The 144179-nt window shown below is 44.1% G+C and overlaps 1 protein-coding gene across 1 annotated transcript; it reads right to left on the bottom strand.

Moving 5' to 3' along the window:
* Nucleotides 1-24231: 24231 nt before the first annotated feature.
* LOC122934535 (cytochrome P450 2K1-like) lies at nucleotides 24232-113073 on the bottom strand. The gene is made up of 10 exons (XM_044290081.1): nucleotides 113050-113073; nucleotides 86030-86223; nucleotides 64656-64818; nucleotides 49497-49646; nucleotides 49006-49166; nucleotides 41774-41950; nucleotides 40700-40841; nucleotides 36112-36296; nucleotides 25586-25727; nucleotides 24232-24525 (listed from the first exon to the last, which is right to left on the bottom strand). Exons 2-10 carry the CDS (start codon nucleotides 86198-86200, stop codon nucleotides 24350-24352), a joined length of 1467 nt encoding a protein of 488 aa, XP_044146016.1. The 5' UTR covers nucleotides 86201-86223; nucleotides 113050-113073; the 3' UTR covers nucleotides 24232-24349.
* Between the last annotated feature and the right edge of the window lie 31106 nt (nucleotides 113074-144179).

The raw sequence follows: 144179 nt of genomic DNA, 5'->3' as shown, positions 1-144179 counted from the left end.
GGATCCAATCCATGTATCCATGGATCCGTAAAAATCATGCGGACATCTGAATGGAGCCTTACAGGGGGGGTGATCAGTGACAGGGTGGTGATCACCCTAATCACCCCCCTGTCATTGATCACCCCCCTGTAAGGCTCCATTCAGACGTCCGCATGTGTTTTGCGGATCCGATCCATGGATCCGTAAAAATTATACGGACGTCTAAATGGAGCCTTACCAGGGGGGTGATCAATGACAGGGGGGTGATCAGGGAGTCTATATGGGTGATCACCCCCCTGTCATTGATCACCCCCCTGTCATTGATCACCCCCCCTGTAAGGCTCCATTCAGACATTTTTTTGGCCCAAGTTAGCGGAAATTTTTTGTTTGTTTTTGTTTTTGTTTTTTCTTACAAAGTCTCATATTCCACTAACTTATGTCAAAAAATAAAATCTCACATGAACTCACCATACCCCTCACGGAATCCAAATGCGTAAACATTTTTAGACATTTATATTCCAGACTTCTTCTCACGCTTTAGAGCCCCTAAAAAGCCAGGGCAGTATAAATACCCCACATGTGACCCCATTTCGGAAAGAAGACACCCCAAGGTATTCCGTGAGGGGCATATTGAGTCCATGAAAGATTGAAATTTTTGTCCTAAGTTAGCGGAAAGTGAGACTTTGTGAGAAAAAAAGCAAAAAAAATCAATATCCGCTAACTTATGCAAAAAAAATAAAATTTCTAGGAACTCGCCAGGCCCCTCATTGAATACCTTGGGGTGTCTTCTTTCAAAAGTGGGTCACATGTGGGGTATTTATACTGCCCTGGCTTTTTAGGGGCCCGAAAGTGTGAGAAGAAGTCTGGGATCCAAATGTCTAAAAATGCCCTCCTAAAAGGAATTTGGGCCCCTTTGCGCATCTAGGCTGCAAAAAAGTGTCACACATGTGGTATCGCCGTACTCAGGAGAAGTTGGGGAATGTGTTTTGGGGTGTCATTTTACATATACCCATGCTGGGTTAGAGAAATATCTTGGCAAAAGACAACTTTTCCAATTTTTTTATACAAAGTTGGCATTTGACCAAGATATTTTTCTCACCCAGCATGGGTATATGTAAAATGACACCCCAAAACACATTCCCCAACTTCTCCTGAGTACGGCGATACCACATGTGTGACACTTTTTTGCAGCCAAGGTGGGCAAAGGGGCACATATTCCAAAGTGCACCTTTCGGATTTCACCGGTCATTTTTTACACATTTCGATTGCAAAGTTCTTCTCACACATTTGGGCCCCTAAATTGCCAGGGCAGTATAACTATGCCACAAGTGACCCCATTTTGGAAAGAAGACACCCCAAGGTATTCCGTGAGTGGCACGGCGAGTTCCTAGAATTTTTTATTTTTTGTCACAAGTTAGCGGAAAATGATGATTTTTCTTTTTTTTTCTTTTTTCCTTAAAAAGTCTCATATTCCACTAACTTGCGACAAAAAATAAAAAATTCTAGGAACTCGCCATGCCCCTCACGGAATACCTTGGGGTGTCTTCTTTCCAAAATGGGGTCACTTGTGGCATAGTTATACTGCCCTGGCAATTTAGGGGCCCAAATGTGTAAGAAGTACCTTGCAATCAAAATCTGTAAAAAATGGCCTGTGAAATCCGAAAGGTGCACTTTGGAATATGTGCCCCTTTGCCCACCTTGGCTGCAAAAAAGTGTCACACATCTGGTATCGCCGTACTCAGGAGAAGTTGGGGAATGTGTTTTGGGGTGTCATTTTACATATACCCATGCTGGGTTAGAGAAATATCTTGGCAAAAGACAACTTTTCCAATTTTTTTATACAAAGTTGGCATTTGACCAAGATATTTTTCTCACCCAGCATGGGTATATGTAAAATGACACCCCAAAACACATTCCCCAACTTCTCCTGAGTACGGCGATACCACATGTGTGACACTTTTTTGCAGCCAAGGTGGGCAAAGGGGCACATATTCCAAAGTGCACCTTTCGGATTTCACCGGTCATTTTTTACACATTTCGATTGCAAAGTTCTTCTCACACATTTGGGCCCCTAAATTGCCAGGGCAGTATAACTATGCCACAAGTGACCCCATTTTGGAAAGAAGACACCCCAAGGTATTCCGTGAGGGGCATGGCGAGTTCCTAGAATTTTTTATTTTTTGTCGCAAGTTAGTGGAATATGAGACTTTGTAAGAAAAAAATAAAAATAAAAAATCATCATCATTTTCCGCTAACTTGTGACAAAAAATAAAAAGTTCTATGAACTCCCTATGCCCATCAGCGAATACCTTAGGGTGTCTACTTTCCGAAATGGGGTCATTTGTGGGGTTTGTCTACTGTTTGGGCATTGTAGAACCTCAGGAATCGAGACAGGTGCTCAGAAAGTCAGAGCTGCTTCAAAAAGCGGAAATTCACATTTTTGTACCATAGTTTGTAAACGCTATAACTTTTACCCAAACCATTTTTTTTTTATCAAAGACATGTAGAACTATAAAGTTAGCGAAAAATTTATATATGGATGTCGTTTTTTTTGCAAAATTTTACAGCTGAAAGTGAAAAATGTCATTTTTTTGCAAAAAAATCGTTACATGTCGATTAATAACAAAAAAAGTAAAAATGTCAGCAGCAATAAAATACCACCAAATGAAAGCTCTATTAGTGAGAAGAAAAGGAGGTAAAATTCATTTGGGTGGTAAGTTGCATGACCGAGCGATAAACGGTGAAAGTAGTGTAGTGCCGAAGTGTAAAAAGTGCTCTGGTCATGAAGGGGGTTTCAGCTAGCCGGGCTGAAGTGGTTAAAGTAGGCCTGATACAGCAGAAACAACTGATTTAGCGAATTGCTAAATTGGGAATTGTATTTCAACCCAGAACAAAAACTGTGCTTTGGTGGACACTAAATGAATTGACCAGCCTCAGCAATAACCACAGATTTAGCTGACTATAAATTTGAGGCCTATTATTTAGGCGCTGGGTGACAGGTATACGTTTACAGACAGAATTAGACTGGGATATGCACAGTAGCGTGTGTGTGAAGTTATTGAGAATGACCCTATCTGCACCTTTAATCTAAAATACCCTTTTATGGATATATTTAAAGTAGCCCTGATACAGCAGAAACCACTAATTTAGAGAATTGCTAAGTTGGGAATTGTATTTCAACCCAGAACAAAAATATATCCTTTGCCAGACAGCAGACAGTATTACAATTGGCCAGCCACAGCTGAAACACCAGATTTAGGGTACTGCTATTTTGGCAATTGTATTTCACCCCTCAATAAAATAGCAAGCACAGCCAAGCCCCTGATGTAGGATATAGCAAAAAAATAACCACACTATTGATGGTTAAATGGACTTGGTGGCAGCTTGTGCTGGCGCACCACAAGACACAAAATGGCCGCCGATCACCCCAGAAAAAAGTGACTGAAAAACGCTCTGGGCAGCCTAAAAACAGTGAGCAATTAAATAGCAGCAGTTCAATGATCCACAGCTGTAGATCGATCACTGAATTAACCACCTCCGGACCGCCTAACGCACATGTGCGTTCCGGAGGTGGCAGGCTGGCGCACAGTCACGCATATATGCGTCATCTCGCGAGACGCGAGATTTCCTGTGAACGCGCGCACACAGGCGCGCGCGCTCACAGGAACGGAAGGTAAGCGAGTGGATCTCCAGCATGCCAGCGGCGATCGTTCGCTGGCAGGCTGGAGATCCGAATTTTTTAACCCCTAACAGGTATATTAGACGCTGTTTTTATAACAGCGTCTAATATACCTCCTACCTGGTCCTCTGGTGGTCCCTTTTGTTAGGATCGACCACCAGAGGACTCAGGTAGGTCAGTACAGTCGCACCAAACACCACACTACACTACACCCCCCCCCTGTCACTTATTAACCCCTTATAAACCCCTGATCACCCCATATAAACTCCCTGATCACCCCCCTGTCATTGATCACCGCCCTGTCATTGATCACCCCCCTGTCAGGCTCCGTTCAGACGTCCGCATGCGTTCTGTGGATCCGATACATGTATCCATGGATCCGTAAAAAATCATGCGGATGTCTGAATGGAGCCTTACAGGGGGGGTGATCAGTGACAGGGGGGTGATCACCCTGATTACCCTGATCACCCCCTGTCATTGATAACCCCCCTGTAAGGCTCCATTCAGACGTCCGCATGCGTTCTGTGGATCCGATACATGTATCCATGGATCCGTAAAAAATCATGCGGATGTCTGAATGGAGCCTTACAGGGGGGGTGATCAGTGACAGGGGGGTGATTACCCTGATCACCCCCTGTCATTGATAACCCCCCTGTAAGGCTCCATTCAGACGTCCGCATGCGTTCTGTGGATCCGATACATGTATCCATGGATCCGTAAAAAATCATGCGGATGTCTGAATGGAGCCTTACAGGGGGGGTGATCAGTGACAGGGGGGTGATCACCCTGATTACCCTGATCACCCCCTGTCATTGATAACCCCCCTGTAAGGCTCCATTCAGACGTCCGCATGCGTTCTGTGGATCCGATACATGTATCCATGGATCCGTAAAAAATCATGCGGATGTCTGAATGGAGCCTTACAGGGGGGGTGATCAGTGACAGGGGGGTGATTACCCTGATCACCCCCTGTCATTGATAACCCCCCTGTAAGGCTCCATTCAGACGTCCGCATGCGTTCTGTGGATCCGATACATGTATCCATGGATCCGTAAAAAATCATGCGGATGTCTGAATGGAGCCTTACAGGGGGGGTGATCAGTGACAGGGGGGTGATCACCCTGATTACCCTGATCACCCCCTGTCATTGATAACCCCCCTGTAAGGCTCCATTCAGACGTCCGCATGCGTTCTGTGGATCCGATACATGTATCCATGGATCCGTAAAAAATCATGCGGATGTCTGAATGGAGCCTTACAGGGGGGGTGATCAGTGACAGGGGGGTGATCACCCTGATTACCCTGATCACCCCCTGTCATTGATAACCCCCCTGTAAGGCTCCATTCAGACGTCCGCATGCGTTCTGTGGATCCGATACATGTATCCATGGATCCGTAAAAAATCATGCGGACGTCTGAATGGAGCCTTACAGGGGGGGTGATCAATGACAGGGGGTGATCAGGGAGTCTATATGGGTGATCACCCCCCTGTCATTGATCACCCCCCTGTCATTGATCACCCCCCGTCATTGATCACCCCCCCCCCCCCTGGTAAGGCTCCATTCAGACATTTTTTTTGGCACAAGTTAGCGGAAATTTTTTGTTTGTTTTTGTTTTTGTTTTTTCTTACTAAGTCTCATATTCCACTAACTTGTGTCAAAAAATAAAATCTCACATGGACGCACCATACCCCTCACGGAATCCAAATGCGTAAACATTTTTAGACATTTATATTCCAGACTTCTTCTCACGCTTTAGGGCCCCTAAAAAGCCAGGGCAGTATAAATACCCCACATGTGACCCCATTTTGGAAAGAAGACACCCCAAGGTATTCCGTGAGGGGCATATTGAGTCCATGAAAGATTGAAATTTTTGTCCTAAGTTAGCGGAAAGTGAGACTTTGTGAGAAAAAAACAAAAAAAAATCAATATCCGCTAACTTATGCAAAAAAAAAAAATTCTAGGAACTCGCCATGCCCCTCATTGAATACCTTGGGGTGTCTTCTTTCCAAAGTGGGGTCACATGTGGGGTATTTATACTGCCCTGGCTTTTTAGGGGCCCGAAAGTGTGAGAAGAAGTCTGGGATCCAAATGTCTAAAAATGCCCTCCTAAAAGGAATTTGGGCCCCTTTGCGCATCTAGGCTGCAAAAAAGTGTCACACATATGGTATCGCCGTACTCAGGAGAATTTGGGGAATGTGTTTTGGGGTGTCATTTCACATATACCCATGCTGGGTGAGAAAAATATCTTGGTCAAATGCCAACTTTGTATAAAAAAATGGGAAAAGTTGTCTTTTGCCAAGATATTTCTCTCACCCAGCATGGGTATATGTAAAATGACACCCCAAAACACATTGCCCAACTTCTCCTGAGTACGGCGATACCAGATGTGTGACACTTTTTTGCAGCCAAGGTGGGCAAAGGGGCACACATTCCAAAGTGCACCTTTCGGATTTTGCAGGCCATTTTTTACACATTTTGATTGCAAGGTACTTCTTACACATTTGGGCCCCTAAATTGCCAGGGCAGTATAACTACGCCACAAGTGACCCCATTTTGGAAAGAAGACACCCCAAGGTATTCCGTGAGGGGCACGGCGAGTTCCTAGAATTTTTTATTTTTTGTCACAAGTTAGCGGAAAATTATGATTTTTCTTTTTTTTTCTTTTTTCCTTACAAAGTCTCATATTCCACTAACTTGCGACAAAAAATAAAACATTCTAGGAACTCGCCATGCCCCTCACGGAATACCTTGGGGTGTCTTCTTTCCAAAATGGGGTCACTTGTGGCGTAGTTATACTGCCCTGGCAATTTAGGGGCCCAAATGTGTGAGAAGAACTTTGCAATCAAAATGTGTAAAAAATGACCGGTGAAATCCAAAAGGTGCACTTTGGAATATGTGCCCCTTTGCCCACCTTGTCAGCAAAAAAGTGTCACACATCTGGTATCGCCGTACTCAGGAGAAGTTGGGGAATGTGTTTTGGGGTGTCATTTTACATATACCCATGCTGGGTGAGAAAAATATCTTGGTCAAATGCCAACTTTGTATAAAAAAATGGGAAAAGTTGTCTTTTGCCAAGATATTTCTCTCACCCAACATGGGTATATGTAAAATGACACCCCAAAACACATTCCCCAACTTCTCCTGAGTACGGCGATACCAGATGTGTGACACTTTTTTGCTGACAAGGTGGGCAAAGGGGCACATATTCCAAAGTGCACCTTTTGGATTTCACCGGTCATTTTTTACACATTTTGATTGCAAAGTTCTTCTCACACATTTGGGCCCCTAAATTGCCAGGGCAGTATAACTACGCCACAAGTGACCCCATTTTGGAAAGAAGACCCCCCAAGGTATTCCGTGAGGGGCATGGCGAGTTCCTAGAATTTTTTATTTTTTGTCGCAAGTAAGTGGAATATGAGACTTTGTAAGGAAAAAAGAGAAAAGAAAAAAAATCATCATTTTCCGCTAACTTGTGACAAAAAATAAAAAATTCTAGGAACTCGCCGTGCCCCTCACGGAATACCTTGGGGTGTCTTCTTTCCAAAATGGGGTCACTTGTGGCGTAGTTATACTGCCCTGGCAATTTAGGGACCCAAATGTGTGAGAAGTACCTTGCAATCAAAATGTGTAAAAAATGGCCTGCAAAATCTGAAAGGTGCACTTTGGAATATGTGCCCCTTTGCCCACCTTGGCAGCAAAAAAGTGTGACACATCTGGTATCGCCGTACTCAGGAGAAGTTGGGGAATGTGTTTTGGGGTGCCATTTTACATATAACCATGCTGGATGAGAGAAATATCTTGGCAAAAGACAACTTTTCCCATTTTTTTATACAAAGTTGGCATTTGACCAAGATATTTTTCTCACCCAGCATGGGTATATGTAAAATGACACCCCAAAACACATTCCCCAACTTCTCCTGAGTACGGCGATACCAGATGTGTGACACTTTTTTGCTGACAAGGTGGGCAAAGGGGCACATATTCCAAAGTGCACCTTTTGGATTTCACCGGTCATTTTTTACACATTTTGATTGCAAAGTTCTTCTCACACATTTGGGCCCCTAAATTGCCAGGGCAGTATAACTACGCCACAAGTGACCCCATTTTGGAAAGAAGACACCCCAAGGTATTCCGTGAGGGGCATGGCGAGTTCCTAGAATTTTTTATTTTTTGTCGCAAGTTAGTGGAATATGAGACTTTGTAAGAAAAAATAAATAAATAAAAATCATCATCATTTTCCGCTAACTTGTGACAAAAAATAAAGTTCTATGAACTCACTATGCCCATCAGCGAATACCTTAGGGTGTCTACTTTCCGAAATGGGGTCATTTGTGGGGGTTTTCTACTGTTTGGGCATTGTAGAACCTCAGGAATCCGGACAGGTGCTCAGAAAGTCAGAGCTGTTTCAAAAAGCGGAAATTCACATTTTTGTACCATAGTTTGTATATGCTATAACTTTTACCCAAACCATTTTTTTTTTGCCCAAACATTTTTTTTTTATCAAAGACATGTAGAATAATAAATTTGGCGAAAAATTTATATATGGATGTCGTTTTTTTTGCAAAATTTTACAGCTGAAAGTGAAAAATGTCATTTTTTTTGCAAAAAAATCGTTACATTTTGATTAATAACAAAAAAAGTAAAAATGCCAGCAGCAATAAAATACCACCAAATGAAAGCTCCATTAGTGAGAAGAAAAGGAGGTAAAATTCATTTGTATGGTAAGTTGCATGACCGAGCGATAAACGGTGAAAGTAGTGTAGTGCCGAAGTGTAAAAAGTGCTCTGGTCATGAAGGGGGTTTCACCTAGCGGGGCTGAAGTGGTTAAGTGTTTTGGAGGAGTTAATCACTGCCTAATCTCGCCCTAACGTCGCAGCTGCAACCTCTCCCTACACTGATCAGAGCAGAGTGACGGGCGGCGCTACGTGACTCCAGCTTAAATAGAGCCTGGGTCACATGCTGCACTGGCCAATCACAGCTATGACAATAGTAGGCATGGCTGTGACGGCCTCTTGGGGCAAGTAGTATGACGCTTGTTGATTGGCTGCTTTGCAGCCTTTCAAAAAGCGCCTAGAAAGCGACCAACACCGAACCCGAACCCGGACTTTTACGAAAATGTTCAGGTTCGGGTCCGTGTCACTGACACCCCAAAATTCGGTACGAACCAGAACTATACAGTTTGGGTTCGCTCATCCCTAATGACAATCTCTTTGCATTTTGCTTATTTCTTATGTTGGCCTACCATTTGGTGGCCAAAATAACAATTGCAGCATTAATGCTTTGAATTTCTTCATAGAGATTCAGAGCATTCAGCACATGTACTGAAGTCCCGATTGGCCGCACGGGGCTTCAGTTTTGCGCATCAGGTGCGGTGATCTCACTTGATCACAGCATGTAAAGCATTTAATTACCGCAATCGGCATTATTGTCAGTTGTTGTAATTAGCCGCCGGCCATTTCTCTACCATAAGCCGTCTCCAAAGGCGTTTCAGAGAATTTGGCAGTACATCCAACCGGCAGTGGCGGATTACAATAGGGACGTTCGGGTCGGCAGCCCCGGGCCCAGCACCGCTGGGGGGCCCAACGCTGACCCGAACGCCCGCATACTGCGGCGGGGGCACGGGAGCGCATAGCTCCCTGTCCCGTCGCCGATCACCGGCATTCACCGCATAGGCCTCAGGCCTTGTAGGCCTGAGGCCTATGCGGTAGTGAAATCCCGGCGCAGGCGTGCGTGATGACGTCATCGCGCGCCTGTGCCGGGACGCAGCACTGTGACGCGCCTTCCTCTGCGAGCAAGCGCCTGGCCCTGGACATAGGTGAGTATTTATCTTTTCATTTTTTGTTCATTTTTTATTTTTTTATTTCATTTGCCTACTTGGGGGGAGGGAGGACATATTAGGGAAGATAAATCGATTACATGGGGGGAATGTGGGGGCTGTATGGGGCCAAATTATTATGGGAGGGAATACTATGTGGGGGCAAATTACTAGATGGGGCAGTGTGGGGGCAAATTACTAGATGGGGCAGTGTGGGGGCAAATTACTAGATGGGGCAGTGTGGGGGCAAATTACTAGATGGGGCAGTGTGGGGGCAAATTACTAGATGGGGCAGTGTGGGGGCAAATTGCTATGTGGGGGCAAATTACTAGATGGGGCAGTGTGGGGGCAAATTGCTATGTAGGGGCAGTGTGGGGGCAAATTGCTATGTAGGGGCAGTGTGGGGGCAAATTATTATGAGGGAATACTATGTGGGGGTAAATTACTAGATGGGGCAGTGTGGGGGCAAAATACTAGATGGGGCAGTGTGGGGGCAAATTACTAGATGAGGCAGTGTGGGGCAAATTATTATGGGAGGGACTACTACTATGTGGGGCAAATTTCTATATGGGGGCAGTGTGGGGGAAACTATTGTGTGGGGGAAATTGCTATGTGGGGGCAGTGTGGGGTAATTTCTATGTGGGGGCAGTGTGGGGTAATTTCTATGTGGGGGCAGTGTGGGGTAATTTCTATGTGGGGGCAGTGTGGGGTAATTTCTATGTGGGGGCAGTGTGGGGTAATTTCTATGTGGGGGCAGTGTGGGGTAATTTCTATGTGGGGGCAGTGTGGGGTAATTTCTATGTGGGGACAGTGTGGGGTAATTTCTATGTGGGGACAGTGTGGGGTAATTTCTATGTGGGGGCAGTGTGGGGTAATTTCTATGTGGGGACAGTGTGGGGTAATTGCTATGGGAAAATTGCTATGTGGGGGCAGTGTGGGTAAATTGCTATGTGGGAACAGTGTGGGGAAATTGCTATGTGGGGGCAAATTACTATGTGGGGGCAGTGTGGTGGAAATTACTATGTGGGGGCAGTGTGGTGTAAATTACTATGTGGGGGCAATGTGGGGCAAATTACTGTGTGGGGGCAAACTACTATATGGGGGCAGTTTGGGGGAAATTACTGTGTGGGGGCAAATTACTATGGGGGGATTACTATGTGGGGGCAGTGTGGTGGAAATTACTATATGGGGGTGTTGCTATTGGGGAGGCACTGTAGGGGCAATTCTATTATTTCTGGGGACACTATACAGGGATTATTGCCTGGAGCACAATGGAGGGTGGTATTATTACTGGGGGCACTCTAGGGGACATTATAACTGCTGTAGACACTATAGGAACATTTGGGGTAATTTATCAAACTGGTGTAATGCAGAACTGGCTTAGTTGCCCTTAGCAGCCAATCAGATTCCACCTTTCATATTTGACAGCTGTTTTGGAAATCCAGTTCTACTTTACACCAGTTTGATAAATTACCCCAATTATATCTATCAGGGTCACTATTTTTTCAGCAGTATAGTTCCTGGGGCATTGGGGAGCACAACGGGCACAGTATTGGGGGTGGCAGGATGACACTGTGGGGACACCAGGATGAGGAGGTTGATGGAAAAATTGAGAAATCTAACGTGTCTGTGTTACAAACTGTAGAGACGAGATGTGGCTAAAAGAATTTGCCATGGTGGTCTGGGTCAAATGGAGGAGAAGAGGAAAGAGAAGGTCTACATGACAGGAGATGTCACTGGATGTAACAGGTATGTGGTGCTGTATTCTCCTCCATGTCTTTTTTATTACAATTATATGTATTTTAAATTTGACGACCAAATTTTTCAGTTTAGGACCCAATTTGGGGTATTTTTTTTTAGTCTGAAGATGTCATATGGCCTAAGAAGAGACTGTGGCGCTCATAAAGCACCGCAGCCTCTTCATACAAAAAAAACTAAACTAAACTAAAATGGAGGGGGGGCCCAAGTTGGGTAGACAGCCCCGGGCCTATCATGCACTTAATCCGCCCCTGCCAACCGGCCTCACAACCGCAGACCACATGTAACCACACCAGCCCAGGACCTCCTCATCCAGCATGTTCACTTCCATGATCGTCTGAGACCAGCCACCCGGACAGCTGCAGCAACAATCGGTTTGCATAACCAAAGAATTTCTACACAAACTGTCAGAAACCGTCTCAGGGAAGCTCATCTGCATGCTCGTCGTCCTCATCGAGGTCTGGACCTGACTGCAGTTCGTCGTCGTAACCGACTTGAGTGGGAAAATGTTCACATTTGATAGCATCTGGCACGTTGGAGAGGCGTTCTGTTCACGGATGAGTCCCGGTTTTCACTGTTCAGGGCAGATGGCAGACAGCGTGTGTGGCGTCGTGTGGGTGAGCGGTTTGCTGACATCAACGTTGTGGATCGAGTGGCCCATGGTGGCGGTGGGGTTACAGTATGGGTAGGCGTATGTTATGGACAACGAACACAGATACATTTTATTGATGGCATTTTGAATGCACAGAGATACCGTGATATATCTATATATTATTATTTATTTATTTATTTATTATTTATTTTTGCAATTATACATTTATTTTGTGCCATACATTTTATTTTTACAATTACAAAAAAATATATATATAAAATTATACTTCTGCTGTAGAGGAATACCTAATACATGAGGACTTACTATGAGGTTTTTCTAGCAGTTTTGCATTGCACTTCATAGCTCAGTAGTTAAGGTTATTGACTCTAATGTAGATGGTTGTGAGTTCAAATCCTGGCAGAAACATTTCAGAAATAGAGGCTAAGTTAGACTTAAATACACTAGATGTCCCCAATCATACAAATAATGCTTGGGGATACCCCCTTCATGTTCATAGCATAGAACAGGGACTAAGGGGATTCCCTGTACAGTGATCTTCAGCATAGACCTGAGTGGGTCCCCTAGGAGCAGTGGGCCCTGCCACTTGCCCTGCCTGAGATCTCCACTAATCAGCTATTTGAGGAGGCACCAGTGCTCACAGTAATACCATGGCATTCCCACAGCTTTGTATGTGGTCACATGGCCTAGGTGCAGCTCAGTCCCATAGAAGTGAATGGTGGCTGAGCTGTGATACCACAATATACGGCGCTGTGCTTGGTGAGCAGAGAGATGGTTGTATTGCTACTGCTAGCTCTGGTGTTCTCTCAAACAGTGTCAGAAACACACTGATAAGATGGAAAAAAACAACTTTAATGATAAATTGGCGGTACACAATAATAACAGCTAAATATCAGATGTATAAATATTAGTTAAAGTGACATTTTAGTGGGGTGGGTTAAAACCTTTGATGTAAAATATGATTTATTTCCTTTAAACTTTGTGTTAACCTACTAACAAAAAAGCAAGAATGCTATTATTTGTTTAACCACATGTATTTGCTGTTTCTTCAGTTGTGCAAACCCAGAAAAGTATCTCTTAGAGAAAAAGAGAAAGGCGAAAAAAAGAGAAAAAGAGAAATGACTAAAGTCCTCAGTCCTCACCCTATTAGTCAAGTGACAAGCAAGGATCATTGAATAAGTCAAGTGATGGAGCGGTAGATGTTTTCTTTAAAGCTGTCATCTACAGTATGCTGTACTTTTCAAGGACAAATCTGGCCAATAATTAGCTCAAACAGCACAAAAATATTGAGTGTGTGGCTAACAGGAGGCTTATGAGGATATATGAATTTCGCATAATCTATAGAAGTTTTCTATTGCACCAGGAGGTCTGGACTTCCGCCATCATTCTTTCCCTGGCTGGCACAGATATCGGAGCTCCGCCAGTCCCGCAATGCTCCTGCCCCTTCCCCAGACACCCCCGGCTGCCATGTGACTGCCAGGACTAACAGAGGAAGCAGCTCTGCCTCTTCCTGCTCTCCCCCCAGCTCTCATGCAGCACTGTCCTCCAGGCACAGGAGAAGGCAGAAGCGGTAATAAACCGCTCCTGTCTTCTCCTCAGGGTCCCCGCTTTGTCTCACAGCCGGGACCCAACCTGCTTCTGCTAAATTGCAGGAGAAGGAGCATTAATCCCAGCGCTGATCAGCGCTAGGAATGAAGCACTGCCTAAACGTTTATATACGTGCTATCTGCGCGGGGTATGTGCAGATACAGTAGGATGTATATATCCAGTGGGCAGTCAGGAAAGGGGTTAACGATGTTTAAAAACAAAGTGTACCATTGCATGTCCTATGCTTTTTCATATTCCAAAGATTGTCTCTAATGAAGGGCAGATAGTATTTAAACACATACTGTACAGTGTTATGGGAAAAATAATCAGTGGCTTGTTAGGGCCCAAGTATTCAAAAAGTTTGCCTTCACTGGGGCAGAATGTGTGCCCATATGACACACACAACTGCTACTTTTGAGAAAAAAAGAGATTTTTCTTGGGACCAAAGCTCCAAAAATGATGCTTTAACGTGGGCAGAATGCGCACACAAATGTTAATTCTCAGAAGAAAAAGTGGCTCGTTCTGAATATGTCTATAAAAATTCTCTAAACAACACATACTCCCACATGAGGTGGTCTGGAGCATGACAAAATCATTCACATAATTTACGCATGGAAATGCTTGACTTAACATGTGATAATACAGCGGAAGAGTGGGATCAACACTCTGCCATGCAGCTGGGGACACTAGGATATCAATGGAGCGATAAGTGGAGGAGAGGGATAGCCACCTGGTATGGAAAGGACCAACAGAAATGTGAAGGTGTCAATAGGATAAAAAAATATTGCTTTGGAAACTGGCAGAGGACAACTTGATTAATTCGTTTATCAACTCCAGGTGATCAGGGAACAGGGTATTTTCTGGAGACAGGACAGGTCCAGGTAGGACTGAACGTGGATATTGAGGTGGTAGGTCTCCAGTTGCTGATTTGCCTTAGCCTTGCACGGCACATGATGTTGAGGAGACTGAACTGGCTGCTGGGGCAGCAGAGATAGCTTTAGGAAATGTGTGACTCTGTGGGGGGGTGGATAGAGGCCAACCTTTTAGAAACACTGGCAGCAGGTGTCAACTGAAAGTCATATATTTTGTCCTCTCTTTCAGAGGTTCGAAGAAATTCCCTCATTTTGCTTTGATAGTGAAGGTCTAAAACCATGGCTAACCAGTATTCATCAGACTGCTTCATGTGAATGGCATGCCTGTCAGTGCAAAAGAAAGTATACAGATCGCTATTCTTGTCAGCGTGCCTGAGGAGCCAGTGTTTTACGGCTCTGCCACTGAGATGATTGGCTGGTGTCATAGTCGTCGTCATCATCTTCCTGCTCCTCTACCTCTGACTCCTCTCCTCCTCCAGTGGCAGATCCTCATCCATATCATACCCCTCCATCAGAGTTTCTCTTTGTGGGTCCCCAAGATCTACAGAACAGCCAGAAAGATGTGTAAGATGTTCTTCCTCTGTATTCTTTTGCAGCATGAGTGTGCAAATCTGTTCGTAGATGTAAGGGAGTCTGCGGTTTTGGTTCCCTTGCGGGCAGATACGGTGGGGCGTCCACATGGGCGCTGGAGGGGAGGGCCGCGGGGATCTCTGAGGCAGAATTGCCGGGCTGATGGCAATACGTCGCGGCCGGTCCTGCCTCCAGTGTCTCCTGCGGGTTCCGTTCCGGCGTCCATTCTGGCACAATCCCGTGCCCGTGCCGAGTGTGCGTGCATCTTATGCGCTACGTCGGCCACTGGCAGGTAAAGCATCTGTGCACAAATTCAAAGTTGATTAGGGATTTGCTGCACAGGTGCTAATGAGTAGGATCATCGCATGACCTATGAGGTTCTGACAAGCAGCACTCTGTGATTGGCCAGCAGGTGTTTAAAAGGTGATCTCCCTGGCTGATCAGTGCTAACTGTTGTCTCTACAACCTGGGAGTATGCTGGTTCAGATTCACTAAGTTTGTTCCATGCATGAACTCTGTGTGTCTCCATCTAGTGAATGCCTCTGGAAACCTCGTCTCTGCTCTACAGTTGCACCGTGTGTGGCCTCGGATCGGACCTTGGATACTTCACCGTCTCATCCTTAGGTATTTGGTTTCACGGACTCTTCTGTATGAACTTTAGCCTGGTCTGGCTTTTCTCTGATGTTTTCCCACAGAGGTTATTATTTGGACTATGTTATTTCTGTATGATTTCTGGCTTGGACTTTACTGCTGTGTTTTCAATAAATCCATGTTTGTTCAGATCTTTGCCTGGTTGCTTGGGGTTCTGCAGCATTACAGTAGATAAATATAAGGAGGATGAGATCCTACAAGCTGCAGCTGTTCCTACAGACAAATTTTGTGACCTCTTCAAAGAGCTTCAGCAAACCACAGGCGTCTCTGATGACCTTCCACTGCCTGACCTTGAAACAACACATGCTTGCTTCTGAGGTGGTCTGGTGCATGACAAAATCATTTATGGCTTTACATATGGCAACACTTGGGTTTACATGAGATAGTAGAGAGGGGGAGTGAGAGCAATGCTCTACTCTGCTGCTGTTGAGGACAGGAGGATGTCAACGGAGAAGGAAGTGGAGGAGGTGTATAGGCACCTGTCGTGGAAAGGACCACCACAAAATAGGTGTCAATAGGACATGGCCTTGTTTCTGGGGTGCTGCCTCACTGCTGCCATGAAATACATTGACCAGAGGGTTATGTCCCTGCCTGTAACAGCTGGTCCTCCACCTTACCACACAGTGAAAATTGCAACTTTAAACAAATGTTTAAAAAAATGAACTGTATGAATATCATACAGCAGAATGACATTCTGGTCGAGGTGCAGAAGTGTGCCACCACTACCATAACTAAGTGGTATGGCAGCAACTGCACCCCCAGCAATCTGGCCAAGTGGGGGTTCAGCTTTTTTTTTAAAAACAAATTGCTTGTTGATAATAGTTTTCCCATGGACACACACTCCATTGCAGATGCCTCATGATGGAGCAGAGGACAAGGAGAAGGAGGAGTATAAGCAGGAGAAGAAGAAGCTGATAATGATGATGACAAGGACCCTGTATTTCTTTGGGATGTGGGCTCGCTGCCACAAAGACCAGGAGAAGGAGGACATACTTGTCCTGATTGGGAATGCTGCATGAATGTGGAGAGGTGCTCTAGAAGAACGAACAGGACATCATTCTGTATTGGGCTCTGAATGAGAGTGTATGAGTTTTCCTGTTGGCGAACAGGAGGCAGAATTTGTATATTACCAGGATACACTGTGCGCACAGCTCGAGCTTTTGAAGAGCAGATACCTGCTGCCAGTGTGTCTGTCCAGGAGGCCTCTCTCTCTGTCCCAGGCTGAGCCACCCACCTCCATTTGTCTCTGCTGCAACAAGTAGCACCAGCAGAGTCAAATTCAGTCTAAGGTACATAATGGAGCAGGTGTTTCTTGTACTTCGTCTGGCTGATGCAAATCAACAAATGGATATGTACCACCTGAACAGCCACTTTCAGTCCTATCTGGACTCTGGCCCTTCCCGACACATACTGTGTTGCCTGACCCCATGGACTTCTGGAAAAGTAGATCGGAACAGTGTCCAGAACTGGCTCAGTTTGCTCTCACTGTACTGTCTTGTTCAGTCTCCAGTGTCATCTCAGAAAAGGGTTTTCAGCATCGCTGGTGGTGTTTGGTGTTGTCACTGAGTATTTTCACACACCTGTGGCTTAGGCCAATGAATAAATCTGTCATTGACAGTAGCTGTTTTCCACTGACCCTATCATGCTGGTGCTTTTAATTAGTTTCATAGACATAGCTGGGTTTACTCTTTGTCTCTTTTATTGAATGCCTGATCACACACAAAGATAACAATTGTAACAACACATTATATGTGTGGGGTCTGCTCTCCTGAATTTAGATAGTCACTCTTATAGAGATAGGTATAAAATAGAGTAGGTTCCTGCATGGATTGAGGTCACATTGCTGTAGTGGGTAGGCCAGATATTTTTTTATCAAAATATATTTGCTAAAAACCTCATATTTATCATACCAAATGTGGTATTAGTTTATATACAGATTTTACATTTAGTTCTTGAGAGTGATGTTCTTTGGAGTGTTTTTCTCTTTAATTTTGGCCATGTGCATCCTAGTATCTAGTTATCATATTTTGAAGGATGTGTTTATCAGGCATAAAAGTAATCATATTAGAAGGGGATTTCAAATCTCAGTAGAATCTGGGACTACAAGCTCATGACAACCTTTGACATTCTCAGATCAGGAATAAAGTTCCATCTTCCACAGTTTAGGCAGCAATGTACCCTGTAATTGGCAAATATCTTGCATACCTACTAGAACCCGATCATCAGCTTTTTCAGACACCCATTCCTTGCCTCCTTTACCTTGCGCTCCTTCTCCCCCCCCACCCCTTACACCATACAGCAACGTGGAATCAGCCTCCACGTCGCAGTTTTAGTGCATGTCTCCTCTATCTATGTATTTATTTTTCCCTCCTCTGCGCTAGTGTGATTTGTCCCCTCCCTTTGACATAATGGTGTGTTACTAAGTATCATGCTGCAGTGTTTTGCAGCAAGTTTGTACAATAATGTAATGATCCCTTTCTGTTTGATTCATAGTGCGCACCTGGGGAGCGTCCATGGTCGTTATGGTGATGACCTGAGTCAGCCCTTAAAAAGCACGTACGTGCGCTTGCACGTGAACAGCGGTCCGAGGAAGCGCGACCTGCGCGAAACGGCCGTCACCGCCTAAACACACCTGGACCTGTCCGCTCCCCAGCCAGTGCACTCCAAGTTACTTTGCTGAACCGCAAATAAAGTACCAACGAAGCATCGACCCTGGTGAGTGCCGTGTGTCTATCATCTACATTTCTGGTCTCGTATACTCTCACCACGCTGAGCACCACATTACCTGGGTCTTTATAGCCGCGGCTCTCAGGAGTTCCGGTCAGCAGGAGTTGGGAGGGTCTTCCTAGCGGGAGCAGTGCCGCTGTCTTCCTTTGCTTCCCTCCTCTCCATTTATTCAATATGTCTACCACAGCAGAGCACGCTCCAGACGAACCGTTAACAACCCCAGCCTCACCGGGTAGCCTGACTGAAGAAGCGGCTCACAACTTGCACTTAGGCAGAGAGGGGGCGGAGGCCTTTTTCACGGTGTGTAACGATCGGGATCATGTCCTTTCTATGAGCACCCGGTCACTGGAGGCGAAGATATTCCAACTAGCCGACAGGGAGGTCCGTCTGTTTTGGACCATTAAGTCCCTCACTTCTTACAAAGAGAGTAACCGCGTACCCCGCGGTTTACGAATATACAAAGAAATACATCAATATGAGGATGATGGGGAGTTTGTAGAGGCATGGAAACAAATGCATGCCGATTTTTCCAGACAAATACTTAATTCAGTATTACTACGCAACGAGAAAGAGTATAAAGAGATCAGCCACGATCTGGAAAAGGCACACGCGGAACTCAAAATACGTATGACAGATTTGCAGTACACGAACTTTGAAAGAAGGTTAAATAAGAAGCTAACTGTGACGCAAAGCGACATCAAAGAAAGGAAGAGAGACAAGTTTCTCCGCGATAAGAACGACTACGAAAGCGACAGAGTGTTTGACTGGAACAAAAAACGTGGCCGCGCCCGTCGCAACCCGCGCCGCACTCGCAGTGACTTTTGGACGACTGACTCTGATTCTAGCTTATCTGAAAATGGAACAGCTGCCCCTCCCCCTTTGGGAAAAGAACCAGAAGGGGTCGAGGAGGGCGTAAGAGGAAGAAATCCTCAAGTCCGCAAGTCCACCAGGAGACGGCGACAAGTGACGTGGAAGCAGTAGAAGAACACCAAGCACCCTCATCTACACAAGAATGTCCTAACCTCATTATCAATTTGACCACCTATGTGTTACCCCCGAGCTGTATCTCACTCCTCCAAAGAGGACTGGGATACAGCTTAGTGGAACAATTTAATTTGGTTGACTTTGAAGTAGACCTATATAAGGCAATACGCAATTTGTTTCTGAGGAAGATGTTCTTTGAACGCAGTTCAACCTACCCCCAGCCGTTACCGGGTGAGATCCCAGCATATATGACATGCACCGACTTTCACCTCCAGCACCGCTTTGATACCGATGAAATCTCATGCATTCAGTTCTTGGCGGGTCTTGACAGTGAAAGTGTCCAGTCTTTGGAGCCCCCAGTGCCCTTTTCAGGTGGCATCAGGTCCACCTTTCTTCCCCCTATGCCGGCGGGCTCGGCGATCGACCTCTTTTATAAGAGAGTAATTAGGGATGTACGTGCACTGATATATCCGGTGGCACCCCCTAATATTACCAAAGAGGAAAAAGCAGCTTTACGCTGGCTCACAGGCCTTCAAGATGTAGTGATCAAACCCGCCGACAAGGGGGGAAACGTGGTCCTGATGACCAGAGCCTTCTACTTGGAGGAAGCTTCCAGGCAGCTGGGAGACACCAATGTATATGAGAAACTAGGTGACAATCCTGTCCCTCTGATACTCACTAGGGTACGTTCTCTCCTCTCCAAGTATGTAGAGATACAATTCCTCCCCGCCACCATCCTGGACAAGTTAGTCCCCAAGTTTCCCAAGAATCCAGTCTGGTATTTCGTGCCGAAGGTGCATAAATCACTGTCCCATCCCCCGGGACGACCGATCGTCTCCGGCATGGGCTCAGCCACTGAACCACTTTCGGGATACGTGGACTGGCTACTGAGGCTGCTTTTAAAAGGCACTCCCACGTATCTAAAGGACACCGGGGACTTCCTCCATGCCCTTAACTCCGTTGAGTGGCAGGAGGAATTCCACCTTGTGTCCTTAGACGTGGAGAGCTTATATACCAGAATCCCACATGATGCAGGACTTAGAGCTATAGCGATGGTCCTCAGCAGCTCCAATAAAGGCAACACTTTTTCACAGTTTATTCAGGAGTCCCTCGACCTGATATTATCTAATAACGTCTTCCAATTTGGAAGTCAGTGGTACCGCCAGATACTAGGTACGGCGATGGGCACTCCGGTGTCGTGCACCTTCGCCAACCTGTATCTGGCGGTATTCGAAGAGACCTACGTCTTCTCCATACAGAACCCCTTCCTTAGATACATCCACCTTTACCTGCGGTACGTGGACGACGTGTTTCTGGTCTGGTCGGGCAGCGAAATCCAGTGTGTGCAGTTTGTGGAATATATTAACGAGATCAATCAGATGAATATGAAATTCACCCTCAACTTCGGAGGCGACAGTCTAGAATTCCTGGACGTCAAGGTCTCCGTGGTGGATGGTATTTTACAGACCACGGGCTTCCGCAAGCCCACAGCCACCAATTCGCTGCTCCACCAGACCAGTTTCCATCCCCCAGCAGTCAAGGAAGCTGTCCCGTATGGGCAGTTTATACGCCTCCGCAGGATAAACAGCACAGAGAAGGATTATTTCAGGCAGGCCCACCAACTCAAAGACAGGCTGCTTGAGAGGGGATATTCAAAGAGAGACGTCACCGATGCGATGTATCGAGCAGCCCTCCGCCCTAGACATAGCCTACTCAGTGATCAGGTTTGCAAAGACAACGAAGATAGATTCACCTTTATCTTCAAATTTAGCCCAGCGGCGGATATTGTAAAACGAGCGGTCCTCAATAACTGGGATCTACTGAAAGGTGACCCTGGCATGGGGGATATACCTTCCCAGCGACCATTAATTGCCTTCAGAAAATGTCACACTTTAAGAGATAGGTTGGTCCATAGTACATTAGGACGGATCCAGCAGCCCAATTGGCTCCAAAGTAGGAGACCTCAAGGCAACTTTAAATGTGGGACGTGTTCTTTCTGCCCCTACAATTCACAGGGGAAATCCCTGTCTCTGGGGGGAGTCATGCATAGAGTCAATGACTTCATTACATGTCGCACGACCCATGTCGTTTATGCCGTATCATGTACCTGTGGCAGGTTCTATATTGGCAAAACCATCAGGCCCCTGTTTGAGCGCATACGGGAACATATTGGTTCCATCAGGACGGGACATGGCTCTCCACGCCTTGTTGACCACGTACGCTCAACCCACAATGGTGATCCCTCGAGCCTCTCCTTTGCTGGGATAGAGGCGGTGGGCCCCATCCCAAGGGGTGGGGACCGCCACCGCCTTCTGTTGCAGCGGGAGGCTCGATGGATCATCAAAACGGGAGCCATGGGACCACACGGTCTAAACGACAAAAACGACATGGCTGTCTTCCTTTAAAGTTCCATCTTCCACAGTTTAGGCAGCAATGTACCCTGTAATTGGCAAATATCTTGCATACCTACTAGAACCCGATCATCAGCTTTTTCAGACACCCATTCCTTGCCTCCTTTACCTTGCGCTCCTTCTCCCCCCCCCCCCCTTACACCATACAGCGACGTGGAATCAGCCTCCACGTCGCAGTTTTAGTGCATGTCTCCTCTATCTATGTATTTATTTTTCCCTCCTCTGCGCTAGTGTGATTTGTCCCCTCCCTTTGACATAATGGTGTGTTACTAAGTATCATGCTGCAGTGTTTTGCAGCAAGTTTGTACAATAATGTAATGATCCCTTTCTGTTTGATTCATAGTGCGCACCTGGGGAGCGTCCATGGTCGTTATGGTGATGACCTGAGTCAGCCCTTAAAAAGCACGTACGTGCGCTTGCACGTGAACAGCGGTCCGAGGAAGCGCGACCTGCGCGAAACGGCCGTCACCGCCTAAACACACCTGGACCTGTCCGCTCCCCAGCCAGTGCACTCCAAGTTACTTTGCTGAACCGCAAATAAAGTACCAACGAAGCATCGACCCTGGTGAGTGCCGTGTGTCTATCATCTACATTTCTGGTCTTTGACATTCTCAGATCAGGAATGAATGTATCTCATGGATTTGTGTCCTTCTACATCTGTTAATAAATGTACCCCTCAGACTTCTTGGGTTCATCACATTCATGGATTGGATATCTGTTAGAGGACAATAAAACATTCACACTGCATATCTATAATTGTTATCTATAATACTACAAAAATGTACTGCTACAACTGTTTATTTACCACTCTACTGATATTTATCTAGGTCTCAGCCTGGCACGACACATGATGTTGAGGAGACTGAACTGGCTGCTGGAGATAGCGGCGGGAAATGTGTGACTCTGCGGGGGGTGGAGAGAGGCCTCCCTTTCAGACACACTGGCAGCAGGTGTCGACTCGCTGAAAGCTGCGGCAAGCTGCGTACACAGTGATTCCTGGTCATATATTTTGTCCTCCCTTTCAGAGGGAGGAAAACATTCCCTCATTTTGCTTTGATAGTGAATGTCTAAAACCATGGCCAAACAGTATTCATCAGACTGCTTCATGTGAATGGTATGCCTGTCAGTGCAAAAGCAAGTATACAGATCGCTATTCTGGTCAGCGTGCCTGAGGAGCCAGTGTTTTACAGCTTTGACCCCCCCCCCCCACCCCACTGAGAAGATTGGATGTTGTGGCTGATGTCATAGTCGTCATCATCATCTTTCTGCTCCTCTACCAATAAAACATTCACACTGCTTATCTATAATTCTTATCTATAATACTGCAAAAATGTACTGCTACAACTGTTTGTTTACCACTCTACTCATATTTATCTGCCTAACGTCACTAGTCTCATCTACCTCATTATTCTTTTGGGTTTGTATATATGATTTTTTAATCTTTTTTTTCTTTTATTGATGCTTATTCACCCCACGATGAACCAACATATGTTAGAGGGAGACTCAATGGACTTCCTAAAATTTGGTGCCCCTGGTTCAACAACACGCAAACTGCAACATCAACATTACTTATATAACACTAAATCCAACATAGTATGCATGTGCTCACAAGGGGATCATTTTATGTTAATTATTACTGCTCTGTAAGATATTGCTGTTTTTAGAAACATAGAAACATAGAATGTGTCGGCAGATAAGAACCATTCGGCCCATCTAGTCTGCCCAATATACTGAATACTATGGATAGCCCCTGGCCCTATCTTATATGAAGGATGGCCTTATGCCTATCCCATGCATGCTTAAACTCCTCCACTGTATTTGCAGCTGCCACTTCTGCAGGAAGGCTATTCCATGCATCCACTACTCTCAGTAAAGTAATACTTCCTGATATTACTTTTAAACCTTTGCCCCTCTAATTTAAAACTATGTCCTCTTGTAGCAGTTTTTCTTCTTTTAAATATTCTCTCTCATTTTACCTTGTTGATTCCCTTTATGTATTTAAAAGTTTCCATCATATCCCCTCTGTCTCGTCTTTCTTCCAAGCTATACATGTTAAGGTCCTTTAATCTTTCCTGGTAAGTTTTATCCTGCAATCCATGTACCAGTTTAGTAGCTCTTCTCTGAACTCTCTCCAAAGTATCAATATCCTTCTGGAGATATGGTCTCCAGTACTGAGCACAATACTCCAGATGAGGTCTCACTAGTGCTCTGTAGAGCGGCATGAGCACCTCCCTCTTTCTACTGGTAATTCCTCTCCCTATACACCTAAGCATTCTGCTAGCATTTCCTGCTGCTCTATGACATTGTCTGCCTACCTTTAAGTCTTCTGAAATAATGACCCCCTAAATCCCTTTCCTCAGATACTGAGGTTAGGACTGGTTTAAACATAGATAAAGTGCTATAAGGTCCAACCTTCCTACCGAGTTCCTACGAAAACTATGTTTACGTGTACCTACAAGAATTGATGTGGTTTTAAAGGCTAGATATTGATTCGATTTACATTTATTTTTGTTCATTCAGTTTGCATTTTAATAATTGAAAAAAATAATCTATTAACACTTCTATTTCTTAAAGCATTCTTACTTTGCAGCATGTTTTCTACACTTGCCCAAAACTTTACTGTGTGAGTAGTAAAATAATTTAAAAATAATAAGCTTTACAGAAAACAAGGTCCCATCTTTGTTATAGCATTAGATATTTGTAATCAGCAAGGAATTGCACATATTTCATGTGGTAATGGGGCATTAATGAACCCCGGAGCAGGACTTAAGTCCAGCACCGCACCAGATGGGGCCTGGAAAGTGAAGTTCTGTAGTAGGGTTGTGAAGAACAGGAAGAGCTCCATTTTTGCTAAGTTTTCTCCAGCACAACTTCTTTTACCTAGATAAAATAAAAACAGACAATATGAAAGACAACCTTGACAAATAACTAACAGGGTTAGCTATAGGGGGTTCAAAGGTAGCAGCTTCTCCAGGGCCCCTGGAGACAGGCCTCTGGCCAAAAGTCCCTTTTCTCACTTAAAGAGAACTAACATTTATAAATGGCACATGATACAGTAGGTAGTAGTCTGCTATTTTTCTTTGCAGTTTTTCTGTCTGGCATGGGAACACAACCAAATGGGACAGAATACATTCTGGTGCACTCCATTCCGTTCAGTTACGTTTTGTCCCCATTGATAATGAATGGGGACAAAACTGAAGCGTTTTCCTCCGGTTTTGAAATAGTATTTATCTTGCAATAGTATAAAAAACAAAAAAATTCTAACTTACCTCCTTCATTTGCTCATGACGGGCCGCCAGCCTCTATTTTGCTTAAAGATCTCGGCCGAAATCCCGTGTGGCACGAGATTACATCATCACACCACACCAGCCGGCGTGATGACATAATCTCGCGTTGCAGGGGATTGCGGCTGAGATCTTCAAGCAAGATGGCGGCGGCCGGCCCGTCGTGAGCAAATGGAGGTGGTACGTTTGATGTAATCGTTTTTTTATTGTTAATTTTACACAGTTTTTAAACTCAGATGCCGCGATCATGTATGAACGTGGCATCTGAGGGCTACAATGACGGGGCGGCGCTATTATTATGATTAGATAGTGGAATTTCATGTATTAAGATAATGTTAAAGGGGTTTTCCTGGAATTTATACTGATGACCTAACCCGGGACCCCTGCAAATCAGCTGTTTGAGAAAGCACCGGCACTTACAGTAGCACCACAGTTTTTTCCAGCTTTGCCTATGGTAGGCCATGTGATGTCACAATCCTCTGTCACATGCCATAGGTGCAGCTCGGCCCCATTGAAGTGAATGGGGCTGAGCTGCGATACCAAGGTCATAACGCTTCTGCTACAGGATAGGTCATCAGTTAAAAAAATCCTGGAAAACCCCTTTAAAGACAATTTCACTTTCTTTGCTTAGATATAATTTTCTCAATCCCACTTACCTAGTGAGAATGGTATAAAGGCTTCATTCTTTTTGAAATTTCCCTCTGAATCAAGAAAGTGTTCAGGATAAAATTCTTCTGGCTTCTCAAAGCAAGTTTCATCTCTAAGCACAGAGTGCAGCAATGGGATAACAATTGTGCCCTAGAATAAAAATACAAAGGGTGAGTGTATATAGAATACGAAACAGAGTGGCTACAAAGAGTGTCTCTCAAGAAGGCGCATTACATGGGTGGCCCATTGATTATAATGGGCACCATCCATTGCTCGCTGCTGAATTAAAACGTTTTTTTCCAGGCTCCAAATATTGATGACTTAACATCAGGAAGGATAGGTCATTAATATCCAATGACTCGGTTACTGCAGCTCATCACCCATTGAAGTGAATGAGAGCAGAGCTGCAGTAACCAGGCACATCCACTCCACTTTGAACAAAACTTTGCTTCCTGTTCCATTCAAAGTGCCTGTGCCAGTGATGGAGGCTGCAGGGAACAACTGAGCAGTGGGGCTACGGGGTGTTGGACCCTCACCAATTGGATATGAATAACCTATCCTCAGGTTAGGTCAACAATACCATGAAAATTCTCTTTAAAGCTGATCACTGACATTACAGCAGCTTTTTGTTTCTGGGGACTTTTGTATTAAAAAGGTAGTTGCAAATATGAAACAGCCACTTTTAATTAAAACCATAGGGGGCACTGCATATTTTTGTTTCTGCAGTGTCTCTGCTTGCATATGTATTGGAGGATCAGGAAAGATAGGTGTCGAACGAACAAACATTCGGCCAACAGCTACAGTATCTCCTGTGTATGATTAACATTATTTGGACACCCAATAAAGGGAACCTGTCATAAAATTTATGGTGCCCTTACTCAGGGCAACATAAAGTAGTGATAGACATTAGAGATGAGCGAATTTTTAAAAGATTAGATTCGCAGATTTTTAAAAAAAAAATGAGGTTCAATCCGAATATATACGTTAAAAACAGCTATTTCCTGGCTGCTGAGAGCCTTTATACTGGTGTAGAACACTGTGCCTTGCAGTAACACGCATAGGGAGTCTGCTGTGGTAGTGAAATAATACTGTGAGTCAGTATGGCATGCAGATGACAGGCGTTGCTCTTAGAATCACTGCACATTTCACTTATTTGGGCAGTCACGGGGCCAAAAGTGACCAAATAACTCAAGTATGAACTCAGCCTTACAGGTCAATGTTAGCGCCAAGAAGAAGCGCACTCATTTTTCACCGTCGTCAGCTGATTCCACATAGATGTCTACAGAACCTGTTCTATTAAACGCTTATACAAGTAGAGCCCCCCCGACAGAGTAGAGAGGGTGTCAGCAGTAAGTTTGTGTTGACGTCACTGATTATTTTGCCCTTCCTCTGATCCGTCAGAACAATAACCCACAAAAAACGGATCCTGTCTGTGGATGAACCACCTTCACTCGGTCAGCATTTGGTCAGTAATCCATCAGTATTGCTAATGCCCAAAAAAACAGGAGTGGATCTAAAACAGAGATAACACGTGAATGGAATATTTACATGTCTTCTGTGTTTTGTACCCACTCCTGCTTTGGGCTACCAAATCACAAGCCGATTGTCGGGATTCAAACCCGTAACCAGCCATATCCCAGGCGGTAGCCCTGCTTACTAAGCTACCGTCCTCTCTGAACATTCCACCCTGAAGCCTATTATTTAACCTCAGTCTTGCCAAGCCTTGCTCATCACCCTTCATTCCCCACACCTGGTACTTCCCTATATAAGTCCAGCCCCTTGCACTCCGACTTGCTGATTATTGAGCTCCTGAGCCTTGATCAAGCTTCTCCTCATCTGCTGCTCTTGCTACTACCGTATGTCCACTGCTGACCAGGAATTGACTACCGACTACTCTTCTGCTTGTCCCTACCTACTGAACTGCTACCACTGTTCCTGATCCGGATTGTCTGACCACGCTTACTGCCGCCTGCCCTGACCCACCGCCTGCCAACCGACTACGCCTCTACCAGACCTTCTGCACCTATTACCTTCCTGCAGTCCTTGCCACTGGGCTCCTACCTCCAGCCAGCTGTCCTCTGACTCAGGTGAGCCGGTAGAATTGTTACACCAATTCTGATGGGACCATACAGGCCTTACATCTGCTACACAGACAGGATCTGTTGTGTGTCTAATTTTTCCTTCCTTCTGACAGATCAGAAGAAAGTTCAAATAAGTGATGATGTCAGCTAGGCCAAAAGGCAAAATAGTTGACCAGATATGAAGTGGGGAGGGTGGGAATAGCATGAGAAGTCCACAGAGTGGACCTATGACATAGTGGTGAGGTGAAAGCAGCATGAGGAGACCATAGAGTGGCCCAATTAAAGGGTCTGGAGGTGGAAGCAGTAAGAGAAGGCCACCGAGTGGCACAATGACACAGTCTGGAGTTGGCAGCAGTATGAGGAAGCCACCGAGTGGCACAATGACAGAGTCTGGAGTTGGCAGCATCAGGAGAAGGCCACCGAATGGCACAATGACAGAGTCTGGAGTTTACAGCAGTATGAGGAGGCCACCAAGTGGCACAATGACAGAGTCTGGAGGTTGCGGCAGCAGCATCAGGAGAAGGCCACGGAGTAGCACAATGACACAGTCTAGAGATGGCAGCAATATGAGGAGGCCACTGAGTGGCACAATGACAAATGTATATATTTTTCTTTCTGTACTGAAATAGGCCACTAAACACTTTCACCACATATAACTGCAGAAGTGAAATGCGTATATTTCTTTTTGTACTGAAATATGCCTCTAAACGCTTTCAACACATATAACTGCAGAAGTGAACTGCGAATATATTTTTATTTCTGTACTGAAATAGGCCACTAAACGCTTTCACCACAAATAACTGCAACAGTGGAGTGCGTATATATTTTTCTTTTTGTACTAAAATAGGCTACTAAAGGCTTTTCAACATAGCACTTGCACCACAATAACAAGAACAAATTGCTGGACAGAGCTGTATAATGGCTATTTGGATCCCCTTTTCTAGCACTGTCCCTAGCGCCTAGATGCTGTGAAGTGATTCCTCCCTATCCTTTCCCTGCAGTTATAAATCGTTTTTTCGTTCATTTATTTATTTTTTCTCAATTAGGTTTTTTCCAATTGCTGTCCCTAGTGCCTTCTCATGTCTCAGAATGCTGGAAAATTTCTGAATCTAAGATGGCCACCGTATTTATAGGGCTGTGACATCACAGGGTTGGCTGCTGATTGGCTGCATGCCTGTCAGTCTCGGTGATGCCGCCCTCCCAGACTTCCATTCTCCATGTCCTCACACGTGCAGCCGCTATTTTAGGAAAAAATATGATTTGTTACCATTAGGAACGTGGAAATTCGCATTCGTTGCGAATCACATTTTTTCTGAAATTAGGATCGAATTCCACTTCATCAGCTTTAATTCGCTTATCTCTAATAGACATGTTAATTTCAGTGGTGTGTTACTCATGAGCTAAAAGTAAGTGGTTGGCGGGAACCATTCACTTCTATGGGGCCTGCGTTGCGTGAAAAACGCAGAAAATGGAACATGCTGCGATTTTCACGCAACGCACAAGTGATGCATGAAAAATATCGCTTATGTACACAGCCCCATTGAAATAAATGGGTCAGGATTCTGTGCGGGTGCAATGCATTCACGTCACGCATTGCACCCATGCGGAAAACTCGCCTGTGTGAAAGGGGTCTAAGGAAGAAACTACTAGTCATCAGCAGGTGGAATAGCAATGCCTCTCCACGTACTTTTAGCTCATGAGTGATACACTGCTGAAATCTACATATCTGTAACTACTTTATGCTGCCATCAGTGAGGTCAGCATAAAGTAGATGACAGGTTCCTTTAAATGATATTGCAGTTTCAGCAGGTAGATGTTATTGCATCCTGCTTGTGCAATACCCAGTATCTGTTTTCAATTCTTATGTTTTATATGTAATCTTATGTATTTGTTCATGTATTGGTTGTTCCAGCAGAAGAGGTTATGGTTGGCAGGAACAGGGCTAACCAGCCTGTTCCTCCTCTCTTGGTAGGAGTGTCCCGGTCCTGCTTCCTGCTAGGAGGGGGGAGTTCAGTTTAGCTTGGAAGGGAGAAGGGAGCTCCTCCTATTAATATAGGGGGTGAGTGAAGAAGCACTTGCAGGGCTCCTATTTCCAGGAACCATATCTATTACTCCTATAAGACCAAAACTCCAGAGAGTTCAGCAAAATTCAAGAGCACACATTCAAAAAAGCATCTGTGGTCTTAGGTGTGAGATCTGTGCAGGTATGTGGCAGATCAAGAAGTGTGGGTGGAGGAATGTGGGATGGGCTGCAATGATTCTCCTAAGATGGTGGGGTTGGAGGCTGGGATTTGGAATACATAAGGGAATCTGCTGGTTGGTCTAGATAGTAATTAGAATTTTCACGTGGAATGTGCGAGGCCTTGGGGATAATATTAAAAGACCAGGTTTTTGACCAGGTCAAGAGACATTTACCAGCGATTGTTTGCTTAATTGAGACGCATGCTACCAAGGAGTTGGTCCTGCGATGCGGTAGGGGATGGGCTTCACAGACTCATCATTCTACACTTACTAGTTGTTCTAGAGGGGTTACAGTTCTGATCCATAGAGGGATTGATTTTGTCTGCCAGGCATCCTCTATCGATAACCAAGGGAAGTTTGTTTTTGGGAAACTTTCTGGAGAATTGTGCATTCTGGCCTTCGTTCATATCCCGCCCCCCTTTTCTTTATATGTACTATTAATAATTGCCTATTAACTTTTGTGTATCAGTGACCTGAATGTCCCTCGCTGGTTATTGGGGACTTCAACTGTGTTATGAATCCAGAAATAGATAGGATCTTTGTGGGGGGGAGATACTTATACTCCAGCCCAAGGGTCCCCTTTGGCACACTTTTGTTTAGAAGCAGGCTATGTGGATGTATGGGAAGGGGCTGGGAAAGGTAAAAGCTTACTCCTGTATAAGTAAAGCTGGAAATTCCATGTCTAGGATAGACCTGGCCTTGATTAATAAAAATATATGCTGATTTCTCTTGGAAAAGGCCCAGCAGAGACTTCTCTTTAAGGGACACTAGGGAAACTGTTGGCAAGGGTGATTTCTAATCAAGAACAGAAAATAGAGAGAGTTAATATTTGGTTAGCCCAGGGCATATTTATTAAAGAACAAGAATGTATAAAAGGAACGTTTTTGAAGCATTTTTTTGGAATTATATAATTCAGATAAGGTTATACTGGATGAAGAGATGGAATCATATTCAGATTCTATCTCTCTTCCAGTTCTTACCAATACTCAAGGGGAGTTTCTGGATCTGGATCCCTCTCTGGAGGAGCTAGAGGCTGCATTGAAGGCATGTTCGGAGAATTCTTCCCCTGGGTTAGGTGGACTCCCATATGAATTCTATCATAAATATGGGGAGAATATTCTCCCTCGTTTGTTGAGGGTGTTCTTAGGATCATTTGAGGAGGGTACCCTTCCAATCAAAGAGGCTGTAATAACATTAATATTGAAAAAAGGACCCTTTAGATTTGGGGTCATATAGTCCAATTTCCTTAATAATACAGATATTAAAATTCTCTTAATAATTCTGGCTACAAGGCTATCTAAGGTTAATACATCAATCATACATCCTGATCCAAATGTTTTTTTTCCCTAATAAGAGCACTCATTATAATTTGCATAGTCTGTTTGCTAATATACAGTTGTCCAGGGGGTGGGGGTGGGGTCTCTTGCTCATTCTGTTTTTAGACGCCTCTAAGGCCTCTTTCACACTTGCGTTATCCGGATCCGGCGTGTACTCCACTTGTCGGAATTACACGCCGGATCCGGAAAAACGCAAGTGAACTGAAAGCATTTGAAGACGGATCCGTCTTCAAAATGCGTTCAGTGTTACTATGGCACCCAGGACGCTATTAAAGTCCTGGTTGCCATAGTAGTAGTGGGGAGCGGGGGAGCAGTATACTTACAGTCCGTGCGGCTCCCGGGGCGCTCCAGAATGACGTCAGAGCGCCCCATGCGCATGGATGACGTGCCATGCGATCACGTCATCCATGCGCGTGGGGCGCCCTGACGTCACTCTGGAGCGCCCCGGGAGCCGCACGGATGGTAAGTATACTGCTCCCCCGCTCCCCACTACACTTTACCATGGCTGCCAGGACTTTAGCGTCCCGGCAGCCATGGTAACCATTCAGAAAAAGCTAAACGTCGGATCCGGCAATGCGCCGAAACGACGTTTAGCTTAAGGCCGGATCCGGATTAATGCCTTTTAATGGTTATTAATTCCGGATCCGGCCTTGCGGCAAGTCTTCAGGATTTTTGGCCGGAGCAAAATACGCAGCATGCTGCGGTATTTTCTCCGGCCAAAAAACGTTCCGGTCCGGAACTGAAGACATCCTGATGCATCCTGAACGGATTTCTCTCCATTCAGAATGCATTTAGGATAAAACTGATCAGGATTCTTCCGGCATAGAGCCCCGACGACGGAACTCTTTGCCGGAAGACAACAACGCAGGTGTGAAAGAGCCCTAAGGCGTTTGAAAGGGTGGAGTGGGGATTCCTTTGGAAGGTGTTGGGAAGAATGGGATTTGGTACTAGATTTATAAATTTGGTTATGATTTTGCATAAGTCCCCTACTGCAAGACTGAATGTCAATCTGAGCTACTCTTTGAGTAGAGGCATCCGTCAGGGATGTCCACTCTCCCCATTGTTATTCAATATTTATATTGAGTCCCTTGCTGCCAGAGTTAGGCAGGACCCCAGGATTGAAAGGTTTTGGATATTAGTAGTAGAGGACTGTATTTCTTTATACGCAGATGACGTGCTATTTTTTATAAATCATACTAGTGCCTCACTTTCTGAACTTATGTATATAGTTAATGCCTTTGGTGCAGTCTCGGGTTTTGACATTAATTGGTCAAAGACAACATTTATGCTGGTGGATAGACCTGACTATTCTATTGAGGGGCCATTGAGTTTACTGAAGATCTCTGATTCATTTATATATTTGGGCATGATGATATCCCCTAAAGTTGAAGATTTTTTTTATATTTAAATCTGATGCTATTGATAAGTAAGTCTGTGAAGGTTCTCATTTATCCAGATCATGGTATATCGGTAAAGAATAAATCAAGGCAACTGGACTTACTGTAGATTTCTTGAAAACGTTTCACTCGTTCTAACAACGAGCTTTCTCAAGAATTCTTGTACAGTCACTCAGAATTGAGAAAGCTTGTTGGAAGAACGAGTGAAACGTTTTCAATAAATTTACAGTAAGTCCAGTTGCCTTGATTTATTCTTTACAGACATTGATAAGTAAGTTGAGGTCAAAAGTGACTATAACTTCCTTTATCTAGAGCCGACAGAATATCCCTGGTTAAGATGGTGATATTACTCCAACTCCTCTATATTCTAAGGAATTCCCCAGTATGGATTAAGGATATGTTTTTTAAGTTAAATGAGACTATTATTAATGATCTACTGTGGGGAAAAAAACGTGTGAGGCTTAAATTGGAATACTATAAGCCAATTGAACAGGGAGGGTTGAACCTTCCCTATTTTAAGGGTTATTTCATAGCTTCACAGCTATGGCTTTATAATCATTGGGAGGAAAGTCCACTCTGCAGGAATTTTCTGAGTAGATCTACATATGATAATATGTTTACATTATTAGAGTTTATGTTTACATTATTAGAGTCTGGGACATTTTCCAGAGTCCAACAGGACTATAGGAAATCTAGAAAATTATTTAGAAAGACATGGAGCACTGTTAGAGGTTGGTTGGGAATAAAGGGATCCTTCCAATGTACGCCTCTTTGGCATAATTATTATTTACAGGAGTTAGATGCTTTAGCTGAAGATAAATACTGGCAGAAAAATAATATTCTGTATGTTACACAAGTGGTAAATAATGGAGATATACTTTTTTTTTGGAGCTGACACAAAGAGAATACAAACAATTTATCTTGGTTTAGATATTTACAGTTACGTTCATCACTTTCTAGTGTGAAGGGAAGATTATTGTTACAGATAGACACTGTTACAGTTTTGAATGATTTAATGGGAAAGTCGGGGCAGACATTTAAAATTTCCCAACTTTATAAACTGCTTTTTGGAGCACTATTTAATAGTATATGTCCCCCGGACAAAAGGTTTGGGAATCTGCTTTAAGGATCTAACCAGATGATTGGGGGAAAATAACGACCAATTTAAGGTTAGTGTCACATAATTTTAATCATGTTTTGGTTCAATGTATTATTTTACACAGATTATATGTCACATCATTATGGCTTAATAATTGTGGGTTGAGAAGTACTGCTAATTGCCCAAGGCGTGATTCACCTGGGGCTGATTTTTTACACTTATTTTGGTGTTGCACACAACTAACAGAATATTGGGATGCAATAGTAAAATTATTCTTTAAAAACTGAAAATAATGATTCCATATACTGTGGAATGTTGGATTCTGGGAGATCTCTCTCAAACACTCTCTTTACACCTTGTTGAATATGGTCAATAAGATTAAGAATTATGAAATAATTTTCTATAAACAAAGAAATGTTGACGAAAAGTGGAATATGGTATGGGGGATTTGGAAATCAATACATTTTCCTGCCTCCACCCCACCGTTATCCCCATTCCGCCGAGATTGACGGATGGGATAGGAGAATCATCGCAAGGAATGGGGAGGGAGGGGGGAAGTATTGGGATAAAAATGAGAAATTTAATAAGGTTGAAGATTAATTTGTATAGAAAATAAATTTGTATGTTTCTATTTTCTCAACAAAAAAAAGTGTTCAGCAAAATACAGCTTTATAGACACTGCTGCAAGGTGAGGGACTACTGCTCAGACACCACCACCTACCTAAACCATCACCAGGCCAGTCTAACATCAAGCCTGTATTACAGTGGACACCTATATCCAAAAGTGCTTGCTGGTGCCAACCTATTGTCATCCAACCAGCCACCATACCTCCTCATCTGGTGCCAGAAATTTCCCTTTGTACTTAATATTGCTGGATGTGCCACAAATTATAATTTGCACTAAGTAAAGAGAGACTTTCATATGTTTACTTCTGACCTGATTCTTTAAACTATGGGGCGAAATTTATTAAGACCAGCATTTTAGACGCCGGTCTTAATAAAGCCCTAAGCTGGCGTTGGTTCCCCGAAATTGGCTGGCCTGTCTGCTTCCCCATCCACACCACACCCACAATTTTAGATCTGGGGTATAGGTGTAGAAGTCACAGATTGCGGCTTAACTAGTTGTTGCGCCACAATCTGCGCAATTGATATGAATCGATTGATAAATGACCCCTACATTTTCACTGCACCGATCCCCAGGGAGCAATGGCCTGAAGGAGGACACCATGACATAACATCTCATCAGAGCCACTACCACTTATGCACCCTTTCGTAAAGGTCTCACTGCACTTGCACTTATTCAATAGGAACCTAAAATCTATCCTGGTAAAAATCTGTCTTGGTCTTGTGATGGATGCCCAAGTGAACAACTCATAAAAAAAAACTGTTCTGGTAACTCTAATGTAATTGTAAAAATCCATCCAACTGTGTGTGCCCATCAAGTGATATTATATAAAATTATAAATAACTGATACAAAATATTTTTGTTTATACACCTTTAACGAGGTTCTCCAGGAATTAAGAAAATGAAAATACTTAAATATTACTTTATTATAAGTGTGTTCCCAAATACCTTTCATTAGTTATAATGGCTTGTTTTGTCTGAGGAGCAATCATTAGGAGAAATGAAATGGCCGCCGTCCTATCAATGCACACAAAACCTGTCCTAATCACACAGCAGGACAAGTTACTTCAGAACAGGGAGCTAAAGAGCTGCCCCATCCTCCTCTCTGATCTACTTGTCAGGGATTATAGTCCTGAATAAAGCTGATCTTGATCTGAAAGAAGATCTTTAGAGGAACCTCTGTAGGAATGGAGTTTCTGAGGAAACAAGAAGTACAGAGAGGAGGTGGGGATGTGGCTGATGAGCAGCAGCACTTGTATGCGGTCTCCATTACCACAGCTGCCCATTACAAAAGTCTGTCCTGTCCGTCCTCTCTGTACTTCGTCTCCTCATGAACTCCATTCGTACAGAGATTCAGCTGAAGTTCTTATCAGCTACATTCAGGATCATAATCCCTGACAAATATGAGAAGGAAGATGAGGCAGCTTCTGAAGTAACTTTTCCTCCTGTGTGATTAGGGCAGGTTTTGTGTGTACTAATAGGACGGTGGCCATTTTATTTCTTCTAATGATTGCTCCCTAGACAAAACAAGCCATTATAACTATTTAAAGGTCTTTGGATATATCTTTAAAATAAGGTAATATTTAAGTATCTTAATTTTCTTAATTCCCGGAGAACCCCTTTAAGCTCCAGATAATTAATAACTATTTGGATCATGGCATCAAATAGTCTACTCCAGGAGTTCTCACAATGTTTATGCCAATTCTAAGCACATACAGTCATGTAATATGATATAGTATTGTATCTAACATCACCTTTGGAATAAAATAACCCCTGAAGGTCACATCTCTAGTTGGTGCATGCGGGAGGCTTCCAGGTACTATATCACCAAATCTTTGAATTTCATGAATGACAGCATCGGTATATGGCATTTGTTTCCTATGTTCTGTTTGGGGTTTAGCCGATCCAATAACACTTTGAATCTCATTTTGCACTTTCTCTGTTCAGTACAAAAGATATATTTTAGTTACAACATACAGGCATATCTATAGTAGATGTTCAATGATATACACTGCCTGTCCCAAAAAAAAGTTGCCACTAAAAAAAGCCTTTAGCTTTACTTACGACATGCATTCACTGTGGCATTGTTTCGATAAGCTTCTGCAATGTCACGAGATTTATTTCCATCCAGTGTTGCATAAATTTTTCACCAAGATCTTACATTGATGATGGTAGAGTCTGACTGCTGCGCAAAGCCTTCTTTAGCACCTCCCAAAGATTCTCAATGGGGTTAAGGTCTGGACTCTGTGGTGGCCAATCCATGTATGAAAATGATGTCTCATGCTCCCTAAACAACTCTTTAACAATTTGAGCCCGATGAATCCTGGAATTATCATCTTGGAATATGCCCGTGCCATCAGGGAAGAAAAAATCCATTGATGGAATAACCCCTGGTCATTCAGTATGTTCAGGTAGTCAGCTGACCTCATTCTTGGAACACATACTGTTGCTGAACCTAGACCTGACCAACTGCAGCAACCCCATATTATAGCACTGCCCCCACAGTAGGCACTAGGCATGATGGGTGCATCACTTCATCTGGCTCTCTTCTTACCCTGATGCGCCTGTCACTCTGGAACAGGGTAAATCTGGACTCATCAGACCACATCACCTTCTTCCATTGCTCCAAAGTCCAATCTTTAGGCTCCCTAGCAAATGGAAGCCTTTTTTTCTGGTTTGCCTCACTGATTAGTGGTTTTATTACGGCCAAACAGCTGTTCAATCCCAATCCTTTGAGTTCCCTTCGCATTTTGCGTGTGGAAATGCTCTTACTTTCACTATTAAGAATAGCCCTGAGTTCTACTGTTGTTTTTCTTTGATTTGATTTCACTAAACGCTTAAGTGATCGGCGATCACGATCATTCAGGATTTTTTTCCCCGCCACATTTCTTCCTCGAATATGATGGGTCCCCACTATCCTTTCAGTTTTTAATAATGCGTTGGACAGTTCTTAACCTCTACAGGACCGCGGCCCTGTAATTCCTCCTGGACGCGCTGGCGCGTCATCTCGCGAGACGCGAGATTTCCTGTGAACGCGCGCACACAGACACGCGCGTTCACAGGAACTGCATGTAAGCGAATGGATCTACAGCCTGCCAGCGGCGATCGTTCGCTGGCAGGCTGTAGATGCGATTATTTTTAACCCCAAAAAGGTATATTAGACGCTGTTTTGATAACAGCGTCTAATATACCTGCTACCTGGTCCTCTGGTGGTCCCTTTTACTTGGATCGACCACCAGAGGACACAGGCAGCTCTGTAAAGTATCACCAAACACCACTACACTAAACCCCCCCTGTCACTTATTAACCCCCTGATCACTCCATATAGACTCCCTGATCACCCCCCTGTCATTAATCACCCCCTGTCATTGATTATCCCCCTGGAAGGCTCCATTCAGACGTCCGTATGTGTTTTGCGGATCCGCGGTGTCTGTGTTTTTGCGGATCCTCAAAACACATACGGACGTCTGAATGGAGCCTTAGAGGGGGGTGATCACCCCATATAGACTCCCTGATCACCCCTCTGTCATTGATCACCCCCTGTAAGGCTCCATTCAGAGGTCCGTATGTGTTTTGCGGATCCACGGATCCATGGATCGGATCCGCAAAACACATACGGACGTCTGAATGGAGCCTTACAGGGGGGTGATCAATGACAGGGGGGTGATCACCCCATATAGACTCCCTGATCACCCCCTTGTCATTGATCACCCCCCTGTAAGGCTCCATTCAGAGGTCCGTATGTGTTTTGCGGATCCATGGATCCATGGATCGGATCCGCAAAACACATACGGACGTCTGAATGGAGCCTTACAGGGGGTGATCAATGACAGGGGGTTGATCAGGGAGTTTATATGGGGTGATCACCCCCCTGTCATTGATCACCCCCCTGTAAGGCTCCATTCAGACGTCCGTATGTGTTTTGCGGATACGTGGATCCGCAAAACACGGACACCGCGGATCCGCAAAACACGGACACCGGCAATGTGCTTTCCGCATTTTGCGGATCTGCACATTGCCAGAACTATATAGAAAATGCCTTTTCTTGTCCGCAATTGCGGACAAGAATAGGACATGTTCTATAGGCTCTACAAAAAACGCAGTGTTCGCCCGATCAGGCCTGATCTTGTGCACACACTTGCGTTCAGTCCACCCCACCGCAGTGACAGAAATTATTTTTTTTTCTGATCACTGCAAAAACACTGTAAAATCGCTGCGGCGCTATAAAAATATCACTTTTGAGGGGGCATGGCGAGTTCATAGAAGATTTTTTTTTGGTACAAGTTAGCGGAAATAGATATATATATTTTTTTTTTTCCTTACAAAGTCTCATTTTCCACTAACTTGTGACAAAAAATAAAATCTCACATGAACTCACCATACCCCTCACGGAATCCAAATGCGTAAAATGTTTTAGACATTTATATTCCAGACTTCTTCTCACGCTTTAGGGCCCCTCAAATGCCAGGGCAGTATAAATACCCCACATGTGACCACATTTCGGAAAGAAGACATCCCAAGGTATTCGCTGAGGGGCATATTGAGTCCATGAAAGATTGAACTTTTTGTCACAAGTTAGCGGAAAGGGAGACTTTGTGAGAAAAATAAAATAAAAATCAATTTCCGATAACTTGTGCTAAAAAAATGAACTCGCCATGCCCCTCACGAAATACCTTGGGGTGTCTTCTTTCCAAAATGGGGTCACTTGTGGGGTATTTATACTGCCCTGACATTTTAGGGGCCCTAATGCGTGAGAAGTAGTTTGAAATCCAAATGTGTTAAAAATGCCCTGTGAAATCCTAAAGGTGCTCTTTAGAATTTGGGCCCCTTTGCCCACCTAGGCTGCAAAAAAGTGCAACACATGTGGTATCGCCATACTCAGGAGAAGTAGGGCTATGTGTTTTGCGGTGTCTTTTTACATATAACCATGCTGGGTGAGAGAAATATCTCTGTCAAATGACAACTTTGTATAAAAAAAATTGAAAAGTTGTCTTTTAGAGAGATATTTCTCTCACCCAGCATGGGTATATGTAAAAAGACACCCCAAAACACATTGCAATGCAGGGGCAGGAGCTTTATTGCTCTGTTGTGCGGCGCTGTGGGAAGATACCTAGCTGATCGCATGATCAGCTGTGTTTCTGCCCAGGAGGATGGCGGCTGCAAACCATGGCTCTGGGGGCCGAATGCAGCTTGCAGGCCGCGGGTTGTGCACCCCTGCCCTAAATCATTGTTGGCCAGCAGCAGATCATACAGTCTAAACGGCACGCTGCTGCCGGCAAGTCATTGCTTCTTCACTTCCGATTAAGAAATATATTTTCTTTAAACTAACACACCTGTTGTTTCAACCAAAAAAATATATAATTTTTGGACCATCTGATAAAACACCTATTGCTTATTCTGATACCACCAGGTGTGCATAAACACTGGCAACAATCATCCTCAGAATATGTAATTTTGAACCTTTTTAAAAACATAAAACATATTACAGTGCAGTGTGTAACTAAAAAGGCTGTTTGCTACCACCAGCTATCATGCATTTTCTAATAGCCATATATGTCAGTGTCATTTTGGCATCACTAATGATGTCTTGACGATCAAGAACTTGAAAGGGGTTGGATACAGTCCTACGAGATTGTAGAGTGCCATGCACAACTTGTCTGAGAACTTTCAATTTGAGTCAAATTTATTTGTACTCAAACCTACCAGCTGTCCAATCTATTAGAACTGGACCTGAAATGAACTTCAAGAAATGTACTCCTCTCTATCCACATCTAGATAAACCAGATAGAATAGCCTTGTCTTTGCATTCAGTTATAGAATTGGGTTAAAATGGAAATATGGTCTGGTTAAAGGGATTCCTCCACTATGACTATTCTGTCACTGGACTATTACCAGCCGTAACACACGAGTAGCACTGCAGATAATGAGTCTAGATCACCATTTTTATTTTCCTGATACCAACCCTCAAAGCTGTGCTGAAATAAACAGTCTGGATTTCTGTACCGTGCTACCATAATGGCGAGGACTCCTATCCCATTGCATAGCAATAGTAATAGACAGAAGATAGTCCAGAATTATGGTGACAGATTTTCTGATGCATGAAAGGAGCATTGAAACATTTCCTTGCTCCGTGCTCACTTTGCCTGGCGACATCACGCAACGGGAGCCACTTTTTGTTGTGAGCCGTTGACATACCGGGCTTCACAACACTATGCTAGGCAGAGGTTTCCGCCTAGCAGTGAGCCCGATGACATCACCAGCACAGATGGGCAGTGTATAGCCCTGCCTCAGGCTCGTATCTGATATCTGGACAACCCCTTTAAGGACCTTTTGTTTTCTTACTTTGTATTTCAGGATATTTCATCATTAATAGTAATCCCCATCGCAGAGTGGTTGAAGTCGTCTCCATTCCAGCAGCAAACAGGTCCATCACCAGTGTGCTCAGATTTTTATTATGATAATATAATGTAGATTCTGGTTTTCCCTTAATAAAACAAAAGGATAATAGTTACGGTTAGTTACATACTATACAGCAAATGTATTAGACGTCTATGAACGCTGAAAGCTGTAGCTTACCCTTAATTCTTTCTAGAAGATCAGTTACCAACAGCTGCATTGTCTAATTTGCCTTTTTACATGTAATTAAACATTCATCCACACATAGCTATTGTTCAATGGTCAATTTGTCAGAATCAGCAGAAATATTTGATTCAGGGTGGAATCGATTCGACCCAAATCAAAGGTACTTTTAATGGCTCAGAGTGAGAGAGATCCCTTGGTGTTTCGTATCGATTGCCTACTGCCTCTGTGTTTTGCACTGGTGTCACTTGACCCCTGTTGAACAGAGACTACCTAAGTAGCAGTCTGGCGGTTCCCCTGTAGCAAAGACTATATTTTTGTATAGGGGTTAAAGGGTAAAGACCAAAGGGGCCACCAGTAGATAGATAATAGATAAAAAAGAAAGTCAAAGAGCAGCACACAAACAAATTGGCGGTGCAATACCTTCAAAAGACCTGTGACCAAGCTCTCACTAAATACATAGAAAAAAGGCGATGACAGCACTCAAAATAAGTGAAAAAAAGTGGGTGATTTATTAACCCATGTGACAGCAACGTTTTAGCTCCATAGAGAGAGCTGAAACGTTGCTGTCACATGGGTTAATATATCACCCACTTTTTTTCACTTATTTTGAGTGCTGTCATCGCCTTTTTTCTATAAAGATAGATGATAGATAACAGATAGATGTACATAGTATAAAAACAAACTTATTTGTTACATTAACATTTAAACTTTTTTTTTAAAAACAAAGTAAAAAACCTGCATAAAAGCAGAACACCACTACCAACTATAGACAGCTTTCATAATGAAAGTAGGTGGATAATTATGTATGATACATATGGTAAAAGTAATATTTACCTCCTGTTGCTTAGCTTGGAAAGCCTCGATGAGGTTTCTCTGATTGTTCACATCAAAATCTTTTTTCTGTTTGGTAAATGTGGCAACGACAAAGTCCTCCATTTCTCTGTAATTTTCAGCCACTCTTCTATGGCTCCCAGGTAGCCAGCCGATCAGAGTGGGATAACTGTTGTACAGCTAAATAAGTAAACATGACAAGTGTCAGTTCAGTCTAATATACCATAATGGAACATACCGTACAATCTAACGAACCGTGGGGAAATCTCTAGTTTCTGCTCCTCCTTCATCTCCTAGCAATTGGCAGGCTCTCCACATCAGATGAATGGTCGGGTGGAGAACTTCACTGAAGCTCTCTTAGACTCAAGTGTTCATTGTGTTAATTTGTTTCTATATACTGTTGTCTCCTACTTTTTGTTCAGTTTGGAGCATTGAGGTTGCATGACTTCATTTTTTGTTACTCGCGTTAATGTGTTATCATGTAAGGGTGTGCAAGGAGAGGTTGTTGCTGCAGTCACAGCCAGGCCGTGCGGAGACAAAACAATAATGTGGCTAATCCTCTTTATCATGTATTTTATTAATTTGCAAACTAATCAACACAGAAGAGAAGAATTTGGTGAAGCTGGAGAATTTGGTGAAGCTGGAGGCCTGAGTGTCAAAACAGAAAATGAAGCTCAATGTGGATAAATGTAAGGCAACACACTTGGGCTGAAAAAAATGAAACGTACAATCATGTATTTAATAGTAAAACACTGAGACACTACCACTGAAAAAGACTCGTGCTTATTGGTGGATAGTAAATTTAACTTCAGGTACCAATGCCAGGAAGCTGCTGCCAAGGCAAATAAAATAACGGGATGCATAAAAAGAGATATGGATTCTCATGACAAGAACATACTGTTGTTTTTCCTATACAAATCACACATAGAATACTGCAAATACGAAGAAAATAGCTGAACTAGAGCAGGTGCACGGGGAGGACAACCAATGGGTTTGCAGTGACAAGACAGGTTATTAAACTTGGGGTTGTTCAGTTAGGGTTGGATGAAAAAAGACAGCTTAGATCTACAGATACAGCAGGCTGTGTCTTTACCTGAGAGGCATTCTACTTTGTCAAACCTAGCATGCCTGTGCAGCATCTGTGAATCTGTGTGGGTGGAAATGGTAGGACCAGAAAGAACCACACATAAAGGCAAGGAAAATGTACGAACCATATATATTAGCGGCCTCTGCTTCATTAGTATATGTCACGACCATGGTCATGGTCGTGACTCTTTGAGCCGCATGCAGTTGCCAGTGGTTAGGTTTGTTGTCAACCTCAGGTGAGGGCTGCTAGTATCTTGCCTCACGTGTGGTTGCTGCTGCCAACATGATAGTATTGGCAGTATAGCAGCCTGTGCTTTTGCTAGGCATGCGGTTGCACCTGGCAACCTGTGTAGGTATGTGTGCACTTTCCCTGTTTTGTGTGCACGGGGTTTATGTTTGTGTGCACTTCCCCTTTAAGTGGCTTCACTACCCTGTCTGGCGTTGGAAGGGTTAATTCCCTTTCCGTTGTGTGTCTGTGTGGGTGTGGCTACTGGCTATTTAGCTTCTGCTGAGATCTGAAGCTGAGGGGTACTTCAGCCTTGTTGTAAGCTGGAGTCATCCTACTGGTCTCTTACCATCTGCCAGTGAGGACTACCCTTGTGGTCATAAAAGTTATGCGTGATCTTTATTTTATGTTTGTGTGGTGTTTATTATCACTGCAGCTATGGATCTGGTTTCCTGTGTGTTTATGTGTGTGTGCTGTGTCCTTTTTATGTTTGGTGTGGACACTAGCATTTGAGCACGGGATCCAGTCAGTGTGTCTGTGGCAGGTAGGTGTGGAAGTGCTTTCACTCACCTGCCATATCCATAGGCTGTTTGTTTCCCCTTCCTTGCAGTTTGGCCAGTTTAGACTCCTGTTCCTCCTTGTCTAGGAGGAACAGGTTGTCTTACCCAGCTCCTAGCTCAGGGATCTGCTGAGGGCTAGTAGGGACCCGAGGTTCCTGAGTATAAGCCCTCCTACCATCTGGGTTGGCTCATACAGCTAGGAGTCAGGGTCAGATTTAGGGGTGCGATAGGATGTGACCTGCTCCCTATTCTGTTGTCCTGGCCGAGCAGCTTCCTAAACGTTTAACATCGCACAGCTGAGGGTTTTCCCCACTCTCAGTTGTGACAGTATAATTGTCGCAGTGGCATAACTATAGTGGATGTAGGGGTAGCAGTAGAAACCAGGCCTCTACTCCTTTGTATTCTACAGACCACTGAGGACTAGGTCTAGGTTTATATGGGTCATTTGGTGGTAGGATGACAACATACAACATGCTTATCAAGATCATTAGTAGGTTTTGCATTTTTTTGTGATGCTATATATGAGTACTAGGGATGAGCGAACCCGTGGAAGTACGGGTTAGCCGAGTTCGACCGAACTTCAGGTCAAAGTTCGGGTTTGGGACCCAAACTGGACCCCGAACCCAATTGAAGTCAATGGGGATCCGAACTTGACTTAATTAGATTATAGCATGGTTGTAGTGGAAAGTAATAGCATTCTTAAGACAGAATGCAAAAGAATATGGCAAATTAGGGGTTAAAAACAGACTCGCCTCATCCACATGATCGCGCTGCTGCAGTGTCTTCTTTCTTCTTTCAGCAGAACCTGCAAAAGGACCTGCGATGACATCACGGCGCTCACCACGTGGAGGTGTAATTTTATTATTTTCCATTATAACATGGTTATAGAAGAAAATAATAGCATTCTTAAGATAGAATGCTAAAGAGTATGGCAATTTAGGGGTAAAAAAACAATAACTCACAAACAACTCACCTCATCCACTTGATCGCGCTGCTGCAGTTTCTTCTATCTTCTTTCAGCAGGACCTGCAAAAGGACATGCGATAACGTCACGGTGCTCACCACATGGTGCGTATGGTGACGTTGTTACAGGTACTTTGGAGGTCCTGCTGAATGAAGATAGAAGACACAGCCGCAGCGAGATCAAGTGGATGAGGTGAGTTGTTTGTGAGTTATTGTTTTTTTACCCCTAAATTGCCATATGCTTTAGCATTCTGTGTGAAGAATACTATTATTTTCTGCTATAACCATGTTATAATGGAAAATAATAAAATGACCCGAACCCCGGACTTCAGTGAAAAAGTCCAGGTCCGGGTACCCGAACTCGCAAAGTTCAGCATGAACCCGAGCTTTGCAGTTCAGACTCGCTCATCCCTAATGAGTACTCTTGATAATTACACATTTATAACCAACTTTCTATTCTTAGTACATGAATCATGTGGGAGTGGAGTTTCTTGGTCAGCTTTGTTATTATCATTGTACCCGCCATAAGAAATAAACCATAGTAGCAAGTCACCTCCAAATGGAGTTGTCTTCTCATAGACCTTTGGGATTACAGAATCTGAGCCCACTGGAAGATCATCTGGTTGATGGTGGACTAGTACATAGACTATTTACAGATTGAGGGGCACATTTATCATGTAAGACAAGATTTGATACAGGTCTAATTAGAAATTAGTGGCTTATTTTGAGTAAGAGTCATCAAAAGTCGCACTTTATTAATACATTTGTTTCAAATATAGACGTGAGACTTTTCCACTCTGTACCTATAAAGTGTTCAAATTAGACCACACCATTTCAACACAGCCATGGTGAATTATGGTATTGATCCACAGCACATGGCCAACCTCCAAGCTGAGATTCTTGCTGTAAAAATGGGAAGCCAAGAAATCTGTGCCACAACATCAAATTAGAACGCTACAGCCAAACCAGCTCTTTTTGGGAACTGAACAGGGTTGCACGCGAGGAAGGAGTTGCTTGAGTAAGGGGAAGGGAGGGTCAGTTACATAACTTGCTGTGGGGACCATCACCAAGTCCGAAAACACCAGTACTATTAAAATATTAAAATATTTATCCCATACGGTTAATGGCATAATAAAAAAAAATTGCCATTTTTTCATAATTTTACAAATTTAATAAAATGTGGTCAAAAAGTCAAACACACTCCAAAATTGTATCAAGAAAAACTATAGATTGTCCCGCAAAAATAAACCCCACACAGCTTGGCAGACATAGGTAAAAAGTTATTGGGGTAAGAATATGGCGAATTAAAAAAAAAAAAATTGTTCAAAGTTTATATTTTTTTAAAAATACAAATAAACTATAGAAATGTGGTATATTTTTAATCGTACTGAGCCAGAGAATGAAGGGCAGCACTGTAGAGACAAAACCTGTAAAACTGTGGCTGAATTGTGTTTTTTTTTTTTTTCAATTCCAGCCCATTTGAATTTTTTTCCTCTGCTTCCCACTACATTGTATACCATATTAAATGGTGGCATTATAAAGTACAACTTGTCCTGCAAAAACAAGCCCTCATATGGCTATCTGAATGGAAAAATAAAAAGTTATGGCTCTGTGAAGACAGGGAAGAAAAATGAAAACGCAAAAAATGAACAAACCTCCTGTGTTCAAGTGGTTAATATACAGCTAACATGTAGCACTGTAGTGATTTGTATGTTTTTTGCAGCCTAGACATGGTTATTGTAATTAATGTATTGCCACTTTACAAACTAGCATTGTGGCCACACAGCCAAGAAAGCTGTGTTTTTTATATCAGGTGTATAAAGTGCGCCTGGGTAGGAGCTGTCGTGAGACGTGACTTTGAAAAGTTGCAACACATAAATAAGCCATAATCCCACATATAATGTATGTTCTCATCTAGAAAATGCAACTCATGAGAAATTGGAGACACAAAAGTCACAAATACTGCAAAAAAAAAATCACATAAAAGTAGCTAATATAATGACATACTGTAAATTATGCTGTTAGTACTTATCTCTAACCCAGTGGGAGGATGCAATTAGATCCTAGTGGCCTATTCCAGTATTTTTGTTTATTCTTGTGTGGCTTTTTTTCCACTCCTCATCCACAACTCATTGCACTAACAAAGCAAGGTTAGTTTCCCTGGCTCTGCAGTTGTTTCTGCTATATAAACCGAGGCAGTTCTGTCTGTGTACTCCTCAGAGTGTGTGCCAGGAAGGGCCAGTCCTGTTCCTTGGAATATCATGTCTGGTTATTGAACTGATCTCCTCCTGGTAATGACTTCTGTCTCAATGTAATCCCTGGGCCTCTTTCACACGGGTGTTGCGGGAAAATTTGCGGGTGCGTTGCGGGAACACGCGTGATTTTTCCGAGCGAGTGCAAAACATTGTAATGCGTTTTGCACTCGCGTGAGAAAAATCGCGCATGTTTGGTACCCAAACCCGAACTTCTTCACAGAAGTTCGGGCTTGGGATCAGTGTTCTGTTGATTGTATTATTTTTCCCTTATAGGGGGGGGGTTAAAAAAAATATTAAATAATTTTACTCACCTTAGTCCACTTGATCGCGAAGCCGGCATCTCCTTCTGTCTTCATCGTAGCTGTGTGGAGGAACAGGACCTGTGGTGACGTCACTCCGGTCATCAAGTGATCCATCAAATGATCTTTTACCATGGTGATGGAACATGTGATGGATCATGTGATGACCGGGGTGACATCACCACAGGTCCTGTTCCTCCACACAGCTAAGATGAAGACAGAAGGAGATGCCGGCTTCGCGATCAAGTGGATTAAGGTGAGTTAAATTATATTTAAAAAAAATTAACCCCTCCAGCGCTACTGTACTATGCATTCTGTATTCAGAATGCTATTATTTTCCCTTATAACCATGTTATAAGGGAAAATAATAAAGATCGGGTCCCCATCCCGATCGTCTGCTAGCAACCGTGTGTAAAAATCGCACCGCATCCGCACTTGCTTGCGGATGCTTGCGATTTTCACGCAACCCCATTCATTTCTATGGGTCCTGAGTTACGTGAAAAATGCACAAAATAGAGCATGCTGCGATTTTCACGCAACGCATAAGTGATGCGTGAAAATCCCTGCTCGTGTGAACAGCCCCATAGAAATGAATGGGTTGGTATTCAGTGCGGGTGCAATGCGTTCAACTCACGCATCGCATCCGCGCGGAATACTCGCCCGTGTGAAAGGGGCCTTGCTCCTGTGTTGTGACCACCTCCTAGTCTTGCTTCTGAGTCCACCTCCAAGTCCTGCTTCTGAGTCCACCATCCAGTCCTGCTCCTGAGTTCATGTTCCAGTCCTACTTCTGAGTCTGTGTTCCAGTCCTGCTCCTGAGTCCACCTCCCAGTCCTGCTCCTGAGTCCACCTCCCAGTCCTGCTCCTGAGTCCACCTCCCAGTCCTGCTCCTGAGTCCACCTCCCAGTCCTGCTCCTGAGTCCACCTCCCAGTCCTGCTCCTGAGTCCACCTCCCAGTCCTGCTCCTGAGTCCACCTCCCAGTCCTGCTCCTGAGTCCACCTCCCAGTCCTGCTCCTGAGTCCACCTCCCAGTCCTGCTCCTGAGTCCACCTCCCAGTCCTGCTCCTGAGTCCACCTCCCAGTCCTGCTCCTGAGTCCACCTCCCAGTCCTGCTCCTGAGTCCACCTCCCAGTCCTGCTCCTGAGTCTATGTTCCAGTCCGGCATCTGTCTCCTTGTTCAGATCTTGCTCCTGTGGTGCCAAATGATGGAAGGAAGGGCCAGCAATAGCATATTGTGGCTCATTATATCACCCCAACAGAGCCAAATACCACAGTCTATCACAAAACACTGCCGCCAGCAGCACAAAATACATTCCCAAAAACTTCCACTGGCCAGCTGTGAGGAGGCCCAGGCAGCCCCCTGGGCATCAGCCCACCAATAAATTTCCCGGTAAGGTCTATGGCCAATCCGCCCCTGCAACGTTCCAATCCTGCTCCTGTCATCACTGCTGTATCTGGTTGAAAACTAGTGACTATTCTGGGTGACTGCAACCTGGGGTTCCACCTGCAACAAAGTACACATAAATGTTAAAGGGGTTTTCTGCTTTGCTATATTGATGACCTGTGCTGAGGATAGGTTGGAAATATTATATCAGTGGGGACCCGACTGCCAGCACCTCTGCGATCAGCTGTTTGAAGAAAATGCAGCGCTCATGCAAGCACTCTGTTCTCTTCTATGTTTATCTGCTCACCGTAGACATTGCAGCAGCGAGCAGGTGTAATTACAACTCCACTGTCCCCATTCACTTCAATGGGATGGCTTCCTACTATTCAAGTGAACATTATTATTGTATCTGGAAATAACTTGCCATTAGACTTAACATCTTATATTTTATTTAGAAAACCTTACCTTAACCATAAGATTTTCCAGGATACTGATATTTTCATTAACTAAGTTCATAAGCTTCAGTATTGTAGGGTCATCATATTCAAATCTACAGTCCAACAGTATAGATACAATTATGTTGGCTACAGCAGCATTCACGATGGACTGGTTATCAAAAGGTTTTCCTAAAAGTAATTTGAAGATGTGATCACATTTTGACTCTTGTGGAGATACCCACTTATGTGTACCATCGTTCATAAAATAAAAATACACATTTTCGTCCCTCCCCACATTACTTATTGCAATAAATGAAGATGTCCATTAACACTCAACTCATGTCCTGTAACTTGAGCATTCTCCTTGATCTTCACTGTACTGTTGGTACAGTAGCTGACCCAAGCAACACCTCTACGTATGAAGCAACTACCGTCATCTCCTTTAGACAATAGGCTCTCCTCATCCAGCGTATCTACTTTATTTACATTGAATGATTTCTGACCTAATTATGACCTTACCGTCATAAGATCTAAAAGTCTGCATCAAATTTTCGCATTCTTCACTGATCTTATCCTCTATGGTCTTCTTTCCCATACCAAAATCTCTTAATGTTGACAGAGTGAACTTTCTCATCATTTTCCAGTTGTCTCCATGAGAAAAGAGAACACCTGAGTGAAATAAGTAGATGTTAGCCCATCAAGCTTAATGTTTTACTCCTCCAGTCTAAATAGACTTCAGTTTTTATAGTAAGTGCAGACTAGTCAATCAGACGTGAATGTTCAATATCATGTTCATACACAACGGGTCTTCAAGACTTTATCGTCAGAGCTGCATTGACAATTCTACAGGCTTAGACCAATTTCTATTGACAAATTTCCAATGTAATTGGTGAAATGCCATAAGTATGCTTCATACATAGCTACGTATATACAGTCCAACCTCCCTGTAACTTTAGCTAAGATTGCTTGATGCTAGGGACAGCAACCATGTTAGACTGGTCACGGGTGCGATTAGACATGTATGCATTGTACATGTGCGGTGCGGGTCTGGAAGTCCTTGCTGGCAATGTTAAACATGTACAGTGGAGGTTAATTCAATGCAATGTACTGTGTTAGTATACCAGTTTAATTCAATGCATTGTACTGTTTAGTATAACAATGTAATTCAATGTATTGTACTGCATTAGTATTATAGTTTAATTTATCACATAGTACTGCTGTACTATACTAGTTTAACTCAACACATTGACTTGCGTTTGTATACTAGTTTAATTCAATGCATTGCACTGTGTTAGTATAACACTTTAATTCAACACATCATACTGTGTTAGTGTACCTGCTTAATTCAATGCATTGTATTATATTAGCATACCAGTGGTAGTTTAATTCTTTGCATTGTACTGTGTTAGTATACTAGTTTAATTCTTTGCATTGTACTGCGTTAGTATTACAGTTTAATTCATCACATTTTAATGTGTTAGCATAACAATCAAATTCAATACTTTGTATTGCATAATTAATTTAGAACTTGGAATGCATCAACATACCAGTTTAATTCCAAGCGTTGTACTGCATTAGTACTGTATATCTGTTTAATTCAACATATTATGTTGCATCAGTGTAACAATTGAATTCAGAGCATTGTATTGCATTAGTATGATTTAACACCTTGGACTACAATATAAACCAATTTAAGGCTACTTTCACACTAGCTTTGTTTAAATCCAGCATTTAATTCCGACACCGGAACTTCCCGCCGGATCCAGAAAAACGTGTGAAAACAGATTACATTTGAATCCTGATCAGGATTTGTTGCCATTTTTTTCATTGAAAAGCACATTTTCAATGGGGAAAAAAGCGTAATTTTTTAATGAGATTTTTTTTATTGAATAAATTAGTTTAATTTTTTAATTTTTTACCACCTAATAGTCCGACAAGGGTACTATTACAGACAGCTTTTTGATTGCTTTTAAAATGCAATTCACTATCCCTATAGTGCATTGCATTTTAATGGGAATGCTTTTCTGACATTGACCAGCAGGCTGCTCCAGAGAGGCGCAGCCTGCTGGAAATTACTCAAGACTGTTCTGGAGCCTACATCAGACCCCAGGCAGCCTTCACACACATCAGCACCCCGCAATCTCATTTGTGCGGTGCCGATGGGAAACAGAGCTCTCTCTGTCAGCACTTAACATGTGACGGCGCCATTGCCCACGGCATGGAAAGTGTTAAACAAACCGGATGGGCACTCCTGCGCCCTGTGCCGCCGCAAAACAAACAGCGGCCCAGCCTAAGGTCCCTTAGTGACTGCCATAAAAACACGTATGGGTGGTCACTAAGAGTTTAATAAACTTAATTTATATGTTTATATGCACTTTAACCGGTGAACACATCATCACACATAATCACAATATAAAAATAGTATCACAATATAAAAATAGTACAGATGTAAAAACACAAATATAGTAGCTCAAAGAAAGAATCAAGGGATATACGAGCCACCCATCAAGAACGTGGTGTCCAGGTTACAGATGGTATAGTCCAAGACTATAGATCCTGGATTGTTTCAGGTAGAACAAATATAAGCTGGACACTGTATAAATGAGAGGTGATTCAGATATCCAGATATGATTTATGAAGGTACAAGTCAGCTGGATATGATAATGGCGTATAACAATAGTATATCAATAGTACAATGGCTGTCTTGTATTCCATAAAATCACACAATTGCGTCTGATGCGATACCAGTACGGCTCAATACATGTATAATTATGGTCACAAACCCAAAGGATTTTCAAGCCAGAAGGGATCACCAGTAATCTGTTTAGACTACTTGGCTTCAATGTCCCGTATCATGCACTGTCAGATTTCTCAGCCGGTGAGTTGACCTAATATTTGATATACAGTGCCAAGTCCTGAATGTTTGACCAAGATAGTTTGTCAAATGTGTGCAAATACGCAAATTGGAATAAGGTACAAAAATAAAGTGCAGTATAATGGAGAAATATATAGCGGACCAGTATCTGTTGGCGTCCCACCAGCTCTAGGCGTACTGGCTGCTGTTACCTTTCTAAAAGATCGCTTGGTTGGTATCTCATGTCCCGGTCTGTCAGTGTTTAGGGTGTAGCTCACGTGTTTGCTGCGGGATAGGAAAGCTCCTCTCTATTCGGCGTCCCACGTGTGTAGCGCTACCGGATGCGAAAACTCCTCTCTGTTCGGTGTCCCACGTGTCTAGCGCTGCATGTACTAGCGTGTTACACGGACTTTTCAAGTTAGACTGAATAGGAGTGGACTGAGATTTGTAGATAATGGAAGCGCTTCCAAGACATAGATATGTCTATATTGATATGCAGATTTATTAATGTCCTTAAGGCACAGGCGCAGTGAGGAAGCCGACAGCAGGAGCGCATCCTTCACCCACTGCGCCTGCGCTGAATACTAAATAGGATGGCGCAGGCGCGAGATTTACAGGACACTGAGAACTCCAAAGTCAATCAACTGGACCTGGGCATGCCAAAGGGTGCGTAGACCGAGCCTCTAGGTGCAGAAGCAACACCCTAATAGAACCTAGAGGCTCATTAGCATATTTTAAAGTCTTTATTTTAAGAGAACGGCGGCAGGCAGGGAGTTATAAAGCACACAGTTATGTACTGCTCACATTAGCACATCGCTAATGTCAGTCAGCTACATAACATTATTTCTCATGACAGAAAGCTTTTAAGAATCTTGTCATTTTCACCTTCCTGCCCAGGTCATTTTTTGGAAACTTGACATGTGTCACTTTATGTGGTAATAACTTGCTTTTACTTATCCAAGCCATTATGAGATTTGTTTTCTCGCAACACATTGTACATCATAAAAGAGTTATTACTTTACATTTTCCATATGTCCTCTTTAATGTTTGCATCATTTTATCAATGTAATGACATTTTTTAGGATCTTATAAGGCTTAGAATTTTAGAAGCACATTTTGAAATTTTTAAGTAAATTTCCGAAACCCACTTTTTTAGGGACCACTTCAATTTTAAAGTCACTTTGTGGGGCTTATATAGTGGAAACCACCATTGTAGAAAAAACACCCCTCAAGTTATTCAAAACTGATTTTACAAACTTCAAGGGTTAACTAAAACTCAATATTTATTACCCCGATTCTGCAGTTTACAGAAACACCCCACATGTGGTCATAAACTGCTGTATGGGCACAGAAGGAAAGAAACATCATATAAATTTTGGAGGGCAGATTTCACTGGGATAATTTTAAGTTGCCATGTCACATTTGAAGACCCCCTGATGCACCCCTAGAGTAGAAACTCGAAAAAAGTGACCTGATTTTGGAAATTATAGGATAAGGTGACACTTTTATTGGTATTATTTCGTGGTATATATGACAAAACAAAAAAAAATGTTTGTTCACCTGACTGGTTAGATCATGTGATATTTATAGAGCAGGTTGTTATGGACACGACAATACCAAATATGACTACTTTTATTTTATTACAGTTTTGTTTAAATTTAAAAAAAAAAAATCATGTATTTGTGTCTCCTTTTTCTGAAAGCCATATTATTTTTATTTTTCGGGCAAATATCTTATGTAGAGGCTGATTGGTTTTATTGGTACTATTTTGGAGCACATACTACTTTTTGGTCGTTTGATATTACACTTTTTGTGATATATGGTGACAAAAAAATAGATTTTTCAACACAATTTTTATTTATTTTTTACCGTTTTCACCTGACAGAGTAAATCATGTGGTATTTTTTTTATAGAGCAGGTTGTTACAAACACGTCGGAACCTAATTTGTCTATTTTTTTTATATTTATTTTGGTTTTACAAAATAAAAGCATTTTTTGAAAAGAAAAACAATCATGTTTTTATGTCTCCATTTTCTGAAAGCCATATCTTTTTTTATTTTTTGGGCGATTGTCTTAGGTAGGGTCAAATTTTTTGTGAGATGAGATGATTATTTGATAGGTACTATTTTGGGGTACATACTACTTTTTGATCACCTGGTATTACACTTTTTGTGTAAGGTTACATGAAAGGTTACATAAAATTTATTTTTGTGGCACAGTTTAGCAGTTTTATTCATTCTTTCTACAGTGCTGACCAGACTGGGTGGATCATCAAATTAATACAAATAAGTCACAGGGGCCTGATGGGATACACCCAAAGCTATTAAAAGAGCTCAGCTGTGAACTAGCAAAACCATTAACAGATTTATTTAACAAATCACTGGCAACAGGAGTCGTCCCAGAAGATTGGAAATTAGCAAATGTTGTGCCCATTCACAAGAAAGGTAGTAGGGAGGAATCGGGCAACTATAGGCCAGTAAGCCTGACATCAATAGTGGGGAAATTAATGGAAACCATACTCAAGGAGAGGATTGTGGAACATCTAAAATCCCATGGATTGAAAGATGAAAAACAGCATGGGTTTACTTCAGGGAGATCATGTCAAACTAATCTTATTAATTTTTTTTGATTGGGTAACTAAAATAATAGATGGAGGAGGTGCAGTAGACATCGCTTATCTGGAATTTAGTAAGGCTTTTGATATTGTCCCACATAGAAGGATTATCAATAAAGTGCAGTCATTGGGCTTGGACTCCCATATTGTTGAATGGATTAGGCAGTGGCTGAGGGACAGACAACAGAGGGTTGTAGTCAATGGAGTATATTCAGACCATGGTCTTGTTACCAGTGGGGTACCTCAGGGAATTGTTCTGGGACCCATATTGTTTAATATCTTTATCACCGAAATTGCAGAAGGCCTCGATGGTAAGGTGTGTCTTTTTGCTGATGACACAAAGATTTGTAACAGGGTTGATGTTCCTGGAGGGATACACCAAATAGAAAAGGATTTAGGAAAACTAGAGGAATGGTCAAAAATCTAGCAACTAAAATTTGATGTTGATAAGTGCAAGATAATGCACCTGGGGCGTAAAAACCCAAGAGCAGAATATAAAATCAGTAATACAGTCCTAATCTCAGTATCTGAGGAAAGGGATTTAGAGGTCATTATTTCAGAAGACTTAAAGGGGTTGTCCAGGTTCAGAGCTGAACCTGGACATCCCTCCATTTTCACCCCGGCAGCCCCCCTGACATGAGCATCGGAGCAGTTCATGCTCCGATGCTCTCCTTTGCCCTGCGCTAAATTGCACAGGGCAAAGGCATTTTTCTGAGTTCCGGTGACGTACCGGGGCTCTCTATGGGGCTGACAGGAACCCCGGTGACGTCACCGGCACTGATGGGCGGGATTTGGCTCTGCCCTAGCCAGTAAAACGGCTAGGGCAGAGCTAAAGCCCGCCCCTCAGAGCCGGTGACGTCACCGAACACACTGCTGGGCGGAAGTTACCGCCCGGCAGTGTGTTATTGTAAACACAAGAGCCTGTGCCCTGCGCGATCTAGCGCAGGGCACGGGAGCGCATCGGAGCATGAGATGCTCCGATGCCAGGCTCAGGAGGGCTGCCGGGGTGAAAATAAGGGTATGTCCAGGTTCAGCTCTGAACCTGGACAACCCCTTTAAAGGTAGGCAGACAATGTCATAGAGCAGCAGGAAATGCTAGCAGAATGCTTGGGTATATAGGGAGAGGCATTACCAGTAGAAAGAGGGAGATGCTCATGCCGCTCTACAGAGCACTAGTGAGACCTCATTTGGAGTATTGTGCTCAGTACTGGAGACCATATCTCCAGAAGGATATTGATACTTTGGAATGAGTTCAGAGAAGAGCTACTAAACTGGTACATGGATTGCAGGATAATACTTACTAGGAAAGATTAAAAGGACCTTAACATGTATAGCTTGGAAGAAAGACAAGACAGAGGGAAAATGATAGAAACTTTTAAATACATAAAGGGAATCAACGCGGTAAAAGAGAATATTTAAAAGAAGAAAAACTGCTACAAGAGGACATAGTTTTAAATTGCATGGGATAGGCATAAGGCCATCCTTCATATAAGATAGGGCCAGGGGATATTCATAGTATTCAGTATATTGGGCCCATCTAGTCTGCCCAATATACTGAATACTATGAATAGCCCCTGGCCCTATCTTATATGAAGGATGGCCCTATGCCTATCCCATGCATGCTTAACCACTTCAGCCCCGCTAGCTAAAACCCCCTTCATGACCAGAGCACTTTTTACACTTCGGCACTACACTACTTTCACCGTTTATCGCTCGGTCATGCAACTTACCACCCAAATGAATTTTACCTCCTTTTCTTCTCACTAATAGAGCTTTCATTTGGTGGTATTTTTTTGCTGCTGACATTTTTACTTTTTTTGTTATTAATCGAAATGTAACGATTTTTTTGCAAAAAAATGACATTTTTCACTTTCAGCTGTAAAATTTTGCAAAAAAAACGACATCCATATATAAATTTTTCGCTAAATTTATAGCTCTACATGTCTTTGATAAAAAAAAATGTTTGGGCAAAAAAAAAATGGTTTGGGTAAAAGTTATAGCGTTTACAAACTATGGTACAAAAATCTGAATTTCCGCTTTTTGAAGCAGCTCTGACTTTCTGAGCACCTGTCATGTTTCCTGAGGTTCTACAATGCCCAGACAGTAGAAAAACCCCACAAATGACCCCATTTCGGAAAGTAGACACCCTAAGGTATTCGCTGATGGGCATAGTGAGTTCATAGAACTTTTTATTTTTTGTCACAAGTTAGCGGAAAATGATGATGATTTTTTTATTTTAATTTTTTTCTTACAAAGTCTCATATTCCACTAACTTACGACAAAAAATAAAAAATTCTAGGAACTCGCCATGCCCCTCACGGAATACCTTGGGGTGTCTTCTTTCCAAAATGGGGCCACTTGTGGGGTAGTTATACTGCCCTGGCAATTTAGGGGCCCAAATGTGTGAGAAGAACTTTGAAATCAAAATGTGTAAAAAATGACCGGTGAAATCCGAAAGGTGCACTTTGGAATATGTGCCCCTTTGCCCACCTTGGCAGCAAAAAAGTGTGACACATCTGGTATCGCCGTACTCAGGAGAAGTTGGGGAATGTGTTTTGGGGTGTCATTTTACATATACCCATGCTGGGTGAGAGAAATATCTTGGCAAAAGACAACTTTTCCCATTTTTTTATACAAAGTTGGCATTTGACCAAGATATTTTGGATCCCAGACTTCTTCTCACGCTTTCGGGCCCCTAAAAAGCCAGGGCAGTATAAATACCCCACATGTGACCCCACTTTGGAAAGAAGACACCCCGAGGTATTCAATGAGGGGCCTGGCGAGTTCATAGAATTTTTTATTTTTTTGCATAAGTTAGCGGATATTGATTTTTTTAGTTTTTTTCTCACAAAGTCTCACTTTCCGCTAACTTAGGACAAAAATTTCAATCTTTCATGGACTCAATATGCCCCTCACGGGATACCTTGGGGTGTCTTCTTTCCGAAATGGGGTCACATGTGGGGTATTTATACTGCCCTGGCTTTTTAGGGGCCCTAAAGCGTGAGAAGAAGTCTGGAATATAAATGTCTAAAAATGTTTACGCATTTGGATTCTGTGAGGGGTATGGTGAGTTCATGTGAGATTTTATTTTTTGACACAAGTTAGTGGAATATGAGACTTTGTAAGAAAAAACAAAAACAAAAACAAACAAAAAATTTCCGCTAACTTGGGCCAAAAAAATGTCTGAATGGAGCCTTACAGGGGGGTTATCAATGACAGGGGGTGATCAGGGTGATCACCCCCCTGTCACTGATCACCCCCCCTGTAAGGCTCCATTCAGACGTCCGTATGATTTTTACGGATCCAAGGATACATGGATCGGATCCGCAAAACACATGCGGACGTCTGAATGGAGCCTTACAGGGGGGTTATCAATGACAGGGGGTGATCAGGGTGATCACCCCCCTGTCACTGATCACCCCCCCTGTAAGGCTCCATTCAGACGTCCGTATGATTTTTACGGATCCAAGGATACATGGATCGGATCCGCAAAACACATGTGGACGTCTGAATGGAGCCTTACAGGGGGGTTATCAATGACAGGGGGTGATCAGGGTGATCACCCCCCTGTCATTGATCACCCCCCCGTAAGGCTCCATTCAGACGTCCGTATGATTTTTACGGATCCATGGATACATGGATCGGATCCGCAAAACACATGCGGACGTCTGAATGGAGCCTTACAGGGGGGTGATCAATGACAGGCGGGTGATCAATGACAGGGGGTGATCAGGGAGTGTATATGGGTGATCACCCGCGTGTCATTGATCACCCCCCTGTAAGGCTCCATTCAGACGTCCGCATGTGTTTTGCGGATCCGATCCATGTATCCATGGATCCGTAAAAATCATGCGGACGTCTGAATGGAGCCTTACAGGGGGGTGATCAATGACAGGGGGTGATCAGGGAGTGTATATGGGTGATCACCCGCCTGTCATTGATCACCCCCCTGTAAGGCTCCATTCAGACGTCCGCATGTGTTTTGCGGATCCGATCCATGTATCCATGGATCCGTAAAAATCATACGGACGTCTGAATGGAGCCTTACAGGGGGGTGATCAATGACAGGGGGGTGATCAATGACAGGGGGTGATCAGGGAGTGTATATGGGTGATCACCCGCCTGTCATTGATCACCCCCCCTGTAAGGCTCCATTCAGACGTCCGCATGTGTTTTGCGGATCCGATCCATGTATCCATGGATCCGTAAAAATCATACGGACGTCTGAATGGAGCCTTACAGGGGTGTGATCAATGACAGGGGGGTGATCAATGACAGGGGGTGATCAGGGAGTGTATATGGGTGATCACCCGCCTGTCATTGATCACCCCCCTGTAAGGCTCCATTCAGACGTCCGCATGTGTTTTGCGGATCCGATCCATGTATCCGTGGATCCGTAAAAATCATACAGACGTCTGAACGGAGCCTGACATGGGGGTGATCAATGACAGGGGGGTGATCAGGGAGTTTATATGGGGTGATCATGGGTGATCAGGGGTTTATAAGGGGTTAATAAGTGACGGGGGGGGGGTGTAGTGTAGTGTGGTGTTTGGTGCGACTGTACTGAGCTACCTGAGTCCTCTGGTGGTCGATCCTAACAAAAGGGACCACCAGAGGACCAGGTAGCAAGTATATTAGACGCTGTTATCAAAACAGCGTCTAATATACCTGTTAGGGGTTAAAAAAATCACATCTCCAGCCTGCCAGTGAGCGATCGCCGCTGGCAGGCTGGACATCCACTCGCTTACCTTCTGATTTCACAGGAAATCCCGGCCCTCGCGAGATGACGCGTATATGCGTCGTTGAGCGCAGGGCTGCCGCCTCCGGACCGCACATCTGCGTTAGGCGGTCCGGAGGCGGTTAAAGTCCTTCACTGTATTTGCAGCTACCACTTCTGCAGGAAGGCTATTCCATGCATCCACTACTCTCAGTAAAGTAATACTTCCTGATATTACTTTTAAACCTTTGCCCTTCTAATTTAAAACTATGTCCTCTTGTAGCAGTTTTTCTTCTTTTAAATATTCTCTTTTACCGCGTTGATTCCCTTTTTGTATTTAAAAGTTTCTATTAGTGTTTCTACATAGTGTAATACACTGATAGCTTGCCTATGAGACCCAGCCTGGGGTCTGGGCCTCATAGGCCTCCGTACATGCCTGGCCCCAAGGATTTTGAAAGGCTTGGGGCTGCCATGACAGCCATTGGGTCTCCGCCACCGCAGCGTGGGGACCCAATGTATGAGTAGAGGGAGCGCAAATCTGCCATATGCCGCGGTCAGCGCTGATCGTGGCATATGAGAGGTTAATCCACCGGCAGCAGCGTTATCACCAATGCAGCAGGGATACAGCCGTCAGTAACAACCGGATCCGTGCTGCTGATCCTGGCACCGCACATGATGGGGAGAAAGGACCGCAGGATAAGAATGCTCATCCTGGGGCACAAAGTACCGGCCATTTAGGATGAGAATTCTCATCCTGGGTCCTTAAGGGGTTAAATGGCAGGTTTTGTGAGGTATTACTGTTATGCAGTGGTTAGTATCTATGAAAAGCAGTCAAAGAAGGGAATGATGGTGAACTGACAACAAAGTCTTGGGTGACTGAGGGTAAATAATGTGCATGGGGCGTGAAGGCTAACCTGTCTGGTCAGATTCCAGAGGTCAGATAATATCTGAAAAAGTTACAGCTGGCTTTGATAGAAAAGTGTCAAAAAACATAGGGCATTGCAGCTTGTTGTCTATCGGCCTGCATAGCCGAAGACCAGTCAGAGTGCCATGCTCAGTGTGGCGGTTTCCCCGGGTGCCAAATCGCGAGGGTGTGCCAGCTGCATCTAGCCTCAGGCAGGAGATGATGAAGCACAAAGGCTGATAGCTTATGAGGCAGTGGAACTGTGCAGGTGGTCATGATGACATTATAGTGGCCTCCTGTGCCAGGTCTCATGAAGGTCTATGACATCATTACAACCACCTGCATCCTAGTATAAGCAACCAAGGCCATAGGTCAAAATAGGCCTGTGGCCTGCATCACAGATTCTGGCATTGATTGGGAGTCTGGTGAGTATTTGTTTTTGGCAATACTGGGGGCACTGCAGGGGGTGGCATTATATATACTAAAGTTACTACGGGGGCATAATATCTGCTAATGACACTACAGGAGGCTTTATATCTAATGAGGTAACTACAGGGGAATGGTATCTACTGACATGACTACAGGGGGGCTTCATATCTACTGATAGCACTACATGGGACATTATATCTACTGAGGGCTCTATAGGGAGCATTATATTTGTGAAGACACTGCAGAGGGCATTATATCTACAGGGGGCATGATATCTATTGAGGGCAATACAGGAGCTATTATATGTAACGAGAACACTAGAGGAGAGCATTATATTTATGAGGGCATTACAGGGGGGGATTAGAACTACTTGGGCATTATAAATATTTGGGGCATTACAGGGGGAATTAAATCTACAGAGGGCACTACATTGGGTACTATAAATATGGGGGTACTGCATGGAGGCATGATAACTGAGGAATTATTTTGACTGCAGGGAGCAATTTAACTACGGTACTGTGGCTACTACAGGGAGCATTATGAATACTGGGCACTATAGAGGGCATTATAACTACTGAGGGCATGAAAGGGGGAAATATAACTACTGGACCTAAATGGAATTTGCTAGTGAGTGAGACTGAGGCCTCAATAGACATGATTACTGTGTGGGCCTTAAGTGGGAATCATTTTTGAGTGGGGTATAAAGGGGGACGATTGCTGAGTGGTGGGTAGAGACAAGTTGTGGTTAGTGTTATGAGTTCTGATGTCATTTTACTGGGACAGATGAGAGCTTTTATCTGCAATTAAAGTTGTCTGCAGACAAATGTCCAACTGTACTACTTGCTAGTTATCACTAAAGAGTTAATGGACTTTAAAAATTGCCAAACTGTAGTGATTTTTCAGGTAAGAGGACATTCACACAATTGTAAAGGTTTTGCAGTCCACAAACCATGTATCCCCAAAACACGGATACAGGCTGTGCGAACACTGCATCATAGTTCAGACCCATTGACTTATGTTTTGATTATCTTTCCCAGAAACCCACAGAGACATCGCCTGGCCTACAATACTGCAAACACACATACTCGGCATACTTGGGGATCTCCATAATGGGAAAGCATATATATTGATGAGAAACACACATTTGTGTACTAGGCATCAGAACTGGAGCATGGGCCAATGGAAAAAGGTGGCCTGGTCTAAAGAATGATGTTTTCTTCACTTACCAGGGAAAGTGAAGCATTGATAATATCCATTATATGATATGTCCTGTGCTATATGAGTAAAATAATATGATAAATAAGAGATGGCACCAGGATGCATTATGGTAAAGGTAGAGTGATGCTCTGGGCAAAGTTCTGGTGGAAACATTGGATCTTGGTATTATGTGGATGTTACATGTAGTGTTGGGCAAAGCGAAATTCGGTAGGAAGTTTAGGAAAACTTCAATTCGCAACAAATCCAATTTTTATTGCGCTTCGTAGTAACAAATCAGGTTTTCCTAAAATAATGGCTGCACATGTTTTAAAGCGAAACTAAATGTAGGGGAGATAAGCCTGAGAACATAAGATCACCCATTATGCAGTGCAGCAAGCCAACCCAGAGATAGCCATCCTCTGTGATGCCACAGCCCTATAAAACCCTCATCCCGCACAGTCTCCACCATTGTCCTGAGAGCTGAGCATAAGAAGAGACATGGCAAGTGCTCATGCACTAGGGACAGTGTTGCTGAAAATGATTAATAGAGAATTCAATACAAATAAGATGGAAGCCTTTATTATTCCAGTACCCAGCGTACCATTCAGTCAGCATCCCTTAGTAAGGCCAGGTCTTAATGATGACCATGTTTATCTTTTGCTGGTCTTCCTTCCTAGAAAAGTCAGCAACATTCATAAAGAAGAGGATGTTCCTGATGAAATATGCTCATCGATATTAGATGATGTGGAAAAGGAGGAAAAGCAGGTGGCAGAAGAAGGACTTCCACCTGTAAGGCAGCAGAGCTCTTTGTTTGGAGTAGTGGGTATGCCAGCATATTTTAGCCCCACCTAACCAACCAAACCCCATACCAGCAACAGTCCCTGTTTGAAATGCATTAAAGGTGCCATGCAGTCATTAACAATGAAGACTAACTATACAGTGTGGTCTTCATTATTCAATGAAAGGCAGCTGCGGGCTAATTGGCTGTGTGGTTCTTCACCACAGCATAGCTGCAACCCCCCGCAGCACAGCTGCTCCATGTTGCCGTACCCTAAGGCGGAGTAGCCTGGGTATAACTGATTTATGGTGATTTGCGACAACTTAATTCAGAACAAATCACATTTTTGGGCTAAGTTCAGCAAAGTTGCCGAATCAAATTTTTCAAAAGTTTGCTCATCTCTAGTTACATGTACCATCCCCCTAAATATTGTATAGAGAAGGACCCCCATTCATAACAGCAGTGTTATGGCAGTGCCCTCTTTCTGCAGGATAATGGCCGAACCACACTGCAAACACTGAGGAATGGTTTAAGGAACATGATGAAGAATTGAAGGTTTTGACTTTTAAATTTCTCAAACTGATCGTTTTTGTGTCCATTAACAATATGCTTTTAACCTCTTAGCGCTAGATAGCACAGAAAACCTTCAGATGTCTTGGGAAATTCATGTCTTACTGGGTTAGAGCTGTTTTGGTGGCACAAGGGGGGAGCTACACAGTATTAGTTTAAGATATGGCAGCTGCAGGCAGAAATGATGTAAAAGCATTCTGCAAACACTGTGAAGTGAGAGGAGGATAAACCTGTTATTCTCCCTGATGCACACCACTGTGCAGCATAACTTCTGGACATGCACTCAAATATAGTCTCTTCTTCCCCTCCCAGCTAAAATATCACAGAGCCAAGCCTGCGTGAAGCCCTGCTGGTGTCAGATTGTGAAACAGCTATTTCTGCAAAATGTTTGTACTGAAAGTGTCAATTGTCATTCTGGGCACTAGAGGCCACTGTTTTGCAGCTACAGCCAGCACACTCTGGGATTTGAATATGCAAAACAGATGATGACTCATGCTGTTGACTCATGCTGTGTGCGCCAGACAGAGCAGGAAGTGGTGATCTGACATGGTGGAAGGATTGTGCTGTGAGGGACTGAATCCGATTCCATCCTGGCTTGCAGATGTCGGGCAGTTAATGGACACTCAAAAGAAGGAGAGTAACTGTTATACCCTTACTGAATCCAGCTCTTTTGAAAGAGAGGTTGTCCCAGGAAGACCAGTTCAGTGTGTGGACAGAAGGCCTCATCATCAAGCAAGGCCGCACGGTTGCTGAGAGGTTGGTGGCCATCCCTGGTAGGCTGCATCCTCGGGCCCAGAACGGACGCAGGTCAATGCACCCGGTTATGGATTGTAATATATTGTGTGGCGCCTGAAGTAACAGAGACTAGCCTAGGCCTTGCATTAGTTAGTTAGTTAGCATTATATTGTTTTGCTAGGCTTTTCTGTACTGGACTGCAGCGCAGTTATTGATTTGCAGGCTCTGTTGCGTCTGCCACCGGCTAGGGGTGTCCTCTGTAGTGGCACAGCACGACTTGCAGGCTCTGCTGTATCTGCCATCGGCTAGGCCTGTCCAGTGGGCAGGGACATTGACTGTGGGTCCAAGATATAGCGTTTTTCTATGCATGTTTGCATTGTGTTGGTTATGTTTGTGATATAACTTTTTTTTGCCTAAATAAAGTTTCTGTTCTTGCATATTAAGCTGGTGTCAGTGTCGCTTTCCTTGTCTGTGACTTCGCTGTATCCTGGGGAGCCCACCCCGGTACACAGCTTACACTGGAACAACCCTGCTCTCATCATTGTTTACATCATGTCTACAGGGCAGGGTCCATGAGAATGAGCAGAACACAACCTTAAGAGGCAAGGTCATTGATAATGTTGTGTTGATATGGGCAGAGCCTTATAAGCCTTCCCATGCCTTAGATGTAGAAGTGATGTCATCGATAAAGGGAAAACACAGTAGGAAATGTCATATGACCACGATGGAATACAGGAAAATGAGGGGCATAACAATCACTATTTGTAAGTGATAATAAATTTGTTTTCTGTCAATTGATGTTAAAAATTGCAAACCAGAGCACCCCTTTAAAAATATGTAACCCTTTTAAATACTAATAACTAACTGTCGACATAGTTACCATATCCATTTGATGTTGCTGAGGTTATCGGTGAATTGGGCCTTCCTGAAAATTCTTCGGCATAGTTTATAAGAGCATCTTTCACCGTCTTGTAACCGCAGAGGATAACAATCTTCTCCATTCCAATCTGGACGCTGAATACTGTGCCATATTTTTGGGATATCTAAAAATCAACAAAGCATGAAAACCACATTAAAACTTTAAAGGCTAAAATATTTTTGGGGCAATTGTTTTTTTACTGAAAAGTCAGTATTTTTGGCTAAACATTATTTTTGTAATTGAAGTTTATTAAAAATGTTCAACCTGTTGTCTTTTTCAGCCTGCATACATTGCTGCTTGGTGCCATTCAGTGTGAATCCCCTGTATCTCCTCTCTTTCGCTTAGGGCCTACCAGTAAAATTCATTCTGGGGGCGCACTATACAGCTACATGAAAATATTACCTGTTCACTCAGCAGCAGACAGCAGCAATATGCTCAAAATGCTCCTCTTTGAGAAAGCGGATACCTGGGCAAAGAGGATACTGGCTGGTGTGCTTATATACCTAGAAATCTTCTCAGCCATCTGATGCATTTATAATATGTAATCCAACCAGTTTTTATATAAACATAGGCTGTTTGAGATGCTGCTTGTGTGCCATATGTCACTTGTGCAGGAAGAGGGGGATTAACCCTTTTATGACCAACGGTCATTGATGACCCAGTGTCCAGGTCAAAATTTACAAATCTGACATGCGTCACTTTATGTGGTAATAGCTTTGGAACACTGTTATTTATCCAAGCCATTCTGAGATGGTTTTCTCTTGACACATTGTACTTCATGACAGTCATAAATTTGAGTCAATATATTTCACCTTTATTTATGAAAAAATCCCAAATTTACCAAAAATTTGGAAAAATTAGCAATTAAAAATTTATATTTCTCTGCTTCTAAAACAGAAAGTGATACCTCATAAAATATTTATTACTTAACATTCCCCATATGTATACTTTAAGTTGGCATCATTTTGGAAATGTAATTTTTTTTTTTTTTTAGAACGTTACATGGCTTAGAAGTTTAGAAGCAATTCTTAAAATTTTTACATTGAGTGTTAACAGCCAAACAAAACTCAATATTTATTACCCTGATTCTGCAGTTTACAGAAACACCCCACATGTGGTTGTAAACTGATGTAAGGGCGAACGGCAGGGCACAGAATGAAAGTAGCGTCACATGGTTTTTGTAAGGCAGATTTTGCTGGACTGGTTTTAGATGCCATGTCCCATTTAAAGCCCCCCTGATGCACCCCTACAGTAGAAACTCCAAAAATGGGACCCTATTTTGGAAACTAGGGGATAAGGTGTCAGTTTTATTGGTACTATTTTGGGGTACATATGATTTTTAATTGCTCTATATTACATTTTTTGTGAGGCAAGGTAACAAAAAAATTGCTGTTTTAAGCACCGTATTGTGATCTTTAATTTTTTGCAAGATTCATCCGACATGGTAGATCATGTGCTATTTTTATAGAGCAGGTTGTTACGGATGCAGTGATATCAAATATGTCTACTTTTTTTGTTTGTTTGTTTCAGGTTTACATAATAAGGCATTTTTGAAAAAGAAATTATGTTTTTGTGTGTCCATTTTCTGAACGCCATATGTTTTTTATTTTTCTGCCGATCGTCTTGTGCAGGGGCTCGTTTTTTGCAGAACTATTGGTACCATTTTTGAGAACATATGATTAATTGATCATTCATTATTACACTTTATGGGACAAGTCGACCAAAAGAATTGGCTGTTCTGGAACAGTTTTTTTTTTCTTTTTACAGCGTTCATCTGAGGGGGTTAGTTCATGTGACAGTTTTATAGAGCAGATTGTTACGGACATGGCAATACCCAATATGTATACTTTTTCTTATTTATTTAAGTTTTACACAATAATGGCATTTCCGAAACCCAAAAAATTGTGTTTTAGTGTCTCCATAGCTTTTTTATTTTTTGAGCGATTGTCTTAAATAGTAAAAATCAGGGGTTTGAGCAGCTCTCACCTGCCAAGGATTCCACTAATATAGCGCGGACCGGCTCCCTCACCCGAAGCAGGAGAAATGTAGATATGGAGAAAAAAAGGATTGATTGGTCCAGCTTGTATTCGTGGTAATCCAAAGCTTTATTCAAAATTCAGTAAAATCCAGGTACAGGAATGCAGGTCTACATGTTTCAGGCTCAATAAAATCCTAGCCCTTACTCATGACATTTTCCAGTACACTGCAGAAAGTTTTTATAGAGAGGAGGGAGGGACTGACTTTCTCACCTGAGGTAATCGGGCTGAGGTTCAACCCCTCACATCCCATCCACAAACCAACACTCAGTTAAAAGCATACCATGAATTTATGTGATTTATAAAAACATAAAAAGAAATAGCAATGACATATTCAGAAAAAAATTATATAGTAATAATAACGGATCTGGGTGAAAAAAATGTGGAGAAAGGAGGAATACTATATGGTCAATAGTTTGAAAATCAATATTGCAGGATGAGGTCAAGTTTTTTATTCAGACCATGGGGTTGGCGACTTTCTAACTGGAAAATCCAGTAGGATTCTCTATTCAGAAGTTTACGTTTTCTGTCACCACCTCTTAAAGGTTTTTTGACTTTTTCGATACCTTGTGCTGACATATATGAGACATCCCCACCATGCACTGTGGCAAAGTGGAGACTTGCCGCAGATACATTACGGTTTGCATGGTGCGGTATGTCTGATATATGTTTTCTGATGCGCGTTTTTATGGCATTTGTTGTACATCCTACATATTGCAGCTTGCATTTGGTGCATGTTATGCAATAAATGGCAAAGGTGGTATTGCAATTGAGAAAGGAGTGAATCTTAAAAGTCTGGCCATTAACAGTAGATTCAAAATTCTGGCTGATTTTCATGTATTTGCAGCAAATACAAATGGAATGACCACATTTGTAGTTCCCCTTTGTGGATAACCAAGTGCTCTGAATAGAGCAAGATTTGTCATTTCTAAAAAGGGAAGGACTTATTGAGCTAGCTATGGTAGGTGCTTTTTTAGCTGCACATTTTACACCTTTTTGTGCCATTGCTGCCCATGCCTTGTCGCAGGCCAAAACCGGAAAGTGTTTTTTTACAATATTGCAAATTTGGGTGTATTCTTTGCTATATTGTGTTACAAAGATATTTTTTCTTTCATGGTTCAATGTCTCTCTGATATTGTGACTATGTTTTTTCACATTAATAGTTAATAATGAATTTCTGTCAATGTTTGATACCTCTCTATTGCATTTGTCCAACATTTTTTGTGAATAAGCCCTATGTGTCAATCTTTTAGTAATGTTTTCTGCCTCTGTTTTGTAGGTTGACTCGTCACTGCAATTCCTTCTGGCTCTAATTAGTTCTCCATTAGGTATATTCCTGATGGTATGTGTAGGATGGCATGATTGTGCATGCAGTAGTGTATTACCAGCTGTTTGCTTTCTGTGTGTGCTGGTGTATATGGAGGCTGTGGCGGAGTCCCCCCTGAGTCTGAGATCTAAAAATTCGATGTTATTCGTACTGTGTTGAACGGTAAATTGAATACCATCTACACAGGAATTCAGATAATCCGTGAACAGCGGTACGGCCGCCACATCGCCCGACTAGATAAAGATCAGGTCGTCGATGTAACGGCCATACCACCTCACGCAGTCCGAAAAAGGGTTGGTGTCGATGAGGAGAAAGCTCCTCTCCCACCATGCCATAAAAATATTAGCGATGGAGGGAGAGAACTTGGCCCCCATCTACACCCCTGATGTCTGCAGGAAGAACTTTCCATTAGGGATGAGCGAACTCGAACTGTATAGTTCGGGTTCGTACCGAATTTTGGGGTGTCCGTGACACGGACCCGAACCCGGACATTTTCGTAAAAGTCCGGGTTCGGGTTCGGTGTTCGTCGCTTTCTTCGCGCTTTTGTGACGCTTTCTTGGCGCTTTTTGAAAGGCTGCAAAGCAGCCAATCAACAAGCGTCATACTACTTGCCCCAAGAGGCCATCACAGCCATGCCTACTATTGGCATGGCTGTGATTGGCCAGAGCACCATGTGACCCAGCCTCTATTTAAGCTGGAGTCACATAGCGCCGCCCGTCACTCTGCTCTGATTAGCGTAGGGAGAGGTTGCGGCTGCGACAGTAGGGCGAGATTAGGCAGATTAACTCCTCCAAAGGACTTGATTAACTGATCGATCTGCAGCTGTGGATCATTGAGCTGCTGATCCTCAATTGCTCACTGTTTTTAGGCTGCACAGACCGTTTGTCAGTCTCATTTTTCTGGGGTGATCGGCGGCCATTTTGTGTCTTGTGGTGCGCCAGCACAAGCTGCGACCAAGTGCATTTAACCCTCAATGGTGTGGTTGTTTTTTGGCTAAAGCCTACATCAGGGTGAAGCTGTCACACCAAGTGCATTTAACCAGCAATAGTCTGTTCATTTTTTGGCCATATACAAAATCAGGGGCAAGCTGCGCCTGTCACCAAGTGCATTTAACCCTCAATGGTGTGGTTGTTTTTTGGCTAAAGCCTACATCAGGGTGAAGCTGTCACACCAAGTGCATTTAACCAGCAATAGTCTGTTTATTTTTTGGCCATATCCCAGTCTAATTCTGTCACTAAATCCATACCGGTCACCCAGCGCCTAAATACTAGGCCTCAAATTTATATCCAGCTAAATCTGTCCCTAGTGCTGTAGCTGGGCGAGTTATTTAGTGTCCGTTCAAGCACATTTCTTGTTCTGGGTTGAAATACAATTCCCAATTTAGCAATTTCATAATTTAGTGGTTCCTGCTATATCAGAGCTATTTGAAATCTATCCCAAAAAGGGTATATAATATTGAAGGTGCACATTGGGTCATTCAGAATAACTTCACACACACCCGCTACTGTGTATTTCCAAGTCTAATTCTGTCACTAAACCCATACCTGTCACCCAGCGCCTAAATACTAGGCCTCAAATTTAAATCCCTCTAAATCTCTCGTTACCCACCGCTGTACTGTTGTTGCTGGGCAAGATATTTAGTGTCCGTCAAAGCACATTTTTTGTTCTGGGTTGAAGTACAATTCCCAATTTAGCAATTTCATAATTTAGTGGTTTCTGCTATATCAGAGCTATTTGAAATCTATCCCTAAAAGGGTATATAATATTGAAGGTGCACATAGGGTCATTCAGAATAACTTCACACACACCCGCTACTGTGTATTTCCAAGTCTAATTCTGTCACTAAATCCATACCGGTGACCCAGCGCCTAAATACTAGGCCTCAAATTTAATTCCCTCTAAATCTCTCGTTACCCACCGCTGTACTGTTGTTGCTGGGCAAGATATTTAGTGTCCGTCAAAGCACATTTTTTGTTCTGGGTTGAAGTACAATTCTCAATTTAGCAATTTCATAATTTAGTGGTTTCTGCTATATCAGAGCTATTTGAAATCTATCCCTAAAAGGGTATATAATATTGAAGGTGCACATAGGGTCATTCAGAATAACTTCACACACACGCTTCTGTGCATTTCCAAGTCTAATTCTGTCACTAAATCCATACCGGTGACCCAGCGCCTAAATACTAGGCCTCAAATTTAATTCCCTCTAAATCTCTCGTTACCCACCGCTGTACTGTTGTTGCTGGGCAAGATATTTAGTGTCCGTCAAAGCACATTTTTTGTTCTGGGTTGAAGTACAATTCCCAATTTAGCAATTTCATAATTTAGTGGTTTCTGCTATATCAGAGCTATTTGAAATCTATCCATAAAAGGGTATATAATATTGAAGGTGCACATAGGGTCATTCAGAATAACTTCACACACACGCTTCTGTGCATTTCCAAGTCTAATTCTGTCACTAAATCCATACCGGTGACCCAGCGCCTAAATACTAGGCCTCAAATTTAAATCCCTCTAAATCTCTCGTTACCCACCGCTGTACTGTTGTTGCTGGGCAAGATATTTAGTGTCCGTCAAAGCACATTTTTTGTTCTGGGTTGAAGTACAATTCCCAATTTAGCAATTTCATAATTTAGTGGTTTCTGCTATATCAGAGCTATTTGAAATCTATCCCTAAAAGGGTATATAATATTGAAGGTGCACATAGGGTCATTCAGAATAACTTCACACACACCCGCTACTGTGTATTTCCAAGTCTAATTCTGTCACTAAATCCATACCGGTGACCCAGCGCCTAAATACTAGGCCTCAAATTTAATTCCCTCTAAATCTCTCGTTACCCACCGCTGTACTGTTGTTGCTGGGCAAGATATTTAGTGTCCGTCAAAGCACATTTTTTGTTCTGGGTTGAAGTACAATTCTCAATTTAGCAATTTCATAATTTAGTGGTTTCTGCTATATCAGAGCTATTTGAAATCTATCCCTAAAAGGGTATATAATATTGAAGGTGCACATAGGGTCATTCAGAATAACTTCACACACACGCTTCTGTGCATTTCCAAGTCTAATTCTGTCACTAAATCCATACCGGTGACCCAGCGCCTAAATACTAGGCCTCAAATTTAATTCCCTCTAAATCTCTCGTTACCCACCGCTGTACTGTTGTTGCTGGGCAAGATATTTAGTGTCCGTCAAAGCACATTTTTTGTTCTGGGTTGAAGTACAATTCCCAATTTAGCAATTTCATAATTTAGTGGTTTCTGCTATATCAGAGCTATTTGAAATCTATCCATAAAAGGGTATATAATATTGAAGGTGCACATAGGGTCATTCAGAATAACTTCACACACACGCTTCTGTGCATTTCCAAGTCTAATTCTGTCACTAAATCCATACCGGTGACCCAGCGCCTAAATACTAGGCCTCAAATTTAAATCCCTCTAAATCTCTCGTTACCCACCGCTGTACTGTTGTTGCTGGGCAAGATATTTAGTGTCCGTCAAAGCACATTTTTTGTTCTGGGTTGAAGTACAATTCCCAATTTAGCAATTTCATAATTTAGTGGTTTCTGCTATATCAGAGCTATTTGAAATCTATCCCTAAAAGGGTATATAATATTGAAGGTGCACATAGGGTCATTCAGAATAACTTCACACACACCCGCTACTGTGTATTTCCAAGTCTAATTCTGTCACTAAATCCATACCGGTGACCCAGCGCCTAAATACTAGGCCTCAAATTTAATTCCCTCTAAATCTCTCGTTACCCACCGCTGTACTGTTGTTGCTGGGCAAGATATTTAGTGTCCGTCAAAGCACATTTTTTGTTCTGGGTTGAAGTACAATTCCCAATTTAGCAATTTCATAATTTAGTGGTTTCTGCTATATCAGAGCTATTTGAAATCTATCCCTAAAAGGGTATATAATATTGAAGGTGCACATAGGGTCATTCAGAATAACTTCACACACACCCGCTACTGTGTATTTCCAAGTCTAATTCTGTCACTAAATCCATACCGGTGACCCAGCGCCTAAATACTAGGCCTCAAATTTAATTCCCTCTAAATCTCTCGTTACCCACCGCTGTACTGTTGTTGCTGGGCAAGATATTTAGTGTCCGTCAAAGCACATTTTTTGTTCTGGGTTGAAGTACAATTCTCAATTTAGCAATTTCATAATTTAGTGGTTTCTGCTATATCAGAGCTATTTGAAATCTATCCCTAAAAGGGTATATAATATTGAAGGTGCACATAGGGTCATTCAGAATAACTTCACACACACGCTTCTGTGCATTTCCAAGTCTAATTCTGTCACTAAATCCATACCGGTGACCCAGCGCCTAAATACTAGGCCTCAAATTTAAATCCCTCTAAATCTCTCGTTACCCACCGCTGTACTGTTGTTGCTGGGCAAGATATTTAGTGTCCGTCAAAGCACATTTTTTGTTCTGGGTTGAAGTACAATTCTCAATTTAGCAATTTCATAATTTAGTGGTTTCTGCTATATCAGAGCTATTTGAAATCTATCCCTAAAAGGGTATATAATATTGAAGGTGCACATAGGGTCATTCAGAATAACTTCACACACACGCTTCTGTGCATTTCCAAGTCTAATTCTGTCACTAAATCCATACCGGTGACCCAGCGCCTAAATACTAGGCCTCAAATTTAATTCCCTCTAAATCTCTCGTTACCCACCGCTGTACTGTTGTTGCTGGGCAAGATATTTAGTGTCCGTCAAAGCACATTTTTTGTTCTGGGTTGAAGTACAATTCCCAATTTAGCAATTTCATAATTTAGTGGTTTCTGCTATATCAGAGCTATTTGAAATCTATCCATAAAAGGGTATATAATATTGAAGGTGCACATAGGGTCATTCAGAATAACTTCACACACACCCGCTACTGTGTATTTCCAAGTCTAATTCTGTCACTAAACCCATACCTGTCACCCAGCGCCTAAATACTAGGCCTCAAATTTAAATCCCTCTAAATCTCTCGTTACCGTTGTCCTGTTGTAGCTGGGAAAGTTATTTAGTGCCCGTCAAAGCACATTTTTTGTTCTGGGTTGAAGTACAATTCCCAATTTAGCAATTTCATAATTTAGTGGTTCCTGCTATATCAGAGCTATTTGAAATCTATCCCAAAAAGGGTATATAATATTCAAGGTGCACATTGGGTCATTCAGAATAACTTCACACACACGCTTCTGTGCATTTCCAAGTCTAATTCTGTCACTAAATCCATACCGGTCACCCAGCGCCTAAATACTAGGCCTCAAATTTATATCCCGCTGAATTTGAATACAATACATTGGGCCAAATAATATATTTGTTGTTGTGGTGAACCATAACAATGAGAAAAACATCTAGTAAGGGACGCGGACGTGGACATGGTCGTGGTGGTGTTAGTGGACCCTCTGGTGCTGGGAGAGGACGTGGCCGTTCTGCCACATCCACACGTCCTAGTGTACCAACTACCTCAGGTCCCAGTAGCCGCCAGAATTTACAGCGATATATGGTGGGGCCCAATGCCGTTCTAAGGATGGTAAGGCCTGAGCAGGTACAGGCATTAGTCAATTGGGTGGCCGACAGTGGATCCAGCACGTTCACATTATCTCCCACCCAGTCTTCTGCAGAAAGCGCACAGATGGCGCCTGAAAACCAACCCCATCAGTCTGTCACATCACCCCCATGCATACCAGGGAAACTGTCTCAGCCTCAAGTTATGCAGCAGTCTCTTATGCTGTTTGAAGACTCCGCTGGCAGGGTTTCCCAAGGGCATCCACCTAGCCCTTCCCCAGCGGTGAAAGACATAGAATGCACTGACGCACAACCACTTATGTTTCCTGATGATGAGGACATGGGAATACCACCTCAGCATGTCTCTGATGATGACGAAACACAGGTGCCAACTGCTGCGTCTTTCTGCAGTGTGCAGACTGAACAGGAGGTCAGGGATCAAGACTGGGTGGAAGACGATGCAGGGGACGATGAGGTCCTAGACCCCACATGGAATGAAGGTCGTGCCACTGACTTTCACAGTTCGGAGGAAGAGGCAGTGGTGAGACCGAGCCAACAGCGTAGCAAAAGAGGGAGCAGTGGGCAAAAGCAGAACACCCGCCGCCAAGAGACTCCGCCTGCTACTGACCGCCGCCATCTGGGACCGAGCACCCCAAAGGCAGCTTCAAGGAGTTCCCTGGCATGGCACTTCTTCAAACAATGTGCTGACGACAAGACCCGAGTGGTTTGCACGCTGTGCCATCAGAGCCTGAAGCGAGGCATTAACGTTCTGAACCTGAGCACAACCTGCATGACCAGGCACCTGCATGCAAAGCATGAACTGCAGTGGAGTAAACACCTTAAAACCAAGGAAGTCACTCAGGCTCCCCCTGCTACCTCTTCTGCTGCTGCCGCCTCGGCCTATTCTGCTGCTGCCGCCTCGGCCTCTTCCTCCGCCTCTGGAGGAACGTTGGCACCTGCCGCCCAGCAAACAGGGGATGTACCACCAACACCACCACCACCACCTCCGTCACCAAGCGTCTCAACCATGTCACACGCCAGCGTTCAGCTCTCCATCTCACAAACATTTGATAGAAAGCGTAAATTCCCACCTAGCCACCCTCGATCCCTGGCCCTGAATGCCAGCATTTCTAAACTACTGGCCTATGAAATGCTGTCATTTAGGCTGGTGGACACAGACAGCTTCAAACAGCTCATGTCGCTTGCTGTCCCACAGTATGTTGTTCCCAGCCGGCACTACTTCTCCAAGAGAGCCGTGCCTTCCCTGCACAACCAAGTATCCGATAAAATCAAGTGTGCACTGCGCAACGCCATCTGTGGCAAGGTCCACCTAACCACAGATACGTGGACCAGTAAGCACGGCCAGGGACGCTATATCTCCCTAACTGCACACTGGGTAAATGTAGTGGCAGCTGGGCCCCAGGCGGAGAGCTGTTTGGCGCACGTCCTTCCGCCGCCAAGGATCGCAGGGCAACATTCTTTGCCTCCTGTTGCCACCTCCTCCTTCTCGGCTTCCTCCTCCTCTTCTTCCACCTGCTCATCCAGTCAGCCACACACCTTCACCACCAACTTCAGCACAGCCCGGGGTAAACGTCAGCAGGCCATTCTGAAACTCATATGTTTGGGGGACAGGCCCCACACCGCACAGGAGTTGTGGCGGGGTATAGAACAACAGACCGACGAGTGGTTGCTGCCGGTGAGCCTCAAGCCCGGCCTGGTGGTGTGTGATAATGGGCGAAATCTCGTTGCAGCTCTGGGACTAGCCAATTTGACGCACATCCCTTGCTTGGCGCATGTGCTGAATTTGGTGGTGCAGAAGTTCATTCACAACTACCCCGACATGTCAGAGCTGCTGCATAAAGTGCGGGCCGTCTGTTCGCGCTTCCGGCGTTCACATCCTGCTGCTGCTCGCCTGTCTGCGCTACAGCGTAACTTCGGCCTTCCCGCTCACCGCCTCATATGCGACGTGCCCACCAGGTGGAACTCCACCTTGCACATGCTGGACAGACTGTGCGAGCAGCAGCAGGCCATAGTGGAGTTTCAGCTGCAGCACGCACGGGTCAGTCGCACTACAGAACAGCACCACTTCACCACCAATGACTGGGCCTCCATGCGAGACCTGTGTGCCCTGTTGCGCTGTTTCGAGTACTCCACCAACATGGCCAGTGGCGATGACACCGTTATCAGCGTTACAATACCACTTCTATGTCTCCTTGAGAAAACACTTAGGGCGATGATGGAAGAGGAGGTGGCCCAGGAGGAGGAGGAGGAGGAGGAGGAAGAGGGGTCATTTTTAGCACTTTCGGGCCAGTCTCTTCGAAGTGACTCAGAGGGAGGTTTTTGGCAACAGCAGAGGCCAGGTACAAATGTGGCCAGCCAGGGCCCACTACTGGAGGACGAGGAGGACGAGGATGAGGAGGAGGTGGAGGAGGATGAGGATGAAGCATGGTCACAGCGGGGTGGCACCCAACGCAGCTCGGGTCCATCACTGGTGCGTGGCTGGGGGGAAAGGCAGGACGATGACGATACGCCTCCCACAGAGGACAGCTTGTCCTTATCCCTGGGCAGCCTGGCACACATGAGCGACTACATGCTGCAGTGCCTGCGCAACGACAGCAGAGTTGCCCACATTTTAACCTGTGCGGACTACTGGGTTGCCACCCTGCTGGATCCACGCTACAAAGACAATGTGCCCACCTTACTTCCTGCACTGGAGCGTGATAGGAAGATGCGCGAGTACAAGCGCACGTTGGTAGACGCGCTACTGAGAGCATTCCCAAATGTCACAGGGGAACAAGTGGAAGCCCAAGGCCAAGGCAGAGGAGGAGCAAGAGGTCGCCAAGGCAGCTGTGTCACGGCCAGCTCCTCTGAGGGCAGGGTTAGCATGGCAGAGATGTGGAAAACTTTTGTCAACACGCCACAGCTAACTGAACCACCACCTGATACGCAACGTGTTAGCAGGAGGCAACATTTCACTAACATGGTGGAACAGTACGTGTGCACACCCCTCCACGTACTGACTGATGGTTCGGCCCCATTCAACTTCTGGGTCTCTAAATTGTCCACGTGGCCAGAGCTAGCCTTTTATGCCTTGGAGGTGCTGGCCTGCCCGGCAGCCAGCGTTTTGTCTGAACGTGTATTCAGCACGGCAGGGGGCGTCATTACAGACAAACGCAGCCGCCTGTCTACAGCCAATGTGGACAAGCTGACGTTCATAAAAATGAACCAGGCATGGATCCCACAGGACCTGTCCGTCCCTTGTCCAGATTAGACATTAACTACCTCCCCATAACCATATATTATTGGACTCCAGGGCACTTCCTCATTCAATCCTATTTTTATTTTCATTTTACCATTATATTGCGATGCTACCCAAAGTTGAATGAACCTCTCCTCTGCCTGTGTGCTAGGCCTAAATATATGCCAATGGACTGTTGCAGTGGTGGCTGACATGAAGCCTGATTCTCTGCTATGACATGCAGACTAATTCTCTGCTGACATGAAGCCAGATTGTCTGTTACGGGACCTCTCTCCTCTGCCTGGGTGCTGGGCCTAAATTTATGACAATGGACTGTTGCAGTGGTGGCTGACGTGAAGCCTGATTCTCTGCTATGACATGCAGACTGATTCTCTGCTGACATGAAGCCAGATCCTCTGTTACGGGACCTCTCTCCTCTGCCTGGGTGCTGGGCCTAAATTTATGACAATGGACTGTTGCAGTGGTGGCTGACGTGAAGCCTGATTCTCTGCTATGACATGCAGACTGATTCTCTGCTGTCATGAAGCCAGATTGTCTGTTACGGGACCTCTCTGCTCTGCCTGTGTGCTAGGCCTAAATATATGCCAATGGACTGTTGCAGTGGTGGGTGACGTGAAGCCTGATTCTCTGCTATGATATGAAGACTGATTCTCTGCTGACATGAAGCCAGATTGTCTGTTACGGGACCTTTCTCCTCTGCCTGGGTTCTGGGCCTAAATTTATGAAAATTGACTCTTACAGTGGTGGGTGACGTGAAGCCTGATTCTCTGCTATGATATGAAGACTGATTCTCTGCTGACATGAAGCCAGATTGTCTGTTACGGGACCTTTCTCCTCTGCCTGGGTTCTGGGCCTAAATTTATGAAAATTGACTCTTACAGTGGTGGGTGACGTGAAGCCTGATTCTCTGCTATGATATGAAGACTGATTCTCTGCTGACATGAAGCCAGATTGTCTGTTACGGGACCTTTCTCCTCTGCCTGGGTTCTGGGCCTAAATTTATGAAAATTGACTCTTACAGTGGTGGGTGACGTGAAGCCTGATTCTCTGCTATGATATGAAGACTGATTCTCTGCTGACATGAAGCCAGATTGTCTGTTACGGGACCTTTCTCCTCTGCCTGGGTTCTGGGCCTAAATTTATGAAAATTGACTCTTACAGTGGTGGGTGACGTGAAGCCTGATTCTCTGCTATGATATGAAGACTGATTCTCTGCTGACATGAAGCCAGATTGTCTGTTACGGGACCTTTCTCCTCTGCCTGGGTTCTGGGCCTAAATTTATGAAAATTGACTCTTACAGTGGTGGGTGACGTGAAGCCTGATTCTCTGCTATGATATGAAGACTGATTCTCTGCTGACATGAAGCCAGATTGTCTGTTACGGGACCTTTCTCCTCTGCCTGGGTTCTGGGCCTAAATTTATGAAAATTGACTCTTACAGTGGTGGGTGACGTGAAGCCTGATTCTCTGCTATGATATGAAGACTGATTCTCTGCTGACATGAAGCCAGATTGTCTGTTACGGGACCTTTCTCCTCTGCCTGGGTTCTGGGCCTAAATTTATGAAAATTGACTCTTACAGTGGTGGGTGACGTGAAGCCTGATTCTCTGCTATGATATGAAGACTGATTCTCTGCTGACATGAAGCCAGATTGTCTGTTACGGGACCTTTCTCCTCTGCCTGGGTTCTGGGCCTAAATTTATGAAAATTGACTCTTACAGTGGTGGGTGACGTGAAGCCTGATTCTCTGCTATGATATGAAGACTGATTCTCTGCTGACATGAAGCCAGATTCTCTGTTACGGGACCTTTCTCCTCTGCCTGGGTTCTGGGCCTAAATTTATGAAAATTGACTCTTACAGTGGTGGGTGACGTGAAGCCTGATTCTCTGCTATGATATGAAGACTGATTCTCTGCTGACATGAAGCCAGATTGTCTGTTACGGGACCTTTCTCCTCTGCCTGGGTTCTGGGCCTAAATTTATGAAAATTGACTCTTACAGTGGTGGGTGACGTGAAGCCTGATTCTCTGCTATGATATGAAGACTGATTCTCTGCTGACATGAAGCCAGATTCTCTGTTACGGGACCTCCCTCCTCTGCCTGGGTGCTGGGCCTAAATATATGCCAATGGACTGTTGCAGTGGTGGCTGACGTGAAGCCTCATTCTCTGCTATGACATGCAGACTAATTCTCTGCTGACATGAAGACAGATTCTCTGTTACGGGACCTCCCTCCTCTGCCTGGGTGCTGGGCCTAAATATATGCCAATGGACTGTTGCAGTGGTGGCTGACGTGAAGCCTCATTCTCTGCTATGACATGCAGACTAATTCTCTGCTGACATGAAGACAGATTCTCTGTTACGGGACCTCCCTCCTCTGCCTGGGTGCTGGGCCTAAATATATGCCAATGGACTGTTGCAGTGGTGGCTGACGTGAAGCCTCATTCTCTGCTATGACATGCAGACTAATTCTCTGCTGACATGAAGACAGATTCTCTGTTACGGGACCTCCCTCCTCTGCCTGGGTGCTGGGCCTAAATATATGCCAATGGACTGTTGCAGTGGTGGCTGACGTGAAGCCTCATTCTCTGCTATGACATGCAGACTGATTCTCTGCTGACATGAAGACAGATTCTCTGTTACGGGACCTCTCTCCTCTGCCTGGGTGCCGGGGCCTAAATATCTGAGAATGGACTGTTCCAGTGGTGGGTGACGGGAAGCCAGATTCTCTGCTATGGAACCTCTCTCCAATTGATTTTGGTTAATTTTTATTTATTTAATTTTTATTTTAATTCATTTCCCTATCCACATTTGTTTGCAGGGGATTTACCTACATGTTGCTGCCTTTTGCAGCCCTCTAGCTCTTTCCTGGGCTGTTTTACAGCCTTTTTAGTGCCGAAAAGTTCGGGTCCCCATTGACTTCAATGGGGTTCGGGTTCGGGACGAAGTTCGGATCGGGTTCGGATCCCGAACCCGAACATTTCCGGGATGTTCGGCCGAACTTCTCGAACCCGAACATCCAGGTGTTCGCTCAACTCTACTTTCCATCAAACATGAAATAATTTCGTCTCAGTGGGAAGTCCACCACAGCCACCACATACTCTGATAGCACCACAGAGAAATTTCCAAAGTTTTCCAAAAACCAAACCAGGGAAGTATGGACCATATTATGAGGGATGCTAGGGTAAAGTGCAATTACATCCGCAATGACCCAAGAATATTTCTGGGACCATTCAAGCTCCTGTATTGCTTGTAGAACTGATTTGGTATCCCTTAAAAAACCAGGGATGTTGGGGATCAAAGGTTGCAATAACGAGTCAACCCACTGGCAGAGACGTTCAGAATAGGACCCTATGCCCGAGACGATTGGTCTCAGGGGAGGTGGAAAAATTAATTTGTGGACTTTTGGTAAGGCATGTAGAATAGGGGTGACAGGAAAGGCAACAAAAATATAGTCCTGATCTTTTTGGCTAAGAATACCCAAATTGAAACCATGCATCAATAAAGTTTTCAGTTCTGATTGAAAGGAGGGGAGCGGGTCACCTAGTAAACTCATATAGGTCTTATCTTTTTGTAACATCTGATTAATTTGGCATCTATAGAGTTCACTATCAAGAATGACCACAGCTCCCCCCTTATCAGCTTGTTTCACAACAATATCATCTCTGTTTTGGAGACTGCGCAATGCTAATGATTCTTTCTTAGACAAATTGTCAGTATGAAGATCATTATGTTGTGAAGCTACAAAAATGCTCAATGAGACAAGATCTCTTTCAACCAGTTCCTGAAACCTATCCAGTGCATGAGACCTAGATTGCACCGGATAGAAATCACGGTTGGAAGGGTTAAAGTCTGGTGAGCAATGCATGGTGTCAAGTGGGAGACAAGTATTTTTCAATTCTATTAAATCATAAATGTGTAACATTTCATTGAAAGACATACTGGTAACATTAAATGTTTGGTCTGATATAGATGGAGCAATAGCTTCATCAAGGTCCGGTTTAACATTGGAGGTGAACACATTGGTCGCAGCGTCACTTGGACTACACAGCTGTGAATCAACTGATTGAAAATGCTGCTGCAGGGTTAGGCTGCGGGCCAGTCTGTTCACGTCCAATATGGTTCTATATAGATCAAAATGACATGATGGCGCAAAGGTGAGACCTTTGCCTAGAACCTTAAGTTCATATTCCGATATAGTACACGCCGACAGATTGATTATCTGTAGTTCGTTTTCCCCCGTCTGGATCTTGCAGGATAGCGACGGCTTTCTATGTCTCCGTCCCCCTCTGCGTTTTTTGACGTTTGTCTGTGTGAACCAGAACCTTGTGTGGAGCGGGTGCTCGGTGTCTCGATCTGAAGTTGATTGGTATCGCTTTCCGATTCAGCCGAGTCGGCCTCAGTTGAACTGAATGAAACTTTGCGGCGTTGGGCTTTTTTGGATCGTAAGCCTCTCAGAATGGATCTCGGTGTATGTGACCGCATTTCTGGCCAGGTATATACTTCTTTACGGTTATAGTCCAGTAAATCTCTGTTGAATTTGGATTGCTTCATTTGCATGAGGGCTTCCTCAGTTGCTGCAAGGTCCTCCTTTAATTTGTCATCGAATTTCAAGAATGCTGGATTATTGATGTGTTCCAGCAATGAATCTTGTGTGGTTTTAATCTCCCTTCTTAATTCCTCTAGGGTCTGTTTTTCATTTTGAACAATTAAGTCCATAAGTTTTAGGGAGCAGTTTGATAAAATAGATTCCCATTCCGTATGAAATAAATCTGAATAGATGGTGGATGGTTTCTTTTTTAAGCGTAGGCCCCTGGGGATCATTTCTTTTTCAATATACTTTTTAAGTGACGTATAGTCCCACCAGGTGCGAAGCTCTTTTAGAAGCTGTTTTTCTAGTGTAGACATCAGTGTAATGGAACGCAGACTGTCCTGGATATCCTGCTGTGGCTGTTCAAAAATGGCATTGATTTTCAGGAATCTTTCCTGTTCATCCTCCATCGGACGCAATGAAGCGTGTGCCATGATGTTAGCCAGTATCGCAGAAAAAACAATGAAAATAGAAAGCTGTGGAAGGGAGTGCACGCTCTCGGGATCAATTCAAATGTAAAAATCAGGGGTTTGAGCAGCTCTCACCTGCCAAGGATTCCACTAATATAGCGCGGACCAGCTCCCTCACCCGAAGCAGGAGAAATGTAGATATGGAGAAAAAAAGGATTGATTGGTCCAGCTTGTATTCGTGGTAATCCAAAGCTTTATTCAAAATTCAGTAAAATCCAGGTACAGGAATGCAGGTCTACATGTTTCAGACTCAATAAAATCCTAGCCATTACTCATGACATTTTCCAGTACACTGCAGAAAGTTTTTATAGAGAGGAGGGAGGGACTGACTTTCTCACCTGAGGTAATCAGGCTGAGGTTCAGCCACTCCCATCCCATACTGAATTTTGAATAAAGCTTTGGATTACCACGAATACAAGCTGGACCAATCAATCCTTTTTTTCTCCATTGTCTTAAATAGGGGCACATTTTTTGCGTGATGAGGTAACTGTTTGATTGGTACTATGGGGTGTACAGTCGTGGCCAAAAGTTTTGAGAATTACATAAATATTGGAAATTGGAAAAGTTGCTGCTTAAGTTTTTATAATAGCAATTTGCATATACTCCAGAATGTTATGAAGAGTGACCTTTCCACTGCATTTCATTGCTGTCATTAAAAGACCTGCTGAGATCATTTCAGTAATCGTCTTGTTAACTCAGGTGAGAATGTTGACGAGCACAAGGCTGGAGATCATTATGTCAGGCTGATTGGGTTAAAATGGCAGACTTGACATGTTAAAAGGAGGGTGATGCTTGAAATCATTGTTTTTCCATTGCTAATCATGGTGACCTTCAAAGAAACACGTGCAGCCATCATTGCGTTGCATAAAAATGGCTTCACAGGCAAGGCTACTAAGATTGCACCTCAATCAACAATTTATAGGATCATCAAGAACTTCAAGGAGAGAGGTTCAATTCTTGTTAAGAAGGCTTCAGGGCGTCCAAGAAAGTCCTGCAAGCGACAGGATCGTCTCCTAAAGAGGATTCAGCTGCGGGATCGGAGTGCCACCAGTGGAGAGCTTGCTCAGGAATGGCAGCAGGCAGGTGTGAGCGCATCTGCACGCACAGTGAGGTGAAGACTTTTGGAAGATGGCCTGGTGTCAAGAAGGGCAGCAAAGAAGCCACTTCTCTCCAAAAAAAACATCAGGGACAGATTGATCTTCTGCAGAAAGTTTGGTGAATGGATTGCTGAGGACTGGGGCAAAGTCATATTCTCTGATAAAGCCTCTTTCCGATTGTTTGGGGCATCTGGAAAAAGGCTTGTCCAGAGAAGAAAAGGTGAGCGCTACCATCAGTCCTGTTTCATGCCAACAGTAAAGCATCCTGAGACCATTCATGTGTGGGGTTGCGTCTCATCCAAGTGAGTGGGCTCACTCACAATTTTGCCCAAAAACACAGCCATGAATAAAGAATGGTACCAAAACACCCTCCAACAGCAACTTCTTCCAACAATCCAACAACAGTTTGGTGAAGAACAATGCATTTTCCAGCACGATGGGGCACCGTGCCATAAGGCAAAAGTGATAACTAAGTGGCTCGGGGACCAAAACATTGACATTTTGGGTCCATGGCCTGGAAACTCCCCAGATCTTAATTCCATTGAGAACTTGTGGTCAATCCTCAAGAGGTGGATGGACAAACAAAAACCCACTAATTCTGACAAAATCCAAGAAGTGATTATGAAAGAATGGGTTGCTATCAGTCAGAAATTGGCGCAGAAGTTGATTGAGAGCATGCCCAGTCGAATTTCAGTGGTCCTGAAAAAGAAGGGCCAACACTGCAAATACTGACTCTTTGCATAAATGTCATGTAATTGTCGATAAAAGCCTTTGAAACGTATGAAGTGCGTGCAATTATATTTCACTACATCACAGAAACAACTGAAACAAAGATCTAAAAGCAGTTTAGCAGCAAACTTTGTGAAAACTAATATTTGTGTCATTCTCAAAACTTTTGGTCACGACTGTATACGCCTTTTTGATTGATTGGTGTTGCACTTTTTGTGATGTAAGGTTACAAAAATGACTTTTTTTTACACAGTTTTTATTTAATTTTTTTATGGGGTTTATTGGACGTGGTTAATCATGTGATATATTGATAGAGATGGTTGTGATGGTCGTTACGGACGCGGCGATACCTAATATGTGTGTTTGTTTTTTTATAGGAAAAGGCAATTTATTATTATAATTTACATTTTTATTTATTTATTTTTACTTTTATTATTTTCACTTTTTTTTATCAGTTCCCTCTTGGATCTTGAAGATCCAGTGGGGCTGATGGTTTTACTATACTTTGCAATGCTCTTGCATTGCAAAGTATAATACTACCAGATTTCCTGTAGGTGGCAACACAGACGCCTTTGCAAAGCATCCGGTTGCCATGGCAACCATCGGGCACTGCAATCCCGATGGTTGAGAGAGGGAGCCCCCTCCCTCTATTAACCCCATGGATGCCGCTGCCGCGGCATCTATGGGGTTACAGCAGAGTGTCAGCATACAGCTGACATTTGCTGCTGATGGCGGCAGCTAAGGAAGGGAGCCGCCACCATCACACACAGCAGTGGAACCACATCGGGTACAGGGCGCACAAATGGGGAAGGGCTGGAAACGGGGGGTACGGCCAGCATGGAGGGGGCACAGATCGGAGCCGGATGAATGTATTTGGCGAGAAGGGGGCGGACCACATCAGGGGCATGATTCATGGATAGGGAGGTGGGGACCGATGGCAGAGGCAGGGCCCACGGTGGTGGTGGGGGGTTGGAGGCGCACAGGAAGGGGGCACAGATCGGGGGGCTTTAGGACACTACCTGATTTCAGGCTCTGATCTGCAGAGTGCAGATCAGAGCCTGAAACCAGCATTTTAACACTGCTGCAATCCGATTGGTTAGTCTGTGCAGACTAACCAATCGGATCGATTGCCGGCAAGGGACCACTCTGATTGGTCCCTTGCTGGCATTACTAGACTGTATGCTGTCCATGACAGCAGCAGGGAAGGGGCAGAAGCTCTAATCCGAGCACTTTTCAGCGCTTGGATTAAAGAACTGCTATGACGTCTATACACGTGGTAGCTGCAGCTACCACGTATATAGACGGATTGCAGTCGTGAAAGGGGTTAAAGGAGTTGTGCAGGGGTTTTATATTAATGACCTATTCTCAGGATAGGTCATCAATATCTGATTTGCATGGGTCCGAGTCCCGATACCCTCAACGATCAGTTGTTTGAAGAGTAGGCGGCGCTGCTTCCTGTTTAGAAATACACTCATATGTCTTGGAGCACAGTGTAATTACAAGTGCTCTTCTTCTTCACTTCTAATTACACTGTGCCGCTGCTGTATGCAAGACAACATGCAGTGTAATCTGCCAGAGGAAGCAGCACTCACCTCCTGTTCAAACAGATGATCGGTGGGGGTGTTGAGGATAGGTCATCAATATAAGACCCCTGCACAATGACCCTTGCTCACAGGCCCACCCAGGAGGATTCACTTGTTCCTCTGTGAGCCAGCCCAAGCCTGTCTCTCTAAGCCCTTTTGAACACAAATCTAAGGCTAACATATTTGCAGCCAAATAAAAATAAACTAAGAGGGAGTCTGTCACTTGGAAATTCCCTGATAACCCCAGCACAGTGCCATGTAGGGCTAGCTTAGCTGAATGTAATAATGCCTTTCACTTACGGTGCCTTCACACATGGCAGATTTTGTTTCCTGCAATTTAGCAATTTTCCTGCAACTGAAAATCAGTTAAATTCATCTGACTGTGGTTGCTTTTGTTAGAAAGGCATTGACTTCATGTGTAAAGATACCCTTAGCGATATGTTGCTTCAGTCTGAAGAAAATTTCTACATAAAAATGAGCAGTTAAGTGCACTGAGGGCAGGCCCAAGCCACTCTGTACACCCTTGCTTGATCTGCTTCTTCTCTCAGCTACTACCTCTGCCACTTGATTGAGAGGGCCAGATCCCTGCATAGTCATCTCATATGGACCCGTAGACCAAAATAATTTTTAAAAACTTGATGGGGAAGAAGACCTCACAGCCAGTTTGTTAGAGAGTGTATGATTTGCACTGGAAATGCTCCTGGTGATATTGTTATTAGTATTACCTCTAATAAAGATTTCTGGGGTTTCACCGTGTTAATCATGTGCATGTTCCCAATGATCGGTAAGGGTTTAGGTCCTGGAGGAAAGTTCTGGTACTTCTTGTTTTCCTTGTTGAAAACACTGTACAAAATTAAGAAGACAGTGACTGCCAGAAGAATTGAGACCAAGTCCATGGTGAAGATGAGTCAGCAAGAACCTAAGAAAATGTAAAATAAACTTGTATAAGAAAGCAGGTAACTCCAGAGATTACAAACATGACTTAAGGACAACATTATTCTTTATTACTCCTATATTATTTTAACAATATTTACATGTTTCAAGCTGCAAGTCGGACTGAGCATGCTTTGTGTGTAGCTGGTGAGCAAATATCTATTAACAGCAAACCATGTAGTCACATATGGGCTTATTGCAAGGCATGAAATAATGGCAACTATCTCCAAACTGTACTTCATTCGATGTATTAAGTCCCCTTTGAACATTTATACAAACGCTAATTAACAATAATCGTACCGTGTAAAATTTCCGTAGATCATCGGGTGAAAGCATCGTTCATACAAATGCCAAAATCATAGTGTCTGGGCAGAAGATCATGCTGTGTAAACAGAGAAGAGGAGATGATTGCTGCATGTCAATGCAGCTCTCACTTCCTCTGACAATCAGGCAATTATTGGGAGTGAATGGGTTGTTTTCAATTATTACCTGCTCGGTTGGCCTAAGTAAATGGGCCTTCACTCATTTGGAGATCCTCGTCTTCTCACTCTTGCCAACGCTCCTTCTACATTTTTCTTTAGAACCTAATCTTTAAATTCAACAGTATTTCCCACATTTTATGCACTCAACTGGACTTCATATCCATACATACACAGATACTGGAGGATGACCGACTCATGCGGCTATATGTGTACCAAGATCGCTAGACCTTTGTAGACAGCAAGTACTTTTACCTTTTGTGTCATCCCTATTTCTTCGCAGATTGTAAGCTGTTCAGAGCAGGAAATGCTTAGAAACTTCCTCAGCCATAGGGCCCAAGTTTAAGTGTAATTTTTTTATTATTTTTTTGTGATTCCTGGACACAACTATTCTGTGTATACAGATAGGCAATACATACAACTAAGAGATATCATACTTTGGGCAACTTGTGCCCCATCCAATGCTAACCTATGTTTCAGTTTGTGGGAATCTAATTGTTTCAGGGTGACGATGGGTATTGTAGATGAACAGGTAGTAAAAGGGATACACTTTATTGATGACATCTTATTTGCTTGGCATGGACCCCATCAAGAACTGGTTGTCTATAATGAATCTTATGTATAAACTCAGATGATTTGAATCTCTTCTTGATGCATACTAGTGTTGAGCGAATTGAGCCTCAAATCCTAGATCCGAAGTTAATTTTCTCCAAGATTAGTTTTACTGCTGTACGGAGACGGGTCTCTGTACAGCATTAAACTCTATGAGCTCCAGTGAGGTAAAGTGAGTTATCACAGAAACTTTGCAAGACTTCGTGAATAACTTCTGCCATCGATTTTTAAACTTTAAAACCATTTTAAAACATGGATCCAAAGTCAGCTTCGGTAACAACTGATACCTCGGTACCGAAGCTAACTTTGGATTCTTGTTTTAAAATGGATTTAAAAACCTAAACTTATTCAACAAAGTCCCGCAAGACTTTGGGAATAACGAATTCCCTCACTGGAGCCTACACAGTTGAATGCTGTAAGGAGACTGATCTCTGTACAGCATTCAAACTAAGTTTTAAACTCTACTACATCTGTAATCGACTTCGGATCTAGGATTCGATTTGCTCAACACTCTATTTTCATGACATTAGAATTCAAGTTGCAAGAGATAGTACGGTTGACACCAACATTACTGCAGGCACCTTCATAGTAAGGAAGAAGTTGTCCATCTATGCAATTTTTCTAGTGCTACAAGACAAATATTAAAGGCAGATATATTTGATACCCACAGCGATTGGAAAGAGTGTTGATCAAAGAGTTACTAAATGTTTGTTAATAAGAAAAGTGTATAATACCTATCCAAGTTCACCATTGAGTCTAAAGAAACATATATGAAGGATAAAAATATCACCCTAAATCCACGGGAACATTGTCCTCTGTTTGTGACCTTATGGTGCAAATTAACTCCGTTAGTGATACCAATGGAGGTGTTACAAAATGCTGTAATTTATTAAAAGAAGTACTTAAGTGCTACATGTCCCCATAGTTTATTCTATATTAGTAGAGCAGGACAGTAGAGCAGCCATGAAGACTGACCCTCTTAAAGGCAATTTCTAAATATTTTGTGAGAAATATATAGGAAGGCGTCAAGACTTGAGAATATGGAGGTACAATATTTCCTTGAGAACCAGACCTTGATACATCTTGCACTTATTTAATGTAAATTGATTGTGAAATGTTGCACAGTTTTTTCCCTTGATTTATTCTGCTAAGTAGAATTTCCTCGTGCTTCATGGTAACTAATTGAATTTCCCTGAAATGGAAACTATTCATACTCACCTCATCCGTTTGAGCGCAAAAGAGCCTCCTGCCAGCATCTAGTGGTGCGCGGTGACGTGTATGATTTTATAGATTTTTTTTTATTATAGACCTTAATATTACTATCAGATGGCGAGATCAGCGATGAACATGGCATCTGAGGGGAACAATGACGGGGAGCAGCGAAATCGCCGTTCCCTGTCATTGCATCCACTACTAAGGGCTCTTTCACACTTGCGTTGTCCGGATCCGGCGTGTACTCCACTTGCCGGAATTACACGCTGGATCCGGAAAAACGCAAGTGAACTGAAAGCATTTGAAGACGGATCCGTCTTCAAAATGCGTTCAGTGTTACTATGGCAGCCAGGACGCTTTTAAAGTCCTGGTTGCCATAGTAGGAGTGGGGAGCGGGGGATCAGTATACACACAGTCCGTGCGGCTCCCGGGGCGCTCCAGAATGATGTCAGAGCGCCCCATGCGCATGGATGACGTGCCATGTGATCACGTCATCCATGTGCGTGGGGCGCCCTGATGTTACTCTGGAGCGCCCCGGGAGCCGCACGGACGGTAAGTATACTGCTCCCCCGCTCCCCACTACACTTTACCATGGCTTCCAGGACTTTAGCGTCCCGGCAGCCATGGTAACCATTCAGAAAAAGCTAAACGTCGAAACGAAATGCGCCGAAACGACATTTAGCTTAAGGCCTTTCAATGGGCATTAATTCTGGATCTGGCCTTGCGGCAAGTCTTCAGGATTTTTGGCCGGAGCAAAAAGCGCAGCATGCTGCAGTATTTTCTCCGGCCAAAAAACGTTCCCGTCCGGAACTGAAGACAACCTGATGCATCCTGAACGGGTTTCTCTCCATTCAGAATGCATTAGGATAAAACTTATCAGGATTCTTCCGGCATAGAGCCCCGACGACGGAACTCTATGCCGGAAGAAAAGAATGCAAGTGTGAAAGAGCCCTTACAAAGAAATGCGCGTAATGATGAAGTAATTCATCACAAAGTATATTTTTTTGTAACATTCTACGAAGCAGGCAAATAGAATTTTCAAGAACCTCGCTTAATACTAAGTGCTATCAGTTACTGATAACACCTCCCCCATGTACAACTGTCAGAGACTGACAGCTATCTCTGTATACACACTTAGAACAGAGAATACTATCAATCACTGATAACACCTCCCTGTGTACAGCTATCAGTGACTGAAATCTATCTCTGTATACACAGTTACACAGAGAATACTATCATCATTGATAACACCTGCCTGTGTACAGCTATCAATGACTGACAGCTATTTCTCTATGCACACGTACGCAGGGAATGCTATCAATCACTGATAAGACCTCCCCTGTGTACAGCTATCAGTGTCTGACAGCTCTCTGTATACACACTGACACAGAGAATGTATAAATTACATTTATTACTGAATCTACTGAAACTATATACATTATCAATCTGCTCATCTCCTCCTGCTCTATAATAAAAGGCCTACAGATTGCTTTACATTTTGTGGTGACTGGTCTCTGCTGGAATTTAAATTGTTTTATTAAAGAAATAGAGAACTTTATGTAAAGTCTCCCCTTAGCAACTTTTTATCTAAGAAGAATCCATCTTCAGTGTTTAGTAAAGGCGGATAACTGGATAACCATGTCATGCAGCAGTAGGCCTCTCAGTATGTGCCACTCTATATGTGTTTATTCTGCACATTACTAAAACAAATTCTATAAGCTATCCTGATGACCATGTATTTACCTCCATAACTCTATAAAAGATTTTACTAAAACTAATGCTATATACAAACCGGATTCCCAAAAAGTTGGGACACTAAACAAATTGTGAATAAAAACTGAATGCAATGATGTGGAGATGGCAAATGTCAATATTTTATTTGTAATAGAACGTAGATGACAGATCAAACGTTTAATCCGAGTAAATGTATCATTTTAAAGGAAAAATACGATGATTCAAATTTTCACGGTGTCAACAAATCCCCAAAAAGTTGGGACAAGTAGCAATAAGAGGCTGGAAAAAGTAAATTTGAGCATAACGAAGAGCTGGAAGACCAATTAACACTAATTAGGTCAATTGGCAACATGATTGGGTATAAAAAGAGCTTCTCAGAGTGGCAGTGTCTCTCAGAAGCCAAGATGGGTAAAGCATCACCAATTCCCACAATGTTGCGCAGAAAGATAGTGGAGCAATATCAGAAAGGTGTTACCCAGCGAAAAATTGCAAAGACTTTGCATCTATCATCATCAACTGTGCATAACATCATCCGAAGATTCAGAGAATCTGGAACAATCTCTGTGCGTAAGGGTCAAGGCCGTAAAACCATACTGGATGCCTGTGATCTCCGGGCCCTTAAACGACACTGCACCACAAACAGGAATGCTACTGTAAAGGAAATCACAGAATGGGCTCAGGAATACTTCCAGAAACCATTGTCAGTGAACACAATCCACCGTGCCATCCGCCGTTGCCAGCTGAAACGCTACAGTGCAAAGAAGAAGCCATTTCTAAGCAAGATCCACAAGCTCAGGCGTTTTCACTGGGCCAGGGATCATTTAAAATGGAGTGTGGCAAAATGGAAGACTGTTCTGTGGTCAGACGAGTCACAATTCGAAGTTCTTTTTGGAAATCTGGGACGCCATGTCATCCGGACCAAAGAGGACAAGGAAAACCCAAGTTGTTATCAACGCTCAGTTCAGAAGCCTGCATCTCTGATGGTATGGGGTTGCGTGTGGCATGGGCAGCTTGCATGTCTGGAAAGGCACCATCAATGCAGAAAAATATATTCAGGTTCTAGAACAACATATGCTCCCATCCAGACGTCATCTCTTTCAAGGAAGACCCTGCATTTTTCAACAAGATAATGCCAGACCACATTCTGCATCAATCACAACATCATGGCTGCGTAGGAGAAGGATCCGGGTACTGAAATGGCCAGTCTGCAGTCCAGATCTTTCACCTATAGAGAACATTTGGCGCATCATAAAGAGGAAGGTGCAACAAAGAAGGCCCAAGACGATTGAACAGTTAGAGGCCTGTATTAGACAAGAATGGGAGAGCATTCCTATTTCTAAACTTGAGAAACTGGTCTCCTCGGTCCCCAGACGTCTGTTGAGTGTTGTAAGAAGAAGGGAAGATGCCACACAGTGGTAAAAATGGCCTTGTCCCAACTTTTTGGGGATTTGTTGACACCATGACATTCTGATTCAACATATTTTTCCCTTAAAATTGTACATTTTCTCAGTTTAAACTTTTGTTCCGTGATTTATGTTCTATTCTGAATAAAATATTAGAAGTTGGCACCTCCACATCATTGCATTCAGTTTTTATTCACGATTTGTATAGTGTCCCAACTTTTTTGGAATCCGGTTTGTATAAGTGCCTTGCAAAAGTATTCACCCCCCTTGACTTTTTTCGTATTTTGGTACATTACAGCCTTAAGTTTAATGTTTTGTTAATCTGAATTTTATGTAATGGATCAGAACACAATAGTCTGAGTTGGTGAAGTGAAATGAGAAAAATATATAAATAAAACTATTGTTTAGAAATAGAAAACAGAAAATTAGCATGTGCGTATGTATTCACCCCCTTTGTTAGGAAGCCCATAGAAAGCTCTGGTGCAACCAATTACCTTCAGAAGTCACATAATTAGTGAAATGATGTCACCTGTGTGCAATCTAAGTGTCACATGATCTGTCAATACATATACACACCTTTTTTGAAATGCCCCAGAGGCTGCAACACCTAAGCAAGAGGCATCACTAACCAAACACTGCCATGAAGACCAAGGAACTCTCCAAACAAGTAAGGGACAATGTTGTTGATAAGTACAAGTCAGGTTTAGGTTATAAAAAAATATCCAAATCTTTGATAATACTCAAGAGCACCTTCAAATCTATCATAACCAAATAAAAATAACATGTCACAACAGCAAACCTGCCAAGAGACGGCCGCCCACCAAAACTTACGGACCGGGCAAAGAGGGCATTAATCAGAGAGGCAGCACAGAGACCTAAGGTAACCCTGGAGGAGCTGCAGAGTTCCACAGCAGAGACTGGAGTATTTGTACATAAGACGACAATAAGCCGTACGCTCCATAGAGTTGGGCTTTTATGGCAGAGTGGTCAGAAGAAAGCCATTACTTCCAGCTAAAAACAAAAAGGCACATTGTGAGTTTGCGAAAAGGCATGTGGGAGACTCCCAAAATGTATGGAGGAAGGTGCTCTGGTCTGATGAGACTAAAATTGAACTTTTCGGCCATCAAAGAAAACGCTATGTCTGGTGCAAACCCAACACATCACATCACCCAAAGAACACCATCTCCACAGTGAAACATGGTGGTGGCAGCATCATGCTGTGGGGAAGTTTTTCAGCAGCCGGGACTGGGAAACTAGTCAGAGTTTAAGAAAATATGGAAGGTGCTAAATACAGGGATATTCTTGAGCAAAACCTGTCAGACTCTGTGCGTGATGTGAGGCTAGGACAGAGGTTCACCTTCCAGCAGGACAGTGACCCCAAACACACTGCTAAAGCAGTGGCTCCACAAAGTATTGACTTTAGGGGGGTGAATAGTTATGCACATTGACTTTTTCTGTTATTTTGTCATATTTGTTGTTTGCTTCGCAATAATAAAAAAAAAAACATCAATGCTTGAAATTATAATTTTCATTAAATTTGTACTTGATCAAGTTGGATATTGCAGAAATGGATCAGAGCTCTGAATCTATTCAGGCTATGTATACACTCCAAAGTAACAAGCAGAAAATTGGCCCCTGCAGAACGGGAGGGGGGAGTATGATTATTTTAAAATATAACATTTAATGAGGTCTTGAATATGCAGAATAATAAGACTCACTACACAATACAGACATACATACAAGAACGTGCCAACTTAATGGTGCCCTGTGGCTGGTAGAGACAATAAATCTGCTCCGTCTGTGAAAGATGTGAACAGTCTTACCAGACCCTTTGTAGATACTGGGATAGGTCCGTGATGACAGGAGCCGTAGACACTGGATGTATGCCGTGCGGGAGCTTGTGGATCTGCCGTGTAGCCGTATAGATGGAGCAATAGGACTCGACCTATGTAACCCTACCAAAGGTGGAGGGGGCTATTATACTTCTACCTATCTATACGGAGCACTCGCCCTGGAAAGGGCGACCACGTCCGGTAGCCTGCCCCTATCTTGGACCTAACCCCTAAAACTAAAAACAATTTGCCAGTGCAAAGAATAAAATTGCTTCCAATGATCTCCTGACGTGGCACGTTTCTGTCCGTGACTCTTCAGGGGAGTAAATGCAGGAAGATGACGGATAGATAGCCACAGGTATCTGGCCTGAGGCTAAGTAAACACTGGGAGGGGAACAAGCAGTAGAGGCTTGTATCTGCTATCCCAGGGTGGTGGGATGCAGTCTTGCAAAGGAGGTGTAGTCCTATGCTAGACGGTCAGGGGATACAATGATCCACTATCAGGTGGGTCCCCTCTGGTAGGAGTAAACAACGAAATAAACCAGCCGCAGTAATATACCTAGGTAGTGGACTTTAAATATTCGCGCTCCTTCTCCGTCGCACCTCCTCCTCACTGGCGTCATCGGGATGCGACGCCACACTGGAGCGCCGCAGCTCTCCCGGTCACGTGACCGGGAGATGGTTTATTTTGTTGTTTCCCACCACCCTGGGATAGCAGATACAAGCCTCTACTGCTTATTCCCCTCCCAGTGTTTACTTAGCCTCAGGCCAGATACCTGTGGCTATCTATCCATCATCTTCCTGCATTTACTCCCCTGAAGAGTCACGGACAGAAACGTGCCAAGTCGGGAGATCATTGGAAGCAGTTTTATTCTTTGCATTGGCAAATTGTTTGTAGTTTTAGGGGTTAGGTCCAAGATAGGGGCAGGCTACTGGACGGGGTTGCCCTTTCCAGGGCGAGTGCCCCGCATAGATAGGTAGAAGTATTATAGCCCCCTCCACCTTTGGTAGGGTTACATAGGTCCAGTCCTATTGCTCCATCTATACGGCTACACGGCAGATCCACAAGCTCCCGCACGGCATATATCCAGTGTCTACGGCTCCTGTCATCACGGACCTATCCCAGTATCTACAAAGGGTCTGGTAAGACTGTTCACGTCTTTCACAGACGGAGCAGATTTATTGTCTCTACCAGCCACAGGGCACCATTAAGTTGGCCCGTTCTTGTATGTATGTCTGTATTTTGTAGTGAGTCCTATTATTCTGCATATTCAAGACCTCATTAAAAGTTAAATTTTAAAATAATCATACTCCCCCCTCAAGTTGGATATTACATCTTCTTATGCTCTGTTGGAATGTGGGGTAAAATTTTTCAATTCTGTGATCGATAATTGTTAATTTGTTAAATCTGAAATCTTTTGTAATTTTGTAGTTGTTCAAGGAAATGCATCTGTATAGCCACGAGCTGTTTTTTTTTTTTCTTATTTCTTTGTCTGGCTCGCTGAAATGGTCGCACACGCTCCGTTATATCTTTCAACTGTCTCCTGAGTTGTGATAGGGAAAGCAAGGACACGCCCCCTGAGCTGTAGAAGAATAGACACTCCCCTTGAGTTGTCAGCTTGATATAAATCTAGCAGGGCAAAAAATGGGGAGAATTTTGGATACATGTGAGGTACAGGGCTGGTTCTAGCTTTGTTAAAAATAGATTGTCATGTACAATATGAGGTCTCATTAAAACATTTTACATTAGTTATGGAATAAACCCTTTAACCCTTTTACGTATATTCACGTACATGTATGTGGGGGAATGAGGTCTCTTTCCGCATTCCCATGCGCATGTTTGTAAAATCAGTTTTGAATAACTTGAGGGGAGTAGGTTCTAAAATAGTCATTTGTGGGTGATTTCTACTATGTAAACCCCACAAAATGACTTCATATCTAAATAAGTCCTTAGAAAAGTAGGTTTGGAAATTTTCTTTAAAAATGTCAAAATTGCTGTTAAGATTCAAAGCCTTCTAGCGTCCTAAAAAAATAAAATGATATTTACAAATATAGGGAATGTTGAACAAACTATTTCATGAGGTATTACCATCCGTCTTAAAAGCAGAGAAATTCAAATTTCGAAAATAGCGATTTTTCTTTTTATAAATAAAGGTAAAACATGTGGACTTAAATTTAAAGGGGTTCTGCAGTTTTTTTTTAAAGTGATGATCTATCCTCTGGATAGATCATCAGCATCTGATTGGCGGGGGTTCGACACCCGGGACCCCCGCCGATCAGCTTTTTGAGAAGGCAGAGGCGCTGGCAGTAGCGCAGCGGCCTTCTCGCTGTTTGCCGCAGGCCCAGTGACATCACGACAAGTATCACTGGCCTGGGCGGGGCTAAGCTGTATTCAAGTGAACAGAGCTTAGCCCCGCCTAGGCCAGTGATACTAGTCGTGATGTCACTGGGCCTGCAGTAAACAGTGAGAAGGCCGCGGCACTACTGCCAGCACCGCTGCCTTCTCAAACAGGTGATCGGCAGGGGACCCGGGTGTCGAACCCCCGCCGATCAGATGCTGATGATCTATCCAGAGGATAGATCATCAGTTTAAAAAAAACTGCAGAACCCCTTTAACACTGTCATGAAGTACAATGTGTCACACAAAAAAAATAAAAAACACAGAATGGCTTGGATAAGTAAAAGCATTCCAGAGTCCTTTCCACATAAAATGAAACAGTTTAGATTTGCAAAATGTGGCTTGGTCCTTATAGTGAAAACTGGTTTGGTCTTGAAGGGATTAAAGCAGTTAATAATCTGGCCTAATTTACAAATATGTAGAGTCTAATTAAATATATTTTTTTCTCATTTGCATGTTTGTTATGCATTTTTTGCACTCTCAATTCCCTAGTTATTACACCCTATTCATTTTTTTAGTGTATGAAATTGTATTTTATTTATTTTAATTTTATTATACTTATGTTTTGTGTGTTTTTAATTAGTTTTATGTGATTTTAGCTGTTGATGACAATTTTTTCTCGTGATTGATTAAAATGGTTGTCTGCCTCTTACTAATGATCTATCCTCTGGATAGATTATCAGCATCTGATCGGCGGGTGTCCAAAACCCAGGACCCCTACGATCAGCTTTTTAAGAAGACACTAGTGCTGCAACCTTCTTGCAGCTTCGTGCAGGCCAGTGACGTCAGGTCACGTGGCCTGGACGCAGCTCAATCCCAGTCACATTAAAGGTGCTGAGTCCCACTGATCAGATGCTGATGACCTACGTATCCAAAGGATAAATCATCAGTAAGAAAAAGGCGGACAACCCCTAATGTTGAGTTGTATTACTTTCTACACTGTATAGATTGTGTTAAATGTGGACATGGGCTGTCCTTATGGAACAAACTTTCCAACAAATCTACTACTATGTAATTCATTTATCAGACTGAAAAGAATTTTAATTTATTTTAACAGCATGTATTTCTGTGTTAACCTGCACAGGGCTTTTTGAACAGGCCATATGTGTTTCTAGTGAACGCACATTATCTCCTCACATACCATGTCGCGTTTTGCAATGCATGCAGTCATGGTAACTATCTCTCCAACCTGTGCTTCAGTTCATGTCTTACACTTTGCACACATATATGGAAATCCAAGTTTTTGCTCACTTTTCATCCTATAATCTACATTATGCCTCACAACCTGATCCTTTAATCCAACAGTTTCCCCCACAATGATTGCCCGCTAGTGCACTTTATGTTTGTACGCACACATATACTGGCTTATATCTGGCTCACACCGCTATTAGGTGTACTACCTTGTTTTCTAAACAAAAATGGCTAGACCATTGTAAAAAAGAAAGACTTTTTACTTCTAATTATTATTATTATTATCAGGGGCGCACCAGCAATGAGGGGAGGTGAGGAGACTGTCTCAGGTGGTGCCATCTAGGAAAAAGTGAGGAGCAGTGTCAGGACTGTGGGCATTGAGCAGTTCCATTGTTAAAGGGGTTCTCCAGGAACTAAGAAAATAAAAATAGTTAACTATTACTTTATTATAAATATATTCTCAAATATCTTTCATGAGTAGGGATGAGCAGACCCGTGGATGTTTGGGTTTGCCCGAACTTTGGGTGAAAGTTCGGGTTCGCGACCCGAACTTGACCCGAACCCGAACCCCATTGAAGTCAATGGGGGCCCGAACTTTGGTGCACTAAAATGGCTGTAAAATCATAGTAAGGTCATAATAAGGGCTAGAGGGCTGCAAAAGGAAGCAACATGGGGGTAAGAGCAGGACAATTGCACTGCAAACAAATGTGGATAGGGAAATTACTTAAAATAACATAGAAAAGTTAATCTGTCTGTTTGTTCGGTGGGTGACATATTCCCATTTTTGGTGTAAGATACACGTGCACTTTATACATAACAGGGAAATTAATATAAGTTATCTGACTGTTAGTTCGGCCGGTAACATATACCCATTTTTGGTGTGAGGTACACCTGCACTGCATACGTGACAGGGAAATTAATATAGTTAATCTGTTTGTTGGCTCGGTGGATGACCTTAAAGAATGAGGAGAGCATCAAATAAGGGACGTAGCCCTGGTTGTGGTGCTGTTGGTGAAGCTCCTGTTGCAGGGAGAGGACGTGGTCGATCTGTGCATGTAGGCGACAGGACGTTCAGCGTTATTTTGTAGGCCCGAATACCGGTGTACGAATGGTGTGGCCAGAACATGTAGAGGTGGTAGTAGATTGGATGGCTGACAGTGCCTCCAGAACCTTCACAATGTTTCCCACTCCCAATCCCCTGATGAAAACGCAGAGTTGGCGCCTGCAGCCCTAGGGTCATCTTTCTTTCACTTCACCCAGCATGTCCACACTGTCCCATGGAAGTGTTCAGTTGTCTATCCCCCAAACACTAGAGAGAAAGAGGAAGTACCCCCCACAGTTCCCTGGCCCTGAAAGCCAGTATTTCAAAATTCCTGGCCTTTAAAATGCTGTCATTCTGGCTAGAGGAGACAGAGATTTTTAAAATCCTTATGGTGGAGGCCGTCCCACAGTACATGGTTCACAGTTGCCACTACTTTTCCAGGCGAACCAACCATGCCCTGCACAACCAAGTAGTGCATAAAATCAGGTGTACACTGCGCAACACCCTCTGTGGCAAGGTCCACATAACTACCGATATGTGGACCAGTAAGCACGGTCAGGGACGTTATATCTCCCTAACTGCACACTGGATAAATGCACTGGCGGCTGGGCCTGAGGTGGATATCAGTTTGGCACATGTTCTACCACCACCGAGAATTGCAGGACATTTCTCGTTGCCTTCTGTTGACTCCTCCTTCTACTCTGCTTCCTCCTCGACCGCCTCCTCATCTGGTCAGCGTAACACCTTCACCACCAACTTCAGCACAGCCAGGGGGAAATGACAGTAGGCTGTTTTGAAACTCATCTGTTTGGGGGAAAAAACCCACACCGCTCAGGAGCTGTGGACGGGCATGGAACAACAGACCGATGAGTGGTTGGTACCACTGAGCCTCAAGCCTGGCCAGATGGTGTGCGATAAGGGGCGAAATCTCATAGCAGCTCTGGGCTAGCCTGTTTGAAACACATTCATTCCTTGCTTGGCGCATGTGCTGAATTTGGTGGTGCAGAGGTTCCTGAAAAATTACCCCGATATGTCAGAGCTGCTGCAGAAAGTGCAGGCCATCTGTGTGCACTTTCGGCATCCTCACCCTGCAGCTGCTCACCTGTCTGCGCTGCAGCGTAACTTCGACCGCCTCATATGCGACGTACCCACAAGGTGGAACTCCACCTTGCACATTGTCATGGAACCATGAACCAGACGTACAACAAGAGATAAGTGGAAATAGAAGGCTTTATTGAAAGTCAAGCTGTAAGCAAAGTCCAAACGGATGGCTAAACCGAAGCAGGGTCTTGCGAAGCCAGAGGTCAGGAACCGGAAGGGTAGTCAGACGAAGCCTGGATCAGGAACCAGCAGGGTAGTCAGACGAAGCCAGGATCAGGAACCAGCGGGGTAGTCAGACGAAGCCAGGATCAGGAACCAGAAGCAGCAGCAGTCTTAGAAGCATGTGAACACAGGAGGACCAAGCAGGGAACTGAAGCCACAGACCTCCTATATATATGAGCTAGGCATCCAGCTCCTCCCAGTGGGAAGGAGAAGCCGCAGGGTGGGAGGCTACAAGAAACCCAGAAACCAAGATGGCCGCCAGCACATGTCAAACGAAGGAGAACAGCAAGAGGGTAAGACCATGACAGTACCTCCCCCTCAAGGGCCCCTCCTCCGCGGAGTAAGGAACGGTTTCTGAGGGAAGCGTGCGTGGAAGGCTCGGAGCAAGGCAGGAGCATGGACATCTGCGGAGGGAACCCAGGAACGCTCCTCTGGACCATAACCACGCCAATGGACCAAAAACTGCAACCGACCGCGGACCAGGCGTGAGTCCAGGATATTGCTCACCTCATACTCCTCACGATTGCCCACTTGGACCGGACGAGGCCGAGGAACCGAGGAAGTGAAACGATTACACACCAATGGCTTCAACAGGGAGACATGAAACACGTTGGAGATCCGCATGCCAGGAGGAAGCGCAAGGGCATAGGCTACCGGGTTTACCCTGCAAAGCACTCGGAAGGGACCAACAAAGCGAGGCGCCAGCTTGGGAGTGGGCACTCGAAGGTTGAGGTTGCGGGTGGACAACCATACACGGTCTCCGACCTGGTAGGAAGGAGCGGGCGCTCGTCTGCGATCAGCCTGGAGTCTCTGGCGCTGCGCAGAGACCTCAAGGGACCTCTGGATCTGTACCCAAGAAGCACGTAGGACGGAAAGGTGATCCTCCACAGCCGGAATTTCCTGGGGAGAGAATACCTCCGGTAACACGGCAGGTTGGAACCCATAATTGGCCATGAAGGGAGACGTCCCAGAGGAAGAGTTCACCGCCGTGTTCCTGGCAAACTCAGCCCAAGGCAGGAGGTCAACCCAATTGTCTTGGTGATCGGAGACATAGCAACGAAGGAATTGCTCCAAGGCCTGATTGGATCGTTCTGCGGCCCCATTGGACTGAGGGTGGTAGGCCGAGGAGAAAGAGAGATGAATCCCCAACTGGGAGCAAAAGGCGCGCCAGAACCTGGACACAAACTGACTCCCCCGATCCGACACAATCTCCTTGGGCAAACCGTGCAACCGGAAGACCTCCCTGGCGAAAATCGTGGCCAACTCTTGTGCAGAGGGTAACTTCTTGAGAGGAACACAGTGGCACATTTTGGAAAACCGATCCACAATCATGAGAATGACCGTATGGCCTCGGGATGCAGGGAGGTCCACAATGAAATCCATCCCCAGGTGTGACCATGGGCGCTCCCCGGTGGCTATGGGTTGCAAAAGGCCCAACGGAAGGTGCCGAGGGGACTTACTCTGGGCACAAACGGAGCATGCCGCTACATATGCGGCGATGTCGGAACGTAGAGAAGGCCACCAGAACAGACGTGAAACAGCCCAGGACAGCTGATTCTTTCCAGGATGCCCCGTGGCCTTGGAGTTATGGTAGGTTCGCAACAACCGAGTGCGCAACTCCTCAGGCACAAAACATCTGCCGTTGGGTGTCCCAGAGGGAGCACCAGATTGAGCCGCCAAAATCTGCTCACCCAGGGGAGAGGTCAGGCTGGTGCGAATGGCGGCCAGGATCTGATTCGGAGGTATGACCGAAGTCGGAATCGACTCCTCCCCGGACAGCTCGGAGTACTGCCGTGATAAGGCATCCGCTCTGATGTTCTTGGAACCGGGTAGGTAGGAGACCACGTAATTAAAACGTGACAAGAACAGAGCCCATCTGGCCTGACGTGGTGTCAATCTCTTGGCCTCAGAAAGGTAGGTCAGATTCTTGTGGTCCGTCAGGATGAGAACCGGAACCACCGAACCCTCGAGCAAGTGCCTCCATTCTTTAAGGGCCTGCACGATGGCCAATAACTCCCTGTCACCAATCTGATAGTTGCACTCCGCGGAAGACAGTTTCCGGGAGTAAAACCCACAAGGAAGCAGAGGACCCTCTGGTGTTCTACGCTGAGACAGAAGGGCGCCTACTCCCGTCTCAAACGCGTCCACCTCGAGGACAAAGGGCAACCCAGGGTTGGGATGCGACAGAATCGGAGCCGACACAAAGGCGGACTTTAGAGCCTCAAAAGCTCGGATGGCCTCGAGCGGCCAGACCTGGAAATTACTGCCCTTCCTGGTCAGATCCGTGAGAGGCTTGGCTAGCATAGAAAAGTCCCTGATGAACTTCCGATAGTAATTGGCGAATCCCAAAAAGCGCTGCAGGGCACGAAGACCACTGGGCTGGGGCCACTGTAAGACAGCCGAAACCTTCTCAGGATCCATGGAGAACCCCTCAGCGGAAATGATGTAACCTAAGAAGGTTACCTGGGATCGGTGAAATTCGCATTTCTCAAGCTTACCGAACAGCCTGTTCTCTCGTAACCGTTGCAACACTCGTCTGACATCCATAATGTGGGCCTCCATGGATTCAGAATATACCAAGATGTCATCCAAATAGACCACCACACACTGCTGCAACAGGTCACGGAAAACATCGTTGATGAATTCCTGGAAGACTGCGGGCGCATTGCACAACCCAAAGGGCATAACCAAGGATTCATAATGACCGGTCCTGGTGTTAAACGCGGTCTTCCACTCATCGCCCGCCTTGATCCTTACCAGGTTATATGCCGCCCTCAGGTCGAGTTTGGTAAAGACTGTGGCCCCTTTGAGGCGATCGAACAGCTCGGAAATCAAGGGTATCGGGTAAGCGTTCTTGATCGTGATGCGATTGAGACCCCTGTAATCGATGCAAGGCCTCAACTCACTGCCCTTCTTTTTCACAAAGAAAAATCCAGCCCCTGCCGGGGACGAGGATTTGCGAATGTGTCCGCGTGAAAGCGCCTCCCTCACGTACTCCTCCATGGCCTCATTCTCCGCTACCGACAGTGGATAGACTTTGCCACGAGGAGGAACGGCACCAGATTGTAACTCTATGGCACAATCGTATGGGCGGTGCGGAGGTAGGGCAACCGCGCGCACCTTATCGAATACATCCCGGTACTCTTCGTATTCAGGAGGCAACAGAGAGTCCGAGGAAGTACACAGCGAACCGACCCAACAGGTGATCCTGCTGATCAAGTCTGGCAACCAGCGTAGGTAGCGAGGATGGCCCTGTACCGTCAGAATTCATGGCTTGGTCCTAATGTCATGGAACCATGAACCAGACGTACAACAAGAGATAAGTGGAAATAGAAGGCTTTATTGAAAGTCAAGCTGTAAGCAAAGTCCAAACGGATGGCTAAACCGAAGCAGGGTCTTGCGAAGCCAGAGGTCAGGAACCGGAAGGGTAGTCAGACGAAGCCTGGATCAGGAACCAGCAGGGTAGTCAGACGAAGCCAGGATCAGGAACCAGCGGGGTAGTCAGACGAAGCCAGGATCAGGAACCAGAAGCAGCAGCAGTCTTAGAAGCATGTGAACACAGGAGGACCAAGCAGGGAACTGAAGCCACAGACCTCCTATATATATGAGCTAGGCATCCAGCTCCTCCCAGTGGGAAGGAGAAGCCGCAGGGTGGGAGGCTACAAGAAACCCAGAAACCAAGATGGCCGCCAGCACATGTCAAACGAAGGAGAACAGCAAGAGGGTAAGACCATGACACACATGCTGGAGAGACTGAGCAGCAGCAGGCAATAGTAGAGTTTCAGCTGCGCGAGTCACTCTGCGGAACACCACCACCCTACCACAACGAGCGGGCCTCCATGCGGGACGTGTGTGCTGTGTTGCACTATTTTGAGTACTCCACTAACATGGACAGTGCCGATGACGCAGTCCTCAGTGTTACTATCCCACTTCTATGTCTCCTTGAAAAAACACTTTGAGCGATGATTTAAGGGGATGTGGCACAAGAGGAAGAGAAGGAGGAAGGGGGATCATTTCCAAGGTTATCAGGCCAGTCATTCACAAGTGGCTCAGAGGGTGGGTTACTGCACCAACAGAGGCCAGGTACACAACTGTCCAGCCAGGGCACAGTTCTGCAGGATGAGGAGGATGATGATGAGGAGGAACCGTGTTCACAGCAGGGTGGCACCCAAAGCAGCTTATGGGCATCAATGGAGCGTGGCTGGGGGGGATACAGAGGACACAGATAATACACTTCCCACAGAGGACAGCTTGTCGTTGCCTCTGGGTAGCCTAACACACATGAGCGACTACATGCTTCAGTGCCTGCGCAATGACCGCCAAGTTTCCAACATTCTAACCAGTGCTGATTGCTGCTGGATCCCTGCTACAAGGACAATGTGCTGTCCTTAATTCCGTCAGTGGAGCTTGATTGGAAGATGTGCGAGTACAAGCACACACTAGTAGACGCGCTGCTGATTTGAAGATTCAGCGCAACTTTAAGACCACATGGATAGGAAAGCAGAGAGCCTACTAAGGAAAACCTGGGAGGCTGATAACCGTGGAAATGATCCCTCTTCCTCCTTTCTTCTTATAAGTGGTGTTTCCTAAGATCTTGTCTAAATCTGGTCCAAAAACGTATTGGCCGTGAAAGGGAAGGAAAATTACATAAGATCTTGGAAAATGCCACTGATAAGAAGAAAGGTTTTCCAGAAGAGAGGTTTAAATCAAAAAGGCAGAATTTTCGTGGCCGTCAGTAGCATTCGGAACAAAAGAAAGATAAGGGAAAAACGGAGAGGTTGAGTTATGCAAAAGGGGGTAAGGGAAGAAATTTTCTTTTCAACCCTAACAGAAGGGAGAACTCCTCCTCAAATCCAAAATAATGAGGCCATACAAGTAGGGGGAATACTAAGTTCCTTTTTAAGAACTTGGGAGCAAATAACATCAAATTCATGGCTCCTAAACCTCATAAGAGTGTTATTGTGTGGAGTTAAAATCTTCCCCTCCAGAAAAATGTGTTATTACCACTCTTCCTCCCTCTCAACAAGGTGTATTTTAAAGCTTGGAGGAAATTCGCCTCTTGGTGTGGAGATTCCTTTTATCAGTTTAGACCCAATATATCGACCATGTTAGATTTTCTTCAGGACAGATTAGACCTAGGGCTTTCTCCTAATACCCTAAGGGTTCAAGAATCAGCATTGGGGGCTTTATATAATACTAGTCTGGCAGAGTTTTCCTGGATAGCCAGGTTCCTAAAAGCAGCAGACAGGCTTAGACCAACAGTCAGGAATGTGGTAGCTCCTTGAAACCTTAACACGGTCTTGTCAGGGTTAACTTCGGGCATCTTTGAACCATTAGAATCTATTTACATAAAATGTCTCACCTTAAAAACCATAATAATGAATACAACTACAGCTTGTAGGTTTAAATCTTGATGGTAGAGTTTTTTATTATGCAACATACGGCATTATTCATGTGTGATGTTTCGGCTCGCAGACCTTCCTCAGACACTGCCCATATATAAAAAAATTACAAAATTACAAAAAATAAAAATTAAAGTTACAAAGACCAGATAACATATCCACAAGATATATCAGCAGTTTACATAGTGCAAAATTCTGGACGACAAGAACAGTAGATTGCAGGTGAAGGCTTGGACATAATCTGGAGTTCATTCCCAAACAACCAAAAGGATCATAATAATGTTGCCAAAAAGGTCAAAATGAGGATATAAACAAAACATATATCTATACCGTTTAGGAGCCATAAGTAATGTCTTGTGTAGGGTATTAAGGAAAAAGGCTGAATATTGAGACAGCAAGCACATATAAAAGATACACCTTAAAAACCTTTTGGTAGCTGTAACATCAGCAAGACGCATCTGTGAACTCCAGGCCTTGTCTATTCAGGATCATTTCCTCAGTATTTTTCAGGACAAGTTAATCTTTAGGTTAGATCCCAGATTTTTGCCTAAAGTTGTTTCTACTTTCCATAGATCGCAGGATAAAGTAATTCCCTCATTTTGTGCCAATCCCAAAAATGAGCAAGAGGCTATTTTTCATACCTTAGATGTCAGACGAGCAGTACTAATGTATCTAGAAATGACAAAGAACCCTTTTGTCCAATTTTGCGGGCCAAATAAAGGCAGAAGAGCGGCGAAAAGTTCTATTTCCCGCTGGATAAGAACAGCTATTTCATAAGCCTATAAATTGGAAGGGAAGGAAGACCCTTCTTCACTTAGAGCACACTCTACAAGAGCCATTGCTGCTTGGGCAGATAGATCGTCAGGCTCTCTTCAACAGATTTGTAGGGCGGCTACCTGGAAAAGAATACATACCTTTACCAAGCATTATAAGTTACACATTTTTTCTAGTGAAGACATGGCCTTTGGACGGAAAGTCCTTTGTGCTATTGCCCGCCCCTTACTAATATAGTTTTTGTTATTTCTCAGGATGTGGTGTCATGGAGACGACTAGGAAAATGAGTATTACACTCACCGGTAATCCGGTTTCCTGGAAGTCTCCATGACACCACATACTTCCCACCCATTTATTTTAGTATATAGATTGACTATATTTTTGTTTTCATAATCTAAGTCAGTTATTATTAGTGTTGGGAGCGAATATTCGAAATGCAAATTTTAATTGTGAATATTGCCACTTCAAAAATTTGCGAAGATTTAGAATTTAGTGCTATATAATCATATTTTTAAATATTCTAGATTTTTTTTTTCCATCAGTAACCTCTCTTCTTCCTTGTGGGCCAATGAGAAGGCTGCAATGTCTTTGTCTGAACTTAGCAACATCCCTAGCAACCAATAGGAATGTTGCCTACCTCTTACTATATAAGAACCTCCCCAGCAGCCATTTTCTGAGAGAGAGAGAGCAGTGTCATTGCTTTGCTCTGTGCTTTATTTTTTTAATTACATTAGATAGTTAGTTAGCTTATATCTAATATATAAATCTGATTGTATGTGTGTATGTATGTCCGCTAAAGGAATCTGCATCGTCGCATTTACAATCACAAAATTTGGTACACAGGTACATCAGGTGTTCGGGAAGGTTGTAGATCAGGTGATAGCTCTCTAGGACCTACCGTTCCTGAGATATTCCCAAAAAATGCATTAGCCAATAGAAGTTTGGTCACATGACCCTTATCAGCCAATTGAAGCTCACAGGCCAGTCTCCACACACACAGCTTTACACCAGGTTTCCAAAACAACCCAGACATTTTTTTTCACTGCAATATATATGAGGTTGCGCGTTTTCTCCAGCACAACTTATCACAGGTGTTATTTCTCTCCCTCTCCCACAGAGGAGTCGAATCTCACAAACGTCTTCTATTTTAAAACATCCTATGTGCTGCCTGAGCATGAGCTGCAAGAAAAAAAATAACCCTCCCTCGATCCCCTGCAGCTGTGAGAAGTTGATTTTTACCTTCATTTTTTCAATCCCGATTGGCTGCGAAGGCCTGCGAGCTTCTATTGGCTGATAAGGGTCATGTGACCAGGCTCCTATTGGCTATTGCATTTTTTGGGAATATCTCACACAGGGATGTCCTTTTGAACAGCTCACTCTCAGACAGCAGCACTCTCCCTCCCACCCCTGTAGCTGACAGAAGTTGATTTCTACCTTCATTTTTTCAATCCCTGTCGGCTGCGGAGTGGGGGGGGGTGGCCTAACCTGATTTAGGGCGTGGCTTAGCAGGGACTGGGGACAGGGTTTTTCAGTACGTTTTTTGAGAGTGGCCTGAATGGCCACCCTACCTGCCTCCTGAACTGTCACCTCTACAGCACTACGCTCCCTTAACAGTGTCATCCACAGCGCCCTGCCCCTTTAAAGCTGACCTGCAGCAATGAAGAAAAATGGCTGGGTTGTTTATGAAAACTTGTTGTAAAACTGTGTGTATGTGGAGACTAAGGACCTGAGAGCTTCTATTGGCTGGTAAGGGACATGTGACTGTGTGTATGGCAGTTGGTATATGAAGAGAAAGACCTGCAGGCTTCTATTGGCTAATGTAGGTCATGTGATGTGCCATATTTGCATTTTATTGGAATATCTCAGGAATGGTAAATGCTAGAGAGCTGAGACCACAAGATTTCTTTCCAGGTAGCAAGGGATGTGTATACCAAGTTTCGTTGAAATAGATGGTTGCTTTTTTGAGTTATTGCGGAACATACACGCACATATGCATACATACATACATCCTATTTTTATATACAGCTGCAAGAAAAAGTATGTGAACCCTTTGGAATGATATGGATTTCTGCACAAATTGGTCATAAAATGTGATCTAATCTTCATCTAAGTCACAACAATAGACAATCACAGTCTACTTAAACTAATAACACACAAAGAATTTTATGTTACCATGTTTTTATTGAACACAACATGTAAACATTCACAGTGCAGGTGGGAAAAGTATGTAAACCCCTAGACTAATGACATCTCCAGGAGCTAATTGGAGTGAGGTGTCAGCCAACTGGAGTCCAATCAATCAGATGAGATTGGAGGTGTTGGTTACAGCTGCCCTGCCCTATTAAAAACACACACCAGTTCTGGGTTTGCTTTTCACAAGAAGCATTGCCTGATGTGAATGATGCCTCACACAAAAGAGTTCTCAGAAGACCTACGATTAGAAATTGTTGACTTGCATAAAGCTGGAAAGGGTTATAGAAGTATCTCCAAAAGCCTTGATGTTCATTAGTCCACGGTAAGACAAATTGTCTATAAATGGAGAAAGTTCAGTACTGCTGCTACTCTCCCTAGGAGTGACCGTCCTGTAAAGATGACTGCAAGAGCGCAGCGCAGACTGCTCAATGAGGTGAAGAAGAATCCTAGAGTGTCAGCTAAAGACTTACAAAAGTCTCTGGCATATGCTAACATCCCTGTTAGCGAATCTACAATATGTAAAACACTAAACAAGAATGGAATTCATGGGAGAATACCACAGAGAAAGCTGTCCTTAAAAAACATTGCTGCACGTTTACAGTTTGCACAAGAACACCTGGACAGATGAGTCCAAAGTTGTGTTGTTTGGAAGAAACACACAACACTATGTGTGGAGAAAAAGAGGCACAGCACACCAACATCAAAACCTCATCCCAACTGTGAAGTTTGGTGGTGGGGGCATCATGGTTTGGGGCTGCTTTGCTGCGTCAGGGCCTGGACGGATTGCTATCCTCGAAGGAAAAATGAATTCCTAAGTTTATAAAGACATTTTGTAGGATAACTTAAGGCCACCTGTCCACCAGCTGAAGCTCAACAGATGATGGATGTTGCAACAGGACAACGACCCAAAGCATAGAAGTAAATCAACAACAGAATGGCTTAAACATAAGAAAATACGCCTTCTGGAGTGGCCCAGTCAGAGTCCTGACTTCCACCCGATTGAGATGCTGTGGCATGACCTCAAGAAAGCGATTCACACCAGACATCCCAAGAATATTGCTGAACTGAAACAGTTCTGTAAAGAGGAATGGTCAAGAATTACCCCTGACCGCTGTGCACGTCTGATCTGCAACTACAGGAAACGTTTGGTTGAAGTTATTGCTGCCAAAGGAGGTTTAACCAGTTATTAAATCCAAGGGTTCATATACTTTTTCCACCTGCACTGTGGATGTTTACATGGTGTGTTCAATAAAAACATGGTAACATTTAATTCTTTGTGTGTTATTAGTTTAAGCAGACTGTGATTGTCTATTGTTGTGACTTAGATGAAGATCAGATCACATTTTATGACCAATTTCTGCAGAAATCCATACCATTCCAAAGGGTTCACATACTTTTTCTTGCAACTGTATATAGATATATTTGCACACACACACACACACACAAAATATTACATAGACATATGTTAGTACCTCCTACCTCCCACCTCCCATTGCCTTCTTAGAAATAGGCTATTACTAAATAGGCAATGAAGGGCAGGGATTGACCCCCCCAATCAAAATTTAATGCATATGTCTAGGGGGGGCTGCTGTGTGGTAAGCAGTGAATATTGTCCTGTGTGTGTGTGTGTGTGTGTGTAATATAGTTGTCCTCATAAGTTTACATACCCCTGCAGAATTTATGATTTCTTAACCATTGTTAAGAGAATATGAATGATAGCGCAAAAACTTTTCTTTCACTCATGGTTAGTGGTTACTCTTTTTAAATCATTATCACAACACAAACTATCTAAATGACCATGGTCAAAAGTTTGCATACCCTGGTGATTTGGCCTGATAACATGCACACAACTTGACACAAAAGGGTTACAATGGCTATTAAAGGTAAACATCGTCACCTGTGATCTGTTTGCTTGCAAAATATGAAAGGTGAAAGATGAAGGCAGCCACAGAAGGTAAGCTTCTGTTCAAATTTATTTTATTCTAATGTATAAAATCCGGCTCAACACGTTTCGGGACAATATCCCTTCAAACTGCTCCTGATGAAGGGACATTGTTGAGGGAAACACGTTGAGCCGGATTTTATACATTAGAATAATATAAATTTGAACAGAAGCTTCCTGTCTGTGGCTGCCTTCATCTTTTACCATCTTGAGGCGATCCTGGCTGGGGGGGGTATTGGTTTAACGGTGTATTATGCGTATCCGAGTAGCTTCCCCCCCCCTCCCCCCCCCCGTGAAGTGAGTAGTATCTCATTGTTCAAACATACACAAAAGTGTATATATATTCCCCACGACCAGTGGTGATTTTTAACTTTTTACAATTTTACACGTTGATTTTTACCTTTTCATACATTGTTTCTAATTGATCTTTAACATTGTTTTTATTTGATCTTCACTATTGTTTTATATGTTATATATGATCTATATATCGTTCTGCACATCATTGTACTGCAATCCAACTCTTCTTCTGTTAGTCCCACCGACCAACCCACCCAGCCGATTGGTGCTTTCCCAGTGTCACCTTTGCGGGACATTGGGGGTATCCAGACACCCAATTCCCACTCCCTTTTTGCTCATCTTTCATGACTCCTGACAGACCCTTGCATCTTTCATCCACTGCTGCCCTGATGTTGTTTGGATTCTAAGTCTTGAGGAAAGCAAAAGAAGTGTCAAAGGATATGTGGGAAAAGGTAGTTGAACTCTATAAAACAGGAAAGGGATATAAGAAAATATCAAAGGACTTGACAGTGCCAATCAGCAGTGTTCAAACTCTAATTAAGAAGTGGAAAAGTAGGGGTTCTGTTGAAACCAAACCACGGTCAGGTAGACCAACTAAACTTTCAGCCACAACTGCTAGAAAAATTGTTTGGAATGCAAGGAAAAATGCACAAATAACTTCAGGTGAAATACAGGACTCTCTGAAAGAATGTGGTGTGGCTGTTTCAAGATGCACAATAAGTAGGCACTTGAATAAAGATGGGCTGCATGGTCGAGTTGCTAGAAGAAAGCCATTACTACGCAAAAGCCACAAAGTATCCCGCTTACAATATGCCAAACAGCACAGAGACGAGCCTCAAACCTTCTGGCACAAAGTCATTTGGATTGATGAGACTAAATTTGAGACACAATCATAAATGTTACATTTGGAGAGGAGTCAACAAGGTGGTGGATCACTGATGTTTTGTGGATGTGTGAGCTACAAAGGCACAGGAAATTTGGTCAGAATTGATGGCAATGTGAATGCAGTAATGTATCAACAAATACTGGAGGAAAATTTGCACTCATCATTCCGTAAGCTGCGAATCTGAGGTACTTGGACATTCCAACATGACAATAATCCAAAACACAAAGCCAAGTCGACCTGTCATTGGCTATAGCAAAATAAAGTGAAGGTTCTGGAGTGGCCATCTCAGTCTCCAGACGTCAATATCATTGAGCCACTCTGGGGAGACCTCAAACGTGCAGTTAATGCAAGACAGCCCAAGAATTTAGAGGAATTGAAGGCTTTTTGCCAGGAAGAATGGGCAGCTTTACCATCTGAGAAGATAAAGAGCTTCATCCACAGCTACCACAAAATACGTCATGCTGTCATTGATGTTAAAAGGGGCAATACATGGTATTAACTGGGGTATGTAAACTTTTGATCAGGGTCATTTGGGTAGTTTGTGTTATGATAATGATTTTTAAAAGAGTAAACACAGTTGTCTTACAATAAATGGCTTCAGCCAACCACTAACCATGAGTAAAAGAAAAGTTTTTGTATTATCATTAATATTCTCTGAACAATGGTTAAGAAATCATAAATTCTGCAAAGGTATGTAAACTTATGAGAAAATCTGGTATCCACACACACACACATTAGTATATATACATACACACTAATAACCGAGTGTAAACTCACTGTGTCCCCCTCCCTTACACCCTGCAGCACATGTGCGGACTGTCTGCTGTGTCTGTGCAATGTGGAATTTGAGGCTGGTGAATGTATTAAATACATCCAGCACTAGAGGTCTCTGTAACACCATGTATATAGGTCAGCCACAAGAAGTTAAGGAAGAGATTAGGAGTGAGGAGTTACGAGGAGAGGAGACACACTTGGCTCTGTTCTCCTGGTCCTAGCCCAGGGGTTCATACTACTGCAACCTTTGTAGTCCAAGACTAGGACTTATTGATCCATTACTGTAATACCCCTTCCAGAGACCCTTCCAGGGATTAAGAGAATAATTGTTGTATCTTGTGCAACCTTTTCAAAGATTGGAGCAGAGAGTTTGCCTGCCATGAGGGAGATCGCCCTTGGGTTGCTAAATTACTGAATCACTGAATATAGCTGAATTGCAGAATAGAACTTACAGAGGACCAAACTATTATTGAAAGGCTAAGTAACCAGTGTAAGATCAGGAACCAAGTACAAGTAAGATCATCACTCCAATACAGTTGAGCTGAAACCTACATACACCACCTCACTGAGCCTGTTATTGGGATTTACAGCTTTACCATCTGTATTTATAACAAAGTGCTGCTATACTTATTGCAAGACAAGTAAAGTTCCTGTTTGGTTCAAATACTGCCTCTCTCATCATTCAGCTGTATCTCCTAATTGCACCTTACGCTGCTGGTGTCACAAACAACACTGGGGCCCAGCCACCAAAGTACCGTAAGCAAACCCACTACCATCAAGGGCACCTCAACTTCCATCTGTCTGGTGTTCCCTGCAACAGAGTGCCCCAGAGGATTTGGTGCTGTCTTCCCCTCCACTGCACGCCAGCCCAGGGAGCTACGGCAAAAGTGAGTACAACTCCTACTCCCATTCAGCACACCATTACACTTACATATCGCCCCTGCGGTCTGGGTCGTTGCAGGGGCAGGGCCATTCAGCCTGGCTCGGCCCCTTCAACTCACGGACCTCATAGCAACTGCATAGTCTGCCTCTATGGGCGGAATGCCAGTGGCTGTAAAAAAGTACCTGTGTTTTTAGAAGTGGCATTTTGGGAGAGAGAGACTTTTTTTTTTTTTTATACAGAGTATGGCATTCTACTCATAGTCTGTTCTTTAGGATTCGAAAAAAACTGCAGGAAAATGCATATGATAAATTATATAAATGAAAAACTATTTTTGAAATAATCATATAAGAAAAAGTGTTTCAAGTTTTTTTTTTTTAAGTTTGTGTGAAAGAGAGTATCTTAAAGGACTACAAAGGGTGTAAAACCAGAAGTTACCGTGCAGTGTAGAGGACACAGCCGCTTCCCTCCTCTGCCTCGCGCTGAATGAACTGGGTGTTGTCAGCACTCGGAGAATATTTAAACCATATGATGACTTCACCTGTGGAATTTGACTCTAACAGGTCTATTATCATTGTATGTGACTGCATAGAAATCTCTCTTGGAAGGTTTTTATGGTGATTGAACAGTCATTGTATTTCTAAATGATTGCATCAGTTCTTGCCTTTTTCTTATTCATTTTCATTACTTTTTGAAGCCAACTCTGCTTATATATGTAATTAGAGATGAGCGAAGTTTTGAAAAGTTTGACAATAAACTTGATTAGTTATGAAATAATATGTCGCAAATCACTATAAATCAGGTATACCCAGGCCAATCTGCCTAAAAGCAGCGTTTTCAAATCTGGTATAAAAAACAGAGTTCAGATGGAATTGGAGCACAATGACATCTATCCTCCACTGAAGTGTAGGTTGAATAAAACGCAAATTTTTTACTCCGTTTTTAAGAACCAGCAGGCGGATCCATCAGATGGAATCAGTGAAACTCTGGTGTGAACCCACTCTGAGGTATATTCTTACCACTTGGTGGCTCAATCTCAGTGTGAAAGCTTGGAAGTTACAGCTGCAGAAAGCAGTATTTTTAACCAACTTGGGCGCCCAACCCCAGTGAGCTGGCCAAGTGTCTAATACATTTCATAAAAAGTCGTATAAAGTAGTGGCTTCGGGACAGAGTGGGGAGGGTGGCAGCAGCAGCAACATTGACACTAGTGGCTCCATGACAGAGCGGGGAAGGTGGCAGCAGCAGCGGTAGTGGCCCCATCACAGAGTGGTGACGATAGCAGCAGCAGTGTTAGTAACAGTGACAATAGTGGCCCCATGACAGAGTGGGGAGAGTGGCAGCAGCAGTCACAGTAATAATGACAATAGTGGCCCCATGAAAGAGTGAGGAGGGGGGGAAGCAGTGGCAGCAGCAGTGACAGTAGTGGCCCTATGACAGAGTGGGGAGGGTGGCAGAAGCAGCAGGGCCGGAAAAAGTGACAGTAGTGGCCCCATGAAATATTGGGGAGGGTGGTAGCAGCAGCAGCAGTGACAGTACCAGTGGCCATCTTAGCCCCATGACAGAGAGGAAAGGGTGGCAGCAGTGGGAGTAACAGTGGCAATAGTGGTCCCATGACGTGGGGCAGTGTGGTTCGCCAAAGCTGATAAGGTGAAAAACCGCATGACAAATCCTATCTTTGCATAGGTGAGATGATGGAGGACCACTGTGAACTGTGCCTACAGGGGAGGGTAGAGACAAGGTGGAGGATAAGGATCCAGAGGAGGACATTGGTGCAGAAATCACACGATTACAACACAGTGATGGCATTGCCATCACCAGGTCAAGTTCTGGTGTGCCTTGGATGGATCGGCATTTACCCAGTGGGCTGTGATTGACATATTGTCCTTGACCACAGTTACAAGTCCATACATCAGTGCTGGTGTGAACTCTTTCACTCACTGAGAGGCCCAAGCACTGGCCCACATTCTGCTCAAGATGTGTGTACAGGGCTGGTACAGCATTTTTACAAAGGCAATGTCGGCTTGGGACTCTCTACCTTAGGTTGGTAAAAACCACCAGTTCTCTGAAATGTGCAGATAAGTGCACACGTACAATTTTCTTCTTGTAATCACCTCGGTGATCAATTGCTGTTGAAACAAGTGATGAGGAGGAGCATCAAGAGCAATTGATTACATTGAAGTCAATGGGAAGAAACAACAGCTTCCTTCTGCTGAAGTTAAAGAGCCCTGACCGCCGGAGATGGGGTGGGAGATGCAGCGGTTGGTGCATCAGGCTGTAAGACTAAATGAGTGGCACTGTTTTCCCATGCCACTTTATGGTGGCGCTCCATGTGTTGACGCAGGGCCATCATGCCAACGTTAGCACCCCAGACCCCTCACCTTCTGGTCACACATCCTGCATAGCGCCACGCTAACATCCCCCAGTGACTGTGTGAAATATTCCTACACTGCTGAGTATCACATTTTCCCTCCACCATTGCATGATGCCTGCTCGCCTTTGCTTTTATGAACCAGTGCACTGCCAGTGTGTTCCTCACAGGTAGTCTCCCGACTAGCAGACGGTGTCCCCCCTCCAGCGTTTGGCTCCAGTTCTCCCACTGCTTTTACCCTGCTACCTCACGGGCACGCTGCCACCCTCAACCCCTAAGGATGACAGCTAAGCGGTGTGTTAGAGGAACCCATCGATTCTTGGCTGTGTGCATCTTTTGTAACTTGACTTTATTGTGAAGAGTCAACCATCCCAGTACAGCTGGATTGTTGGTCAAAAAAAGACCGCTGGATGACAGTGGCAGCCCCGGCCTATTGCTGCGGCTGCTATCACCACTCCTTCTGCTGCTACTTTTGTTGGCTACAGCATCATTTTTGCCATGCCTGTTCCTTTGGAGCAGGGGTGCACAACGTTTCCTGGTTGGGGGCCACATTGCCAGACTTAACCAATGACGAGGGCCGAAATTAAAATTTAAAGGTGCATTAACAACTGAAATATTGTACTTATGACATATTGAACAGACATTTTATACCATTAATGTCTAGTTACACTTCCAGGACTCCCATCTAATGGGAGAAATACATGAAAAATACATGTGAGCAGCCACAAGACATAGGCATACATGTCTGTTACCAGATGGTTGGGGGCCGCACAGAATGGTATCAAGGGCCGCAGGTTGTGCACCCCTGCTTTGGAGGATCCAGTTGACGACTGTATCGCTAACAGAACGGATTAGCTATGACTATTGGTGCACTGCACAGTTATGTACACGGCAATAAATTTAGACTTGCCGGTAACATTGGCCTTCAATACTGATACACAGTAACTCTATAGCTAACAGAACGGATTAGCTATAAATCTCGTGCACTGCACACTTACAGATGTGTCCACACTTAACTGCTCACTTATTTCAGCATGTCCTGATATGTGTGTCACGAAATGACGTTATATTTAAATTGGATCAATTGCAATACCACGTTCATTCAGCAGGTGGCGCATTGTGTTACTAGCTAAATACCTGAACATAAGGTCAAGACCTGGTAATGGAATTATAACTGTGAAATTTTGCCGGGTTAATATCACGTCTTTGTCTTACATTTAACACATAAAAAATATATAGTATACATTAAACAAATCCCTCCGGATGCTCTTTTTTTTTTACTGTACTTTTTTTTACTATGATTACCATATATTTTGACAATTCTATATGCCATATACTATGATTTAGATACACTTGATGTCAGTATACAGTGCTAGTCTAGTATTAAATTTATTATATTCAAAATAACACACACCAACCATAGTATTATGCAGAGTTTATTATATACTTTTAACAGTCCCATTACATGTTACAAATGTACATAATACAATTCAGACACATTGGCTGTCAGTATATACTGCAATTTTTGCATGACATTTAAACTGATTTATACGCATACTTGATTATTGATTGTCTGCTGAGCTATTTATCTAATCCAATCATATGTGATACTGTCCTCTTACCTGTGTACCTAATCCTAACATGTGTGATACTGTCATCTGAGCTGTGTATCTAATCTTACCATTTGCAGTTCTGTCTGCTGAGCTGTGTATCTAATCTATCATTTGTGATACTGTCCTCTGAGCTGTGTATCTAATACTGTTATGTGTCATACTGTCCTCTGAGCTGTGTATCTAATCCAACCACATGTAATACTGTATGATGAGATGTATATCTAATTCTGCCATATGTGATACTGTCCTTTGAGCTTCTTATCTAATCCGGTCATGTGTAATACTGCAATTACTGCATGATGAGCTGTGTATCTAATTCTGTCATGTGTGATAATGTTTGCTAAGCTGCTGCATCTATTCCTGTTACATAGTGGAAGGCAATAGGAGAAAGAAAAAAAGAGGTTGAGTGGTTTCACCAGGGCTAAGAGCCCTGGGGAAAAGGCGCCAGAAGGGCAGAGGGAATTATAGTGAGGGTAGGTTAAATTAAAGTAGCACCACAATCTAAGTTCTGTTCAATAGAGATTGAGGGAAGGCAGCACAAGTGTTATGGGGAGAAGAAAAAAATATTTTTCATTCCCAATGGGAAGATGCAAGTAGTAGGTGAACTTGGTCTGGTGGTACGAGAGTACCAGAGCATATGACTGATGCGCCCATTCAGACACCTATCTCCTGTGATCTTAAAGAAAAATCCACTTTCTATCCATTACAGAGTAGAGGCCCCTTCATTGAATATTTTATGATGTGACAATGAAGGACCTCAAAACTACAACTCTAACACAGGACCAGATATTAGTATCAGGGATAACCTTAAGCACAAAGAAAAACTTGCAATCAAAACCCTCATGAGAAATAATAGGGACATCGTTATAAAAAGTGCCGATAAGGGAGGGGGGATTGCAATTTTGGACACAGATTACTATATTGCAGAATCCATGAGAATTCTTTCGGATGAAAATTTCTATAGACCCCTCTTAGAAGATCCCACCAGGGATTTTAAGAAATTACTTTATGACCTGGTTAACCACTTCAGCCCCACTAGGTGAAACCCCCTTCATGACCAGAGCACTTTTTACACTTCGGCACTACACTCCTTTCACCGTTTATCGCTCGGTCATCCAACTTACCACCCAAATGAATTTTACCTCCTTTTCTTCTCACTAATAGAGCTTTCATTTGATGGTATTTCATTGCTGCTGGCATTTTTACTTTTTTTGTTATTAATCAAAATGTAACGATTTTTTTGCAAAAAAATGACATTTTTCACTTTCAGCTGTAAAATTTTGCAAAAAAAACGACATCCATATATAAATTTTTCGCCAAATTTATTGTTCTACATGTCTTTGATAAAAAAAAAATGTTTGGGCAAAAAAAAAAAATGGTTTGGGTAAAAGTTATAGCGTTTACACACTATGGTACAAAAATGTGAATTTCCGCTTTTTGAAACAGCTCTGACTTTCTGAGCACCTGTCATGATTCCTGAGGTTCTACAATGCCCAAACAGTAGAAAACCCCCACAAATGACCCCATTTCGGAAAGTAGACACCCTAAGGTATTCGCTGATGGGCATAGTGAGTTCATAGAACTTTTTATTTTTTGTCACAAGTTAGCGGAAAATGATGATGATTTTATTTTTTTTCTCTTTTTTCCTTACAAAGTCTCATATTCCACTAACTTGCGACAAAAAATAAAAAATTCTAGGAAATCGCCATGCCCCTCACAGAATACCTTGGGGTGTCTTCTTTCCAAAATGGGGTCACTTGTGGCGTAGTTATACTGCCCTGGCAATTTAGGGGCCCAAATGTGTGAGAAGTACTTTGCAATCAAAATCTGTAAAAAATGACCGGTGAAATCCGAAAGGTGCACTTTGGAATATGTGCCCCTTTGCCCACCTTGGCAGCAAAAAAGTGTGACACATCTGGTATCGCCGTACTCAGGAGAAGTTGGGGAATGTGTTTTGGGGTGTCATTTTACATATACCCATGCTGGGTGAGAAAAATATCTTGGTCAAATGCCAACTTTGTATAAAAAAAATTGGAAAAGTTGTCTTTTGCCAAGATATTTCTCTCATCCAGCATGGGTATATGTAAAATGACACCCCAAAACACATTCCCCAACTTCTCCTGAGTACGGCGATACCAGATGTGTCACACTTTTTTGCTGCCAAGGTGGGCAAAGGGGCACATATTCCAAAGTGCACCTTTCAGATTTTGCAGGCCATTTTTTACAGATTTTGATTGCAAGGTACTTCTCACACATTTGGGCCCCTAAATTGCCAGGGCAGTATAACTACGCCACAAGTGACCCCATTTTGGAAAGAAGACACCCCAAGGTATTCCGTGAGGGGCATGGCGAGTTCCTAGAATTTTTTATTTTTTGTCACAAGTTAGCGGAAAATGATGATTTTTTTTTTTCTCTTTTTTCCTTACAAAGTCTCATATTCCACTAACTTGCGACAAAAAATAAAAAATTCTAGGAACTCGCCATGCCCCTCACGGAATACCTTGGGGTGTCTTCTTTCCAAAATGGGGTCACTTGTGGCGTAGTTATACTTCCTTGGCAATTTAGGGGCCCATATGTGTGAGAAGTACTTTGCAATCAAAATCTGTAAAAAATGACCGGTGAAATCCGAAAGGTGCACTTTGGAATATGTGCCCCTTTGCCCACCTTGGCATCAAAAAAGTGTCACACATCTGGTATCGCCGTACTCAGGAGAAGTTGGGGAATGTGTTTTTGGGGTGTCATTTTACATATACCCATGCTGGGTGAGAGAAATATCTTGGCATAAGACAACGTTTCCCATTTTTTTATACAAAGTTGGCATTTGACCAAGATATTTTTCTCACCCAGCATGGGTATATGTAAAATGACACCCCAAAACACATTCCCCAACTTCTCCTGAGTATGGCGATACCAGATGTGTGACACTTTTTTGCAGCCTAGATGCGCAAAGGGGCCCAAATTCCTTTTAGGAGGGCATTTTTAGACATTTGGATCCCAGACTTCTTCTCACGCTTTAGGGCCCCTAAAAAGCCAGGGCAGTATAAATACCCCACATGTGACCCCACTTTGGAAAGAAGACACCCCAAGGTATCCAATGAGGGGCCTGGCAAGTTCATAGAATTTTTATTTTTTTTGCATAAGTTAGCGGAAATTGATTATTTATTTATTTTTTCTCACAAAGTCTCACTTTCCGCTAACTTAGGACAAAAATTTAAATCTTTCATGGACTCAATATGCCCCTCAGCAAATACCTTGGGGTGTCTTCTTTCCAAAATGGAGTCAGTTGTGGGGTGTTTGTACTGCCCTGGCATTTGAGGGTCTCCGCAATCATTACATGTATGGCCAGCATTAGGAGTTTCTGCTATTCTCCTTATATTGAGCATACAGGTAATGAGATTTTTTTTTCCGTTCAGCCTCTGGGCTGAAAGAAAAAAATGAACGGCACAGATTTCTTCATTCGCATCGATCAATGTGGATGAAAAAATCTCTGCCAAAAAAAAAAAATGGAGGGGAAAGGCGTCTGCCAGGACATAGGAGCTCCGCCCTACATCCATACCCACTTAGCTCGTATGCCCTGGCAAACCAGATTTCTCCATTCACATCAATCGATGTGGATGAATAAATCATTGCCGGGATTTTTTTTTTTTTTTTTTATATATATATATACAAAGTGTTTGCCAAAGCATAGGAACGCCGCCTCCTCCTCAGCTCGTATGCCTCGGCAAAAGTATCTGTCACTGCAGAGGAGAAAATCCCCGTCTTGCAGCGCCGCATACACCGACTTGTGCAGGGGCGTAGCTAGAGGCTCATGGGCCCTGGTGCAAGAGTTAGGCTTGGGCCCCCCTTCTCTCAGTGCTTTGTGTGTCTTCTTATGCAGCACAAGGGTCTTTGGGCCCCTCAGGCTCCTTGGCCCGGTAGCGACTGCTACCTCCTCACCCCCTATAGCTACGCCCCTGGACTTGCGTGTAATCTGACAGCAGCGCAATGCTTCTGTCAGAATGCACATCGGTGCTGCAGCTAGTAGATCGGTTGGTCCACCTGGAAGGTAAAAAAAGAAAAAAAAAAAAAAAAGAAAAAACCAGGCCGCAACGCAATAATTTTATTAACTTTGCAACAGAACATATAAACTTTAACTTTTTTAACTGAACATTAACGTGTTTGCTTACTGGTGTGTTTTTTTTTTGTTTTTTTACCTTTATAGAACAAACCTCTCCTTCCCCATGGGTCAATGTGCAAAGCGCAAATCGCCCAAAGATGTGGCGAAGTGCGTTATGCACTTTGTCCCATGTGAAAGGAGACGTTTGCAGCAGCAGTGAGTGAATGGGCCCTAATAGCCCTGTGTGCCTGTCCTGGTGAGATGATCCCTATGCTAATAGTGTACCTGTGAGTGGTACTTCCGGAAACACTCTCCAAAGCATAGGGCAGGGTGGTCCGGACAGTCAGGACAGAAATAGCGGGTGTCACGCCTTATTCCACTCCTGCTACAGACACGACATCTTTTTCGGGGTGACTGTTGGGTTGAGGTACCAGGAACGACATTGGGGAAATGTCGCTCGTGTAGACGGCTAACTACACTGGTGGTTGGGGCCACGGAACCTCCTGGATACAGGAGGTTCTCGATGATCTCTTCCTGAAATTTGAGGAAGGATCCAGTTCTCCCAGCCTTACTGTAGAGAACAAAACTATTGTACAGAGCCAATTGAATTAAATATACAGACACCTTCTTATACCAGCGTCTGGTGCGTCGGGAAACTAAATACGGAGACAACATCTGGTCATTGAAGTCGACCCCTCCCATGTGGAGGTTATAGTCGTGGACTGAGAGGGGCTTTTCAATGACACGGGTTGCTCGCTCAATTAGTATTGTCGTGTCTGCGTGAATGGAGGAGAGCATGTAAACGTTACGCTTGTCTCTCCATTTCACCGCGAGCAGTTCTTGGTTACACAGTGCGGCCCTCTGCCCCCTTGCAAGACGGGTGGTAACGAGCCGTTGGGGGAAGCCCGCGCGACTAGTTCGCGCGGTACCACAGGCGCCAATCCGTTCTAGAAACAAATGCCTAAAGAGGGCCACACTTGTGTAAAAATTGTCCACATAAAGATGGTACCCCTTGCCGAATAAGGGTGACACCAAGTCCCAAACTGTCTTCCCACTGCTCCCCAGGTAGTCAGGGCAACCGACCGGCTCCAGGGTCTGATCTTTTCCCTCATAGACCCGAAATTTGTGGGTATAGCCTGTGGCCCTTTCACAGAGCTTATACAATTTGACCCCATACCGGGCGCGCTAGCTTGGGATGTATTGTTTGAAGCCAAGGCGCCCGGTAAAATGTATCAGGGACTCGTCTATGCAGATGTTTTGCTCTGGGGTATAAATATCTGCAAATTTCTGGTTGAAATGGTCTATGAGGGGCCGAATTTTGTGGAGCCGGTCAAAAGCAGGGTGGCCCCTGGGACGGGAGGCGGTGTTGTCACTAAAGTGCAGGAACCGCAGGATGGCCTCAAAACGTGCCCTGGACATAGCAGCAGAGAACATGGGCATGTGATGAATCGGGTTCGTGGACCAATATGACCGCAATTCATGCTTTTTTGTCAGGCCCATGTTGAGGAGGAGGCCCAGAAAAGTTTTAAGTTCGGAAACTTGGACTGGTTTCCACCGGAAAGGCTGGGCATAAAAGCTTCCCGGGTTAGCGGTGATAAATTGTGTGGCATACCTGTTTGTTACGGCCACAACTATGTCTAAAAGCTCCGCAGTCAAGAACAGCTAAAAAAATCCCAGGGCCGAACCGATCTGAGCCGTCTCAACCCGAACTCCCGACTGGGCAGTGAAAGGGAAAACTACAGGTGCGGCTGAAGTTGGGGACTGCCAATCAGGGTTTGCCAGCACCTCTGGGATTCTAGGGGCTCTACGGGCACGTCTTTGCGGTGGCTGCGACGGGGTCACTACTGCACGTGCCACCGTACCAGCTTCAACTGCCCTTCTGGTGCTCGCTACTTCACCAGGTTGTACGGCAGTGCTGGTACTAGGTCCAGGGAGGGCTGGGCTGCTGGTGTATGCCTCACCACGTAATCCGACAGCACCAGCCCCACTCTGCTGCTCTTGAAGCGGATCCTGCGCAACCTGCGGTCTAGCGACACGGGGCCGGGTACGCCTGGTGGTATCAGGGACCTCAGCCTCCTCGTCCGAACTTTGGGTCAGAGAGCCACTGCTTTCTACAGGTTCGTATTCTGACCCGCTGGATTCATCAGATGAGGGTTCCCACTCCTCATCCGACTTGGTCAGAAGCCTGTAGGCCTCTTCAGAGGAATACCCCCTGTTAGACATGTGGGCAACTAAATTTAGGGGTATTCCCTGAGACTACCCAAGAAAAAAAAAGCAAGCCTGTCTTACAAAGGGGAGGCTAGCGAAGTACCGGAGGCCGCTGCGGTTGATAAAAAATATCAAAACTGATTTTTTTATCGCCGCAGTGCGTGTAAAGTGAATGTGCAGTGATCAAAAAAAATTTTTTTTTTTGTCACTGCGGTGGGGCGGGTGTGGGCGAACGCACGTGTGGGCGACCGATCAGGCCTGATCGGGCAAACACTGCGTTTTGGGTGGAGGGCAAACTAAAGTGACACTAATACAATTATAGATCTGACCGTGATCAGTTTTGATCACTTCCAGATACTATAAAAGTACAAATGCTGATTAGCGATACGCTAATCAGCGAATAACGGACTGCGGTGCGGTGGGCTGGGCGCTAACTGATCGCTAACTACCTAACCAAGGGACCTAAACTATACCTAAAACCTAACGGTCAATAACAGTGAAAAAAAAAAGTGACAGTTTGCACTGATCACTTTTTTCTTTTCACTTGTGATTGACAGGGGTGATCAAAGGGGTGATCAAAGGGTTAATTGGGGTTCAGGGGGGTGATCAGGGGCTATAGTGTAGTGTTTGGTGTACTCACTGTGAAGCCTGCTCCTCTGCTGGATCCAACCGACGAAAAGAACCAGCAGAGGAGCAGGCAGCCATATAACAGATCATATTTACAAATATGATCTGCTATCTGGCACTTTGATTGGATTTTTTAAAAATCAGCAACCTGCCAGCCACGATCATTGGCTGGCAGGTTGCTGACGAAATACTTCTCGATGAAATGCCGGCGCGAACTGCGCACGCGCGGGCGCATACTCGCGTCATCTCGCGTCTCGCGAGATGACGCGTATATGCGTGACTGTGCGCAGCGCTGCCACCTCCGGAACGCACATGTGCGTTAGGCGGTCCGGAGGTGGTTAAATCAGGTTATGAAGGTGATATTATCGACAAGAAACTAAAAACTTTTCTTCAAACTTTACATCCATCAACTCCACGTTTTTACTTCTTACCAAAGATTCATAAGTCCCTAACGAATCCCCCGGGAAGGCCGATTATATCAGGGGTTGGGGGCTTAACGGTGAATTTATCAGCCTATGTGGATAATTATCTACAAAAATATGTCACCAAGCTCCCTTCCTATATTAGGGACACGGCCCACCTTATAACCTCATTAGAAACCTTTTATTGGGCCATAGAATTTATTTTAAAACATAATTACCTTACTTTTATTAATACCTTCTATTAACAAACCCAAGGCACAGCACATCCTATGCTAATTTATCTATGGGCATGTTTGAGGAGAAATTTAGTCTTTTATCCCATCCCAATATTAAATTTTATCGTAGATTTATAGACGATATTATTATTTTTTTGGCAGGGGGAAAGCATAGAATTATGTAATGTTATTAAGGAATTGAATTCCAATAATTGGAATCTATATTTTACTTTGGAATATAATACCACCTCGGTTATTTTCTTGGACCTCAAACTCAACGAACAATAAAATCATTACGCAAACTCACTTTAAGACCGTAGACGCAAACTGCTATCTGGAATATACGAGTTGTCACCACTCAAAGTGGATTAGAAACTAAAGTGGATTAGGAGAAACTGTTCCAATGACCACACAGTGAAGACACAAATAGGGTTCCTAAAGAAGAGATTCAGAGATAAAGGCTACCCAAAAAAACTATTAGAAGATTCAATCAAAAGAATCTCGAAAAATATCCCAACAAGATAGTCTACAACCTAAAGCAGGCAATATAACATCTGTAACAAAAGATCCCATACGCCGCCTAAGTTTGGTCACTAGATACAGTCCCCAACATAACCTTATTCAAAAAATTTGAAGAAAAAATTGGTCCATACTACTAAAAGATCCCCTTCACCCCTACTCCCATTCTAACTTTCCGTAGAGCCAAAACTTTGAAAAATCTATTGGCCCCCTCCTGTCCCAAACTACATCACTCCCCAAAGATGGAAAAAACAATAAAGAGTGCCACAGGCATTTTCAAATGCAAAAGAAGTAGGTGTAAGTGTTGTATCATGATCACACATGGTAGTAGGAGCATCACAAATCCCTTGAATGGTGAAATATTTACTTTTAAACAACATATGGATTGCGGTGCGATGAACATCATCTATCTCCTCCAATGTTCCTGTTCACTCATTTAAGTGGGCCGTACCACACAATCCCTATGTGAAAGGATGAATGAGCATCGCTCAAACATCACGAGGAAAGTACTCACTCAGTGTCTCTAGACATTATGCTAAAACTCATGATGGCGACCCTGCATGTCTACGCGTGACACCAATCGAACACGTCACACACTGTGCAAAAAAGAAATGTATTGGATATTTCGTTTACACACCCTAATGCCTTTTGGCCTCAATGTGTCCCATAAATATGTTAATTTTTGATTCCTTCTGATAGATTCCAATACAGTAACCGTCTTGAGCATATCCCATCCTTTCTATTTTACGTATTTTAGTTCTGATATGTCACATATTTTTATATCTTTTTTAATGTATATTTTTATATGTGTAAAATAAATTTTTTGTCACATATATATTTTTATATATATTTCTATATATGTAGAATTTTTATATATATATAAATATATATATTTATATATTTCTTACCATTGATTATCTTTTTTAATAGTTTGTATAACCCCATCGATCATTATTATTTTTATTCCACTTTCTTCCCCTCTAGAGTATTATATTGATATGTCACGTATATATTATTATTTTTTTTTTTTCTACTACTACCTATAGTGGAATGCATGACAGCGCCGTGATCCCCTCCGGAAGGCGCTGTGCGTTTGTCACGGCTGAGAATGGGAGAAACCCTCAACCGTGCAATGTCAATAGGATAAGGGTAGCTGCTAGGCCAGGACGACAGGATCAGGGAGCCGGTCACCTCCTAGCTCGTCCCTAATTCTGACCCTGATTCCTAACCATATGAGCCAACCCAGATGCTAGGAGGGCTCATACTTCGTAACCTAGGGTCCCTACTAGCCCTCAGGAAATCCCTGGACTAGGAGCAGGGTAAGACGACCTGTTCCTCCTAGGCATGGACAAACAGGAGTCTCACTGGCCAAGGAGCAAGGAGAGGGGAAACAGCATATGGATATGGCAGGTGAGTTAAACCAGTACTACACCTACCTGCCACAGACACGCTGACTGGAACCTGTGCACAAGTACTGATGTCCACACAAACATTAAGGACACAGCACACACACAAAACACACAGGTACCCAGGACACCCATAGCTGCAAACAACATAGAGAGCATAAAAACATCTTCTTAACATCATACATATATTTTTATGACCACAAGGGTGGCCCTCACTGGATAGATGGCATATGAGACCAGGAGGATGACTCCAGCATAAGGCATGGCTGGAGTACCCCTCAGCTACAGGCATCCAGCAGGAGCTAAATAGCCCAAGTTAACCCTTCCAACACCAGACAAGGTAAGTGTCACTTAAAGGGGAAATAGACACACAACTAAATCCCGTGCAAACCAAACATGGAAAGTGAACACATACAAACACACTGTCACAGATGGTGTTGCAGAAAACTAGAAGACACAAATGAAGATCCGACTGACTTGATCTAAAACTAAGGAACAAGAGGGTCATCCCTGTAACAGCCCTAGCAATCTCCCTTACTGCTCAGCCTATGCAAAAATCTCTATGGTAGATAATTGCATACCCTCGTTCCTCGACTGTATGACACCTGAACACCCTATAATAGTGAGGGGACACGACCACCGGCTCCCTACACTAAATACAGAGGGAGTCAGGATCACCTAGGATCAAGACCACAGGAAAACAGAAATAAAGGAACAGACTTATCTTGTGGATGCAGCAGTAGCAGCTTCTAGCATCAACACAGTCCAGGAAGTTGTATAAACCGCAAGGTGAGGCAGTATGGGGAGGAGATATATAGGGAGGCAATCACTGCTTATAGATGACAGCTGGGAGAGGGAGGAGAGATGTCAAAATGAAAGCAAAACAAAAGAAGATCACACAGGAAGTACTGAAGAACGTCTATCAGAACTTCTCAAAGATCTGGTGGTGACAGTACCCCTCCCTCTACGAGTGGACTCCGGACACTCAGAGCCCACCTGCTCAGGATGGGACCTATGGAATGCCCTGAGAAGAGGAGTGGCCTTAATGTCCGCCACTGGAACCCACATCCTCTCCTCAGGACCATAACCCTCCCAATGAACGAGGTACTGAAGAGAACCGCGGACAATACGAGAGTCCACAATCCTAGAGACCTGAAATTCAAGATTACCATCAACCACAATCGGAGGAGGAGGCAAAGAGGAGGGTACAGTGGGTTGGACATAAGGTTTTAATAAGGACTTGTGAAAAACATTATGGATCTTCCAAGTCTGAGGAAGATCAAGATGGTAGGCAACGGGATTGATGACGGACAAGATTTTGTAAGGCCCAATAAACTTAGGACCCATCTTCCAGGAGGGAACCTTCAATTTCATATTCTTAGTAGATAACCAAACCAGATCACCAACATTCAGATCAGGACCAGGCACGCGTCTCTTATCTGCCACACGCTTATATCTCTCACTCATGCTCTTTAGATTATCCTGAATCTTTTGCTAAATAGATGACAAAGACGAGGAGAATCTGTCCTCATCAGGTAAACCAGAAGCCCCCTCTCCAGAGAATGTCCCAAACTGCGGATGAAACCCATATGCACCAAAAAATGGTGACATATCAGAGGACTCCTGACGATGGTTATTTAAAGAAAACTTAACAAGGGAGAGAAAAGAACACCAATCCTCCTGATTCTCCGCCACAAAACAACGCAGATATGTCTCCAGATTCTGATTGACGCGCTCTGTCTGGCCATTCGACTGCGGGTGGAAAGCAGAAGAGAATGACAACCAAACCCCCAAGCGAGAACAGAAGGCCTTCCAGAATCTGGAAACAAACTGCGTGCCCCTATCAGAGACTATGTCTGAAGGGATACCATGCAGTTTGACAATGTGATCAATAAATGCCTGCGCCAGCGTTTTAGCATTGGGCAAGCCAGGAAAAGGAACAAAATGTGTCATTTTGCTAAAACGGTCCAACACCACCAGAATCACAGTCTTCCCCGAGGAACGAGGCAGGTCCGTGATGAAATCCATGGACATATGTGTCCACGGACAGGAAGGAATGGGTAACGGAAGGTGAGGACCTGATGGCCGTGAATGAGGGACTTTAACACGAGCGCAGGTATCGCAGACTGCCACAAAAACCCTCAACCGACTTACGAAGAGCCAGCCACCAGAATCTCTGAGCGATGAGATCCACTGTGGCTCTACCCCCCGGGTGCCCAGCAAGGACAGTATCGTGGTGCTTCTTAAAAACCTTGTGTCGCAAAGCGAGAGGCACAAACAACCTCACAGGGGGACAAAGATCAGGAGCCTCTGCCTGGGCTGCCAAAACCTCTGCCTCCAATTCAGGATAAAAAGCAGACACAACCACCCCTTCAGCCAAAATGGGACCCGGGTCTTCAAAGTTCCCCCCTCCTGGAAAACAACGTGACAAGGCATCCGCCTTCACATTCTTAACCCCAGGGCGGAACGTGACAACAAAATTAAACCTTGAAAAGAACAAAGACCATCTGGCCTGTCTCGGGTTCAGATGCTTGGCTCCAAGTAGGCCAGATTTTTATGGTCAGTAAACACGGTAATAGGGTGTCTGGCTCCCTCCAACCAATGGCGCCATTCCTCAAAAGCCAACTTGATGGCCAACAACTCCCTATCTCCCACATCGTAATTTCTCTCTGCGGAGGAGAGTTTCTTCGAGAAAAAGGCACACGGTCGCCATTTGGCAGGAGAGGAACCCTGAGACAAGACCGCACCCACACCCACCTCAGAAGCGTCAACCTCAACTATGAAGGGTAGAGAGACATCAGAAATAAGATAATAATGCACTTATTAAAGCAGATGCAAGCACTATATATGTACTAAGTCCTCACTCTGATATGATAATGTCTGAGACACTTAGTCAATATATTTTGATCAAAACACATCTAAGCCGCCTACCGAACGCCAAGGTGGTCTCAGGTCAGGCGGTCCTACGCTAAACCTACCTAAGCCGTTGGGCTTCTATGTTCAGGAGCGCAGACGCCGCACATATGGTGTGCTGCTCCTAGTAACCTCCATGTGCATCAAGCAACCAATGGGAGGAGGAGCAAGCACAGCCATATGTACCACCTAATCAAGGCGCTCATTGGATGGGGGCAAAAGTGCAGAGGAATGCTACTCCCAAGATACTAGGTGCGCATTCACACTTGAAGGTGCCACTCCCTCAAGCAAACACTACATAAACAAAAAAATCACAGAAAAAACTAAGATAAAAACATCCTGCACGATATGATACAAATTTGCGGATGTCCCTGGCCATATTATTGAAGAAAACCACAGAAATAAGATAATAATGCACTTATTAAAGCAGATGCAAGCACTATATATGTACTAAGTCCTCACTCTGATATGATAATGTCTGAGACACTTAGTCAATATATTTTGATCAAAACACATCTAAGCCGCCTACCGAACGCCAAGGTGTTCTCAGGTCAGGCGGTCCTACGCTAAACCTACCTAAGCCGTTGGGCTTCTATGTTCAGGAGCGCAGACGCCGCACATATGGTGTGCTGCTCCTAGTAACCTCCATGTGCATCAAGCAACCAATGGGAGGAGGAGCAAGCACAGCCATATGTACCACCTAATCAAGGCGCTCATTGGATGGGGGGACATCCGCAAATTTGTATCATATCGTGCAGGATGTTTTTATCTTAGTTTTTTCTGTGATTTTTTTGTTTATGTAGTGTTTGCTTGAGGGAGTGGCACCTTCAAGTGTGAATGCGCACCTAGTATCTTGGGAGTAGCATTCCTCTGCACTTTTGCCCCCATCCCCCATCCAATGAGCGCCTTGATTAGGTGGTACATATGGCTGTGCTTGCTCCTCCTCCCATTGGTTGCTTGATGCACATGGAGGTTACTAGGAGCAGCACACCATATGTGCGGCGTCTGCGCTCCTGAACATAGAAGCCCAACGGCTTAGGTAGGTTTAGCGTAGGACCGCCTGACCTGAGACCACCTTGGCGTTCGGTAGGCGGCTTAGATGTGTTTTGATCAAAATATATTGACTAAGTGTCTCAGACATTATCATATCAGAGTGAGGACTTAGTACATATATAGTGCTTGCATCTGCTTTAATAAGTGCATTATTATCTTATTTCTGTGGTTTTCTTCAATAATATGGCCAGGGACATCCGCAAATTTGTATCATATCGTGCAGGATGTTTTTATCTTAGTTTTTTCTGTGATTTTTTTGTTTATGTAGTGTTTGCTTGAGGGAGTGGCACCTTCAAGTGTGAATGCGCACCTAGTATCTTGGGAGTAGCATTCCTCTGCACTTTTGCCCCCATCCCCCATCCAATGAGCGCCTTGATTAGGTGGTACATATGGCTGTGCTTGCTCCTCCTCCCATTGGTTGCTTGATGCACATGGAGGTTACTAGGAGCAGCACACCATATGTGCGGCGTCTGCGCTCCTGAACATAGAAGCCCAACGGCTTAGGTAGGTTTAGCGTAGGACCGCCTGACCTGAGACCACCTTGGCGTTCGGTAGGCGGCTTAGATGTGTTTTGATCAAAATATATTGACTAAGTGTCTCAGACATTATCATATCAGAGTGAGGACTTAGTACATATATAGTGCTTGCATCTGCTTTAATAAGTGCATTATTATCTTATTTCTGTGGTTTTCTTCAAAAATATGGCCAGGGACATCCGCAAATTTGTATCATATCGTGCAGGATGTTTTTATCTTAGTTTTTTCTGTGATTTTTTTGTTTATGTAGTGTTTGCTTGAGGGAGTGGCACCTTCAAGTGTGAATGCGCACCTAGTATCTTGGGAGTAGCATTCCTCTGCACTTTTGCCCCCATCCTCCATCCAATGAGCGCCTTGATTAGGTGGTACATATGGCTGTGCTTGCTCCTCCTCCCATTGGTTGCTTGATGCACATGGAGGTTACTAGGAGCAGCACACCATATGTGCGGCGTCTGCGCTCCTGAACATAGAAGCCCAACGGCTTAGGTAGGTTTAGCGTAGGACCGCCTGACCTGAGACCACCTTGGCATTCGGTAGGCGGCTTAGATGTGTTTTGATCAAAATATATTGACTAAGTGTCTCAGACATTATCATATCAGAGTGAGGACTTAGTACATATATAGTGCTTGCATCTGCTTTAATAAGTGCATTATTATCTTATTTCTGTGGTTTTCTTCAATAATATGGCCAGGGACATCCGCAAATTTGTATCATATCGTGCAGGATGTTTTTATCTTAGTTTTTTCTGTGATTTTTTTGTTTATAGAGAGACATCAGGTTGTACCAAGATGGGAGCGGAAGCAAAACTCTCCTTGATATTAGAAATGGCCTTACGCGCCTTCCCCGACCAGGAAGAAAAATCTACCCCCTTTCTAGTCATATCAGTGAGGGGTTTAACAACAGAGGAATAATTCAAAATAAACTTCCTGTAATAATTGGCAAAGCCCAAAAAACGCATCAGCGCCTTCTGATTCTCAGGAAGCTCCCACTGAAACACAGCGCGGATCTTCTCGGGTCCATGCGAAAACCAGAAGCGGAGAGAAGAAACCCCAGAAATTGAATTTCTGGAACCGCAAACACACATTTTTCCAGTTTCGCGTACAATTTATTCTCCCGCAGGATGAGCAAGACCTGACGTAAGTGTTCCTTATGAGTTTTGAAATCAGAAGAAAAAATCAAAATGTCATCCAAATACACTAATACATATTTCCCCATTAAATGATAAAAAATGCTGTTCACAAAATGCAGAAAAACGGCTGGAGCATTCATCAAACCAAAAGGCATAACCAAATTCTCAAAATGGCCCTCAGGGGTATTGAAGGCCGTCTTCCATTCGTCTCCTTCTCTGACCCTGACCAGGTTGTATGCCCCTCTTAGATCTAATTTGGAAAAAACTTTAGCCCCAACAATCTGGTTAAACAGGTCAGGGATCAGAGGAAGCGGATAAGGGTCACGAATTGTGATACTGTTCAGCTCCCTGAAATCCAGACAAGGTCTTAAAGAACCATCTTTTTTCTTAACAAAGAAAAAAACAGCGGCAACAGGTGACTTCGAGGGTCGTATGTGTCCTTTTCTCAGACTCTCAGAGATATAAGCACGCATAGCGACCCTTTCAGGTTGGGAGAGATTGTATAAACGAGATTTAGGCAGCTTGGCGCCTGGGATGAGATTAATAGGGCAATCGTACTCCCTGTGCAGGGGCAAATCCTAAACTCCACTCTCAGAGAAGACATCCGAAAATTCTGAGAGAAAAGATGGTACAGTCTTAGTAGAAACCTCAGAAACAGATGTCGTGAGGCAATTCTCTCTGCAAAAGTCACTCCAACCATTTATTTGCCTCGCTTGCCAATCAATGGTGGGGTTATGTTTAGTGAGCCAGGGTAGCCCCAACACTAGAGGAGTAGGCAATCCGCTATGGACGAAACATGACACATCCTCAACATGAGCATCACTCACAATTAAACGAATATTGTGAACTATGCCCTTTAATGATTTCTGAGAAAGTGGAGCGGAATCAATAGCAAAAACAGGAATATCCTTTCCCAAAGTGCATACCTGGAAACCATGAGTTATCGCAAATTGATTATCAATGAGATTGACAGCTGCTCCACTATCTACAAAAATCTCACTACCCCCAGAGAACGTATCCGGGAGCGAGATCTTAGGCTCAGAACAAACTCCATGAACGCAAGCTGAACCGGTCACTTGAAACTGAGAAAGAGTCTTACGGAGATCTGCTACCTCCAATGAAAGACCCTGGAAGTGTTCAGTCAAAAGTGAAACCAGATACATGCTTGAGACGGTTTTGGCGGTTTATAATGTCACGGAAGGTGTACAGGAAACAAGGAAACACAAAATGAATAAACGACTGACTGGATCCAAAACTAAGGAACAAAAAGGGAGACCCCTGCATTAGAACTGGCTCTCTCCCTTACTGCTCAGCCTATGCGAAAATCCCAATGGTAGATGATCGCATATCCTCGTACCTCGACTGTATAACACCTGAACACCCTATAATAGTGAGGGGACACGACCACCGGCTCCCTACACTAGATACGGAGGGAGTCAGGGTCACCTGGGATCCAGCAAACAGAAAAACACAAATGAATGCACAACACTTATCTTGTAGAAGACTGAGAAGTAGGATCAGCATGCACACACACTCCAGGAAGTAATATAAACCGCAAACTGATGCACTATGGGGAGGGATTTAAAGGTATGCAATCAGTACAACTACATGACAGCTGAGAGAGGCTAACGAGATGAAGAACTGAAAGCAAAACAAAGGAAGCTCAAGGAGGAGGTTCTGAAAGGCATCTTGACAGCGAGCCGCCTAGTAACCAGCTCAGGCTGCTACACTGCCAACAACATCATGTTGCCAGCGGCAACCACACGTGAGACAACATACTAACTGCCCTCACCTGCGGTAGACAACAAGCAGACCCGTGACTACTGCATGCGACACAAAGAGTCACAACCAAACCATAGTCGTGATACTCCCACCCCTCAAAGCCCCCCATCAACAAAAAAAAAGGGGAAACTGGTGAGGAACCCAAAAACAGGGACAGGAGAAGGGGAAAAGTAGGATAATCAGTGTCAGCGCAAGCGAATCTCCCCAGAACTGCTGACAACCCCTGGAGCAACACACAGGAACCAGAGCACCAGCTGCCAGCCCCTGGAGCAACACACAGAAACCAGGGCGCCAGCCACCAAACAATCAGGAGAGACCGCACTGACCGAGTCCACTCTCAAACACGGTTCCCACCAAGTCGCTGCCAGCATGCATCCTCCACCAGCATACACCAAAGCCAGTCTAACAAGGACTGCAGCTAGCCACACCGACACAAGTGAGAGAACCATTGAGACGTGGACGAGGAGAGACCCAACCACAAGTGCCAGTTCACACACACTGCAACCACTGCTACAGAGAACTGCACTTTATCAGGGTTCCCCTTTCACCCTCCCTCCGGAGGATAAGCATGCGTGCCAGAAAACGGCAGGCGCACCATGCTGCGCCCTCTTTCGAAGGTACACTTCCACCCCTCAAAGCCCCCCCCAACCACAAAAGGGGAAAGTGGTGGGGCATAACAAACAATGGGAGGGGGGGTGGAGAATGACAAGTAAGGGGCCCCAATACAGACAATGGTGACATTCGAATGGCGGGGAAAAGCCACTTACCGCGGCGTTAATGGTGACACCCCCATAACGCTCTCCCTCCGGAGAACGCGCATGCACCCCATCAACAGATGGCGATACATGCTGCACCCTCTTTCGAACAAATCCAATCCATGAGCCTTTGTGGTCATACTGTCACTGCTGATACTGGGGGAAACCCTCAACCGTGCGATGTCAATAGGATAAGGGTAGCTGTTAGGCCAGGACGACAGGATCAGGGAGCCGGTCACCTCCTAGCTCGTCCCTAATTTTGACCCTGATTCCTAACCGTATGAGCCAACCCAGATGGTTCGAGGGCTCATACTCCGTAACCTAGGGTCCCTACTAGCCCTCAGGAAATCCCTGGACTAGGAGCAGGGTAAGACGACCTGTTCCTCCTAGGCACGGACGAACAGGAGTCTCACTGGCCAAGGAGCAAGGAGAGGGGAAACATATACAGCATATGGATATGGCAGGTGAGTTAAACTAGTACTACACCTACCTGCCACAGACACGCTGACTGGAAACCGTGCACAAGTACTGATGTCCACACAAACATAAAGGACACAGCACACACACAAAACACACAGGTACCCAGGACACCCATAGCTGCAAACAACATAGAGAGCATAAAAACATCTTCTTAACATCATACATATATTTTTATGACCACAAGGGTGGCCCTCACTGGATAGATGGCATATGAGACCAGGAGGATGACTCCAGCATAAAGCATGGCTGGAGTACCCCTCAGCTACAGGCATCCAGCAGGAGCTAAATAGCCCAAGCAGCCACACCCACACACACATACTAGGAAAGGAGTTAACCCTTCCAACACCAGACAAGGTAAGTGTCACTTAAAGGGGAAATGCACACACAGCTAAATCCTGTGCAAACCAAACATGGAAAATGAACACATACAAACACACGTTGCCAGGTACAACCGCATGCCTTGACAGTGAGCCGCCTAGCAACCAGCTCAGGCTGCTACACTGCCAACAACATAATGTTGCCAGCTGCAACCACATGTGAGACAACATACTAACTCCTCACCTGCGGTAGACAACAAGCAGACCGCTGACAACTGCATGCGACACAAAGAGTCACGACCAAACCATAGTCGTGACAGCGTTCCACTGTGGAATGCACAGGAAGTTGCACTGCGGGCCGCGAACCGGAAATCACTGTGTCGGTGAATGGATGTTCAGGGCCGTGCTAGTTTCTTGGCCCTCACCCATAGTTTCACCCCGGGACCCCCGGCGGAAGTATGTTTCCCTATTCCCTCAGTCCATTCAGTTTATTTTATCTACATTAGGCCGAATGCACACGGCCGTGTTTCACGGCCGTGTGCGGGCCGTGGAACCGCGGCCTGGATCCCTGCTGAGAGCAGGAGCGCACGGCGTCATGGGTTGCTATGACGCCGTGCGCTCCCTGCTGCCGCCACAGTACAGTAATACACTGGTATAGCTCATACCAGTGTATCACTGTATTGCGGCGGCAGCAGGGAGCGCACGGCGTCATAGCAACCCATGACTCCGTGCGCTCCTGCTCTCAGCAGGGATCCAGGCCGCGGTTCCACGGCCCGCACACGGCCGTGAAACACGGCCGTGTGCATTCGGCCTTAGGGAATTTTATCGACTTTCCACTGGATAGCATCCACTTCCGGTTTCTCGTCCTCCTCCCTACGGACGCCACCCCCATGTGCATTCCCAATGCCCTATTTAAGTGTCCATTAAAGGGGAAGCACACATAGAAGGAGCATCTTCTCCTAAAGGACAGGAGACCTTGTAAAAAGACCTCTGAAGGTAGATTTGGGATCTTCTATTAGATCTCATGTATTCTTTAACTTAGAAGGTAACCCTGCTCTTTGTGATGACCTGTTTTGAGGGATCCCCTTAAAACAAAAACACCTATAGAAATCCTTCAGAAAATCTAGAAACTCATGTCTATATAATGAATAGTATACAGTACTGTTAACAAGTTGACTGCATAATAGTTTGTTTTCTAATTGAACTATATTGTAGTGTGTTCTCATACTTGAGTTGCCCCTGCACTTGTCCTTTCTACATCTTTTTAACATACCTCTAACCAGAACAATCTCTATTTTTCTGTATGTAATATGTTTATATTGTATATAATTATTATTATTTCTTGTTCTCTTCTTAATGCCCCTGAAGGAGGGTTGTGAGACCTCCGAAACGCGTTGGGCCATTTTTTTACTGTAATAAACTACATTGATCAGAAACCTTGGTGTCGGCTGCCATCAATTGGTACCATCTGATATGCGATCCTGGCCAGGGGGGCAGTTAGTCAAGGGTGTCTTGAGCTTTATCCTGTGACTATCCCCCCCTGTGAAGTGAGTACTCAAATTTTCAGAATTACAACACCTCCTCTGGAGAATATTCTGTATTACCACCACCCTCCGGAGACAAGGGGCATTACTTACTACATTCACTTCTTCCACATTCTTGGGAGTGGCGCCTTCTACAGGGTTTTCTTTTTGAACTAGGTCACGGTTGTATCCATTTACTCTGGTACCACCAGACCAAGTTCACCTACTACTTACATAGTGGAAGGAGCAGGGTCCCAGCAGTACAGAGGATTTCAGAAGAGGAGTGTGCTGATCTTCTAGAGGTCACAGGATGAGAGTTAGGCCTCATGCACACGGCCGTTGCCCGGCCCTGGCCATATTGCGGCCCGCAAACAGCAGGTCCGCAATGTGCAGGCACCGGCCATGTGCTCCCCGAATCACAGATGCGGACCCATTCACTTGAATGGGTCCGCAATCTGGAGCTGCGATGCGGAACGGAGGCACGGAAACCCACGGAAGCACTATAGAGTGCTTCCGTGGGTTTTTCTGTCCGTGCCTCCGCAGCGCAAAAAAAAACAATAGACTGGCCGCCGCCCATGCATTGGGGACCACAAATTGCGGTCCCAATGCACGGAACGGACACACAATGGCCGTGTGCATGAGGCCTTACATAGTGGGATGAGCAGGGTCCCAGCAGCACAGAGGAGTTCAGAAGAGGAGAGTGCTGATCTTGTGGAGGTCACAGGATGAGAGTTACATAGTGGAAGGAGCAGGGTCCTCCCAGCAGCACAGAGGATTTCAGGAGACGAGTGTGCACTGCTGAGGTGTGTATCTAATGCTATCATGTGTGATACAGTCTGCTCAGCTGTGTATCTAATCCTAGCAGGTGTGATACTGTCTATGAAGCTATTGTATGTATCTGTATAGTGTGATACAGAGATAAGGAGCCCTGCTCTGTGTACATACACTCCTGAGCTGCCACTGCTGAGATAAGAGAGGTGGGGAGGTGCTGCTGTATTTCAGTCCCCCCCCCCCATCCCCCTTTTTCACAGAAGAGTTTTCTGTCCGGATGTGATTTGTGTAGTGAATAATAAACAGCATTTCTGCCATTCTACATAAGCACATTCCCATTGCAAATATAATGTATATTGTGTGGTCTTACAGATTTGTGTGATTGTTTTTGCTGGTGTTATTGTAAGTAGTGATGAACGGCATGGGCAATATTCGAATTCGCAATATTTCACAAATATTTGGTAGAATATTCGTCATATATATTTGAGAATTCACAAATTCGAGATTATTTTCTTGATCGCTAGAAGGTCACTATAGCTACATTTTTCAAGCTGCTAGAAGTTTCTCCTGAGACTGGAGAGAATGGTTGACACGGCAGAACATTGCAATAGCTTTATATGCAGATAGACTGCTCCATTATGTTTGCAAAATCGGCACTAATGATGCAAATATTTTGGCGCAATACGTGCAACTTCACATTTTAACACTTATTAGTGATTGGTGCACTAAGTATTGTTGTGAACTTGTGACATCACAGCACTATTTATGTAGCATGTATGTATGGACAGCAGAACCTATCATCTACACTATATCAGGATATAACCTACACTGACTATCTCACACTAACTATCTGTATATACAGTCCTGATCAAAAGTTTAAGACCACTTGAAAAATGGCAAAAAATCATATTTAGCATGGCTGGATCTTAACAAGGTTCCAAGTAGAGCTTCAACATGCAACAAGAAGAAATGGGAGTGAGACAAAACATTTTTTGAGCATTCAATTTAATGAAAACAACAAATAAACTGAAACAGGCTGTTTTTCAGCACATAGAGGCCCAATGGCCTAGGTAGGTTTAGCGTAGGACCCGCCTGACCTGAGACCACCTTGGCGCTTGGTAGGCGGGCACAGATGTGTTTTGATCAAAATATATTGGCTAAGTGTCTCAGATTTTGTCATATCAGAGTGAGGACTTTGTCCATATATAATGCTTGCATCTACTTTACTAAGTGCATTATTATCTTGTTTCTGTGAATTTCTTCAATAATATGGCCAGGGACATCCACACATTTATATATCATACCGTGCAGGATGTTTTTATCTTAGTTTTTTCTGTGTTTTTTTTTCTCTTTCAGCCGTAGTCAATTGGCTTTATGTAAAAGAGCACTACACTCTCAACAAAAACACAAACATTTCTATAGCCTGTTTTACAACCTCCTACACCAGAATTGAATTATACACACTCCTAGACAGACTGCAAGAACGTTGTCTTTATCATGACACAGACTCCGTCATATTCGTAAGTAGAGACGGCGAATGGAACACTCCATTGGGCGATTTTCTAGTCAAACTACCTAGTGAAATACCCGCCGACACGGACATTGCATGGACCGTTTGTATCTGCGAATCCAAAGACATACGGTTACAAACTCAACAACGGGAAAAATCGTATTAAAGGTTAAGGGTATAACTCTCAACGTTGCTAACACTCGACTTGTTAATTTTGACAGCTTAAAAGACCTTGTGTTGGATTACTCACGTAATCCCCGTTCCCGAGACGCAGAAAACAATAGGTATAGAGCAAAATGTCATTTTTCATAAATAGGAAGCATTGGACCATAGAGACAAGATTGTTACGTAAAACGCAAAGAGACAAATGACTTTACGACGTTACCTTTTGGCTATTAAATATGGTTGCGCAGTTTCAACACCCGTTTTCTTGTATTTTACCAGGGCCCTCAAATTCCGGAAAGAGTTTTTTTGTAAAACGGTTGTTAATACAAGCAGATACGCTAATGTCGCACAAACTCGACAATGTCATTTGGTTTTACGCGTGTTGGCAAAAATTGTACAATGAGCTGTCACGTCTTGCCCTGTGAATGTGCGGAGATCTGTCAGACTGGCTGCACATGTCTGACTTCTTTGTTTGTTTTGATTTGGGTTTGAACTGGATCCACCTTTCCTCAGGTGTACTGGGTTTCATTGTTAGTAAGGCTATTTATCCCTCCTTCCCCCAGTGGCCTGTGCGGGTTATAGTTCTTTCCTGGGAGATCTTGATTTGTGATGGATCGTCTGCTCCAGCTATGCTCAAGATAAGTCCTCTCCTTCATTTCCCTTGTTGCCTCTTCCTTTTCCCCTGCTGCTTAGGGTTTGCCAGGGTGTTTAGGTTTAGGCACGAGGGCATGTGTATATCCACCCTAAGGGTATGCACATGGGCACAGTAGTTTAGGGAAAGCTTTTAGGGATCGCTAGGAGGTGACCCTTTTCTCCCTAGCTTTTGGGCCTAGTCATTTGTTCTGTTTGTTTTCCCGTGTTTGGTTATTTCCCTGCTTACCTACCTATCATGACATGAGCTCGTCCATTTGTTTACAAATATCAGGTTTATCGAGGGAATACCGCAAAATTTGACAGACGATGACCTACTCACGCAGGACAAGGTAAATTTGGCGGTCGTTGATGATCTCATGGAGGCGGCTTGCGAAAATCTTGACATGCAAAACGCTTTTACCAAATATGTGCACCACAGAAATTTGAGCATTATGTATCTCATTCAAAACGTTTTTTGTCAGGGTAAGAAAAGCCGGAACATAAATATAAACACTAAATACATGGTCCTTTTTAAGAGCCCGCGTGATAAATTACAGGTTATTATGTTGGCACGGCAAATCCCGGTAAAACACGTTTCTTTTTAGAAGCTTTTGAAGATGCTACACACATGCCTTATGGCTATTTACATGTAGATTTAAGATCTGACACTCCTGAGGAACTACGGCTAAGAACCGGTTTGTTCCCATCAGATCTTCCGGTAGTTTATGTGTGCAAAAAATAAGCTCTGAAAAGCTATATTTCTCATATCGACGGTCATTCTTGGTAGCTTCGTCGCTTCTGCAAAGATGTCAAACAGGATCCGACGTAATTGGGATCTTTTAAAAGCATTGGTCAAAACAAAATCCATGGCCTGAAAATCAATATTACGCAGCGCCAGTAATGATTTGATATCCGCTATTGGCGAGATCACTCTCAATATCCTTAAAAGAAAAATACCTCTTAGAGAGCGACAAAAAATATACTGAAAAGATGGCGCAAGGCTATATAGAAATTAAGAGATAAAAGCTGTCCCATTAAAGATAAGAAGTGCATTGTGAACCAGAGCGGTGGCTTTATAGGTTCGCTGTTTGGCTTTGCGATACCTTTATTTACTAGCTTGATAGCTAATAGAGTCGGCGGCTCATAATGGAGTATGCAGAGAAAATGTTCCTGGTTTCAAAACACGAGCTGGACCGTCTAAAAAAAACCCAGCTATATAAACACTAGACATATGCCAAACCGCTACGTGGCGTTTGGATGCCGAAATTAGCAAAATACCACACAGAACTTACCTTTTAGACGATGAAAAAATTTAAAGATACACTAATGTGTTACAGAGATACTTGATGCCAGAGGCGTAGCTAGAGTTCTATGGGCCCCGGGGCAAACTTTGAATTGGGCCCCCCCCACCAGTCATACACAGGGGACTGGCATGGCATCAAATCCTTCATAGAGGCCCGGCCTCGGGGGCAAAATCATGAAATATATACAGAGCGGGCAAAAAATGTAATATATACACAGGAGACAAATGTAATATATACAGAGGGGGCAAAATGTATATATATACCCTCTGCGCCTGCGATCGTTACGCCCCTGCCTTTATATAAATCCATTTTGCCCCCTCTGTATATATTACATTTGTCCCCTGTGTATATATTACATTTTTTGCCCGCTCTGTATATATTTCAATTTTTTTCACTTTGCCCCTATATATGTCATTATTTTGTCCCCCAGGCTGGGCCCCTATGAAGGATTTGCTGCCATGCCAGTCCCCTGTGTATTACCACTGTGCCATGCTGCCAGGTGCCCCTCTGTGAGTTATGAAGCCAGTGGTGTGTGCACATTTACACACCTTCTCTGAGGAGACTTCTCCACTCCCGTCATCCGGCGTGCGCCGCGGGCCCGAGGGATCCGGCGAGATTACAGCAAGAAAGCAGCGCCGGATTGGTGGAGGCGGCGCCGGATTGGTGGAGGCGGGGCCGGGGGTGGGGCGGTCTGGGCCCCCCTGGCTTAGGGGCCCGGTCGCAACTGCGACCGCTGCGACCCCTATAGTTACGCCACTGCTTGATGCTCAATTCTATGTTTCTATGTTTCAACAAACAGGCCGATAAAGAATTGTCAACCTTAACTTTGATTACTCAGCCGCAAACAGATCAACAACGATTAACAAATGACTTTTCTAGCGGAGATTATGTTAAAGACATACTTGACAATGTTAATATCATGTATTTCGCTAATTTCGACATCCAAATGCCGCGTAGCCAGGCTATGAGCTCTGCGCTGCGATTGGCCAGCACTGCAGCAAGGGACACGCCTCCTACAAAAAATCAGTCCAATACAACAGACGGAGCTGAGACACCGGAGCCTATACCGGGCGAACGGAGCGGCGCCGAGGCATACTAGTAAGTGCAGGGGGACCCCTGGGCACCGCTCTGCCCGCAGATAGAGTTAGTTTTTAGTTTGCATACTAGTGAAAGGTCCTCTTTAAGGTAGAAATACAGCCATCATTTTCTGGGGTTTAAAAAACACATTATTTTTTTCAAAAAACAGTATTTTCCAGATCTGCAAGTGTTAAATTCAAGTTTAATATATACAGCATTCATATTCTGTTAGCAAAAATAGACTTTTTGGGCAATCTACAACATCTGGATTAGTCAGTGTGCAATTTAAGCTAGAAATACACCCATTATTTTCTGGGGTTTGAAAAACACACTTATTTGACAAAAAACACTATTTGCAGGCCTTGCAGCATCAGCACGTGTGAAATTACAGGCTTATATAATGCTGTCAAATTCAGTTGTTAACCCCTTCACAACTGCAATACGTTTATATACTAGATATTTGCACATGCCCCGTGCAGCTATCATGTATATAAACGTTCTGGCAGCTCTTTAATCCAAGCGCTGCCCCTGCCCTGGTGCTGTCACGGACAGCATACAGTGCAGTAATGCCGGCAAGGGACCAATCAGAGTGGCCCCTTGCCGGCAATCAATCCGATTGGTTAGTCTGTGCAGACTAACCAATCGGATCGCGGCAGTGTTAAAATGCCGGTTTCAGGCTCTGATCTGCGCTCTGCAGATCAGAGCCTGAAATCACATAGTGTCCTCGTGCCCCCCCATCTGTGCCCCCCGATCTGTGCGCCAAGCCCCCCTTGTGTCCGCCTGCCGCTCATCTCCGGCTCTCCTGCTCATCTCCTGCCCTGATGCGGTCCTCCGCCCCCTCCCCGCCCCATTCATTCTCCCCGGCCTCCTGCTCCAGCCTCCCTCAATGTTGCTGGCAGTACATCCCCCCCCCCCTTCCAGCGCTGCCATTCCTGAGCCGCCGCCATCAGCAGAGTGTAAGCTCTATGCTGACACTCTGCTGTAACTAGGGATGAGCGAACCCGAACTGTATAGTTCGGGTTCGTACCGAATTTTGGGGTGTCCGTGACACGGACCCGAACCCGGACATTTTCGTAAAAGTCCGGGTTTGGGTTCGGTGTTCGTCGCTTTCTTGGCGCGTTTGTGACGCTTTCTTGGCGCTTTTTGAAAGGCTGCAAAGCAGCCAATCAACAAGCGTCATACTACTTGCCCCAAGAGGCCGTCACAGCCATGCCTACTATTGGCATGGCTGTGATTGGCCAGAGCACCATGTGACCCAGCCTCTATTTAAGCTGGAGTCACATAGCGCCGCCCGTCACTCTGCTCTGATTAGCGTAGGGAGAGGTTGCGGCTGCGACAGTAGGGCGAGATTAGGCAGATTAACTTCTCCAAAGGACTTGATTAATCGATCGATCTGCAGCTGTGCATCATTGAGCTGCTGAAATTCAATTGCTCACTGTTTTTAGGCTGCCCAGACCGTTTGTCAGTCACTTTTTACTGCGGTGATCGGCGGCCATTTTGTGTCTTGTGCGGTGCTGCGACCAAGTGCATCCAAGCTGCGACCAAGTGCATTTAACCCTCAATGGTGTGGTTGTTTTTTGGCTAAAGCCTACATCAGGGTGAAGCTGTCACACCAAGTGCATTTAACCAGCAATAGTCTGTTTATTTTTTGGCCATATACTAAATCAGGGGCAAGCTGCGCCTGTCACCAAGTGCATTTAACCCTCAATGGTGTGGTTGTTTTTTGGCTAAAGCCTACATCAGGGTGAAGCTGTCACACCAAGTGCATTTAATCAGCAATAGTCTGTTAATTTTTTGGCCATATACTAAATCAGGGGCAAGCTGCGCCCGTCACCAAGTGCATTTAACCAGCAATAGTCTGTTCATTTTTTGGCCATATACTACATCAGGGGCAAGCTGAGCCCATCACCAAGTGCATTTAACCCTCAGTAGTGTGGTTGGTCAAGCTGTCACACCAAGTGCATTTAACCAGCAATAGTCTGTTCATTTTTTGGCCATATACTACATCAGGGGCAAGCTGCGCCCGTCACCAAGTGCATTTAACCCTCAGTAGTGTGGTTGGTCAAGCTGTCACACCAAGTGCATTTAACCAGCAATAGTGTGGTTATTTTTTGGCCATATCCCAGTCTAATTCTGTCACTAAATC

This window comes from Bufo gargarizans, chromosome 4 (assembly GCF_014858855.1).
Source record: "Bufo gargarizans isolate SCDJY-AF-19 chromosome 4, ASM1485885v1, whole genome shotgun sequence".
NCBI classification, from domain to species: Eukaryota; Metazoa; Chordata; class Amphibia; order Anura; family Bufonidae; genus Bufo; species Bufo gargarizans.
The sequence above is the reverse complement of the archived record's forward strand: the minus strand, read 5'-3'. Positions and strand labels throughout refer to the sequence as shown.

Bases quoted from the DNA above. Each gene is read 5' to 3' on its own strand.
- LOC122934535 (XM_044290081.1), bottom strand. From the start codon at position 86,200: ATGGACTTGGTCTCAATTCTTCTGGCAGTCACTGTCTTCTTAATTTTG. The intron at 64,819-86,029 runs GTAATACTAATA...GTTGATTTTTAG, and splicing joins CCCAGAAATCTTTATTAGAG to ATATCCCAAAAATATGGCAC. The intron at 36,297-40,699 runs GTAAGAAAACAA...TGTACTGAACAG, and splicing joins GAAATATCCTGAAATACAAA to AGAAAGTGCAAAATGAGATT.